This window comes from Camarhynchus parvulus, chromosome 6 (genome assembly GCF_901933205.1).
Source record: "Camarhynchus parvulus chromosome 6, STF_HiC, whole genome shotgun sequence".
Lineage (NCBI taxonomy): Eukaryota > Metazoa > Chordata > Aves > Passeriformes > Thraupidae > Camarhynchus > Camarhynchus parvulus.
This window is the reverse complement of record NC_044576.1, coordinates 20601617-20743394: the sequence shown is the minus strand read 5'-3', so window position 1 is coordinate 20743394 and position 141778 is coordinate 20601617. Positions and strand designations below refer to the sequence as shown.

General features: G+C 38.7%; 4 protein-coding genes across 7 annotated transcripts; 3 read left to right on the top strand and 1 right to left on the bottom strand.

The window, feature by feature from the left end:
• The first annotated feature begins 21814 nt into the window (after window positions 1-21814).
• Window positions 21815-78830, top strand: KNDC1 (kinase non-catalytic C-lobe domain containing 1). Of its 4 annotated transcripts, XM_030951170.1 has the most exons (31): window positions 21815-22047; window positions 26560-26758; window positions 30002-30060; window positions 44458-44604; window positions 46145-46262; window positions 46615-47636; window positions 49274-49300; window positions 54973-55087; window positions 58159-58230; window positions 58333-58394; window positions 60542-60700; window positions 61030-61107; window positions 61730-61820; window positions 61992-62154; window positions 62251-63095; window positions 63203-63347; window positions 64853-64944; window positions 66437-66834; window positions 68683-68776; window positions 68888-68985; window positions 69259-69470; window positions 70767-70880; window positions 71284-71431; window positions 71683-71862; window positions 72918-73133; window positions 73446-73528; window positions 74762-74912; window positions 75315-75437; window positions 75540-75599; window positions 76219-76376; window positions 76640-78830. In XM_030951170.1, the coding sequence occupies exons 1-31, from the start codon at window positions 21946-21948 to the stop codon at window positions 76869-76871; spliced, it is 5763 nt and encodes a 1920-aa protein (XP_030807030.1). In that variant the 5' UTR covers window positions 21815-21945; the 3' UTR covers window positions 76872-78830. The 4 variants fall into 4 exon arrangements, with proteins under 4 accessions (XP_030807030.1, XP_030807031.1, XP_030807032.1 ...); XM_030951171.1 differs by lacking the exon at window positions 49274-49300; XM_030951172.1 differs by lacking the exon at window positions 75540-75599.
• A 10748-nt stretch (window positions 78831-89578) lies between these two features.
• LOC115905199 (homeobox protein HMX1-like) lies at window positions 89579-90803 on the top strand. The gene is made up of 2 exons (XM_030951321.1): window positions 89579-90142; window positions 90260-90803. Exons 1-2 carry the CDS (start codon window positions 89579-89581, stop codon window positions 90569-90571), a joined length of 876 nt encoding a protein of 291 aa, XP_030807181.1. The 3' UTR covers window positions 90572-90803.
• An 8310-nt stretch (window positions 90804-99113) lies between these two features.
• Window positions 99114-100629, top strand: LOC115905196 (homeobox protein vent1-like). Its single transcript, XM_030951318.1, has 3 exons — window positions 99114-99360; window positions 99540-99778; window positions 100270-100629. Exons 1-3 carry the CDS (start codon window positions 99114-99116, stop codon window positions 100627-100629), a joined length of 846 nt encoding a protein of 281 aa, XP_030807178.1.
• Window positions 100630-103088: 2459 nt separating this feature from the next.
• LOC115905194 (homeobox protein vex1-like) lies at window positions 103089-104550 on the bottom strand. The gene is made up of 2 exons (XM_030951316.1): window positions 104122-104550; window positions 103089-103460 (listed from the first exon to the last, which is right to left on the bottom strand). The coding sequence occupies exons 1-2, from the start codon at window positions 104548-104550 to the stop codon at window positions 103089-103091; spliced, it is 801 nt and encodes a 266-aa protein (XP_030807176.1).
• Between the last annotated feature and the right edge of the window lie 37228 nt (window positions 104551-141778).

Below are 141778 nucleotides of genomic sequence, written 5' to 3'. Positions count from 1 at the left end.
CTGGGTTGGGGAATGGTAGAGCCTAGGGTAAGACACTGTAAGCCTTAGTAAAACAGAGTCTAAAGCCTGGAAAAGACCTCCAAGATCATCAAGCCCAGCTCTTAACCCAGCATCACCATATTACCACCAAACCATTCCTCAAGTGCACACATTTTATCAACACTTCCAGCAATGGTGATTCCACCCCTTCCCTGGGCAGCCTGCTCTAATGCCTGGCCACCCTTTCAGTGAAGAAATATTTCCCAATCTCTAATCTAAACCTCCACTGGTGCAACTGGAGGCCATTTCCTCTTCTTTTGTCACTTGTAACCTGCCAGAAAGGCCCTTACTACAACCTCCCCTTCAGGGAGCTGTAGAGAGTGATAAGATATCAAAAGCACCAGATTCTCTAATCGCACCACATTTTCACAGAATGCAATCTGGAGCTGGCACAGATTTGCACATTATGTTTGGATAATTGTAGACATTGTTTTAAAATACTCAAGAATTATTTTTATTAGCATATTTCACATAGCTATGCAATGGAAAAATATTCAGGCTTCTAGAAAGACAGTAAATTGAAAGAAACAAATAGGTATCTTCATATGCCAAACCTTCATCATCCCTATAATTAAAAATATTTCTAGTGTGTTAGGATTAAAGAAACTGAATTTACCCTTATGCAAAGGCTAGTTTAAGGTTCATGCATTATTTAAGTCATGCTTACACCCTATTTTAAGGCTTTAGGTGAGATTTAAATGACTTATCAGCTTTAAGCTGAATTTTCCCCTTAGAGAAGTAATCTATATGCAAAGGGTAAATCATAGATACATTAATTTCTTTGGTACACAGCTTCAGTAAGAAACAGGGAGGTTTATGTTTTATGACTTGAACCACCTAGAAAGCATTGAAAAAAGCCCAGTTCATCATTGAGATGCCATCTCTGCTCCTAAGGATGAAGGTAATGCTCTGTGACACTAATGTATCCTTGCACCATCTGCTTTTTCAGTCAATAACACTCAAAGCTGTTTCTTTCAGAATTCATTCATTTTAAATGTTTAAATTTTCTGTGGAAAGTATTTGGATCTTGGAGTTCTTTTATATGTGTATTCATTTATGTTGCCTTTATGTGTTTTAAAATCAAAAAGGACAAAACCATATACTAACAAGCAAGAACTTAGTTGTGCAAAGTTCTTAAAATAAGCTTTTCTGTTTTATGAGCTATCGCTGATACAGAGATACAAATCCTCTGGGAGGAATGTATATTATTCAGTATGTTTTTCTGTACATTTAAAAGATCTGAAAGGGGGAAAGAAGTGCTCAATATTTCTTTTTCAATAAATTTCAGAATGAAGTAAAAACTCAGGATGGGCTGACAAACATAATCATGAGTTTCATGATTTTTAGGTCTGGGAAGCTGATGTGTAAACTGTAACCTAGCACTGAATAGAGCTGTTCAAACACACAACTGTGGGTGTCAGCTCAAATCACATCCAAAGTCATCTGGGGAAAGAGGAGGAGCACTAAAGACTTATTCAGGGATATCTTAACTTTTCAGTCTCAAGACTTGAATGTCCTCATATCAAATTTACCTGCCAATTCTCCTTGGAGATTAAGAGAGCCACCAAGTCTCTCTGGATGTAGCAATACAACCTGTAGTACTAGAGGTAATGTTTTCTTTGTCTGCCCCTGCCTGAGGACAGGTATGGTCTTTTCTCACAAATCTGAATCTATTACTTAGCAAAGCCTTTGTCACCATCACTTTATGTTGCTGGAGGTTCCTCTGCTTGCTGATACAAGCACTGAAACCAGTTCAGCCATGGAAGGATTCAGGGGTCCTCCACAGGGAAATGTTATGCTAGCAGTCTATTAAGACCTATGTGATAAAAATCTACTGTTGTAGATGCTCCTGATATTTTGTCCAGATATTTATTAATCAAGGTAGGTGTGTATTTATTAATAAAGGTAGGTGTGCCAAAGCATCAGTGAGGCTAAGGAAATCTTCTGTGCACAAATTTTAATGTGTGACAGGGAATGCATTTGCATGGAAGAAATTGAAAGAGACACCAGAGGAGTTACTGTGTAATGTGAACAGACAGAGCAAAAGGGCTACATGACAATCCAGGGAGAGAAAGAGAACTGTCAGATAAAATATAAAGGTGGAGCAATCACAGTGCTTGGGACTGTGTTTAACTCCATCAGTGCCATGCCAGGTGAGTCTCAGGATTTATTATACAGTTTGCATTCATCTTCCTGTATGTGCCAAATTGCTACATCCTAGATAATCGTGGTTAGAGGCAGACCTCCTCTCCAGGCTTCTCTAAAATATGCAGTATAGTCATACACAAGCAAAGGATTAAAGCAGATAAAGGTCAGGAAATATTCGAGAATATGTATTTTGCCAGTTCCTTCAGAAGACAGATTAAGAATTCATGGGAAAGGAAATGTTAGACACTGCACTCCATTTCTGCACTGGTCAGTACTCACAAGCTGTATTCAAAGGTCTTGTTGAGATTCACCAATGCAAAGAGCAAGTTAATAAAAAATAGATCCTCGGTTTCTTGTTCTCATGTGTAGCTGATGTTCTGGCAGATCTTTCTCAAACTATGATGTGAACTGGCAAGTGAGCTGTCAAGAGTGAGATGAAAGAGCATGACAGAGACTCCAGAGAATGGTAACAGTATTCTAATCCCAGCCACACTTACACTGTTATTTTATTTATTATTTGTTACATACCTGGGGTATGCTTAACACATTGCAAGACTAAAGGAAAGATATTTCTCTTGTGCCTTAATGCACTTTGCAGTGAAACACACAGCTGTGTCTTTTGTAAAAGCAGAGAGGCAACCTTCCATATTTCTGAGATGCGAGCCCTTCAGAAGCAGGAATTCTAGTAATTCAAGAAATTCTACCTGCAGCCTCTGTGAGATGTACTGAATAAAATGTTTCAATTAGATTCTTTCATGCAAAACTGTGGGTTTCATCTTTTTCTTTTCCCTGGAAAAACCACTTTAGATTTTTCACACAAATGCCATTAATGAGAGATCCTTCAACATCACACTCACACCTCTAGAAATTTTTATCCCATGTCTGGCCTACAGAGATGGGATGCAATTGATGTATCAGATGTGTTTTATAACTTGTATCTCTCTGATATGTCATAACCATAATGAAACCTGTTAAATCATGATTTTCAGATCTTAGCAAGCCCTTTCTTGAAGGAAATTGGGAGTTTTATTTATTTAGTAACATTCTTACTAATTAACAAAGGTGGGCCAGATGGACCAGATTCTAAAATAAGGCCATTTTATTACTCTAATTCTGCTAATGGTACTTAGAAAAGGAACACTTCATGTCTTCAAGAAGTTGTGTGCCTTAAATGACAGCATTTTATAATCCTCTATATTATTGTCCCTCCAAAGCTGCAATTTTCCTGTGTATTTGCTAATAGACCTTTGAACTAACACAACACCAGTCCTCTGGTAAATCACACCTTTCCCAAGTGATTACCTGACTGGAATCATTCCCAAGGGCTGAAATAACCACAGGCAGGAGACACACATTCTTTGTCAATGGAAAAATCAAATTCAGACTTCAGAACTGACCTGGGGGATAACATGTGAAACATTTAAATTTCCAATAGGTGTATTTATAACTTTGTGTGAGTGTATGAATAGATAATTTCTATCTTTTTACTCCCAGCAATTGGGGTTTTATATAAATATAGATGGACAACTGCTACATGAGTAATATAAGTTGGCTGAAGTCAAGGTCAGGGGTGATAAGGGATATATACTAATGGAATAATTTTGTTCCTTTCAACCTCTTGGATATCTTTTTTCAGCTTTCAGAATATAAAAAGTCTCTTCCTTTAGCTTCTCCAGACAGACTGAGAAGATTGTCATATTTACCATGAATAGTAAAGATTTCTGCAAGACAAGCCTGGATGTTAAGGCAATGAAGAGAGTTTGCTGTCTTGCTGGCCAAAGCCGAAATGCTGCCCAGCTCAGAACTGCAAGGATTTCATAAGGTCTGTGGTCTCTTTAAAATTTATCATTGCAAAAATAGCACAAAAATATCTACTAACTCTTATTCACAAATCTGATTTGAGTTTCATAAAAGAGAATTATCTAATGGTGATGTAATTTGAGTTAAATGTATGCAACTGTACATAATTTTATCTTGGTTTATTTGCACCATTCCTTGCACCTGAATGTGTTGTGATTTTTACATAAAACAGTAGAAGTAAGCAATACCATGGTATTTCATGGCAAGTTTGGCCTAAGAACATGAGGTCTGCTTGTTTTTTTGTTTGAGCAACATCTTTCTGAACAGAAATGGGAGCAAAGATAGAGCATAAAATAATCCATGATAAAGTAGAAAAGTTCACATAACAAGACTTTAAAGAAAATTGAGGACAGAGAACCTTTGGTGCTGCCAGAAAGCATCTCAGAATTGGATAAAGAGAATACCAAATTTTGGTGTAACTTAATTACTGTCCTGTTCTAGGAAACATGACTTTTTCACTATTATTAATAAATAAATATGAGAGTACTAAGGAATAATTTGATTGATGTTTCCTAATCAAATTTATATGAAGGTTCCAAAAAATGACTGACAGGTTCGAAAGTGGATCATGAGGAATATTTGTTCAACAAATCTTAATTTCTGTTTCTCCAGAATTTTTATGCTGATTTTTTTTTAAGACAATTATAAATTCATTCCTTAGTGTCTTACTTGGAGGCAGGCAGGTCAATATTACATATTTATATTAAAGCCTCAACTGAGAATATAGTTACATTTCCCAGTCCTGTTATAACATGTTAATAGTTGGGCTCTTTCAGAGAAAACTTAATTAAATAGTTCCCTAGATGCACTAAGTTAAGCATTAAAACAACTAACGTGACATAAATCATTTAACAACCTTTATAAATGCATTTCCCCCTTACATTTCCACGTGTTTGTGTCTCACTTTTACTCAAAACCATCTGATTAAGTTCCAGGAAATTCAGAGCTCAGCCATGCACTCTGGGTTCAGAACATACAGATGGCTGAACTTAGAGATTTGATGAGGATTGAGTGGCAGTTTGCTTATTATCACAGCTGTGGTGGGCAGGTAAATGTCAGCAGGAAGAGCAGGATGGGAGTTTCAGGGTGCTTGTGCACAACAAAACTCAGGTCAAACAATACACTCACACCCCTTTATCAAACAAATTCTATTTGATCCTTTTGTTATTGTGGTGGTTGATATTGCTTCATTGTGTCATGGTAATTTGTCATCCTTGGCATGCATGGCACTCCATCCACTCTATAATGCAACCCCTCTTCTGTATTTGGGGAACAACCAGAGCTTGATGGAAGTTGGACTGTCTTACCACCTTTGGCCAGGGAGGTGATGATGTGTGAAACGGTGTCCTTTATTGCAGGAGATAATGCTCGGGCACTGGGCTGCCCTGGGAGGGAAAGAGCCTGGAGTGGGAAAGCTCATTCCCTCGAAGTGAAGGAATTAAGCTGCAGCATTTCTGCTCAGGTGAGTTGCTGATGCTATGCTCTGTTCCCCTTGGCATGCCTTTTGTAGCTGCAGTGTGCTTGGGGCTCTGAGCTTTGTGGTTTTCTGAGCCCTAACCGTAACCTGTTCTTCAATGGAAACACTACTGTGTTCAAGCCACTCCTATCACCTGAACAGTATCAGGACACTCACCCCTGACACTAAGTAGCCCACTGGGTATCTAAGGAGGCTGGTAGCCCTGATTTCCTGATGAATCACTCAAGTTAGTTTCACTGACTGCCTTATGGTTACATAACTCATGACAGCAGAGTACAGCACCCATTGCAATTAATTTAGTTGGACATTAATGAAAGCTATGTTTCAATGCTGCTTGCCATTTGCTGTAGTATGAAGAAATGTAATATATAATGTAATGATATAATTCAGCTAAAGAACTCTTCTTCTGTCCTGTAATCACTGAATCACAGAAGTGACTAGGCTGAAAATGAGCCTCAAGATCATCAAGTCCAACCAAACTTTCAGTTTCATTCCCAGATACACAGACCTCTGCAGGTGAGCAGGCACATGCACAATAAAACAAGAATTACTTTTGGAACATTAGTCAAAATGAAATGTAATATTTATCTGGCTTTTCTACTTCTCAGAGTGCTGTAGGAACTATGAGTAGACATTCTTAATCCCTTACCACATACTGGAAGAAAGAGGGATATTTTTTGGCATAAGCATAAGTTAGAAAAATGTCTCTGTCAAACTGTCTCTGGTTTGCCTACATGTGTTCTTAACCTATGTAAATCCATAGCTTTGGGAAGACAGGTTTGAGTCTGTGAAGCAAATTTAAGAAATTAATCTAGAATTGGCTTTGCTGGTTTTTTGTTTGTTTTCTTGTAGTTTGGTTTTTTTATTTAAAAAGAAAGAAAGAATGGTATTGATAGTCCACTATTAGTACAGACTTTGGCATGAAACAGCTGGCAACTGCACTGAGTTCATGCAGCTATAATATGTCAGACATTCTTGTTATACCCTTCTAGATTTTTACCAGTTATGCTGATGTTGTGTTAGAGCATTCTTCTACTCCATTGGTTTTGTGCTTTTAGAGACCTAGTAATAAAACAGATTGCCTGACAGCAGAATTTACTTTCTGGGTTTGGTTACTCGTGGTTTGCACCACTTTCCTGACAACCATAAGAACATTCTCTTTAATTGACTGTTACTCTGTCCCTTGCACAAACTATAGTGGACCTATAGCAGACTATAATGAAACTACTAATGAAATTACACTTAGAGGATGGATTTGCAGGTGGAATTCCCTAGTTTCTAATAGATAACCAAAGCATATGAGTCCATTGAGCCAAGAAATAATATTCTGGGAAGTATCTGTTATGACTATGCGATACGGTGACTCGATGATTTACTGTGGATGGAGACATCTCATGTGCCACAGCTGCTTGTAATCCCAGCCATTTCATTTAGGGACTTCCATGCTGCTCTCAAAGGATTGAGGTTTCAATCAAGAGCAGATTTCATGTCCTGTTCTTCACAGAGAAATATATACAACAAAATTGTTTGGAATGCATTCCCTCTGACACTGCACTCAAAAAGTAAACTATTATTTTGGAAAATAGCTTTTTTAGAAAAAATATATTTTGGAAAATAACATTCCTGGTCAGCTTTTCTGTACAAGCAAACCCATCTGATGAGATTGTTGCCATATAGTAACACTCTGGTTTTGATAGGAAGCAATTTGCTGATCAAGCAATGGTTTGCAAAAAAACCTTGCATATACTTTGTATGGCAGGTGATATTGAAGGGGAACCTTTATAATAGTAAATTTTTACTATTAATTGTTACATTTTCTGAGCAAAACCGAATGCAGTGGTTATAAGCTTTGATCACGATACTCTAAAGAACAAGGGAAACATACTGGTCTACACATGTATTAAGGGTTGTGTGACAATTTATTACTAGATAAATTACAGTTTTACAATGAGCAAAATATATTTTTCATAATTTGAAAGATGCTTGGAAGGTTTTAGAGGAAAATATATCACCATATTAAGTAGCAGACAAAGCAGAAGAGGAGAGCCTATCAAATGAAGCAAGACAGAACTCCATTATGTAAGATATGTATGTAAAATCTCTAGTCTGACATAGTGAAGAAAATGATTTGACTTTTCTGATTGACCTTTTTCTCACTGAAGTTGTAAAACTTTTTTAAGTATAAAAGGAAAATTCGATGAAATTTATGGAAGGCAGCCAACCTATTATTTAATATTCCACATGACTGGATAATATTATTGATGGATAATAGGCAATTTGTTGGAATATAGTAAGAAAACATACATATTTTTTCCACTTATATGTGCAATTCTCTACGTAAATTAGCTTTCTTCATTTTTATTATTTTTCCTGTAGATGGAAGAATAAATAGAAATTCAGAAAGATACCATAAGGTACAGCTCTTTTCTGTAGGACTATATTACTGTTTTCTAATTTTGTAAAACTCTTCAAAAAATATCTCAGGAAACTACTGTGAAACAAGAGGGCATACTGATGGATTCACAATAGCATCTTCAAAATAGAAAAATGATAAATAATGTTCCCAAGGCCTAACTGTGGTTTACCTTAGAGGTTTCTGAAATCAATTTTCAAATCAAGAAAAACTCATAAATCTTGTAAATTTAGTAAGAAAGAATTTATAGCATACTCCTTTAAAATGCTGTAAAGACTTTTGGACATAACAAGTCCTGAGAAAAACCTTAGTGTTTCAAATGAAGTGAAACTAGTTTCTTTGTCTGTGTTACGGGATTGCTAATTTTTGTTAAGCATTTGTTTGAGAGGTACTCTGTTGTTCTCTGCCCACTATCTCTTCTGTTATTTTTATTAAAATATAAACAAAACAAGTTACTTTAATATTACTACATAGCTCTAATTTGTCATTTCTACTCTGCGCAGAGTTCCCCTGGATCCAAGCTTACAACCTCATTTGTCTATTTGGTTTTCAAGATGTGAGAGCATTTCTAAGGCACATTTTTCCCTTATTGGCCATAGCAGATTTTGCAGCAGTTGTCTCACAAGCTTTGCTGCAGTGACACACAGCTTTAGAAGGGCACTGAGACCCTACCAACTTGCAAAGCCTGACGACTATTTTCATACTGGCTTGGTAAATGAGTCACAACCTTTGAGAATTGCCTGAGGGCACAAAGCAATCCAAGGGAAGAATCATTTAGAGAACTCATCTTTCCAGACTCCTTTTCTCTCTCCACTAGTTAACAAAGGTCTTTTTGTAATCACAGTAAAATGCTGATTTCTAAAAGTGAGGAGGGATCACTCTGTACGTGCTGTGCTCTTGCTGTACATGCTGTATAGTCTTGTTTAAGAATATACCATTGACCAGTGGCAGGGACAGAATAACTGAACTAACTGGATCTCTGATTTGAGATGGTCATCAGTTTTTATAGTTAGGCAAGAGACCTCATATTCCTCCTCAAACAGGTGAAGGTAAAATATTATTTCATTAATATGATTAATATGCATTCATTGGTTACAGGGAGGATCTGCACTTAACCAAGTTCTGAGGAGGCCTGGCAAGACCTTGTTGAGCTGTATGAACAACGACCTCCTACATCCCTAACAAATGTCTTTGGGAAAAGAGGGTAGGAGAGTAAGGGAGCCTGGAGGAGTTCAATATTACTTTTTCAAACTTTCAAGAGCAAGCTACAAGAGCACTCTCAGTTTCAGTCTTGCATCTCTTCTCTCATGGTTTGGAATCACACAAGTGTAATTTAGATTAGACTGGAAATGTGGAAACAATTTGGCTAGTGATGCATAAGGAACAGAAACCAGTTCTCCCTTTCTGATCCTCTTCTGTCAAGACAGAGAATAAAAAGCAAATCATCTCTGCTTTCCTTATTAAAATATGGTTCCTAATATTCAAAGGGAAGTAATCCATAGAATACAAAGGCACTGTTAAGACATAGGTAATTTAGAAGGTGGCAGAATGTGTCATGTAAGGCTAGTTGAAGTGCAATACAACAAGAGATTTGTTGAAAAACAAATTTTTTCAACAAAGTTTTAAAGTAGACTTTTTCAAGTGTTCTTTTCTCACACTGCCTGTTGCAACTGTGTGATACAATAACATAAAATTGCTCTCATTAATACTATGGACCTATTTTGCCTGCAGAATTAGGCTCAGCAGGATGAATCGTTATTAAATTGCAGAAAACATTAAAATAAACTCTGGGTATTGAAGTAGCTAACCTGGATAAAGTTTTAGAAGCATGATGCAATGTTGAAGACTATGCAACACTGAAAAGTAGAGCACGTAGAGTAGACATGGTAGAAGAAATTGAAGTCTGTCCTTTAGTTATGAAACAAACAAAATCCCTGGCCAGTCACTGAGACTGTCATGAAAGTGCTGTCATATCAATTAAAGCTGCTTTTCCCCTGTTTTTTTTTTCATGCTGGCTGAGGCCCAAACAAAGGACTTGTGATATCCCAGCCCAATTTCTTTTTGACTTTCTGTAACTTGCATGAAAGTAGGTGAGTGAATATCCCATTTTCATATTAGTTCACTGCAAGTCTTTAGAATTGGGAGGTCTATGTTTGCAGCATTGTCAAACTGGGCGTGCACGCTGCTGTCAGTATGTTCTTACTGTCAGTGCTGCTGGTGGACCTGGCATTCAGATCTGTTGGCCATCTGCCCTTACTCTGATGCAGTGCATGGGGGAAACAAGGTGCCTTGAGTTGTTTGTCTGAGCTCCCAACAGCAGGATTCACACACAGAATCCTTCCAGACAGCCAGGATTCACACACAGCCTGTGGCAATAGTGAGATGTTTTGTGCCATGCTGTGAGAATGCTCTGGTTGCTCTTCAGCAACCAACTGCTCACGATGCCCCAAGAGAGGGCATTGCCACGGGAGTCACAATGATGGGTTCTTAGTAGATTTGGTAAATCTCACGTGCACACAAAGAAATTATACTGATGTCATCATCTGAGTAAACAAATATGGAATTTCGCTAAACTGAGAAATAGGTTCTGTATTTTTGTTGGAATAAAGGGTGATGATCAAAGCAGAGGCATCCAAGAGGCAGATATATGTCAATGCAGAAGACTCTAATAGAAGAGAATAGCACACTGTGCTCCAGTTCATGGTAATTCTTTCTTTGTGAAAGGCAAATACTATTGTTCTCAGGGTTGGAACATATTTTCTCAAACTGAACTCTTAGGGAATTTCATTCCTTTGATGTCACTGTCCATTTTAATTCATGATTACCCAAAAAGCCATGATTAGACCCTGGGCAGAAGGAGGAACTGAAAACTGGTCAAATTAGGGAATATGTGGAGCAAGTTTGCTGAGCCTTGCTGATGTTGATGGGGAACAGCAACACTGCTGCTCTTGCAGGGCAGTGTTCCATACCTGCAGCCAGAGGGTTGGCTCCCAAGGAGCTTTGTTAGCAGGATGGCACCAAGAGCAGGTATTACAAACTCTATTACACACTCTGCCAGGATACAAATGTTGCTTTCTCAGATAATGAGAAAAAAAATGGCGAGAGGTCTTCACAGGTATTTCTTACCCACAAACTCACCTTGTCCCCTCTTTCAAACAGAGAAGCAAGGTTCATTTTTCCTTAATGTATTGTATAGTGGGGGTTGAAACCTGCAGGTAGAAGGCATAGTGCTGTTATTATTACTTGCTCTTATAAAAGACAGCACAGGGATTGCCATCAGTGAATCTGTCTCTCAGAGTTAGGTTCGGAATTTGCAGTCCTCAGCTATCTGGGTAGGTTTAATGAATAATTTCTATTATTTGGAATATACGAAGCAATAAAATGCTCCTAAGAATGATTAATAGCCAAAGTGAAGCTCAGACATTTCATCGATCTCAAAAGCCATTTATTGCAAGTATATGAAAGCAAAAGAGATTATTGCTATTATACAACAAACTATAAAATCAGAAAGGAGAAAAATGCATCTTTTTCTTCTTGCAGATGATGAAAAGGTATTCTGCACTTTTCCTCTCTACAGGATTTTCCATTGGAAACACATGTTGGAGGCATGAGTGGGATCAATAACATCACAGAGCTTTAAAGATTGATTAAATGATCAAGGATAGATACATTTGAGGATAAGCTGAAAAACTGTTCACAGAAGCAGCTGGTGCAGAGCAGAAGTGACTGGACTGGACAATGAGGGTTTCATGTGAAGATACGTTTGAATTTTTCTGCCTGGAATTCTGTGCTTGTTGCATAACCTCTCTTGATTAATTGAGCCCCTGTGCCAGGTTGTCAGCTGCAGCTGAGGTATGTCTGGCACAGCCAAGGGGAATTGGCACACCAGCCTGCTGCTAGGTTTTACCTTTTCCACCCCAAGCCTAGGACAGAATAAGCCATAGGAACACTTGATGGCTTGGATGCTCCTGTGTTGGTTCTGTACCACCTGAAGGCTCTCCTTCACACCAAATAAAACGTCCAGTCCTTTGGTTTCACACTGGTCAGAGCAGTCCCACAGCAATTCTGACTTCAACAGAACATTCCTGGAGGCCCCATCCCCTGGTCATGAGCAGACAGCCTTTTGCACAAGGTAAAAAAACTCAGCCATTCCACTGGTCATCTGCCACTCTAACCACTACTGATGTCTGGGGGACCTAGAAGACATTAGGTGCATTAGGACAGCTGGAATTTGTTATATTGAATATGTGATTCTAGTTTTGCACTTTTAAGTCCCAAATGGAAGAAATCGTAAGAGGGTATTCAGAGAGAAATCATGGTGAGAGGAGTTTTCCCTTCATTCCATGCAGTAGTGAAGAGTGAACAGAATTAGAGAAGTCTAACTAGGGAAGGTTGCATGCAGCTGAATTTTTTTGTTTTAACCATTTTCCTGGCTATGCTCCTACAAATAATAGGGGTTTATTTCAAGAAGATGAATTTAAATAATTTACCTGTCCTTGTGAGGCAGATAAAAATGGTGTATTTTCTCTTTTCTCCCTCTCAAAAGGTGTATTCATGCAGACAGCAATGCAGAGACCAAACATTTCATGAAATCAATGAAATCCTATGCAATACTGGATGGAAGCACTACCTTGTATACTTTCTGCTTCTCCCTGTGTAAGAGACTTTCTTTGTTGGATATTCTTCTAACCTAACTGCTTGCTATACACAATCTTTCCCTTTTTTCTCCTTCATATAAATCAACTATCTTTACTAAAAATGAAAATTTAATAACACGTTATAGATTCAGATGAATCAATAGCTCTAATGGTTTGGAAGAGAGTTTTGCCCAGTTGATTAATTTGGATTATCAAATTCTGGAGACATAGACTGCAGTTCATGGATTTTATGATGCCCAAGATGGCTTTGCCTTCATCCAGGAGGTAACTGACGATACCTAATTAATGATGAATGTTTCAAACAGCTACTTGCTGTAGCTACTATAGTCTTTTAGCTGAAATCAGCAATTTATCTTTCTTCCTGGCTCATTAAACTCTATTTTGAGCTCCAAGAATATACAGCTAACGATCATGTCTTTAAGAGTATTTGCAAATCAGTCACCTCTGCCCTGGAATTAGTTCTTAAAAAGTCTAAAAATCTGCAATAACTTAAAACAGAATGCATATCAATCCTTCAGGGCCTGCCTGTATAATTTGAAGGTTGGGGGGATATTTTCTCCTTTCTCCTGATAAGATCACTTGGTAAGAGGAGCTCTTCCAGTAATATCTTTTCTCCTTCTCCTAATCTGCATGCGCAATCTACAAAATTCAGTCTCAACTATGTTTTCGGGTTGTATTTATAAATTTTATGGCTAGATTCTGGGTATCAACTGTTTCTCCTCAGAGGAGCATTTGCCATTATAAAGGAGTCCCCAGAGAGACAACACATAGATATTACTAATGTATCCATCAGCAAATTATCTAGGCAGTAGTCACAAAATTGAGATTTGGTAGTAAAAGTAATTGCTGTTTTTTCACAATAGGAGCTGAGTTGAGAAGTTAGAAAAGAGTCTTAATTTAGGGTGACTAGAAATAGAAGTGTTGAGGGTTTTTTCTCAGAATGCAAAAAAGGCATTCAGCTGTGTGTGGCATGAGGGTTCAAACCCAAAGCAGGCCTGCATAAAGGACTACTTCTTCCATCTGCCAGGAGCATACCCTACTCACAGCGTTCGAAAGCTATCATAGCAGAGGTCACCCTTAGCAAATGCCCTTTTCCTCTTCAGTTGTGGCTATGCGAAAAATAAGTCTCCCTGGAACTATTTTGGAAATTAAATTTACATTTTTAATAGCATCAGTACGCCTCCTGCTGTGTTCTTCACCAAACATTTTCTGATACCCTGTATGAGATTTGCCTCAGTTTGTATGTAAAAAACCTCTGCTCTTCTGAGGTCAAGTGACTTTATTGGATGATCTGTACCTTTGAAAGTTTCTCTGACTGTCTTTGTTACCCATTGAAGGGCTCAGCAGAAAGATCACGTTCAGCATTGTGATCTGAAATTGATTGGGATCAGACTCATTCTAATCAGCTCTGGCAGAAAGTAACATAGCATAGGGCTCTCTGCCAAGAACAGTCTGATCTCAGCTCCTGAGTGCTTCACAGTGAAGTACTGCAGTCTCTGGGCTTCCATGGAGAGCAGGTTTTTTTCCTAGGGTAAGAATGGAGAACAGGGTGCTGGATTAGCAATGCTTTTCTTTTGGAGGGTCTGTAAGGAATATGGAGGACAGCACCTGTATGCTCCCAGGAGATTTGTGGTGTTCTGTCTTACACAGGTGGAATTTCTTAATGCCTTTCCAGTTCAGTGTCAGAAAGAACGAACTCCATTGACCCAAGTGTGAAACACAGTAGCTAAATCCTCACTGGAGACAAGTAGTCACAGCAAATCAAAAAGATTAAATTGTAAATATTGTCTATTACCTCTGTCCCTAGTAGAAAGTGTTATCTATATTCTAGTTTGTCTTTCTGTTTTATTGAGAAAGATTCCCAGAACAGCCATGGTCATGTCTTTGGGGAAAGGAGCAGAACACAGACACTCGTGGATTTTGTATCAGCTGTTTAGGACACCAAGGGATTGTTTTGGAGACTTTAGTTCTTCAGGATGGGCTTTTCCTGCTGGCTTATTGACTTCAAGAAGAATTTAAACAATTCAGTTTGATTCACTGACCCATAGATGGAAGACTACTTTGTCCTGTTAATGTTGTCCTTTTCCTTATGAGCAGCTGATAATGATCTCATAAATCTCTAGAGGAAATAGCCAAATGTCAAAAATAAAAACAATCTCAGGGTAAGAATGTGGCATGCACTTAGCTAATTTTTATGTTTCTATCATATGAATTTAAGTCTTAGTTAATCATTATGAGATGTTTCTCTGAAGGATGGTTGGTACTATGCTGCATCTTATTTTCCCATGTGAGATTGCCACAGGCACCATATCAGATTTTATTATGCACATTTCCTTTTAAATTTATCTTCTGTGCAACTTTTTATTGTGCTTTCAAATGAACACCTCTTTGCTAAAAGAGCAAAGGGACCAATAGGTGGTTTAAAGACAACATTGTGTTATGAAGACAATATTATAATGTTAAAACTAAAAAGTTCAGACTCAATTGCAGAATATTTTGCAATTATTGTATAAATTTGGCTTTCTAGGTTTATGGCCTAAATTTCCATTTGGTATGAGATTCCTGAGTAATGCTGGAAGTTATTTTCATGATGCCTCACTTTACCATGTAAAAAAAGCAAAGTGGACTACATTGCAATATAAGCAATTGAGATAAAGGAAGTCAAATAACACTCCAGAGTGATATCAACTGGAAGAATGTGTGTTTACACACTTGTATATTTCTGGCCTATGAAAAACCTAATAATCTAATTGAATTGATGAGATAACAACTCAGAAATTCCCAAATACCAGACTTAGCACCAGATTCACTTTGGACACATACCTCCTCTAGTCCTAATTTTCCAGTGGTGAAAAAAACAAGTGTGTTTGCATATCAGATGATTACTAGGTTATTTGCCCATTTGCATACAAATAAAAACAATTCCAGTCTTTGATCTTCCGTATCAGTGAGTTCTCTTCAAAGAAAATTATGCCATGACAGTTTTGCTTTTACTTCAATTTGGGCCAAATTATGTTCTTTACTTCTGCTGTCTATCTCTATTTCAGCTGGTAGATGAACTGCAACAGCATAGGATATTTAAAGAATGACAAAGTGGAGATGCCTTAATGCAAAGCACATTATTCTAAAGTAGCTCCTGATGGGAGCTATCCATGCCTGGAGTGCCACCTAGTAGAGCTTATGTGAAAAGAATACAGGAATTTGAGAGGCAGGCTGCTGCAGTTCATTTGAAAATGTATTAGATGGCTGAAAGATGTCCTGAGGAGGAGAAGGGTCAAGAATCCTTTTATCATCTTTGATATGAAAACAAATGAAAATACTATTCAAAGATGCAGTGAAATCAAAGTCTTTAGACAGTGGACATGTGAGAAATTATGAAGAAGAAAAGCACATGCCTAAAGAAATACATCAAGAGGAGAGATACAAGAGGAAAAGATCAGATCTCCTAAGCAGCTAAGGAAATTATGAAATCAAGTTTTATCAGTATTATAAATACAACAAAAGTGTAGTGTAGTAGAAAAGCAATCATGACTAGAATGGGGATTTAAGAAAACGCACTGTTAGGAACATATAAAAACAAAGTAGAAGGCAACAGAACAGATGTATACATAAAGTGGTGATTGGTAAATAATTAGAACTGAGACTACAAAATAAAAGACAATGTTGGGGCAAAAGGGAACGAATGTAAGTAAAGTCTGGAAATTAAAAAGTTCCTAACACGTAGGAGCAGGTGGAGTTTGATTATTTCTTTGATAAGAATGATGTGACAGGTGTCTGTAATGATGGCAGACTGTGCTTCATGACTCTGAAATTAATTCTTCTACCATTCAACCCCATGAAAAGAGTAGGCCTCTATATGAGTTTCCCCATATAGTAAGCAGTCTGTGCATTTTCTGATATTCTTCATGAATGCATGGCTAACTCACCTCTATTGCCTTTGTAAGATTCTGTACCTGGAATACAAACTAACATACCACTTCAGGCAAGCAGAGTTCTGCTCCTCTATGAGTCATAGCAGTAATGGGGCCAGTTTAAAAATTGTAGCTCCTTACCTTTGAATTCTTTCAGGCTTTTCAGTAGCAGCAACACAGTTTGCTTTTTATTGTAAGTCTTTCTCACTGCTGCCACAAAGGCAGCAGCAGTTGGCAACCGGCAGAAAGCTTGTCTCTGTCTTGAAATCCAAATAACTGCTAAAGGAAGAATGGTAGTTTCGCAGACTGTGAAAGTATTAAAACCCATGGCAATAAAGAGATCTCTGATTAACAAAATCCAAACAATTGAACAGGATACAAGTCACACAAAACCCCCAATTCTTTATAAAGCAATCCTTCAGTTCCCTCAGTTTCACCCAAACGAAATTAAAATGAGAACCTTCAGGCAAATTGCCATTAAACGAAAACTCTTAAAAGGAGAACGTACAATCTAATTATAGTGTTACAAATGTGTACCTTTCATCTACAAGGCTGGTACTCCAAATTACAATAGTCAATTATGATTATATAATCTATTAAAAAGAATAACATGAAAGACATTTCCAGTGGCTCAAAGTGGCATAACAGTAGTACCCTATACAATTTCCTTTCTCATGTAGCCTGTATTTAGACTATGTTGCAGAGAAGGGGTGCTGGCAGTCACTTCCTGAATTCTCAGGAATGCATTCTTTATGCCCAGTGCCCACTGAATTATTTTCTATGATACCCCATGAATGTAGCTACCTGGAAGTAAAAGGCATGCAGTTCATAACTGCAATATCAATAAATCACAATTAAAAGAAGTACTTCCTTTTAGTTTGCAGGTCATTCATATATTTGCAAAAAAATCCTTCCTTCCTTCCTTCCTTCCTTCCTTCCTTCCTTCCTTCCTTCCTTCCTTCCTTCCTTCCTTCCTTCCTTCCTTCCTTCCTTCCTTCCTTCCTTCCTGCCTGCCTGCCTGCCTGCCTGCCTGCCTCCCTGCCTCCCTATTTTTTAATTACATAATGACACAATTGGAAAAAATACAGTGACATTTTAAAGCATGCTGCAAGTTATGGAACAGTTTCAATTCTACAAATTAACAACTAGAGCAGGGCCTTTCAACCTGAAAAGATGAAACTAGGGGAGACAGGAAAACTTTACAGTATCATGAATGACAGTAATATGACACATAAAGAATCTATCCACTACATTTTCAAATACAAGAAATTAGGGGGCTCAAATGAAACAAGGAATTTACTATATGTGTGGGTCAGCGGAAGAATTTTGTAATAGGACATGGTAGATAGTAAACCCATTCAGACTCAAAAAGTGAATGAACAAATTCATTAAAGAAAAAATATTCAAGTGCCTCTTGAACCAGTAGACACCACCACTGCCTTAGGGACTATCTGAACTGTGATACTCTGGAGGCTCTGGGAACATTTTACATTATTACCTTGTTTCTGAACTCTTCTCTAGACATCTGCTATCAGCTGCTGTCAGAGACAGACATCAAGTCAGCTGCTTCACTGCAAATGCTGCTTGTGCGAAAACTACAAACCTCCCTAACTCAAATGCATTTCCTCTAAATTTGATACAGCTTAAGGGTGATGCCTAGAGAGGCTACCTAGAACAGCGGCTAGACAGTGTTGAATGAATAAAGTAGATATTTATTAAAAAGGCCTTCAAAGGATACACCTTGGGCAGTACAAGAGCTCAGCTATGGCTCTACCCAAGATTGACCTAAGATGGACCTAAGATGGGAGACCAGTCACAAGTTTTCTTACTTTCATAAGCTTTGGTCCATTTACATATTGGGGTTAATCGTCCAATTACAGCTCCAGGTTATGAAGCCCCATCCTCCCAGATTGCTCTCCTCAATTTGCTGTTATTTACACTTTTTGGGCCTGAAGCTGCAACGGTGTCCTTGGTTCTCTGGCTGGAAAAGGATAGCTTTGTCTAACTAAACTGTGAAGGGAACTTTAACAGAGTTATATACTGTAGCAGAATATATACAGAATCTGGAAAATATGAAAGCTAAAACTTAAGGCATCAATGGGAGCATGCTAAAACTGGGAGGGCTAAAATCAGGTGTATTTGTCCCATTCCCTCTGCATTGTCTGTGATCACACAGTCTAAACCACAAAGCTCCATGTGATTTAATGACTTTTTGGTCAAAAATTTTCTCATGTATAATATCTGCGCTATATTTGGAGTTTGTCTTTGCTTAGCTTTCCATCTCTAATCTAGCATTAAGAAGTCAAAATCTCTAGTAATTTGATTCTTGGTGTAATTGTTGCTAAAGACATCTCAGTTCATATTCAAAACCTGATCACAGGTAAGTGAAACCTCTCTCTGGTACTTTCATAGTAAAGCCTGTCCCAAATACCCTTTAACAAGACAATTTTAATCACAGCATATTCATTTAATCAATGCTAAAAGTTCTTATATCTTTTCCATCTGTAGACTATTATTACTACAAAGTAATGTTTTTACTTCTGCCTTTTGAGAACTCTCACCTATGAGAACCTGATTTGTCTTCTATATATTTGTGTTTAATATGATACTCACCTGCATATTCAGTCAACCTCAGACTCAGAAATAAATTTCCAGAGACATACACCTATCAAAATGCTTAACAAAAAATGCCTACCAAAAAACACCTCCTAGGAACTTACACTTCCCTAAGCAATATTGTGGAAAAAAAAGAACGGAAAATATGACTGCAGACAAACTGACAGCTTCATCTACATGTGGGATTTTTTATAATGCTGAACTGTGTCATGTTGCACGTCCTCCAACAATTCCCTTGAGCCATGACTAATTGCAGAAGTTAATAAGAATGAATATTCTAGCCTGAGAATTGCCACGTGAATGTATCAAACAAGCTGCAATGTTTTTTCTGACAGCTGTCTCAGCTGTGAGGAAAGCAAAACAACACTATTATTGATGAGAGCAAAGGCTTAGCATAGCAATTTTTCTGGGAAAAATATACCAAACCACGTCAGTTCCAGGAACTGTTCTGTCCTGCCCATCATGACACTTGTAATAAGTCTAAGTCCACTACAAGTTTTTGTTTACAGAATAATGTTGTGTTGGTTTCATTTTGTTTTCTATTTTGTACATACTTCATTTCATATAAACAGCTCTTCAGTAGAGCAAATAAGTTAACCAGAGCAACCACAAGATAGGTCTGAAGCATCCTGGATCACTTGGAGACAGTCAGGCACTTACTCTGACAAAATCTACCTAAGCCTAGATTCAATAAATAATTAAATAATGTAGGTCCAAATAATGCAGGGTAGGTGTGTGAACCTGAGCCTGCTAACCTCACAGGGAAATGCCCTATCACTCAATTACTAGAAAGGGAATTCCTTGGTCAACAAAAACCATTGATGCTTTCAAAAGTAGCATGTGAATTTCTGTGCAGCTTCCATAGGTTTACCTTAAGCAGTCTTTTTTCAGAAGTATTTGTGAATGCTCAAGCAGTGATTGCAATGGAGTGCCATCTAAGATATATTGATGGGTGGGTGTCAATATTAGGCCTGATTTAGGCACCAGAGAAACTTTTCCTGTTTTCTCTCTCTTTTCATTTTTTGGTTTTTTTTTTTTTTTTGAATAATGCACTTGACTCCAACCCACAAAAGTCCATTCTTGGATTCTTGGGTAGATTATGCTGCCTGAGGAAAATATTTTCCCAAAAATGCTGGTAAAATACAGTTTAGGAAACTATAATATTTTATAGCTACTGTTGCTGTCATGTTGGCCTTTTTTTTTTGGAAGTACCAGGCATTGTTTCCATGCTTCAACACTTGTTCACAAAAGCCTGACTTACCAGATTGTAAGTGTATCTATTGTTCATATCAATTCAGTTCAAAAATGTTAGTAAGAAGACGGCATATATATGAAAGGCTGCAATCTGTCTGAGTTTGATTTTTCTCAGTAGCATGCCATGACTGTGGAATGTATCCAAATAACATTCAGTTGGGAGAAATCTTACAACTACAGGATGACTTTTATGGGGCAGTTAATCAACGTACCTTTGTTTGCTTCACAGTGTTTGTTAATGTTTATTTTAATAGAGTATTAATCTTTTCCATAGAACACCACATACTGAAAAAAACCTCTTGCTTTGCTTGATTGTACTATGCACAGATTAATTAATTAACATACTTCATTTTGACAAAGAATTATACGTATAAAGGAAAACAGAATAATGAAATTGGCACCATTATTTTCCAGTAGCTCTAAAATTTAATTACAGGAGAAAAGAGTTCTCTCCATCCACCACGTTTTTACAATGAAGATAAAAGATTGTTATGCGGCTTAAAGTTATATCAGGAGACGCCTGGTCAGGGGTCACTTGTCCATTACCAAATGCCGATTCCTTTTCCCAGGCTACAGCCTGTTTACTCAAGACAACCTGAGCTTTCCAATGGGGTTTACTTGAATTAAAAATTGGCTTATGCGGGTGGCGGTTTTGAAGGAATCCTTGATTGTGAACCGTCGATTTCAAAGAGGAGTCTCAATGAAGTTCCTTAAGGCACTCTAAGCCCCGCGGATAGCAAAAATGGGCCGGGGCTAATGAACGTCAAGCTGGTGACAGCGCCTTGGTTTTGCTTGTGGTTGTTATGGCTCGAACTGCGTCAAGGGTTATGCCGTGAGCGTGCAAATGCCTGGCCACCTGCCTTAATTGTAAACACTGATTTATGCAGCAAACCCAGCGGTTCGGAGAGCCGGCGCCGATAACGCGAGCCCGACGAGGGCTCGGGCAGGCAGGGCCGGGATCACCGGTGGCGGCAGCAGCGCCCCGGCACAGCGCCGGTCCCACCGCGGGCACCAGGCACCCTCTCGCCCGACGCCAGCCCTCCCTCCCCGCCGCTTCCGTTCGCCCGCAGAGCGCAGCCGAGAGGGACCGGCCCCGGCTCCCGCGGGGCCCCGGGGCCGCAGCTCGCACTGCAGCGGGCGCGCCCCTCAGGGCGCAGGGCCACGGCACCGCCACCCCAGGGCGGCGAGCGGGGCCGGGAACCGCGGGCACCCAGCGCGGTGCGCGGCCGCCCGCCGGCGACTGCCGGGCCTGCCCGGGGCGCGGCGGGGGCGGGCGGCGCCGCAGGAGGGCGGGAGCCGCCGCAGTGAGGCCGCGCGGGCGAGGCGGCGGCGGCCGTTGCCATGGCAGCGCTGCCCCGGGCCGGGGCCTGAGCGGAGGGGCGGGGGCGCCCCGGGCCGGGCCCGGCAGGGGAGGGGAGGGGGTTAAAGCGGGCGGGCGGCGCCGCGGGGGTCGCTGCCGGGGGCAGCCCGCAGGCGGTGTGAGGATGAGCCGCGGTGGGGGCCGAGGGCCGTGCTCCGAGCGCACAGGGAGGCTGCGGAGGTGAAGCCTCTGCTCCCTCGCCGGGCGGGATGGAGGCTCTTGGCGCTGCAGAGGACGTGTTTTATGAGGAAGAGGAGGAGGAAGTGAACTGCTACGACTTTGAGCCTCTGCCGACGCTGCTGGAGGATGAGGTGAGTGAGGCAGGTGCGGGGATGGAGCCGCCGCCCTTGCTCTCACCTGTGGTGTAGCGGCCTCAGAGGCCGCCCGCGGGAGGCGGCCGGGCCGGGGGCGCACGGGCCCTCGGGAGCGGCCAGGCCGCGGCCGCAGCGCCGCTCGCTTTCCGTGTGTGCTCCTGCCCCGCGGTCCCTGCCACCAGCTGGGCTTAGCCCGTTGCCGTGCACCTTCTGCACACAACAGCAAAGTCATGGTCCTCGAGTGCGGGATGTCTCGTCACTGCTGTCGTAGCCGTGGGTTAATGCTGCAGTCGGCAAGTACGTGTCCTTGTCGCACCCGATCAAGGGATATTTACATGGCCAGAATAATTTCCCGAAGCTGCCAACCACTTCTTTTGTACAGCCATATATTGCTGCCCTGTGCTAAAAAGCCTTTGACGCTGGGAAATAAAAAACAAAAATATCAAACTGTTAAATCTGTTTCTTCAGTTGTTATGCTGAAAACCTGTAGCTAAATCAGTTCTCGTCATTGCATTTGTCTGGCTCTATTATTGGTTTTGCCCTTGCTTTTTGTTGCTCTTGCTCATCTTTATATCTTTTCACATGAAGTGTGTTTCTTATCCCCTCATGAATGTTGGGGCAAAATGTTTGGAGATACTTTCCTTTTTTTAAGTAAAGGCTTGGTGAACTGTATGTGAGCTGCCCATTCCCCGAACCAAATCTTGCGAACTTTCTAACTTGCCATGTCAAGAATCCATGGTGAATCAGGAGTTAAATGTGAGTTTGAAAATGCAGAGCCCCTTTCAGCTTTCCTGAGTCACCCATTGGTTTAGCAGTTTGGCTCTTCCACTGTCTGTAGTGCTCAGTGCTGTAGGCCCTCTCAGACTGCCCCATGCAAAATCTTGGAGGAAGGTGGTAATGGCCTTATTTTTTACACATTGGCTTAAATACTTAGAGTGTTTTCTAGGAATGGAGAAGGCTTAGGGTCAGCTCTTCTGTACAAGAAAGAACAGGGCCCATTTTTCATACCAATGTATACTTTGAATTTGGGTTCCCATGAGTCCCATCTATTTAGTTATTACAGAAGCATAAAGAGTTTCAGTATTTTTCTTGGGAGAATAAGCATGACCTTTCACCTGGTGATTAGATAAGTTAATAAAAAAGAGCTGCTTTTGAAGAGTACTCAGAGAGCTTACTAAGGCAACCCAGTGTTTTTCTTCAGATGTGATAAATGTAATTGATGGCATTTGCCACATTTTCTGTGATTCTGGAATAGAATGTTTTGAAGTTTGTGTGAATTATTGTGGCAAAAAGGTGTCAGAAGGCTATGAGTGCTGTTGTACTGAAGTCTGAGCTGCTTAGTCATTTAGTGGAGTCTGCTCTTCTCGTCATTGTACCAAGCATAAAGAATGATGTTGGTGTCTGATGCAGGTGGTTTTTTGCCAATATGTGAAGCAGGAATCTGCCTGAGCTGAAGAGTAGAAAATGCTAAGGATGAGGGTGTGTTTCCATTTCCTCTCTTTACTAGAACTTTATTCATTTCATACTCCTTAATATTTGATTTCAAAATTTTTAAGAAATGGTCTGTGGCCAATTAATTTTTTTATTCCTGCTCTCTCTTAATTATCTCTGCTTAATTATATGCTATTGAACAGTTTTGTACTTACTGAAGAAAATCTGAGGGAAAGCTGAAAACTAAAGTGAGCAGTTAAGCGTGGTTGTGTGACAGGTTTACTTTTTGTAGTTCTTAGTGTTAAAATCAGACACTTTCATGTTAAAACCAGACCCAAGAGTCTTTTGCTGAAAGAGACAAAAAAGAGGCATCAGCATCTCTGATATTTACCACATTTGAATGAAGCAGCTTCTAGTGGTCCAAAGTACTGAAGCAGTTGCTCACCAGAAGTTTCAGCGTGCCAGAACCTCCGGTGTTAGAGTGTTGAAAGGATGGTTTTTCCACAGTGGTACTTCTTGGGCTCTGCTGCTTTGGAGATACAAGCAAGTCAAATGCAAGTCTCACAGTGTTTTCAATGCTTTGTTCTCTACGAAGGCCTTGCTCAGCTGCAACAGCAGCTTTAATAACTAAGGTCAAGGAAGAGTGATCATTTGGGAAATTTGTGGTTTCTCTGAAGTAAGTAATTTGTTGTCCTGGAGCACTGGAAATAGAAAGGCCTGCAATATGGTGGTGGTGGTATTTTGCTTTATCTTTTTTTAATGTTAGTTCTATCTTCACCTAGCCATCCACTGCTGATGGAAGCCATGGAACATTCATAGGACTTTTTTTTCCTTTTTCCTTTTTTCCCCCTTTTTCTGTATGACATAACTTTCTCATCCCTGGGAAGGAAGATAAACTAAGCTTATCTGACATTTTAGCGCTACCTGTTGTTTACTTCCCAAATAACCACAAGACAAAGATGTTTTGTAGGTGGAGTTCAGCCTCAAAGCTTAACTTAAAAGTTCTCTCAAGTCCTTGTTGTGACTGGAATGTGGTGCTGGGGCTGTCTTAAGATTGCAGGCTTAATTTTTTTCATGTATGCTCTAAATGGAGCCTCTTATGTCCATATGCACAGATCAAACTTAGTTTTGCACCCTTGATTAGTGAATCATTCTTTTATTTCTCTGTTGTGGCAAATGCCATCGTGTCGCCTAGATGGAGGATTCTAGGAGAATTAAAAATAATTGCTCATTCATTGTTTTGATCATAGAGTTTCTATTTTTTTAGCTCTTTTTGCTGGCCATAGAATAAGAAGTGGATCTCCTCTTTCCAAGCCTATCCTTATCCCGCCGCTCAGTTTGGTCAGTTTCAAAGCCTAATGTTTGTAGGAGAGTTTCTTGCTATGTGTTTTTGTTTGCAGATAGGGGAACCTCTCTGCTGCTCTTCATGCTTGGAGCAGCTTCCCTATGGAAATTTGCAAAGCCTCCTTATCCACCCTCACACTCTGATGGCAGCATTACACAATTGTACTGAGCTTAGCACAGAGAAAATAAGATTTTGTGCTGAGATCTTTTGCTGCTCATTATTATTAGGACTGAATTTGATGAGACCAGGATCCATGATTAGTGCTAGAAGGCACTGTAATAATGCTGCCATTAGTAAATCAATCCACATCTAGGCCATGTCTATGAAAAATAAGACCATTGAGAAGTTAAGATTGCCAAATAGCAGTGAGTGTGCTTTATTTCTTACCTCATATTTATTTATTAAGCATTATACTTTAGACTAAAAAGCACAGTACACTTGTGGACTGAGGTTTGTTTCTTATTTGAAGGATATTATGAAAGCAATGCTTAATTCTCTGAAAGACATGTTAATAAACTGTTAACCCCTTCTGTATGTGTTAATCCAAATATCATTGATGTTCTCCAGTGCTGGAGTAGGTAAAGAAATTTATAACTGTTCTCCAAGGGATTAAAAGTTTAAACCACAGCAGTTTTCTGAGCTGTAAGATCGTTCACATCCTTTTTTGCTGATTATGACATAATTTATTTTTTCTCTCTGCTAAGCAATGTGTATCTGCATCTTCCATTCAGGATATATTTAATATCACTGTGTAATTAATAGTAGTTATAGCTCTGATACAAAGTAACTTCTGTAGATTACCTTCCATTTTTGTTATCTTACTTTTCCTTATAGATGGAGTTGATGTTTTGTTTGTTTGAGTTTTTTTTCTCCGCATTCCTTTAAGTTCGTGAAGACTTTTGTAGCTATGGGTAATGTATTGGGTTTGTTTTCCAAAAATATCCATAGAGAGGCTGGTTGCTTTGAGCCACACAATGTTTCTGAACATCTTGACCAGGAAAACCACATTAGAAACACATTTGTTTGGGAATGGACTCATAGCCTTACTGTGATAATAGGATCAATACAAGTTGACTACAGTTTAGGACAGCAACTTAGAAACTTAAGCCCATGAGCTGTTTTGATCACTAAAAGCTTTGGATGTAATGGGAAGGCCTAGGACAACCAAAGTGTTTGGTTTTAAGTCCAAGTATAAAAACACTTCTCCTATGGCATATTTGGCTTTTCAAAGTTTATTAAATGGTCTACACTACTAAACTTCACAACAGCATCATTTTTAAGACAGGCTAATCTAAAAGGTACTTTTTCCCAGATCACAAATGGTAAGGAGAAGTGCTGTGAAGAGAATTTTTAGGTAGTTTATATAAAGACACCTGGGAAAGCTTGAAAGGCATGGATGAAACAAAATGTTTTCATTTAGTCTCTCTGCTTTTACCTCCAAGTGGTCTGTTGCCTTTGATGCAGTGTTTATGTAACTTACATATCTCCCATCGCATTTTTTTTATGTTGGCATACTGTGATATCTTTGTTCAGGTTAACTGTGCTTCTTAAAACATCTCTGTGTTAAGAGCAAAGTCATGCACTTGGTGTTTTTTGGGGTGTTAATCAGTGTCCTAGAAAGTCTGAGAACTTGCTGGAAACATTACTTGTAGCCAATTGTGTCAAATATAATCTATGATACAGAAAGTAGTGTCATGAAATCCAGGGTAATTTATTAATTCATATCTTGGCAGGAGAATGTGTCCCTTGCTGATATTTTGTCACTGCGGGATAGCTGTCTTACTGAGCAAGATATTTGGGCAATTTGCCTGGAGTGTTGCCATTCTTTGAAGAGCATTGCCCATTCTGCAATCTTCCAGACACTCTGCATCACTCCTGACACTTTGGCTTTTAACACCAATGGCAATGTATGCTTCATGGAACAGCTCAGTGGTGAGTATTTATGTTTCCAGGCTGTTTGTTTTAGAACTGTGGAAACTCATGGTGAGAAACTGCAGTAAAATATTACATTCTATTTTTAAGACTTACAATTAAAATAAAGATAAAATAAAACTTATTTGGGAAGGGGTGTGTATATTTTCATGTGAAACTACGTGTTCAGTTTTGTACTTGATGAATTTGCTTAGAAAATTCCTCTTGGTTATTTTAAAACTTATCCAGGTGATAAGTCTTCTTTATTTCCATTTTAAACACACAGATTGTGTACCTGTGTGTGCAAGTCTCTACCTTTGTAAAGCATGTCCTTCACCTCTTACAGATCTTCTGATTTCATGGAGATGTTCTGTTTCTAGAGAAGTCTGATAGTGTATCTTGGTGATTGTGGCCATAAAAATGGAGCAATTCTATTGCATATTTACAATTAAAAAGGAAAGTTCTCTCGAATAAAGGCCTTGGGTTTTTTTAAGCTCTCTCTTGAATAAAAAATTATTACTTTTTAAGTAATGATTTTCAGACTTGCCAGGTATTGGGACTGATTGAGAAATGAATTTTAATATGTTAAAAACCAGTATATAGTAGCATAGAAGATGTTCAGGTATCATAGCAGATGAACAGGGAGATGCTTGACTTTAAAAAACTTCTTGTTTCAACGTAGACAAAAAAGCATGTTATGGTTGCTGTTCCTTTCTCATGTTATGCATCTCAAGATGATAGGTCTCCAGTCTCTTAATGATTGTACAGAAGAGTCAAGAAAACCAAACAGCTCTTACTCTATGGTACTTTTAAAATTATGTTGGCTTATAACTAGGAGAACCATTCTAGTCCAGATACACACCTATCAAGTTTTTGTTATGATTTCTTTAGCCTAATTTATTTTTTAATCTCTCAGGATAAGTGTTTATGCTTTCACGTAAAATCTAGATCACAGTATTTGAAAAAATACTAAAATAAAAATGAGATAAGGTAACATTGCAACAAATGAAGATTTTTTTGCCTCTTTAGAGTTAAAGATAGTCTTTCATATAAATGGAGCATCATGAAATATCATTTATAAAGATGAAAATGTACCTTCATAATTGTTGTGATATTTTTTAAATTAAATTCTTTAAATAGACATGAGACAACTTTTAGTTCCATATTAATCAGGTAATGTGGAATCATTTTCCTTTATTTTAAAGAGCTTGTCATACCTTGAAATTAAAAAAGAAAAAGAAGCTGGCTTTGTATAAGCCAAGGGTGTATGAAAGACTTGTTGAAGAGAATGCCCCTCAACTAAGATCTTTGCTTGTAGCTGAGGAAGAGAAAAATCAATTTCTTCTTAAATGTCCTAGTCTAATTGAATATCTGGCAAACAATTGGTCCAGGAATGCTGTATTCATGTACGTAAAATGTGGGATAACAAATTCCTGTGCAAAGCAAATGTACAAAGATTTAGTTCCCTGAAGTCATGTTAGTCTCTAAGGAAACGACTTTTCATTAGTTCTCTTTAAAGAAAGGTATGTTTTCCATAGGAATGCAAAAAAAGTGACACCTATAGTGACATCTATTTCTCTCATGCTTCACTGTATCTTTGGCTCTGTCTCTCAGATTCTGTTACTGCTTGGTTAAAAGATAGTTTGTTGGAGGCACTTGAGGTTGTCCTTTTTGCTTCCCTGCAGTTGTTGCCTATGGATTTATTCTTCCAGAAGAAAATTATAACCTCTGGATTTGCTTTCCAGTGAGAGAAAATGAACAGCCTGTCATCTGCTTCTTGCAAGTTCTGTGGTGCTAAAGTGACAACCGTTCAATAGGATATTCTGCCGAGGGCTCTGATACCTTCTTGTCTCTTCAGATCACACACATTCCTATTGTAAATATTATATTAAATGAATACAGTGAGCTGTACCAGTGATAAGTTAAATACTTGTACAGCCTTTAAAATGTTATATGGAAAGAAAGGGAAAAGGTAGTGGGGAGATAAAAAGGGGAAGTTGTTGAGGTGTGGGAAGTAGTCCGCAGGTGGGGGAGAGGGGAGAACAAAACATCTCTCCGTTAGTTCCCCTCCCCTTCAGCATCCTCTGCCCACCTCCAAATTCAGGAAAAAACGTGATGGTGGGTAAGAAATGCAAAATTGGTTGCATAGCCCTCTTTTTCAGTAGAAAAATACATTTGGGCATGTCCTAAAGAGCTGTAAATCAGTTAGTGTTTCTAGTCATCCATGCCACCTAACTACAATGTATGAATATGTTTTAAAAGTCCTCTCTAGTAGTCTCTGCTATATAACTGGGTTTAATAAAAACTTTGCATTTCACTTCTAAAGTACAGGCACAAAAGCTAAAGTTATGATGATTTAGAATTAGAGTTATGATGATTATGCTGTGCCTCTGAACATACTGTTTTTTTCTTCTTGTTGAGAAAGGAAAAATGCTTTTTGCATGTCAATCATCCTGACTTCCCAGAAGGATAGATTAGGTGAGTTGGATATGTATGTAGAGAGCAGGCTTTTTAGTTGTGCTCCTGTTGAATTCCTTGATGTTCTTTACTGGGTTCATGTGTCGTAAGTGCAGTGCGATACTGTGTCCCAGCTTGGATACAGAAACAGCATCAGACTCTCATAAGATGTTCTTTTCTTTTTTCCACCTCCTCACTCAGAATTGGCTGCTGCAGTAGCTCGGTTCTCTGCTCAGCAGCACATGCATGGGATATTTACTTCCACTACTCTTTTATCATAAGTAAAACAAACTAAGCAGAAAGGTCAGAGTTCTAAGCTGGCCTGTAGATGAAGAAGCAATTAGCTGTTCAGGCTGGCTTTGCTGCTTGAACTCTTATCACTCAGGTCTGTAATGGAAAATAGTGAGTAGAAGTGTCCAGTTAATCAAATCAAACCTCTAAGCCACAGCTGAGCCACTCCAACTTAGATGATAACTGGGTCCAAACATAAATGCCTGAAGGTAAGAAGTGGTTAGACATGTTGAATGTATTTCTTTGTGGATATTTAATCTGTTTTGTTTCTTAGTAGGGAAGTTATGATGCCTTCTTGGAGAAAGCTTGAAAACAGCACTTTATTTTACTTCCAGCACTATAAACATGGATAACAAGTTCTTTGTACAGTGGACTGGAGTGAACCAAAATACTGGTGTACAAAGTTTCTTTTGTATCAGATAGGAGTGTGTCATTAATTTGTATCATCAAGTTGGTTTGTGGTTTTTGTAAACAAGACTAATTTCTAACCTGGCATGTTTCCTTTTGTTTTCAAAGATGATCCAGAAGGTGCCTTTGTTCCACCAGAATTTGATATCACCGGTAACACTTTTGAGGCAAGTTCATAAATTTATCCGTAAAACAGAGGGGGAGGTTAATAGTTTTAGTACCTCTGGCACTACCAAATGCTCAGCATTCTCAGTATATAATTTTAGAACTTCTAAAGATTGTGAGTAGTAAATGGCGCTATTTAGATATGTTTTGTGAAAATAAAAAATAAACTTAAAATGCCATATTAATTTTTGGCATAAACATTTGTTCACTAACTGTTAAAATGTGAGAATCTATTTTGGCTGAATAATGTGTTACGCTAAACCACAGCTGGCCTATATTATGTTCACTGGTACCCTTCACTGGTTACATTGGCTTGTTTGGGGACTAGCCATGAACTTTTATGACTAAATATAAAATTTTTTTGCTATCCTCTTCAATAAAATAATTCAGGGAAGGGTAATCAGCAATTTTATCTTTGATTTAATGAAGAAACAGATTACTGTCTGTTGCTTTGCAATGCACAAATGCTCTACGTTGTTAAATTAAATTAGATTTAAATTGTTTATACTAATTCATTAGCCTCCCAAGTCAACCATCTCATTGCCTGCTAAAGGAGCACTTGCTTGCTTAATATTCTTTTTCTTAATACACTACTTTTTATGGCATGTATTCTTAGATAATTCAAATGCTTTAACTAGCAACACATTTAATTCAAGGTATAGTTAAAAAATCTGGTTCTTTATATTTTGAAACAAATATCTGTTGCTTTTCAGAGTCATAGCCTTCATAGTCATGTTTATAGTTCTCTGTTTCTTGTTGGGGGGAGGTGGGAAGGAGGAGGAGGAGAAGTGAACCTTGGAAGTGTGAAGTACCACATGTTAAACGAGAATGATAAGGCAAGAAGGGTGGTAGAATAGAATCTGAAATAGTGCAGTCTTTGAAGGTTAAAGAGGCAAAAATTCAGAAATTCAGTTGTTGCTATGCTTTATTAATGTATGTACATATGCCAGCAGAGTTCTGGTGATTTTGTGCTCACTCTCCTCCTCATACCCATGATGGTTTTTGGGAAGTCTTTCTTTGAGGACAAGGATTGTTAAGAGGTGGCCTGCATTACCTGCGAACTTGGTGACTGTAGAAGCCTTTATATTTAGATGTGGTTGTGGAAAATGAGACCCAAAGGTGTCTCATTTTTGTTTCTTGTTTTTGTTGTGCTTCTGAAGCTGTACTAAGGATTTTACATAAATATATTCTTCATCCCTTAACAAGCTTCCAAGACTTGACACAGAAATGCTTACAAGGTTTGCGGAATTATTTGCTCCTTTGGCCAACTGATTTCCCCCAACCCTTTTTCTTTGCCTAGTCGTTGCTGAATTTGTCTGCATAAAGTAAATAGATACACTGAAAGAGGTTCAAAGACCAAGGAGATGGAACAAGGTGAAATAGGAATTTGGGAAGACTGTGGTAATACTAAGTGACCTGAAATTTTAGTTCCTTCTGATAGACAAAGCCATTGTATTCCTTTTGGATAAAACACATCTGTGTATAGACCTGTTGTTTAACTCTTCTCTTTCAGCATGTACAGGCCTGTTAAACCCCAGTGAATCCCAATACCAAGCACAGCACAATCAATTAAACATTCAGTGAAAGCTGTTTTGAGTCAGGAGTGGCTCTGAACATTGACTCTTTTACTCCTTTTGCAAAGGTCAGTGAAGATACATGAAGGTACACATTTGTGTGAAGAAGTTGACATGCTGTGCCTTGTCTCTTGTGGCACAGGCTGAGTGCACTGATTTCTGTAAGTTGCTGCTATCCTTTCATCTAGCAAGTTGGGAGGCCTTCCAAAGCAGGGAGAGCAGGGCTATGACAGTGTCCTGTTGCCTTGGCTGTTTTTCACTGACCACCCTAGAGCAATACACAAGGCAGAAAAGCAATGGCTTTCCCCTGTATCAAGGCAGAAATGTATTGTTTTACTCTGGAATTTGTGTGCAATTGGTCAGCCATTTATGGGATTCAGACTATTTGTGGAACTTTCAAAGCTTTACTTCTTACCATGTGTAGAGTTTGGTTGAATTTTTAAGTGCTTTAGTACCAGACCAACTTCTGCCAAGGATTCCGTGGTGATCTCTGCTTGTTTTTACTTTTGCAGATTCCAAGACCTCAAGTAGGTTAATGCTTGTGTACTTGTTTAAAGGGTTTTATAATACTGTAATCTTTCCAAGTTGGCCATTTCCTTCCTGGTGTTAATACTTCAAGTTCTTGTCTTTTCCAAAAGTATTGAAACTTTTGTCTATCCCCTTACCCCTGTTACAACCTTTTGCTATTGCAATAGCAGAATAGTAGTGCTTTGTATACATCTCCTGGCCCGTTGTGTTTTCTCAGTGTTATGAAGTCCTTTAATTACAATAAGCTGCCCTTTATACAGGGGTGTCAAGTGTCTTGTGTTAACTGCTTGCTCCTTCCTAGGTGATGACTTGACTTGGTTCTTCTTTGTTGGAGTTTTGCAGCTGCTTGGTCTGCTTTGTTTAGAACAATGGCAAGTAATGTTTGTATTGAAACTGCCTGATTTCAATATTGAGAAAGAGAAAAAAATTGGTTTTGGAACTACTACTTATGTTCAGGATGATCTTTGATAGCTGTTACTCTAGTGTCAAAGCTTGGCTGATTTAAAATAGTTATGTCAGCCAGAGGTTTTGCTTGATTTGACTGCGACCTATTTTGTGGCTTCTAAAATGGATGCACACAATGAGGTCTGTATGGCTACTGGATGACTTCTTCCCCTTAAACTCTTCTTTAAAAAAGCCTTCAATTAAAGCTACAGTTATTTCAACAAGAGATGTTTTGTTTCCTGCTTGGTGAATTACTGATCCAGACCTCTAATGGTATTGTGACTCCAGCCTAATTAGTTGCTAAACTTAGCTGGCACTCACAAGCACACAAGGGTAATAGACACAGGAAACAGATTGAAATGCATTACTGTCCTGGTGTCTGAAACAACACTATTAAAGATGTCAGTTTCTAGTTGGAATTTCAAGTAGCTAGAGATCTAAAGCTTTGTCCAAATGACAATGCACAAGACTGAAAATTAATTGATTTCATGTGGTTGGTTTTAGACTTGTGCCTTCTTTCTTGACCTGTTCTCCATTTGTTAAGTAGGAATAATAGCACCAGCTTCTGTTACTGCTGAGAGTTGGAAGGTGAAAACCAGCCCTTCAGTTTCAGGATCAGGTGTAAAATAGACTTTTTAGAGAGAAACATGGTTAAGAAGGAATTAGCTGTGAAAGGTGCTTGTGGTACTGACAGTGAAGTGCAGCTGAACTTTCCATGGTGACTTTAGTGCTGCCACAGGTCCATCCTCTGGGCTTGGAGGAAGGATTGCAGTTTCTGAGCAACTGAAGAGACCTTGAAATCACTGTGTTGCTAAGTAGTTGGAGTGGCATTGGATAGGTTAGTTCTGGGATGTTCTCCTCTTCCAGGTGTTTGCGTGGTTGCAGTACAAAGACAGGCAGCCAAGCAGGTACTGCTGGGCTCTAGGACAGCACTGAACTAAAACAGAGAATCTCCTGCTTATCTGTTCATGTTATTTTTTTTTCTCTAACTGTGCTATCTCCTTAAAGACTTCTATTACCATTGTGCTCTAGTAAATGTACTGTTAAGAACTGGTGCTGAAAGGAGAGAGAGAGAATAGGAGTTACACTTTATATGTGATCCATACTGTAACTGCCAAGAAAAGGTGAATTTCTGTACAGTACACTTAGTATCATTTGCACTTCTTTTCCTGATGCAGGCATGTGATATAACTATGCTCTGTAAGTTTTCAGATGACTGAAGCTGTCATTTGCGTACATTGATGGAAATATCTCAGTTTCTGCTTTTCCTCTAAGCTGGAAGTTGTGCCTGAATTTGCTATTGCAAGTATTGACCATGTCTTTGTTCTCACTGAATCTTGAGCTAGAAGTCCATTAGGGACATCTGGATTATAAATGCTAGTGTCTAATTTTATAATTTTCTACTCATCATACTGTAGAGAACAACAAAGAATGTGAATTTTTCTGTTCTTCAAAGACAGGAAGAGGCTGAGATGCAAAAATACTTATTTGAGGCGTCTTCTAAAATTTGCCCTGATTTTGCCTTCTAAATAGGAAGAACTTCAGCCTTATTCCTGACGAAAATGGTTCCTATTTAATTTTCTTGCCCTGAGCAGTACAGTGTTAGACTTGCGAAATTTGACCAATGGGAGGCTCAACATGAATAGTTAAATATTGTTGAGTTCATTAATAGCCTTACTTCTATCACTACAATACAAGATTGCCTCAGGTTAAAAACATTGGCTGTCTCAAACCAGTTTCAAATAGCTATTTGTCTGCATCACAAAACTGCCATTGAGTCTCACACAGAGGTTCATTGATGTGGAACACCACATTTCTAAGATATGAGCTTTCAGTGAGATGAAGGACCGATGTCCACCATGTGTGAGCTTGCATTTATAATCTTTTAATAATGTGGCTATTCAGTTTTGCTTGTTCTAGTGAACCTTTGTAATAGAAATCAGTGAATTTTCACTCTTGTCTATTTTTTTTAATCTAAGGGAGATTGGATAATACTTCTGTTAATGACTTATTTCAGTATTTGGAGGTGATAAGATGCAGTAGTTCAGAAGCGTCAGTGTGCAGCAGGATGAAAACCTTCAGAAATTAAAAGAAGTGAAAAAGTGATACAGAGTTAAGCACTATCTTGAAGAGAAGGATGGGTTAGTGAAGGGGAAGAAAGTGAAGTTCACATTGCCTCTTTTTCTCATCTAGAGCTTGTTCTTGCTTTTATCTATCAGGACAGGAGGGGGGTGTGCTGATCTCTCACCTGTGAGAGAATCACAGCTGGAAGAGGCTGAATGCTGTCGCTATCTTTGTTAGAATGTCATGACCATCAACTTGCAGTTCTCAGTGGGTTGTAGTTGATTTATAGTATATTTTTAAAAAGTCCAACTATTTCAGCAACCTTAAAAATAAACAAATGTATATGAAGTGGTAGAAATGCTGCAAATCGAAAAGATACAAAATAAAATGTTATTACATTGTTTTTGAACACTAAATTATTAAGATTCATACAGCTTATTCCTATGAAATATGACAAGGCAGTTGGAGTGATAAATGCAGTATACATACGAATATTTTGTGTACATATAAATGCATGGGTTGAAGTTTCAAATGAAACATAATGTTCTGCAGAATAGATAAAGAAAGGTTTAGGGGGTGGATGTCTGTACGTATGTGTGTATATATATATATATATATATGTCAGGTCTACTGGAGAAAACTCAGCAGACAGTTTTATGCTGCAGTATTTCTCAGTACCTGATCATCACTAACCGAGTGCTCATGTCTCAGCTGTTGGTCCTTCTCTAAATGTGAAAGCCTTCATCTTTCTCCCAAATCCAAACAGCAGACAGTATAAAGGAAGTCTTGTCTTTGTGACTTTGCTAGTCTTTTAAAGCAGTAGCTTTGAATACTGTGAGATTATCTCTATTGTTCTATTTTTCTTTTGCTCTCAATGCAGGATGAAAAAAGAAAACTTTTATATGTTCTCCTAGATGGGTTTTTGGTTTTGTGTTTATCTGACGAGGGAAGCAAGTCTTTTGAAACACCTAGTGCCTTTTTTCTTCAATTCTGTTTCCCTTAGTTTCATGTAGCCTCCCTTTGAGACTAATTCTATCTAACAGCAGCAAGGCTTGTCATCAGCAAATGGTAACTTATCTCCTCCTGTAGTCTAAACCATTCGATCTTCTGAGCGTTATTTAAAGCTGTCTTTTCCTTCAGAGACAAAAATAAATTACTTTCATTTGTTATGTCTGTCTCTACTGTGCTATAGAAGAGAAAATGGAATCTTCCTGTTCTTAGTTTTACATCACCATCCCAGTTGAGGTCCCTTTCAGGAACTTATGACTGAGCAAACACCCTTTAGATGCTTTACACAAAGTTAACAAAAGCAAGAATGAGGCCAATGGAATTTTTTTTACATCAGTAGGTTTTTTTTTTCCTTTTAATGCATAGGCTATCTTTAAGTTTATAATTTGGTTGCCTCAAAAACCTACAGCTTGTTGCTTAGTCCTGAAGTTGGGGTTGCAAAGTTGTCATATAGGTCTTGGCATTATTCAAGTTAAGATATATAATTTTTTCCCTAAGATTTCTGAAGATTATGCCCTGATGTATAAAATAATTTTTAAATTATCTTATTTAAGAATTTTTGTTTGGAAAAGATTGAGAGTGAAGAGAGAACTTTGTGTTCTCTTTTAAAACGGGTGTCTTTTTTGTTGGAATTTACTTTCTTTGTAGCCTGAAGGGTTGTGTTGGATAAATTTGTGGATAGCTTCCATCATGGGCAAAAAATTATGGCAAAGAGAAGAGGTTGTTTTCTCCTGTTACACATGCACAGTGTCATAAATCTCTGGGCTTCTTAATGCTGAAGATGCACAAGTGTTTTGGATTAGTGGTTTGTCTCCATCCTCTTCCGTGTAAACTCATTGATGCTGATACTTTCTCAGCTGTGGATGAAGTTATCTTCTTTAGTCTTCGTATCATTATCTGTCAGTTTCTGGTGCTGCCCATTCAAACTCATTTCTTTGCTGGATCCATCATCATACTGGTCTTACTTGCAGAACTTACTTTTCTCTGGTCCTTTCCACTCATTTCCATAATTTACTCCTTAGAATGGTTAACAATGCTGTTGATATGTAATCCCAAACCCTTAACAGCAATGTGGAATTATTCCTTATCATTACTTTTTATCAAAAGACTCCTCTTTCATTAATTTTATGTCTGTTTTATGTGGATATTCAGGTCACTAAAAGATCATTGCTACTGTCAATCTGGATAATTTATGCTCCCTGAAACAATGGCAATTAATTTTTATCATTTGCACAAACTGAAGATAGAGCCATTTCACCACTGTATGAGAACATCTATAAATACCACTATTTCTGAAAGGTTCAGGAAATGATTGACTTAGAAATAGATGGTAGATGCCTTCCTAATCTCCAGATAAAGTTTCAAGACTATTTCAGTTTCCCCTGTGAATCAGATGGTTGTAGAGGATTAGGTTGTTGAGATTTAGTCAACAGAGCCTTCAGGATTGTGACAAAATGGTTGTCACTCACATGTCACTGTCTTTAGTTACAGCATTTTAGGAAACCTTAGCGGAATAACTGTGAACATGCTTTTGAAGCTGAGGATAGTGTCTCTTGGGAAATGTATTTAGTGTGACTTAAGTTTTCTTAGATAACCTTGCAACAGGTTGTGAATTAATCTCTTTGTGTATGCATACTCCAGGATTCTTGAACTTTTCAGCCCTTTCACCAAGTCTAAAAACAAAACAAACAAACAAAAACAGGGAAAAAACCCCACCCAAATGAAAAAACCATTAAAACTACAAGCCAACAAACAAACAAAAATCCCCAAACAAACAAACAAAACAACAAAGAAAAAAAAGCCCCACAAAACAACCAAAAACCCCAACAAACTTCTCCTTTCTCTCAACTGTAATACTGCTTCTGTGCTCAAGTAGAGAAGGAGCAAGGTTTGTTTCTGCAGAAAACATTCCCTATGAAACAATCAAACTAAAAACATAACCAGTCTAAAATCAGCCCCCAACCCTCCCTCACCAAAATGTTTACATTCCTGTAGTATACAATGAGAGCTACCTACCTTGGTTGCTTCTGTCACCTCCAGCTGTTCTGTGAAAATTGGTGTTTGGAATGTTGTCGTAACAAGATATTATGCAGAGAGGTAAATACAGAAGTGTCTCACCAGCTTTTTACATTTTGCAGTTTATCTTATATATGATCCTGATGGGGAAAAAAATAGAAATCTCATAGGTTATTTTGTTAAGGAAGAGTTAACTGGTTATTGTACAGTAATGAATATTTTACACGTCAGAGTCTGGATGTCATTGATTCGTGTCATGGTAAAAGAACTGGGATGGTATTCTAGTGTATTGGCCCATATGAAAGTGCTGCAATTCAGTTTTTTACTTCCAAAATCTGTAATAAGTATCCCTCAATACAGAATGATGTGAATGCATTACTCAGAGTGACAGACTTTACCAGTAGGCACCGTCTCTAAGGTTTAAGAGTAGGGTTTTTTTTAATAACATACTTCAGTACCATGACTAATATTGTATTTGCTATAAAATAAAAAAAAAATCCTACACAGTTGAGAGAAGACAGAGGCAGTCTGCTCAGCATGCATATAACTGTTTCTCAGGCTTCCTTGTTTCTATGCCTACAGGGAATAAGTTGTGCTACCTTAATTAAGTGATAAATTAATTACCTACGGCAAGTAACTTAAAAGTAAGGAGGTTAATGGCTGGTAAATCATAAGGAGAGCTGTGACACTTGAAACTCCATTTCAAAGGGAGTTTTTTTAAAAAACCATTGTTCAAGAAGCTTTAAAGATAAATGTGAGTAACTTTTGCTATCTAAACCTCTGAGGTCTTCAGCAGGGTTTTCTTTTTCAGCATTTTTCCTTACCTGCCATAATTATACTTATTCAGTCATGCAGGAGAGGAGTCAATTGGTGCGCTACTCATCCGTGTTGGGGTGCCTGATCTTCGTGATTAAGGGAGCCTAAAAGTGGGATGGAAGTGTAAGAAATCTGTTCTTAATTTGTTTCTTCACATTGCAAATACTTGAGTAATTTCCTGCAAATAGATGGTTTAAATTTGCTCAAGATTCTGGGCATGTTCATCTTCATGTGACTTCCAAGAAGAAAATTAATCTTTACTGAGATAAGAGTCAATGGCTTAAGATACATCTGTCTTTAGTACAGCAGTTAAAGTAACAGCAGCTTTTTGAAACTGTATTGAGGTCCATTTGAAAAATTTGTATTTTTTTTTCTTCATTTCTGGGTATAGATTTGAATGGACAGTATTCCTTTTCAACGTGATTACTACTATAGATGCTGGCAAATTGCTCTATGGACAACAATCAACAGAGCCATATGGAAAACCAAATCTGTTGCTGTTAAAATAATGTTCGCAGGTGCACAGAGACTGTTGTAAATGTATCTTATGATTTATTTAAAAAAAAATCTTCTGTCAAAGAAGACCTGAAAAGAAACCCCTGAGGTTAGTCAAAAAGTATGAAAAAAACTTACAAAAGAATGAAAACTTGATATTTTTCAAATCTCTCAAAACACAGAAATGCTACCCAAAGTCTGCAATGTTTGCAAATGAATAAGATACAAAAGAGTTTTTCAAAGAAAGCTATAGCCAAAAAGCTATGTCATTTTTTGAACATGTTTTAATCTTGTAGGACCTTCAATAGCTTCATACATTGGAAGTCTTCTTTATGGAGAATTATCAAAAATTTGGCTCAATTAAAAGTGTCAGAATACACTAGTGACCAACCTGACAAAATTAGCAATAACATAAATTTCCAGGACCAGATGGTGAAACAGCATTCGTAAAAGAAACAGTTACTTCACATAATATTCTTTAGCTGGAGGACAATGCCCTGAGGGAGAAGCTCTGCTAGAAATCTGTGAGGTGTGCTGTGGCAGCAGCCATGGAGTGTGTGTCAGCTCTCAGAAATGAAGAAGTTGGTGGCAACAATGAGATGTACATGGGTGGATTCAAACAAAATACTGCCTTTTTATGCTGTAAAATGTGGAAATTCTTGCTGCAAAACATAGATGCAAAAAAGGTTGCATGTGGCTAACGCTTAGACAAATTAATGGAAATAAACAGTTGGCATGAACTGTTACAAACAAGAAGCCTGCAACTGTAAAACTTAGATTAGGTTAATTTCCCAAGTAGTGTTTCTCAGTTCAAACTGGATGATACAAATAGAGGTCCCCAGGAGCCAGAACGAGTAAAATGCAGGGACTAGGTAACAAAGCCTTGCTTGTGCCATGTAATATAAACTGATGACCTGATGTTTGCCTAACAACATATACAAACTTGAAAGCTTTCACTTACTTTTGCTAGGTTAGTTAAAAGACAATTTGAGAGTTAGAATACCTGCAGACTTTGGCCGTGAGAAAATCTGACCTGTAGATGCATTTTGGGCCCCATTTTTTTAGAAGTCTTTTGGGGACCAAGTTTTTTTCAGGCAAGGTTAACTGTAGTTAGAAGGGACAAACTGCACATTCCAGTATTTGTTAACCGCTTCAAGCTGGACTGTATGTTTTGTGAATAGTCTACAGTGGCTGAGCACTTCTAGCACACTCTGCAGACTAATTACCAAGGTATCCAGAGTGCCAAATGAACATAGAGCTAATTTTTAATACAACACCTTCCAGTAATTACAATTATGCAGAAAGGCATTTAGTCCATTTGTAATGAGGGAAAGTATTGAAAATAATAGACCAATTTCCCTTTAATTTTCTCACTAAGGAATATTACTGACTTTCTTTTGCATAAAAATAGTGCATTTTAGAGTGACTACATAGAAAAATGACATAGGTAAATATTAAATGTTTTCTCTCAGTAGTAATTTTCAAAGCATTGCCTTGAATTTCTTTATAAAACTTTGAGGTTTAATATCCCACTGAAGCTTTCTTTTATGGAACCCTTAAATGCCTTGAATTGTGAAAGGGTGGAAGTAGCTATATCTGTGCAATCTCAGTAAAAAAAGAGAGAAATGCGCAAAGTAAAATAAGGGTCAGTTAAGAATGTCAAAACCAATTACACAATTTCTATAACTTGTCATTTAGTCAGAAATATTTTTCAGGAAGTATTGGTTGTATTATGGCCTGTCTTTTTCAGTGCTTTGGAAGACCTACAATTCTGAACTTGGTGCAATCTCAATACAGAATATAAATGGCCATTATTCGTAATTGCTACATGCTTGTGCAGTCGCTATTCAAAAGCTCTTTTGTCAGCTTTTTCCTGTAGTGTTTGTCTGCAAATGGGAGTTTCTGGAGAAGTTCAGTTCTTTAGCTTTGTCAAGCAGTAATACAACAACGCTTCTGTCATGCTCTCTATGTAGACTTGGAGCTTTTCTTTCCTCTCCTGATGTTTTGATTGGCAGATTTTAAAACTAGAGCAGATCATTATTGTTCTCTGATTTCACTTCCTCTGGTGTTAAATGATTATAAAATGACATGCAGCAAGGCAAGTAACTTTTAAGTAGAACTTAGAGAAGCCTTTTGGAATATTTTCCAATTATGTTATAGAATTATAACATGATGGCAGAAGCTTTCCTTGCCCTTGGTAAGTGCTTCCAGTGCTTAGCCTGATCATTTAAAAAAAAATGTAGTATCTTCACCTTTTGAATTACCTTTTTGGGATTTTTTGTCTTCTTATGCCTTTGTGTCTTAGAAACCACTCTAGTACTAAAAGTTATTTTGATTTGAAGCTACTTGTATGATCGTGACCTTCAAAATTTTCTCTGGAATATGTGAGTTCCCTTGTTTCAGCATGTTGCTGAAGGAAGGACTTCTGTTACCTCAAATCATAATTACTCTCTTCAAACATTTTTTTTTTTTTGCTGTTGCCATTGGGATTGTTAAAGGGCACATTATTTTCATAATGGCCTTCCCAGTAATGCATACCATAATGGTTTACCTGCAATTCTTGTTATGTTTGCTGGCTTTGGGCTAAGAGGATATTCATTCTCTAGGACCAAATCTGGAGAGCTGGTTTCCTAATGTGACTTCCTCCCTTTCCTCCCATCCTTTCTGAAGCTGACACTGTGGTGCAGTCTTGCTGGCATGGTCTATATATTTTTGTAACAAGTGACATTTAGTCTTTAGCTTCTGAGCCTCCTTAGCAGTTTTGAAGAGATTGCTTTGGGTTTGTTTGGTTTTTCTTTTGGATCTCTCTGGGAATGCGTGCTATTTATCAGCTATTAAATTATTACCCTGTAATGAAAAATGCTCATAATTCAAACAGCTTTTCTCCTTATCTGCATTTAAAATAAGTGAGTGTGAGGGGTTTTCTTGAGGGGGAGTGTTTTGTTGGATTTTGGTTTTGTTTCTTTTTGTGGTAGTGGTTTTGTTTGGTTTTTTTTTCAGAAATTAAGGAAAAAAAGACCTCTTAATTATTTAATAAAATTCCTAACAGCCAATTCAGTCCCAGAAGAAAAGTTTTTTGCCACCCTTTCTTATTTGTTACTCTCCATAGAGCAGGCTGAGTAGTCTTTAGCTCACTTTTGAGATTGTTTTCATTGAGAGCAGTCACTTCTAGTAAGTATTAGGTATTTTATACTCAGGAATTTGCTTTATTTATTGCATATACCCATTTTGCTCTTCTCTCCCAGGAAGTGAAATTTTCTTCCCAAGCCCAGCTGTGCAGTTAAGTAGAAGCTTTTTGATGCATTAACTTGTGGAATGCCCCACCTAGTGGATGATCGTAAACGCATTTTCTCATTACTCCATTAGGACACAAGGTTACGTTGGATTACCTTAAATATTATCCATATTTACTCCAGCTCGGGAAATTGATTAAATAGCTGGGTTTTCTTTCCCCTTTTATTTGTGGGGTGATGGTGGTGGTGTCTGGGGAGCTACAAGAGGGGAAAGGTAAAAGAGGGATTTACATGAAAGAAAGTTTCAAGTTGAAAAAGGTGTCCACATTCCCTGTAAATGTTTTAACACAGAAATTAGTTACAAGCTATGGTGCTTAAAATGGCCATCTGCAAAACTAGTTTTCTTGCATGTCAGAGGAAAGGAAGTACCTTAACAGAGCAATTTTTAGTGATTTGGGAAAAAAAGGTCTTACTTCAGTCTTTTTCCATCACCTTGTTAGTGGACTATTTGCTCAAGCTTCATAGTTTTGTATCCTTTTACCAACGTGGTCTGTTTCATCTTACAAAAAACAAAACATCATTCTGCTCTGTGAAGGATGTGGTTCAGTAGGGCTGCTGCCCCTGAGGGGGTAATGGTAGTTTATGTGGCCCAGGGAGCTGGGCCGGGGGGAAAGTAACCCTTACTTTTGGAATATATGAATAGCTTTCATTCTACTAAATCAAAATAAAAATCACAACAGTTCTTGTCTTAGTTCCTCTGAGATTCTCAAAACTCTTCAGTTACCTCTTCTGCTTAATGAGGAAGTTGTATAACTGTGAAGAACTTGAGACTGGAATTACTGCATTGGAAAAAAAATATCTTTTCTGTCTAGATCAGATGGCATATAGTCTGCTTTTCTGACACTTGTCGTAATCTTGATGTGTCCCAAAAATAAATCAAAGCTTCAGAGCCAGCAACCAGCACTGGTTTATGTGTTCTTGGTTTGGGGATGGCATGGAGGGGAGAGGGGAAGAGAGGAATTGTCCAGTCTCACATACACAGCTCTTCCTGATAGGTGGTGTTACACATCCCTTCATGGAGGTGTCCTACCTCACTAAAAAGTAAATCTAAAAGCATACCTGTGGAAAAAGTACAATTCATACAATTAGAGACAAAAACACACCTTAATGATAAAGTTAGGGGTGGGTGGAGGAAGGAAATTACTTTTGACCCTCAAGTCTGTCTTCTCTCCAAGATAAGACATGGTAAAGTATGTAGCAAAGGCATTAAAACCAATTTAATGTACAAGTGCAGTCATTATTCTATTTATGTGTGTATCTGTAAACCTCAGAGGGCAGTGTTTAGTACATTTGAATTCCTGGCTATGCTGCATCACCATTGAAATGTTTATCCAAACTTGCACTTATATTTGCTTATAAATTTTATACATTTTATAAATCTGTTCTATGAACGGAATATAAAATACAGGCCATCATGGATAAAATACTATTGCTTAAGCAGATCCGAAAAAGTATTTTTAAATTTTTTTCTTTTTTGTTTTTTCCCCAAGAAGCAAGATACTTCTAAAATGAAGAGGTAACTGTATTTTGTGGGAAGTCTACTGCATTAGCACTAGATTTTAAAAAGTTGCTGGTTCACCTAGCCCTAACCCATCACGAGGATGTGGGCTTTGAGAGAAGCAGAGGTGGAAAACATGGAGTATTTTTAAAAACTTTCATAAGTGTCTTCAGTGATAAGTGATATTATACCGTATTTTCTCTGCTCCTTTATGCTTGATAGCACTCATAAATATTGCTATATAGAAAAGGGCTTTTTTCAAATATTTTGTTTTGTTTCCCTGCTAAGAGGAATGTCACTTCAGTCTCCCTTCAATCAAACTTTTTAGCATGCTTTTAACTTAAACAATACTTACACAAACACAGGTTTCTCAGTTTTATATTTAATTGTAGCCTGGTATAATACTTGTAATACTGGTTATTGATGAGGGGAAAAAAGAGTTCTAATAGGACCATACAAGATTTCCTTTTGTTTGCAGCAAGTACATCCCCCAAAGCAGGTCTGAAGCTGGTTTTGTTCATCATGTTTAAGTTAGACCACCTTTCCAGTAAACTGTTAACGTTAAATTTGAAAAGAGTGTAAGCTTGTATGATCTTGAAGCTTTTGTGGCAGGACGTAAAGAATTGTTAACATATTTAATGTCTTTTTTTAAAATTCATGCAGGCACACATCTATTCTTTGGGTGCAACCCTGAAAGCAGCAATAGAATATATTGTAGAACCTGAGACAGAATCAGAATTTGGACAAGATCTGCACACTCTACTGGAACAAATGCAAGAAGAGAATCCTGAAAATAGGCCAGATATTGAGGTAAAACAGCCCTACATAATTTTTTGTTTTAAAAAAGTTGATACTAATACTTCTGTATGTGTGCTCATTAATCTCTATTTATCTCATTAATCTCTGTAATTATCAAGATGATCTTGATAAGCAGTATGCTCAGGTTTTGCAAGAAAGCTGAGGTCTTCTCTGACTCTGCAGAAATTCATCCTTTTTCCCACTCTACTGGATATACAACCTGAAAGTAGATGTTTGACAGTGCTTGGATTTTTAAGAAGATTGCGTGAATACACTGATGCATCTAAATTTTCTCATTAACTGTTTTCTTCCCATTTACTATTTGGTTTGCAGAGAGACAGATTGTCATTAGAAATAAAAGCACGGGCATTATGCTGTGAAATTTTTGTGATAATGGGATTGCATTTAAGAAGGGGATGTAGGGACCTGCCCCAGAAAGCTTCAATTCCTTGGCATGTTCAAAGCAGTGTTATTCAAAGCATTACTACTAGCTAGTTTTTCTATAAATACATAAAGGCTCAGATAACTTTATTGGATTTTGTATTTTATTCCATTTAGCCTCTTATTTTATCTTTAGCTGTTAGAAAGAATTTGAAGCTTTATAGGATTTTTCATGCTGATGTTTTCAAAGAATTTACATTCTAAATGTTGATTACCTGATAGTTATTTGACATTAATGTGCAAAAGTTTAATGTTTTTGCAGACTATGAGAATGTAATTTTTTGGGGGGGGAGAGGGGGGAGGCAGTGGGGAGAGGAGGGTGTGGGTGTTTCATTTTCCTGAACTGATAGAGTATATTCTAATTGGTATAGTACCTATGATCAATACTTTGCAGAAAGAGAGCTGTATGAGGTCTCACCTGTGTTTATCTAGGAGCAGTTACTGAGGAAATGGTGGGATGTATTTGGAAAGGCAGCTCTCTTCTACATCCTGCCCAAAGGGGCAGGTTTTTAAATGTGTGAATATCTGTAGTTAATTATGTGTGAGACCAATGCTAATGCCATCAAATAGTGCCCAGGCTGCAGATTAGAGATATGAAGTATGGTTACTTTTTGTGATCTGATAATGATTGCTTTTTCTAACTGGGAATATTGCTTTTTAGATAATTGTATTTTGCAGTTTTTAAAAGATTCAGCATTTAATTTTAATGTAATTTCAGTAATAAAAACATTCATCATCCTGCCTGTGTTGCTGAATTCAAGCAAAGCATTGGCTGTTTAAAAAAGTAATCAGCACTCTAGCTTTTTGCATTTTCACTATGTTATTCATAAAGGATAACATTTAAGATAATTTTTATCAGTTGTTCTTGATGTTCTAACTGTAGGCTAAAATGTGAATTGTATTAAATGACTTCATAATAGCCCATGGTAAAAACAAGAAATTAATTCAACCACATAATAGAAACACGCGGTGTAAAGTATTGGAGAAGAAAGACCTCCAATGTAGCATCATATAAATTCAGATGTACTGTGGGAGTTAACATCATTCATGTTAGTTGAAATTCACAAATATATTCATTATTAAATAAGTATTTAACATTCTTTTTCTCCAGAGCATTTTGTCATTATGTGAAGAAAAAATCAAGATTGCTTCATCAAGTAATATTTGTCGAAGCTTGTCTGCTGTTGGAAGAAGAGTTCTTTCAATTGAATCATTTGGTGCTTCTCAAGGTAACAGTAAAATGTATTTAGTCTAAAACTTCAGATTGCCTGACATATCTAATGATTTTTCAAAGACTGTGTTTGACAGATCTCCTGTTAGAGGTTCCTTTCTAGATTACAACAAATCATAATTCAATATTTGTAGATTGGTGATGGGGAAACAGGGACATGCAACTCTTAATTAACATAATGTGTTTGAAGTGTCCCTTATGATTAAAAGTGATTTGTTCAGAAATTGAGAATTTGTGTAACATACTAAAGATATGTAACAGCAATGGCAGAAAAAGCAGTGTAAAGATTTACAAGGAGAGATTAGGAGGTTTAATACACGTTTAATATAAGCATCTGTTTTTGTATCTAGATGTCTGTGATAACATGTGGAAGGGAAGAATGTGTCAGAGGAGTTTGGGATCTAAATTATATTCAAATGAGAAAAACAACATAGCAGGTGATTCGTCTGCAGTGGAAGAGGTGACGACTGCCTGTCATAACAACTCTTCTGTAGTTACCATGGTGACTGGCAGAGAAAGTGGTTTAAAGGAAATGCAAATTGATCTGGATAATGAGAAAACTCAACATTCACAACTTGCAACTCAAACTGAAAAGAGCAAAGAAGAGGATAAACACACAGTGTATACTGACACTTTTGCTAGTGTTGCTTTGGATATCAAATCCTGTGTTATTGACCTGGAGAGAGATTGCCTTTTTAAGAAAGGTTCTTTGAGAAAAATGAAAACCTTTCCAAAGCTACCACTCGAACTTGCAGATACAAATAACTTTTTCACTTCTGTTACCAACAGTGGACCACTAGATAGGAAAAATCACTTTGTAACACAAGAGTCACTACCTCTAGACAATAATAATGAGGTTGCTTTTTCAAAGGGAAATCTCAATTCGTTTGCTGTTAGTAGTCCACCAGAAACGGAATCAAAGAATCACCAAGTTGATGATCATCATTTAGAAGCACCATGTGTATGCACACAAGTGTCTGGCTTGAATCTAGAAGAACATATGTCACTTATCAATGTTAAAAAGATAGGTTTTTCTTCATCTGATCACAAAGAAGACTCTTCTGGTGCTACCTCTGAAGTGCTAAAACCAGCTGATATGCTAAAAGGCCCAAATCAGTCAATTACTGGAGCAAAAATGCTAGACAACTACATGGTGTTGGAAGACTGTTCTGAAACTTTTCAAGGGTCAAATGAAAATTATGTACCACATTTTAACAAGATGGATTCGGTATTAACAACAAAACCCAGTGGGAACAGACATGGATCAAACCTAATTAGGCCACCAGAATTAAGCAACGGTGTGATGAGTGCAAACAATAATGAAGATAATCTTTGTGGAGGCAGAGGTTCAGAAATCAAAAGTAATGAGCAGGTAGTAAAAATAAAGTCTTCGTTATATAGTTGCTGTAGTCACTTATGTGGAGATGAGATGACTTAAATAGTGTGATTTCTTTCCCCCTTGTCCACTTTAGCATCCCAGAAAATGGAATTTTGCTAGTCTGCACACTTTAAGAGTTAATATTGGAAACATGGTGATCCTTCTTTCTTCTTAAATTAAAAAGTAAAGTGCTACAGTGAAATTTATGCTGTTGCAGAATCAACTTCCATTTTAATCTTTTTTTTAACAAATGGAGTCTACTCGCTCGTGTGTTAGAGCAGCATTCCTTAATAGCTGGTTGCATTTGTAAGAGAACAACCAAAGCATACATGTATTTTTAACTCTTTATGTTACTGTCAATGCATAAATTTCACTACCTTGCAGTGAGCCTCCCAGGTGCTTAAGAAAATTGCAGAATACCTGACTGTAAACCTGACCTCACTGAAATCAATGGCAATATCCCATCAGCTTCAGGAGGATAGAGTCTGCATTTTTTTTAATCTTCCATGTACATTTAAGTTTTTGGAAATTGTACATATGCTATATTCGTTCTGTGTTCTTAAATTGCTGTCTCTGTTTGTTATGTATGTTTCACTATAGAATTTAAATATGTGCACAATATGATGGGTATGTTGTCTCATGCATTAAGTCTTTATAAATAGCCAGATGACAGAGGGAGAATCTACCAGAGTTTGTTGATAGATAATTGTAATATGGTCTGTGCTCAAATTACATATCTCAGGGTGGACAAGTTTGGTCTCTGACTAGATGGTTTTCTTTTGTGCCACACTCAGAGGTGTAAACAATCCATGTGGTAGGAGAGCTGCTGGCTAAAACTGCAGGGTTGTTTATCTTTCTCCAGCTTTGTTACAGCAGGATAAAAATGAGCAGCACAAACTTCACACATTTTGTTTCCAGAAATTATTCTTAGATGAAGATATTGGGTTTTTTTCCTTGCTTGTCTACTGGCAAGTCAGCCTTGTTCTCCTTGCCTACCAGCCCATCTTCCAGCCATCCCATACACTGGCACTTAGGGTTGTATTCAGTCTCTGTCCCTCCCTCTTTTCACCTTGCCCAAACATCTCCTTTGGAGCACTAACCTAGAATTGTCAGGTGTGTAACGAGCCTTTGGTACATCATAGCTCAAAAACTAGAGCAAATTGAGGAGTCTGTCCCTTTTTCCCTTTCCTGTCTCTTCTCCTCAATAGGTGTGTTTATTAAATGCATAGTTCAGGAGGATGGTAAATGTGGATAAGTACCATAGAATGGTTTTGCCTTCTGAGGGGGTTTTTTACTGTATGCATATTGAAACCTTTATTTAGGTTTTAAACCCTGCAAGTGCGTTCTTCAGACTGAGAAATAATCCATTTATTGTACATGCATCCTTTTTTTTTCTATTTCTGCCATCACTTATGAACATAAGTTGAGTGTAGTGATAAGGGTTCTTTTTTAAGGAGGAAAAAATGTTGAAATAAGACCTATATTCTGTCCTTACCAGATTACCGGGGCAAAAGTTTAAGTCTGTATGCATGAAGGTAGTTTTAAGAAAATAATCTTCCCCAGAATTATAGTTTTCCAAAATTCTTCCATGAAATTAAAAGTTGTAACAAATCTTATTTGCTTTTTTGCAGCAGCACTTGAGACTGACACACAGAACAGTAAGCCAAAACACATTTTCATCTTATTCTGCCATTCTTCTAAAGTCTTCTTTTTTTTCAAATATTTCATCATCAGTTTAAATAAAGTGTCCTTTCAGCCTAAACAGAATTTCATTCTTGCAAACAAGTAGGCTCTTATTAACAGTGACGTTATCCTGCTCCCACTGAACTCACAGGACAATCACTGTGAATTAGAAAAGGTAACTCTTATTCCAGGTACCCTAATAAGCAGTGTTGTAATACATAGCATCTGAAATGAAAACAGCAGGGTAGTGGTTCTTTGTTATATCAGAGGTTTTTAGCTGTCTTTTCAATAGAAGAAACGCCTGATAGACTTGTGCTCTACATTCTCTTTTTTAGTAAATGATTCCAGCAAATGTTCAGGTCCTGCCGCAGAAAAATGTGCTATTTAGAAAAATCTTTTTTGGTCTTAAACAAAAAAGCAAACATAATAAAATGTTCTTTGATTATTTAACTGCTCTAGGGAGGAAAAAACCCCTTTAAGCATATTAACTCCTAGGCTTCTGAAATGGCTTCCTGAAATGCTGAATTTCTAGCCTCGTAGTCCTTTGTTTTCTGAAGGAGGGTCATTCGTAGTTAGTAGTTGTTGAACTGTGTAGCGGACTTTATTGTGAGTCTTCTTAGAGAAATGCAGTGGGTTAATGTTTTCAGCTTGTTTTTTTTTCTTTTGGAAAAGAGATTTTATTCCTCAGGCTTCCAAAATACAGCAGTTTTTGCCTCTGTGTTACCTCCTGACAACTGAAAAAAGTCACACTGTGCTATTCCTTACATGACAGAAGTACAATTGCTGTCTCTCTCTCAAGTTCCCATTAGCCAGGATTTTACCAAATACCTTTTTTTAAAGAAAGCCTGAGTCTGAGTTTGTTCACTTACTGTAAAAGCACAAGAAGTGTGAGGACCCAACTAATGTGATTTCTGCCTTGTGGTGTAAATAGAAAACACCTCAGAGGATTTGCAGTGCAGCTCTTTCCTGAGTTCTCTATTACAGATTGGCATGATTGCAGCAAGTAGAGCTTTTAGAATGGTATCTCCAGCATTCCTTTCAATATTTCATGTTGTTTAGAGAAGGTGCAATATCGGCCCCATCCGGTTGAAGATCAACCTTGTCTACTCTGGAGAACAGACAGTTTTTCTTGCCTGTCAGTATTTCTCCAGTGGACAATATTTTTCTGATACTCAAACACTGCTTCTTATTGTTGTGTGCTTTACTGCTAGTAAGCATTACTAAAAATACTTGCTTGCTTTTGTCTGGCTACTGCAATGTATCTTGTGAGGGTTTTCCTAGTAATTTTTATAGTTTTGCATGCCATAAATAAATATTTTTCACTTCAAGTTTGAGTGGGGATCTTTTATTTCTCTAACCAGTTTCATTCCAATCAGGTGTGTCTCATCTCTAATCCTTTTAAATGTTTCTCTGTGATTTAAGTGCTATGGCCTTTACTTGGGAAGGTTTAATGGAAACCTGGCAAGTGCAAGTTTGTTTTCTGTTGGTCATTCATACCCTGTCAAGCATGAGAGAAGTGAAAAGCCATGTAGCTAGAGGCTGACACTTTAACACTGGGGAAATAACATGAAGAAAAGTTGTCAGTTCCTAGAATAATACTTGCTAAGAAAAGAGTGATGAAAATCTTGCTTCGGCTATTTAAAACATGCCAGCATTATGTTCATAAAATAGATTATGTTTGCGTAGTTGGAATGCTTTAGTAAATTTGGGGGTTACAATTCTGATACCAATAATTAAGTAGAAGATCTGCTAAGTAGTCTTTGCAGCACTGCAAAAAACCTGTCGCTTTTCCAACAAGTAAGGTTTAAAATACAATCTTTGGGCATAAACCAAAATGGCGCCAGGATGTAGATATAGACAATAATGGCTCATTTGGCTTTTTTATATTTTCTGACAAAATTTCAATGCTGTGAAAACATTTTCTTACTTTAAAAAATGGGTAATATAATTTCTGTTATGAAAAGATCTGGTTTAGGAAATTTGGAAAGAGACATTAGATTATAATTTTGTTTCCTCTTTGGTGCACTGATGATAATATATTCATGAATGTTTAATAGCATTATAAAAATAATGTTAATGGTTTAAATGAAGTGGACTTATAAATGCTGAAGAGTTGTCTTGAGCTTGCTTTGCTAAAATATGTTAATAGATGAGTAACAATGCATGCTACAGATGGTTTGACTAAAAGCATTTAATCATGCATTTTCCAATACTTCAGATTTTTTTTTCTTGGTGTTTGCATGGAGATTTTATTTTTAAGTTTTAGGAAATAGTAATAACCATGAATCAGAGACTTGCATGTTAAAAACAGAAACAGCCAAACCTGACATGCCTAATCAAGGAGTTTTACACTTACATGTTTACTAAAACAAGGTTCAGGGGAGTTTGAACATACATCTGTTAAAATACCTTAGAGGTGAGGTACCAGGAGCGTTGCATTAAATACCTTTGTTTAAGGATTGAGGCTTAAATAAAAATTGCCTCATAACCATAGGTTGAGAAGTGCATTTTTTTCCCTTTGAAAACTGTTTGAACTGGACTGCATGCATTTTTCACCACAAATGCAAACGTGTGATAAAACATGTCTTGTCATGTACCTTCAGTACATGGGGTAACTTCTGCAAGGTGTTAGAAGTCCCCAGCAGGTCTGAACCCTCAGTTTTCATCTGAAGTCTTCCATGTTTCTCTTTCTGTTGGAGGAAAGTGGGAATTTGGGATAATTCTAGGACACTAGAAGAATGACCTTCTCAGGTGTTTCTTTCAGGAATAAAATTGATATGATCAAGGTGAGGAGAGACATGAATTACAGTAAGAGACAATAGCAGTGCAGGTATTTATTAGCGTGACAAAAAACCAACTAGCACACAAATACCGGCTAACAATATTATATTTGAGGTTTCTTATTTCTTTAGAATGATTGCCAGAGAAACAATGAGTATATACATTTAAATGAAGTTCACCAAACTGTAACCAAACTGCATCCTTCTTTTTCCTGACTCAGTTTGTTTTGGCTATCCCACAGATAGCAGTAATTCCCATTTATGCTAAGATTTGCTTTCCCTACATACCTTTTTCTTCCAAAATAGAGTTTTTCCAATGCCTCTTCATCCTCTGTTTTCTAATCTGTCATTGACACTTCTGTCTTATCATAAACTTTTGCTGCTGCTCTTAGGATTTATTCCTACTCTTCTGCCTCGCCTGAATTTCTTTCTGTCATTTCTTTCTTACTCTAAAGAGCTTGGATATCCCAGAGGTGATGAGAAATACTTTGCAGCTTTCTGCAGTACAACAAACTTCAGTCTCCAGTTCACTGAGAGATTCTTCTTTCCCTGGCTAGCCATTCATCACCTTCTCCTGAAGTGAAAGGTGATTTGTATATGCAGTAAAGGAAGTCCATCTTTCTTTGCTGCAGCTTTTAGAGCCTCTAAAGACCTAAACTTCAAGAGGAGGGATTCTCTTACAGAGAAACATGTGGCACAAATGTGTGCTTACTTGAAAAAAATTCCTAAATCCCAAAGCCTTCTTAATGTTTTAGTCAGTCTGAAATTTATGGTTTCTCTTCACTCATGTCAGCTGTGCAGGGTTAAATCGAAGATTTGAGTGCTCCTTTCTTTGTAAAGTGTCTGTGAGCAAAGACACTTGAGGCACATGAGAACCACAGTGCTCTGGAGGGGGAAACTGCTGCTCAGGGATAGGAATCTATCAACAGTACAAAGCTCTATCCTATATGCTTTCTAGACTAATTAATTCTTTTGACTATCTGTCCTTTTCCTTCCTGCTGTGTGATTGATGGCTTTTTATCGGACTGTTCAAGAGCTTACTTTTCTAGATACAGGAAAAGAACACATGGATGAAAGAATTTTGCACTCCAGGGTGCTGGTGATAGCAAAATTGGAGAATGAAATTGAATCTTATCACCTGGCTTCAATTCAATGTGCTGAAGTTACTAATTTTTGCAATGTGCCACAATGTAGGATAGAAGAAGAATAGCACCAAGTTCATTTTTATCTGTTGGAGGTAGGCAGACTATGAAGCATTTTCAGTAAATCAAAAGGTGTGTTTCCTGACATATTTTGTTTAAAAAAAATGTAGTTTACCTGGTTCACCTTCAAAGAATATTTAAACAATATGAGCCTAAAGTATTGTGTTCTTTGAGAAGGTCTTCTGGTTCAAATTACTAGCAAAGTTTCAGCTACAGAAATTAATGTCCTTCTTTTCTCCATAGATTATACTGAAGCTATTTCTGTTAGTTGAGCTTTATGAAATTCAATGCAGTTGTCAGCTCATTACGTATCTCATGATAAACTCCGAAGAGCATCTCAGTAAAAGGATGAAAAATTTACTTTAGTAAATGACAGTGCAGAGGCTGATTTGTCAAAGTTAATGATGTAGTGCTGTTGCATGTGGGAGAGACCCTTAGTCTATGTAGATTTTACAAATACTGATTGGGATAGAAAGTGTCTGCAAAAGCAACAAAACAGTTCAGAAGGGTTTTTGTTTGTCTCCTGTGCTTCAATTTTGTTGTTTAGGGTTTTTTTGGGTTGGTTTGGTTGATTTTTTATTTGATTGATTTTTGTTTCTTTGGGGTATTTTTTGAGGGTGAAATGGGTTTTTTTCCACAGTTAATCCTGAATTACTTCTGGTAATTCTTTTCCCTAACATGGCCTGAAATTGACTCATTCAGGACTGCGTATGTAAGAGAAAATGTGCTGTGCTCTTTTTAAAAAGAGTTCTTTGGATCTGCTCTCACTCAGAGGTTTCTGCCTACAAAGAACTTTTTAGTGTTCCTTTGGTAGATGAACGGAGATCATGAAGTGCAGCCAATGTCAAGAACCACTACTAGAGATGAGCTTTTCCATTAGCACAGTTTGATCAGGAAGGTGTGTGCCCTACTATAAATCTCCAATTCTTAGATTCGCACAAACACACACCACCCTCCAAAAAGAAAAAAAATCACAAAATGTAAAGCATGTCTCTGAAGAACAGTGAGTTTCCATGGAGCAGTATCTTTTTCACATCAAGGTATTATGCCAGATATCAAAAGCTAAATTGGTAGTCAGAAAAACAAATGCAGTTACTCCAAATTGAGCAGCCAGTGATTAAAAGCAAAACAACGTGCTGGGATTTCGAATAAACCTGTCATTAATTCTGTCAATATTGTTAACATCTTTCACAGAAGAACAAGAGATGTTGATGAAATCTTTAAGGTAAGACATGTAATGCAACTGCCAGGGTAAATCAGGTTTTGAATGTGGGACTGTTTTGTTGATGGCAATCATTTGAGTTTTTTATGTTTTTCAGTCTAGGTGTTGTCCCTGTAATTATGTAATTATGTTTCATCATAAAATATGTCTATTACACAATGGACATTCTAAGAGTCTTAGTATGGTAAGAAAGACTTTCCAGACAGCTCGCTTTTCCTGAAGGAATTAAGAAACAATTAATTCATTTATACAGTTAGCTGACTGTGCCATGCTTTTTTAATAAATAGTATTAATTCATTACTGGTAAGTGCAATAAATATATTTTCTTGTTACTTTTTAAGTTGACTTTTTTTATATTAGGATTTACTTTTCTATTGCATTAGTAAATATTTTAAATTTGTGATGATTTTTATAACTTTCTGCATCCTCACTGTTTTTTTCAGTGGATCTCTCTAAAACTCCTGTTGTCCTGGTATGGTAGGCCTCTGAAAGACTATGAACTCTGGGCATTATGTCATGAGTGTTTATGTACTCTGCAGACTTGCATAGATTATCCAGGTATAGTCTTAATTATCATGAAGTATTTTGCCTCGTTATTTATGTTCAGTGTATTAATATTTCCTTTATTCTGTTGATTGAAAGGATCTTGACTTTCATTTTGTGTGCAGATATTTCTATTTTGACTCCCTTAAATTGTGACAAAACTCAGTTTGGAGTTTTCTTCCATATATAGGTGAATGTCTCATATATAGGTTTTTGTTTTTGTTTTTTATTTTGAATCTTGGTGGCTTTTGCAGCAGAAATTATTCTTTGGCTTCAAGCAGTAAACAAATTTTAGACTTTTTGGGAATGGAGAATCTGTACTTCGACTTTTAAGAAAAACACTTGTGACTTGTATCAAGCAAGAGGAATAAGTTTTACATATATGTGTGTGTGTGTGTGTGTGTGTGTGTGTGTGTGTGTGTAGACAAAAAACTTCCTCTTTTGCCTGGATTTCTTTGTGACAAATGATTCCTGACCTATTTTCTACAGTACAGGGCTTTGTCGTAAAGTATCCAGGATCTGGATGTCATGGAGTTAGTCCTTCCACATCTCCTATGCTTCAGTTTATAGACAAATTATCAAAATGAACTTCTGAGAGAGGAAGAGGGAACTGTCCTTTGACAAAATTGGAATGCGTTGTGTGCAACTCAGAAGACCATCCTAGATTTCCATGACATTCTGAATGATGGTTTAGCTTATACTAATGATAAACCTATAGCAGTTCTGATAAACAGAACAGAGTTTTCCACCACCCTTTCTTTTCCTTAATTTAAAAAAACTTGCTCTTGAGAGTATGGGCAGGGATGAGTTTGAAGCTTTTAAGTGAATATAAACAACTGGATAGTAATGTACAGAAAACTTACTGCATCTCTTTGGATTTCAGCTTCAGTTATTTTATTTCTATGATATAAAACTGCTTAAAAGGAAATAAGCCATAAATGAAGATTCTGAACACTTTAAGAATTGTAACCCATAAAACTAAGTATTTAATATACCTTGTAACAGAAGGATTATTTCAGCCTCATAGCATGTTCCTTATGTTTCTGAACGTTTCAGATAACTGCACATAATGGCTCAGATTCTAATGTAATATGCTTGGCCAGCCTCTGTTACTGCTCTCTTAAAAATGCATGTCTTAAAAATATTAAAAGTTGTCATCTGAACCTTATGTAGCCTGTAGAAGGGAACATAATGATACAAACCACCAAATGGAAGGCACTTTACTTAAAAATTCTGTATTTGACAAATAAAGCTACCTTGAAGTTGAATATTGGTTTCAGATTTAGAATGTTTCTGCAAGAGGATTCTCTGCCTGTTCTGAGGGGAGTGGTGCATTGTGGAAAGGTTTTTAGTGGTGTTACTACTTCACTGCCCACACGCACATATAAAGTTCTCTCGATGTTCCTTTTGAATAATACTCACTAAAGGTGAAGCTGATACATATTTTGAATACATCTAGTAAAAAAACCCTTTGTCTTGACAATGGTAGTGAGACTGGTAGCTGATGAGCCATGGTTAAATATATGAAGCTGGATTATTTTTTATATATTCAGCCTTTTTCTCCAAATCCTTCCTTGATTACACTTTTTTTCATTATCCTAAGCAGGAATTACCTGGCTAAGAAAACATATCCCAAAGCTAGCCTCTTCTTCACGTATTTGTTTGTTCAACTCTGCTACAGAAATTGTTTGTAACCTCCATTGGGACTTAATTCCTCTCCTCTTATCAGAGGATGTTGCTTACATGTTGCTTGTGGGTGATTCAGGGAGCCCAGGTGAGGATTCTTACATTGTACTGAACAAGCTGAGACCTGGTTTGTGTGAGAGGGCCAGGGGCATTTACTGCTGACAAACAAAGACAAGTGAGCATGAAGCTGCCTCTGCAGAAGGAACCAGCAAAGGTTCTCATTTGGGAAAGCTTTGCTTTTCAAGACATATACTTCAGGTGCAACTTAAATATTATTGAAGGTAGTAGACAAGCCTTTATGTTAAGCATAGTGAGTAATTTAATTTTATATGTGGTTTGTACAGACAACTAAAAAAAGGAAAAAATGTTACTGCCTTTTCTCTTACTTTCTTTTTTTCCTCTTAGATCACTTCAATTATTTATTAATAAATTAGTATTTGTGTGTCTTTTAGACATCTTTAATATCTTATTTCATAATTAATACCTTTAATGTTTTAATCTCTTATTCAATTTAAGAATCTATTCTTCCAGTACTATTTTTTTAATAAGAGAATGGTGCATTTGATGGTAGTCTAGAAATAGAGGGCTACAGTTGGACTGCAAGAGAACTACTTACTGGCCAGTTGGCTTAATATATTAAAACATGTTAAATTGAAATGTCCTTTGAAGTTAGCAAACAGATAGTCACAGTTTTGCCACAAGATTTTCAACACCAAATTTATAGGACATGATCTCCTTTTCTTAATGTCAAGTTCCTGAAGACCTCAGATCATTTAAAATAGTTTTAGTAGTCCATTATTTCTTTTTTAACAATGGAAAATTTCATGGCCCTGCAAATACTGACCTATGTAACATTTATTCACTGAGAAAGTGTGATTATAACTATTTGTGAAAAACTGGACTTCATATCCTGTTGCACCCAGAGGAGTTTTGGATCTGGCCACTTGTGTGTCAGCTTTCTCCAGATGATGATCGTCTATTTTTCTGGGGTTGAAGGAGGAGAAGAGGAGACTTAAATTCTTAGATAAATTGACTATCTTTTATTGGTACCTTGTGAGAAGACTGGAGTATATCTACCTATTGTATTTATATTTTTGTTTTGTTTTGTTTCTTTCTTGACCTTCCTTTTCCATGCTGGGTATAAAGAAAATAAACTTCCGGGTTTTTTCCACTTCTTGTCCTTGTTCTGCAGAAATTGCCTTGGGTAGTTACACAGCTACTGTCTCTTTATTGGCTTGTGTCTGTTCTAGCATAAAAGTTATTTAAAGCATCATTTGTTTTAGGGTAATTTCTGACACTGTAAATTCTTTGATAAAATTATTTACTTTTATTAGTGCTAAATAGCTACAAGAACAGATACTTATTATGCCTTACCCTTTTGTTGTTTTTTTTTTCCCCAGTGGTCTTATGTTTGGACTCTGTGCTGATTGACTGCCATGGAAGGATCCTCTTTGCTGCTCCAAAAGCTGAAGGTAAAATAAGAGATTGCACGTTCAGCTTTTTTTTCTTTTCAGGGGAAGTGGAGAAGAAAGCAAACATCTTACCTTTTGTTTCTGATTTTTTTCCTCATTTAGAATCTTGTGATGTATTTTATTTAGCTCCTGAAATTGAAGAAGAGGATGTGGATACTGAGAAGGTAATGTGGTAGGTTATGTAGATTGCTTTGTACTTTATCAAAGGACAGTTTTATCCCTCTGCTAGTTGGAGAAGAAAGCTAAACTCTTCTAAGATTGTGTTAATATTTCTCCCAATGTTTTCTGTGAGGTTTTTTTTTGATATATTGATCTCTCATGAAATCAGTTGCTTCTATAATTTTTCCTTCCAGGATTCTTGGAGTAACTACCAAAAATCTGCTATTTGATGGTTTTCCATAAGACTTAATTATTTTCAGTTTTTTAGCAGTAAGACAGAATGCTAAAGTCTTTTAAGTCATTTTTTCACATTCTGAAGGTCACAGTAAGATCATTAACTTAGACTATCTGGGCAAAAGTCCAAGCATTATTCACACTTAGAAGACTAGATAAAAATATCATTATCAGTATTTTTTTACTTTGGAAACATTATGAATGATATCTTTTTCCAATATAGTTTCCTTAGAGCTTTTTCCTATCGATAAAAACCATAAGGAGCTTTTAGAACAAAGATAATAAAAATGTCAAATAGCAGGTGAATGTGTCTCCACTGCAACTACTTTTGAATTGCAAACTGTACCACAGTGATCTTAAAAGTCAGGGGAACAGAATTTACAGTACCTTTCTGTTATGTAACAAGAGATTAATTAATATGTGCCTTGTATCACATAAGTTCTTTGGAATTAGGCATAGTAATCATGAATCAGAAAATAAAAGCTCATAAAAATCTACTAAAAACATTCAATTTTCTGTAAAGCTATCTGTAACTAGAAAATATTTTTATAACTTTCCTAAATTTCTTAAACTGCTTTGATCCAATGTGCAGGTTTTTCAAAGGCTTCAGAAGCTTAAACTAAGCCTGAAATATAATACAGCAGTTTTACCAGACAGTAGAAATTAATAATCCTAAAGTCTTTGTGCCTTATTTTGTTTAGAATATCAGAAGTAATCTGTTTCCTTGTTTTGCTGCAACAATTATTCTATTATATATAGAATATATATAGGGGTTTTTGCCTTTTTCCTGATGGCTGTATAACTTTCTAGTTATAAATATTCAGTTCAATTTATGGTATGGGAATGAATCTGTGTCACAATAACAGTAAAAATTTTCCTTGAGGGTTCTGATGGCTTGGATGGCAAGTTTTTCCTAAACAAATTTAGGGTAATCTTGGAGTTCTAAACCTAAGGGGAAGAAAATTATTTTTATTTCGATTGAGCTGCTTTCTCCATTCCAAGTGTTTTTGTACCTATTAGTAGCTTTTTTTCAATGGTTCAAATGGAACTGTTCAAAAGATTATTTTGTTTGTAGTGAACTTACTTGTTATGTTTTGTTCATTGCTGTTCACTTTGCTCACAAGAGTGCCAGAAAACATTGTTTTCTACTGTGCTTATGGTTCTGTCCATTGAGTTTTTGTAATATCTTTCAGAGGCAACGTAAAGTGTGGTGCTTTAAATTTCTTAAAATTGCATTTGTAGTACATGCTAACATATGAAAACTAAGCCTTAAGTGGACTAAATCTGACTCTGAAAATTGTAATTCTTCAAACAAAACAAGAAAGCTGGTAAAGACCAAGTCCTTTTCAAGGTCCCTCATTGGAGCAACTTCGAATTGGTCTAGCTGCAGGTAGCAGAATAATTGCTAAAATAAATATGCAGTGCCTCATTCTTCTGACAGGTGTAATCTTCTCTATAAAATATGACTTGTGCTGGGTAGTGTGTAATTACTGTGTGCCACTTACTTGCTGAATTATCATGACCTTTTTTAAGTAAATTGCAGCTGGCCACATTTTATGGTAGAACTCTGAAGCGTACAGCAATCTTTTTACAGGAGAAAGGAATTCTTCAAAATGGTTCTAAAATACATTTTTCTTAGGTAAAGAATAAGACAATTAATGTCTGTTACTCCAACAGTAGAAAAATAGCTGCTGTTTTTGGCCCTGCATGCATAACAACTAGATTTTGAAGTGGGCTGGGATTTTCATCAGCATCCTCAAAAGCCAAATGTAATCTGTACTTTAAAAACTCGAGTAAGTTTTTTTCGTTTTGGCAGGAAATAGGGGGAATGTTTGGGTAATTTGCTGGAATTGTTTTTGAAGTGGAGGCTTTTTTTAGTGTGTTCAAATCTTTCTTGTCTCTTACATTATACCAATAGGTCTGCATTTATGGTGTTGCTGCAGTTCTGTGGATGGCAGCAAAATACAGTGTTCCACTGAGTCACAAAGTAGTATTGCCAAGAAAATTTAAAAAACTGCTTCTGGATATGGCAAGAAAAAACCCTGAAGAAAGACCTTCTCTAACTGCTGCAATTAAGGTTACTAGATTTAGTTGTGTCTAAAGTCTCATTTTAGTATTTTTAAAAGCAAAATAATAGCTTAATACTTGTAAAATACTGATATCTAGTTAAATCATAACCAGTCACTTTGGGTTTTGTTTTTAAAGTTACCTCCTTAGGGACACAGAGGGGCGTGTTTTTAATTTATATTGAAATTATCAAGGTACTTGGACTTGGAGAAGCTTCATAAGACTTCCTAAACTTAGATTACTTCTAATTGACTATTTATCTTGACTTTGTCCTTGTCCAAGAATACCTCACTTGATTGAAAACTTATTTACTGACTGAAAATTACAATTTTTTTTTAGACATGCAATCATTATTTACTTGAACAAGGTATAAACAGCAAAAGTATTTTGACATTATTGGGTAAACCCATCTTTAAGGTAAGAGTGCCACCTTTCTTTAATTTTGTATGTTTTTTCAATTAATTCTGTCAATGTATTCCAGTAAGATTTTGTTGTCTGCAAGTGCAAGTGTAGCTAGAGTTTGGGTTTGGTTTTGTTGGTGTGATTTTTTGGTTGTTTTGGTTTGAGGTTTTTTTTTTAATGTATTTTCAAGTAGTCTGTAAGCATTGCCTTTTCCTAGTTCTTGCTGTTGGAGTGATTACTCCGCAGATTGTGATGCTCTGACTCCACAGTCTATATGGGTGAAGAACAAGTAATCTCTCTTTTTATTTACCACCCCACAGAAGAAATTAATATATAATTGTTGGGTTCTGTTTGTGTTTCAAATGTGTTTCTATAATGCACACAAAATTCAGTCAATCTATGAAACTGAGTTTATTCAAAACTTTGAGTACCAAGTTATCAAGATTTCTAAACAGTTCTACCAGTCCTTAGACTTCTATTTGTAATTTTTTTTTAATTCCTCACCTTGGCATGACTAGGTTGTTGCAATATTCAAGGTGTATATGAGGATTGGGGTTTTTTTAAATAATGTGCTGAGCAGAATTTGAAAAAAGAAAATGCTAATAACATCAATTTGGGCTTCAATGTTTATTGTTAGGCTGTTGAGGAAGAAGTCTTGTCTCAAGATCACGTCACTTTTGAATTTAAAAATGACAAATATGAAATGGACCCTTCAGAGTCAAGTCCAGGTAAGCAGTCAGGCTCTGACATGTTTAGTCTGGTTTAATACTCTCTAGTTCAGTTCTTCATGTAAGATTTTCTCAGTCCAATATGCAATTGTTTTTCTATGTAAGTTAATTGTTACTTACTTTACATTTATATTTTACATATTGATCATCTTTCTGTGTTTTTGCTTTTAGGATTTGTGCCTTTTACCAGTGAAAGTAAACTTGTAGCAGTTAAAGGACCAGTACCATGCCAGATTTCACTAAATTGTGAGAAAGCAACATTACCTGTTGCATTCACCTCTCCTGCAACTCACTTTAAGCCTATTATTTTGCAACAAGATGCAAATATAACAAAGTTAGTATATCCTAAAGCAGAATAAGTTAAAGATTAAATGTCATTGTTAAATCTATTTGAATTTTACCTTTTAAAATTCTTTGGGGTTTTTTTCAGAGAGATTCAAACACCAGTTTCTGACCAATTCAAGAAAGAGACAATGAAAGAAAAACATACAAACAACAACAAATCAGGGCATATAGAAGACTCCAAAAGCTGTGATATTGAGGATACAGGTGTAGTTGAAACTGTTCCTGAAACACCTGAGTGTGACTTACAAGTTACAAGCCATTCATTCCAGATGTCTTCAGAAGAGCAAAACTCAGGCAATATGTTTCCTTCTACAGTTACATTACCATCACCATCTGATTCCTCACATGCTTTACAAGAGAAGAGCTTTTTATCTGAAGATCCCTTCAGCTCTTTAGCTTGTCCTACATCTCCTAATTTTCTTCACATAAATAACATCATTCTCAAACAGGACTCAGAGAAAAGAGTGCTGACATTTGTACCAGTACATTTGGCTGTATCAGAGCAAATACCAAATAAGCCTCTTCGCTCAAGAATTGCTTATGATTGCTATCACAGTTTGCCAGTGCTACTTTCAAGTACTATTGCAAGTTATAAAATGAGCATGCAAGCAGAAAATGATGCCTCCCTTTGCAATGTGCAAAGTCATGAGACTGCTAATACAGAGAACCACTTTGATAAAAGTAGCCCAGTTATTCAAACCAACTGCCAAGAAACTGAGTGTGCTACCAGTGTAGACAGTTTTTTCACTGAACAAGAAGACACACCATGTACTTCAGTGAGTAAAGACAGCTATAATTTCTTCGATGATGAAGTCCTGTCCCATCAGAACACAACAAATGACACTTTGCTACAGGAAGTGATTCATCTTATACAAGAGGAGTTTGCATTTGATGGTTACTTAGAGAATGGAGCTGAAGTTTTTTATATGGGTATGTGCATTTTCTTCTGTATGTTATTATCATTGATTTGTAAGAATATTGCTATTAATTTTTTTCTCCCTCTTTTATTTGTTTCTGTTCTTTTTATTTTAAACAAGGTAACTTCATTTTAAACTTAAAGGGAATTAAGTTTGGTATGTTCTCTGATAGAATTTGTGAGAAGTTTTGTGACCTCTACTGGGATGAAAAGTTACTGGAGAATCTCTATCAGGTTGTAAATGGAGGAAGATCTTCAGATTTATGGTAGGTGTTTTTCAACTTTGACCTTCTTACATTTGAATTTAATGCTTTTATCCCTACTTCATAGAAGCAGGAAAGAATATACGTTTTTTTCTTCAGGTATGCGTGCTTGTTTCCTGTAAACTGTTCATTTCACAGTTTGAGGGTTTTCAAAGCTTTCTCCATGGCAAATAATGCTTAATGGCTCAGTCAAAAATAGTTTCTACCACCCTTTTCTGTAACTCCATCTTAGGATAACTGAATCATGGAAACCCAATTCTGATCAATTACAACCATTGATGGAGAGCTTCATAGTCCTGTTAGAAGCAGACTGTTTAATCAGAAGTATATTGTTCTTACTGTTCAGTTTGTTTATTCTGTTTGATATTAGTTCTTTATACATCGTGTGTTCTAATCACACCCAAGAAAGAGGAAATTAATTTAGCTTTGCTAGAAATATTTTGTTTAACTGGTTTAATTTGACTCAATGTTTTATAAGTAGCCTGTTAAGTGACAAAAACCAGCTAAATTTATTTCTCATTCATCTTATTTAATTTTCAATGACATATGTATCTACCTGAAAAAGAATTTTTTAATTCTTGTTTTACTGCAGCCTCCAAATGTAGCACACTTTTGTAAAAGTGTCTTGCTGAAGACTGTTGAAAAATGTAACCAATTTATGTCACAGTTAATTTGGGGGTTTTTGGAACTATAAATTTCAAGTTTTGACAAAGAAGCTTAGTAGATACAGTTTAGAAAAACTTCAGTGTTGAAAGATGTGTAATCCTTACAGCAAATTTCAGAGATAATAGATTATGACCTCCAAATACCCAACCTTGGTATGCTGGCCTATTTCCCATTTGAATTGGGATTTTTAAGGAGATATTGAAAATTGGTTGGAAGTTAGGCCCTTAGTTCCCCAAAGTACCTGAGCTGTTGCAGCTGAATTACTGAGATGTATTAAGGGTTATCCTGTATATGAACTTTTGTTACAAAGTAGTTTTTGACAGTGAGAGATCATAATTTATTATCCAGAGAAAAATGCAGGTCTAGCTTTCACATCACATGCAAGGCCTGTCTTAAAAAATCTCTCAGACACTGCTTACTGAACATTAGTTTGACAAAGACTACAGCAGTTTTTCAGTGTTAGCTTCTTTGATTTAAGATTATGATTCTAACTAGGGATGACTTAGAGTCAGTTTTATCCAAAGGTTGAATCCTGAGTGAAAAACCCATTGCTTGCAGCCTGTAGTTATGCCTTCTGTCTGTGTGTGCTCTGATCCTTCTGTTGAAGTTTTGCCAAATGCTGTACAGGAAAATCTCTGTCTTACTGTGCTTGAATAGCCATTTGAACTTTTTTTTTCCTCATAAAATAACAACTGCAGCTGAACATGAAAACTTTAGGAATCAGATAAATTCTATGAAACTTTTTATGTGCATGATAGAGTCACTTGTAAGATCTCATTTTACTGATGTAAATATAAAAGTATAGGAAATACTAATTTTTCCTAGTTTCCTTGTATTTTCAGCATAACTGAGGCAGATGAAGCAAAATGCAACAATATATGCCAAGATGTGAAGAAATCTGAAAGCTGTTTGGCAAGCAGTGATCAGACAGAGGGTGAGAAGGGACTTCATGTTTCTAGATCTTTGTGAGTGCTGGGAACCTATCAGTGTCAGAAGCTTTGAGACACTTTGCTTTTGTCTTCAGGAAAGCACTCTGCTGTAACAGTTACAGACATTTTCACTGAATCTGAACATTATCAGTGCCTTAAGGACATAAATATCTTTTATATAAAGCTTACATATGACCCAATGTTATTTTGTGGGATGTCATTAACTTACTTTTATTTAAACAGATGTCTCTGTTGAAAACCCTAAGGATGGTAACTGCTGTGTGTGGTTTTCTTGTGTTTGAGTAGATATTCTAGTGTCTACTATATAAGTGGATTGTTTATTTATACTTCTTCGGTTTGGGTTTTACATTTCTCCTGACACACTTTGTGATTGAAAGTTTACAAAATATCTATCAGTAACTGAACTTAAACTAAGCTGGGACTGGTGAATCCTAATATTATAACAAAACTATTACCCTTTCTAGGCTTGGTGCATTGATGGACAGCTTCTATATATATATATATATATATATATATATATTAATATTTTTTTTTATATATATATATATATATATATATTTGGTTGCTGGTTTACCAGTTGAGGTTTTTTTCAAGATAGTTTATCCAAATTTCAGCATTTAAACTTGGTTACTTCTCTGTTTTGAGCAAAGTGAAAATGGGTGTACTTTACAGAAGGGCTTATACACTTGTATTTTTCATTTTTATAGCAAAACATAAATTCGTAATTTTTCATTTGGCTGCTGTTGTTCAATATTACAGTTTTGCATTTTGGCTCAGGATGATTGCAAATGTAGAGCCAGACTTTACCATGGAGTGTGTGATTTCTTTGCACCAGGAAATAAGCTTTGTTTGACTCCAAGGTGGCATATCTAAGCCCTGGAGGGTTACTCAAGTGAAAAGGGAGACTTTTGGCAGGTATAAATGCTCCTGTCATCATTGTACCAACCTTTGACTGTCACCTCAGTCCCTGAAGGCTGGTAGTAGTTGTTACAACTGAAAAAAAAGTCCCCTCATAACTCAATGGATTGAGTCCTGTAGGAGTAGAAAGTTTAACATCTATTGGCTATATCAAGTATTCTTGCCCTTTCTATATGGAATAAAAGCTTCAAGACTTACAAATGAAAAAACCTCAAAAGCTAAACATTTTACTAATGCTTAGGTCTGACATATTTAACTTCAGTTTTAAAGTTTCTCAGTGTTGTTTAAATGCTTGTTGCATATGCATGGAAAATATTTTGTGCTTTTCAGAAATTTATAGTTAAACTATTGCTTGATTGTTCTGAAATGTTTTTAACCTTTATCATTTTACAATGTGTAGTTAAAAAAAAATGTAAAGTCACAATAAGCATCTAAACCCACTGTTAGAGTGCATAGATAGTCTCGTAATAGTGTTTTGTATGTGTCATGTTTAAACTCAATAAAGCATGCATTACAGCACATGACAATTATTTATTTTCCACTACACACCTTCTTTAGGAAAAGGGGAAGCAGACTTCAATGTGAAGGCTGAGCCTGTGATAAAAACATCATTAGTTGAAATGGATTTTGATGAGTCACCTTTGGATAATATCAAAAAAGAATTGACTCTGCAGAGTACAACCCCCATAGCAAAAGAGCAACAATATTTGCAAAGCAATGGCTGTGGTCCAGGCTTTGCAGAAGAAAATACAAGTTCAGAGGAACAGGCCATGATAAAGACAGCTGGAATCACCTATCTGGCTTCTCCCAGTCTACCTGACTTTCGTGGCTGTAGTCCTGGTTGGAGCAGTGCATTTTATGGAGCTGAATGTTTTGATTCAGAAGTTCATAGTTACTTGAAAAACCTTGGAAAGCAGAAATCAAGTGAGTCACAAAATATAGATGCTAAAAAAGTGGTGAGTACATTGATTTTAAATCTTTAAGATACATCTTGCTGGTTAAAAGTGTGATAAAATGTGTGCTCTTAGAGTGAATCAAAACACAATTTCATTTTTAAATATTGACTCTTAAGCAGTTTAAAATCCTCAGGATTTGTCGTGTCTTGGTGATAAACCACAGGAGAGGTGTAGTATTCCAAAATAAAGCACGCTGACACAAATGTGCAATCACCAATCTACAACCCATTTTCTGCTCCTAAAGTTGACTGGAAAAGCACTGTCTGCCCTTTGCACCAACCCCATGGTGGTGATACTGTAGGGAAGAGCTAAGAATGACTGTGACTGGAGCACATCACAGGCATAGAGCTTTATCAAAAGTTTTTATACTCTAGACCTACCTGAATTGGAAAATGTTATGAAATAGACAGGGAATTTGCCTCTGATTTCGTTGCTACTCTTTGCATTGCTACTCTTGCAAATCCCCACATTTTTTAGGGGACAAACTACTTTGTCCACCGGATTCCAAATGGTCATTCTTTCTGATTCCCTTTCTGTTTACATAGTCTCTTAATCACCTTGGTTTTATTTTAATTAATGAAACAAAAGCAGACCTTGAAGTAAAAGCAAGCAGCTTCCAATTAGAATCTGGGTAACAGCTTTCCTGTGGTTCCCCTGTTCTCTAAGCGATGCCTCTGTAGGAGTACCTCTTGTAAAAATCCGAGGGGCTTTTATGACTCTATGCTAATGAACTGTGTTGTTAAACCTTTTGAACTTTTCTGAAAAACAGTGACAGCTTTTTCTTAAGCTCAAATTAATTTCTAGCAAGTCCATCCCATTAAAGCTAACCTATTTACCAATCTGTTGTTTGATATGTTAGCTCTGAGCTGTGTGTTTTCTGATCACTCTGCTTGTGGGAGTTGTCTGCTGCATTCCGTGAACTTACTGCATTTAAAATGCTATTTCATGTAACTGGGTCACTGGTAGTTAACTTAGGACCCAAGTGCAAAAGTCATCTCTTTTATAAAGCACAACATACATCATGTTTGTTTTTTCATAATAAATCGGAAGCTGAACCCAAAGTGGATGGCCCATTTTTACTGGCTGGTAATATAATGAAACCTTTGATATGCAAACAATTATAAATGTAAATGTTTCCTTTTAAATTTATATATTTTGAGGGTCCTGACATACTTTAATTTCTACTCATTGCTTAAGTTACATAATTCTATAGAAATTTAATTTCATTTTTTTCAATTTTGTGAAATACATAAATACAAAATATGGAAGTTGAACTTTGAAATTTGTATGTCCTTTATTTCTAGAGCAGCTCTCTTGTCTGCCTTCTGACCTGGTTGTATAATATAATGTAATTATACTTGTTTGGAAGCCATTGATTTCAGTCAGACTTTCAGTTCTTTTTGCAAATATGGGTCAGCTGTTTAAAGTGTTTCTGGGGCCTACACTAAATTCAGAACATACAAATTTTAATTCTGGATTACTTCTGATTTTAAGTTTTAAAAATACTCTTGAAAACAACCAGATAAGTGCAATTATAACTAAAAGCTTATTTATGTGAACAAATTCAGACAAACTTCCACACAGTCTGATCACACACAAACCTGCTCCAGTTCTTAACTTGTAGAACTGTGACATCACTAATGCTTTTCTGGGTACAGGTAACTCCTGCTGTATCTTGCCTGTAAACACAGATGTGAAAGGTAGTTTTTCCTTGTTAATAACATATTCTTGTCTGTTTGGATGTTCTTTTTTCTTCATACAAAATAATTCTCTTTGAAAACTTCAATTTCTTACTAGAACTGCCTTCTGCTTACAATTCTGAACAGAATCCTATTTCTTTTTAAATAGGAACTAGAACAATTACTAATGATGGAGACAAAAAATTACAGAAAGACCATAAAGTTTTACCAGAAACTATTGCAGAAACAAAGAAGAAGCAAAGGTAAGATTACAGCAACTTGCCAGTAATAAAATGGCTGCATAGTACTTTTAAGGACCTGTTCTGTAAATCTGAATCATTGATGTTCTTGTGCCATGTATTTTAAATCTAAAGGTCCTGAAACTAAATCTATGTTGCCCAAACTGAGAGGACAGCTGCAGGAGATGAAATCAAAAGTGCAGTTTCTTGAACTGGTAAAGAAGTATGTGCAGGCAAGTCAGACTTTATTTTACTTGTGCTTCATTTGTCATTTCATTACTGCATCAGTATAACTGCCTACTCAGATCACTATTTGAAATTTGAATAGTTTGTGTCAAACTGCCAAATTAAGATCCAAAAGAATTATTAAAGGTAATTGCTACTAGTATTGCTTAAAAGAAAAAAATCAATTGTATGAAATGCAATTTGTCTTTAAATTGATTGCATTTTGTGTGACTTTACCTCTCTAATTTCTTGTTTTATCATGGCCGTACTTCTTTGAGCAGATGATGTATGCAGAGCAGTGGGGTGTGGAATCCTATGTGCTGCCTACAGTCATTCACAATGGGAAAGCTGACACCATGGACATGGCACCTATGGATGAATCATCATTGCTGCTTTACTATAACACAGAGAAACACCAGTGTAACAATCAAAATGGAGTGAGAGTTCTGCAGGCCGGTACACCACTTGGTTTAATGGCTTATTTATATTCTAGGTATAATATATTTTACACATAAATTGGGAGTGGGTTGAAGCATAGTTACTAAATCAGGAAAAACTTGTTTCTGTGCTGAATCCTAGTTATTCAACATTTAATAAATTCTCCTCTCTTCTGTCAAGTTTGTGTTATTTCTGTGAACACACATTTACAGAAATGAAGATGAAAATGTCAAAAGATCAGCTGGCTTTCATTAAAAGTATTTGATAATAAATAAAAAACTAGCAATTTTAAACTTTTTAATCTTTGACTTACTTGAGGCTTGCTCTGATAGTTGCCGTGGAATCAAGACTTTAAGTTACTGTCAGCAGTACAGCAATTCTTCAAATAATCATATAATCATATAATTTGGTAATTCTTATTAATAAGGTCTGGATATGAAAATGTTTAGGTTTGGTTCTACAGATTTTGCCCCAGTAATCAGTCCTTGGCACTGATCAAAATGCAGGCTTATCTCAGGGTTTAAATGGGGACAGAGGTGTCCTTCAACTCTGGTGAGGGCAGTGTTGTTTTAAGGTACTTAAGCTATAATAGTGTGAAGGATGGAAATTGCCAGAGGTGCCATCAGACTGGTGCCACTCTAGAGGGAGCAACTTCCTCCCAGCTACTTCTCCCAGTTCATCCTGACTCCTGAGACCCAGTTACATTGAGTGCTGCTTTTCCTGGTAGTGAGTATTTTGCACAAAGTGAAGGAAATGTTTTAGAATTGGACTTTCCACATTCATCAAACACAAATTTCCATGGTCAGCTGTAAGCCAATAGGGAGAAAAGACAATTAACCTGTGTGAAGACCTTGAGAGTGTGTGTATAAAAAAATAAAATGCCCTCGTTTTTAATGTGTATAATAAGTGTATTCTGTTGTTAAAGTAACTACTCCTCTAATTAGAGGTACAGGGAATATTTTCTTGCTTAATGTATCTACTTCTTATGCTGTTATTATAATAAAAATGCTTTAAAGCAGCATCAAGTTAGATGATAGAAAAAAAATGAAAATGTAATATGTTCTTCCCTACTATTTAGATTGCACCTTGCCTTAATAATAGAAATGTCAAAGTGGTTATTCACCAGATTGAAAGTAGAGAAACTCTTTATAAAACAAATTATGCTTTCAGGGTTGGTAATCACAGTACTTGATGTGTAAAACTAATTTTTAAAAGAACCAAGGTTTTATGAAGAGCTTGAGAATTTAAAATGCCTATTCTTGATATTTTGAGGATTTTTTGCAGTTGCTGTATTTGAATGTAAGTTGAAGATGTGTTCTGGCTTGTCTGAAGTTTTTCTTGTGCTTTACAGAAATGCCTTTTTAGAAGGTTATGTACAGCAGTTTCTTTACACATTTCGTTATTTCTGCACACAAGAAGAATTTTTGCAGTTTCTTCTTGATAGAATCAGCAGCACTTTATCCAGGTACAGTAAATTCTCACAAACAACATTACCAAAGCACAATTGAGTTTCCTCCCAATAACAAATAGCTGTTCCTCAAAAGTCCTACTTAATTAAAATTAATTTTTAAGTTTGTTTTCATAAGATTCTCTTAACAAGTGAGAGCAAAATGGGAGCAAGAGCTGCATCTGATGATGTGCTTACTTCTCAGTTCTGCTTCTCACTTTTACCAGTGATCCACTAATGGTTTGTAATTACAACCTCAGTTTTGTTCCCATAGAGCCATGGATTCTAAAGACATGAAAATTAGGAATTTAAGATATTACATTAAATACCAAATAAAACTTGTGGGTTTTGTCAGTGCTTATTTTTAAATTGGAACTGGATATCAATTTTGGTGTAATAAGTTTCTTTTTCTTCTCATCAGTGCAAGCCTGGATCCTTCCACATCCCTTACCAAAATATGTAACCGCAGTTTCTACATCCTGCAGGCATGGATTGAAGACTGTTACAGTGTAGACTTTGCAACAAATACTGATCTTCTGGGTACCCTAAAAGAATTTATTTCTTCCAAGGTAATTCAGCATTTCAGTAGATCCTTTAAGAAAAAAAAAATTAAGTCAGTTATGGGGTATGTAACATAGTGATTACAAAAAGCTGCCCTAAGTACAGTTCAAGTCAATAAAAGAAAATAATGCTGTATTTGACAGCTATGATCAGTATGTCTGGTTTTGGACAGGTAAGAATCTTACAACTGTATTGCAACTTGCTTATGATTTCTGGGAAATTGAGTTCTGTGTTCTGTTAGCCTATTTTGCATTCCCAGGTTGCTTCATTAAATGGCTACGGGGAGCGCTTGTTGTCACTGCTCGAGGACGCCTCTGCCAGGAAAAGTGGCAGTGCTGATCTGTGCTCTGGTGTGGACAAATGTAAAGAGGAAAGTGAGGAAGGCAGCAAAACATTACATTCCCTATGTAAAAAGCTCTCAGAAGATGTTTCCAGAAAGGTGTGTCTTTTCTTCGGACTGCAGTGTATGGAGCACATTTCCATATATTATGTTTTGACAAAAACAGAAATGTCCAACTTGGAGTCCAGAACTACTTAGTAAGAATTATGTACCTGCATTTTAAATTTTCTTTTGAAAGTATGTAAGATTCAGACAGTTCTGTAACCATGACAATAATCTTAAGTTTTAACTCCTGACAGCTGTTTCAGTAATCACAGATCAGATAATCAAAATTTTGCGAGTAGAATTCTTCATTCTTGACGCTAGCATGTGACTCATAGTTATTAGGAAGCCATTGCCCCCTTGTCAACCATTAATGCTTTTTTATTAGGCATCTTTTCAAGACTATAAATACAAGAAAATAGCAGGAGCTATGAGATGCTCTGCTAGAACTTCAAGGCTTGTAGCAAGAACTTGTCTGAATTTTTGTCTGTATTTACTATTTTATTGTGTTCTACAGTCCCAGAAACCAGAACATACTGCAGGCTTTTCCCAAAAACAGATCTCTTTACGGAGTGACCAAAATAACATGTGGAAGTCAAATGTATCAATAATTTGCAAGCTGAATTAAACATCAGCCTCATTATAAAGGTGCACAAATCCATGGGTATACTGGGAATTCAGCCAAGAAAGGGCAAACAGAGTAGAGGAACATGGACTTTTTTTACTGTCACTGCACAATAATGATAATGGACAATGGAAGAAGGGAAAAGAATGAAAAAACAAGTGTTTCTTGGAAAGGGGTGTTTGATTCTAAGCAAAAAGAAAAATATTTTATGGCAGCAAGCTTCAATACACAGAGGTTTGTTTTAAATACTGATTGTTGATTGAGATCTGGCAGCCTCCTGCTTAGACTCATTCATTGTGCATATTATATCAGCTTAAAATAGCAGTGTTGAGTAAACTGATTTATTCTGGGATAACCTTGAAGGTTAGCTGAAGAGTTTGGCATGCACAAAGGTGTTTCTCTTAACACTTTCTTGGAAGTTACATCGAGGGGAGATTTAGTGTTTGTTGTAGAGAAGTTGTAACCTTACATTTATTTTTCCCTACAGAACTTCTACTGGAAGCTATCCAAAGGTATGGGACCAATTGCCCAGTATCAGAGAGAGCAACTGCACACAGCTTCAGCAGTTTTGCCAAAGCCCTGCTGCAGCAGTTTCACAGAAGAATCCTCAGTCTCCTTAGCCAGAGCGGATGAAGTGGGACCAGTTCTCTTGATTGAGTGCAGTGCCCAGCAGCTTTGTTGGCAGCTGACGCTACTGCAACAGGTACAAAGGTCTACGCTTATTTGGAAGTACAAATAATATCTATCTTCATACTCTTTCTCTTCTTTCTTTATTATTTCCCAACATTGTTTCAAGCTTATTTCATACTATTTTATAAGACTTTGAATTAAAACTTTTCTCTTAAATCTCTACAGTGAAATTTAGAATATCTAATGCTATTCTTAGGCTCTGATCCCTCTCATAATTCATAGAGGGGGGGGGTGGGCGGAGAACCATACTCTGTCATTTTTATCCCTGAGCATTTTAAAAGAACTGTTAGAACTAACAGCAGATATATCTTGGTTTTTTTTTTAGGAAGTATTTAATAAATGTCATCCAGTACACTTCCTAAATTCCAGAGCACTTGGTGTTAAAGACAAATGTGCTGCTGTGCCAAAGTAAGTTGCTTGTTTTGCCTGCCCTTTGATTCTATTGATGCACAATAACTTAGAGTGTTACACTTTTAATACAGCCAGAAACAGAGAAACAATTAAAATACTTAATATTTTTTTACAGACTAGGTAGCCTGTTTATATGGGTTATTTAACTGTAGGAGATTTCATATGTGGATACAGGTATGTACCTATGCACATGCATGTATGTGGAAGGCCACATTTGCCAGGTGATTTCTTTGAAATCTGAAGTGAGTTGAGGCTAAAAGTTCTTATTGCTAAGAATTTGCCTTGGGGGTTGCTTGAAAGTTTCATTTTGTAGATCTGTGGTCATGCATGTGTCTATGTATATAAAATCTCAAAGACATTTACAGTCTTACAGAATAGCTGAGGTTGGAAGGGACCTCTCAAGATATGTAATCCAACCACCCTGCTGAGAGCAAGGTCAGCTGGACCAGGTTGCCCAGGTTGTGCAGTTGGGTTTTCAAGGTGTATGGAGACTCCACAGCTTCTCTGTACTCATCTCCCTTCTGTATGTTAGGGAGATGAATTATTGGTATTCAGAGATACACGGGAATTGTCCTATAGTTACTGGAGTGATTACCAACCTACTTAAATTATTTGCTCATCAGTAATTAATGTTTCAATCCAACCACATAGACCTAATTATTTTTATGATGGTCTGCTTCTTACATACTCAGTGGATTCAGTTAGCTTCTAATTAGTAGTTGTTAATTGCACTACTTATGGTAGATTTTTGCTTCTAAGGATAGGGAATGAACATCTAAAGCAACTCAGGTTGTTCAATGGCCAAGATTAGATCAGCTGGTTTATACAGATTTTGGGGTTCAATCATGGAAAACAACATGAGTGGTGCCACTTGATATCAGGCTGAATTTCTTATGTGGCTGTGGTTCTTGAGTTTGGGTTTCTGGCTGTTATTTTGTGTTAAATTGGCTGGGGTTTTATTATGCACTAATGAGTGGTGAAAGTGTTTTTATGTACAGAAATGTATGCTGTATATGCTTTTTTTTTATCAGATATACTTACCTTGTAATTATAAGGAAGAAAAAGTAACATGGCTCACTACATACGTCATGAAGTATAAAATCAAGATGCCAAGCAATGCAAAATTATTTTAAATGGTTAGAAGTTGACATCTTCACAATCAAGGTTTTCTTTAAAAATCCAATATCAGCCAGAATTATTTTTGCCTCTTTTTTTCTGTATTTTCCATAGGGCAGTTTCTGCTGAGACAGTTTCCCTTAAAGTCTGTAATCTCTTTCTGTCGAAGTGCATACAAGACCAGTACCTTCTGCAGTTACTGAAAAATGCAGACAGTATCAGCACCTGGGTTGCTGCTGAAATTGTAACATGTCACACAACTAAGGTTTGTCATTGTTTATTGTACTATTAACTACAAAACAGTTACGTATTTGTCATTATCTATAACTTGTTATGTAACAAACCTGCAAGAAGTAGTCTGAAATACACCTGTGAGTGGGCAGTTAACAATTTGGTTTGTTGTCACAAGGAGGGTCTTGGATGGTTTTTAGTACCAGGTGTCAAAATGTAACAGAATGTAGGAAATGGATTGTCTGAAGGGAGTACAGGTCAAACTTTCTTCAAGGACATCTTGAAGGGATAAACTGTGTGAAGGGAAATGTTACTACAGTCTGCAATTTTCATAACAAATTGAAAAGGAAATACCTCTTCTTCCTTCTCATTTAATTTTATTATGTAGATTTGCTGTGTGTATGTGTATATTATATATATCTTAATTTTTTTCCAGCGGCAGGTGAGCTTGTTATCAAAATTTCTTCTTATAGCAAAATGCTGCTATGAACAAAGAAATTTTGCTACTGCAATGCAAATCCTAGCAGGCTTGGAAAATCTTATTGTACGACAATTGCCAGTAAGTTTGGGACTCTGTTCTCTGACCATTTTGCATAATATAATCTTGTTCCAATAGAGACACTAATGTGGAAAAAATACATATATTCTGTTTTATTGTAAGGCCTGGAAAATTCTACCTGCAAAAGTAGCTGAGATAATGGAGGAGCTTAAGGCTGTAGAGGTATAGTACAAAGTTCTTAATGTAAAATTTTATCTTTGGGGTTGGAGAAGGTGCAAGATCTGCTTAAATGAGTGTCTCTGTAGGGTGAAAACCATGATTATTACTTTTAATTGTGAGTTTAATTTGATTGAAGACCTTTTACTCCTAATCCAAGAGTTTACATAAATTTTAATCTCTGTATTTCTTTAACCTTTGTCCTGTGTGACAAATCAAAATTTCAAAAGCAAGCTAAAACAGTAGATATGATACACTGCATTAGAAGATTTCTGCAGAAGCTTTGCAGCTGTAATATGTTTTGAAAAATCTTAAGTGCCTATTTTATTATAGGCATTCTTTTATTGCTCTGTACAATTTTGAAACATAGTGATGTTTTAAAATGCAGTTTTGCCTGTGATTTAGAACAATGGAAATTATGTATGAAATATCTTTTGATTAAAGTTACTTTATTTGTGTACTTTAAAAAGTTTGCCACCAGATGAATTCATAGTGTTGTCTTCAACTTCAGTGCCAGAAGTTAATATTCATGACAAATAAATAGATAGTGTTAAGTACATGGAGAACTTGTAAAACCTTCCCCAAGACTTAATGTGAGATTAATCTGTGTGCATTTTTTAACTAGGTGTTTTTAAAAAGTGACAGCTTATGTCTGATGGAAGGAGACAGGTTCAAAACTCTTCCAACAATTCCATCAGCTCATGTTTTGGCTATGCATGTCCAGCAACTTGAAACTGGAGGATTCACAATGACAAATGGAGCTCACAAGTGGACTAAACTTAGGTAATTATTTTAATTATGTGCATGTGTATATATCAACTATGTTTTTTATTATTGTCTAATGAGATAATGACAGCTAATGCAGCATTTCACAATTAACAGTTCAAATAGTTTCATTTCTTTAGACATGTAACTAGAGGTATGTATATAATAGAATAAAGTGCTGGATGCCTTTGAATTTCCTTTAAGGTTTGTTTTTTGGTTTATGCTTTTGTTTTTATCATCAGCAAGACAAACTAATCTTTTTTACCATATTCTCTTACAAGAAATATTGCAAAAGTTGTGAGCCAAGTTCATGCCTTTCAAGAGAATCCTTATACATACGCGCCAGATTTCAAGCTGCAGTCTTACCTCAGACAAAGAATAACTCGTTTTAAAGATGCAGACATTTCTGCCTTGGCAGCTGACAACTGTGCCAATTTCCATCAGATACCAGCAGAAAAACATTCTCGAAAAATTCAGGACACCCTGCGCAGGATGAAAGCAACATTTCAGTAATTATTTGTGTTTCACCTGTTCTATTCTGGGTCTAGACTGTAAAACTGGATTAAGTTGACTTCATCTACTGGACCTACTTCCAAGAAAATACTTAAGTGAAGCGACATAAGATACTTTCTCAAGTTGAAATTATTATATTTCATAGCATGGAATTATAAAATGCTGACTAATGAAGTTTGAATCACTGGAAACTGAGTGGCAGATCAAAAGAATAAAAAGAGAGATAAAATTGAAGAGAGTATAGATGAAAAGGCTTATTAATTTTGTTTCTCTTCTTTAGCATAAATAATTAATTAGCCTGAAAACCAATATCTAAAAAATACTTTGGAAAAGAGTTAAAATTCCAGCTTCTGTTGCCAAGTTGACCTAGGAGAGTTCAAAAACATAGTTCATTAAATGTTGAATCTATTTTTATATAAACACAGTACACTTATATCCTGTCACATTGTGCATATAATTCAGAAACACAGATCCTCTGCTATTCATTAGCTGTTGGTGTGTCTTGCTTTTATGTTGTGTGTTATGAAAACTGTAACTGACATAAATCATTGGGTGTCTATTTCTCCTACCAAGGAAGGAGAGGAATGCTACTGTTCAACTTTTTTTTGTTTAGTTTGATTTTAAAGTCATCAGACTAACCTGTTTCCAAATGAAAATAAGATCTGAATGTAAGTATTACCAATTTGTTGCTCTGCTTCTGCACTCCTGGCATTGTGAAGACAGTAAATATGAAATTGCTCTTTTCATCTGTATTTGGCACGAGTCACTTTGCCAATTTATGTCTGTCTGCACATGAGTATGGCTTTTGCTCCTGAGGTTATTTTTGTAGATCACAGTACTCCAGCAGCATCCAATAGAAGATAACCATGTGAAATTTGGATCTGCAACTTGTAAAACTGTGGCGCTAACCTATTCATAGAGCATATACTTACAAGACCTTCTAAATGGCCATGAAATGTGTTGGTTGCTATTGCTAGAAAATTTGTTGAGCTACCCAGGTTTATGCAGGGCCAGAATGTTAAGGCTAAAAATTAGTTTAAAATACAAGTATTTCTACCAGAGGGAGAAATGGTAGTGTTGAATGAGAAGTAGGGAAGGGTAAGAAACACTTAAGCACTGTTCTGAAACTGATTTGCTTAGAACTGTGTTAAAAAAATTAAAGAAAATTTTTTGAGAGAAGTGAAGGGCAGATGTGAAGGAAGTATCTCATCGAGTGTTAGTGATGGAGAAGGATAATGATGTAAGGAATGGGAGAATGTAACATGTCTGGTGCTTTGCAGTTGTGCTGTTGTGTTTGACAGAAATGCATGTGCACATGCTAAACTGTAGCTTTCTCAATGTATAAGAGGAAGGCTTCTCCTTTTCTTTGTCAGTAACAGCAATATTACATCTCAAACCTCTCTCATCTTCCTCAGTAAAAATACGGTGTGTCCATACTTTCCTTTAAATACTCAGTTACTTTTTCTTATTAATACAATACTACTAACTTTGGGCTCTTATTGGTTTAAACACTGAAGAACTCAATCCTCAACAGGGTTTTCTTGCTTTTGTCCTACTTTTAATATGATTTATTTTATTTGCCATATGTAGGTTTAACATGTCATTAATTATGGTATTCTGACTTACCCTTAGGGAAGTAAATCATGTTGCTATTTCTCTAAAGATTGTCAAATGTGAAAACATTTAGTATTTACCTCCTACCTTTATGATTTAAGAATGTTAATAATAGCGTTATCTTCAGACATACGTTTCACATATTTTATCTGTATGCATTTATTTTAAATAATTGGTTTTGTTAGTAGTTATTTGGGGTTTTGTCAATTAAAAATTACCATTCACTTAAACCCACACCTTGCCTTTGAACGACAGTAAAATTTTAAGTAGCATAAGTTTTACTAATGTAAAATACTCCACAAGACTTGCTAATCACATGATCTTAATAAATTCATTTTATACAGTTACCAGTCAGACTTTTGAAATTGCTTTTGTGAATTTTCTTATCATTTATATTTTGCACTCATGAGAATTAGTTCATGTATTTCTTAGCTCTGTGTTACTACATCTAGAAAATATTGTTTATTCTATGACAATAACTGGTGCTATACAAGTTTTTAAAAAACAGCTCATGTCTTCTGTAAGTACTTCAGTGTATCAAACTTTATATTGGTATTAATGCATAGTATTGAGTTATGGTACTACTTTGAGGTGTTTCCATCAATCAGGCATTTCAAATTTTGTGTTTAGGTACCACCCCACAACAACAACAGCAGCAACAAATATTAATAGCTAATGAAAAAATATCACATTTTGAATTCCTACTTAAAAATTCCTGCAGCAAGCAAGTTTGAAGAAACTTTTAATGTGGCTGGTTTTAATCCATCAATGAATGACAACAACTCTGCAAATAGATGCTCATTTGCTGTCATATGTGATAAAATTCATAAACAGTACCGGTAGTCAATTATTCACCTAAGTAGCAAAATTACAGGATAATCAGCTGTACAGTCATAGACTAGGATTATTGGGTTTTCTGGGGAAAAGGGAAGAAGTTTGGGTTTTCTGGGGAAGAAGTTGTCTTCAAGATATCTCCTAGTTCTCATTTTCTTGAGGCAAGGAAGTGAAAGGGCAAAGGACTTGAAAATACAAGGTGGAAAAGAGCAGATGATTCCTGAGATGAGAGTACAGATGTACAGATCCACATCTGCTCATCCACAGACATGAGCAGAGTAACTTTCTCCATGAAGGTAAACTGCAGATCAAAGGTTGGATAATTCTGTTAAAGACCATTGTTGGGAATAAAAAATCCCCCCAAATTAGTTCATTTAAATAAAAAATAATGGACTGAAACCTAGAGAAAGATGTGAAGAGCACACTAGAGTGCCAAACAATTGTGTTTTGATGTTAATCAACTAAGCTGATGAAATACTGAATATCCTAGGCTGCATCTGAAAAGTGTGAGGATGTCTTCTTTGGAAATGTCACCTATGGTCTCTCATTTATTGTTTCTCCAGACCAGGGGATGTGTTGAAGTACACTGTGCTCACATCCCTACCCACACCACCTTCTTATCCCTCTGATGACAGCCTGGATATCAGCTGCTCTGAGCCCAGCATGAGCACACTTCAGATATAGCTTTGTGTATAAAAGCTAGTGCTGGAACCATAGGGAATAATCTTACTGTTTAAGATTTTAGAGTGTTTAATAGATAAACTGTTGAAAATCTGCATGTGGAAAACAATCAAGATGAAAATAACCATGGAACAACTGAGTTCATGATTCAAAGGACACAAAGAGATGAAAGAAGCAGAATAATAACACTAGACTTCAAAAAAGCAAACTTCAACAAATTCAAGGAATTGAATTGAGATCCTGGGGAAGGAGTTAAAGCACAAAGAAAAGTTCAAGAGAGCTGAGAGTTTCTAAGAGTTTCTAAGCGTTTCTAAGGCTGTATTTAAGTGTAATAACAGTCTATCCACATGCAAAGGAAAGAAAACTCAGAGAGCACTGTGGCTGCATTAGGGGCTCATCAATGACATGAAAAAAAAATCAAAAAAGAATACTGGGGGAAAAAGTAGAAACAAGACAGCTACATTATCAAGAACAAATATAAAAGAACAGCACAGCAGGTTAGGAACAAAACTGGACAGACAAAACATTTTTATCAGCAAGTGAAAAGCAAAACAGTAAAAATGGATTTTTAAATATCTTTCTATTATACAATAAGAGCTCTCTGCTTGCCAGAAGAGGTATCAGATGGTACAAAAGCCTGGAGTGCTTGTTGTTCTACTGCCCCCGCTCTAAACAATGCCTGTCATAATCAAAGTTAATCAGGAATGCAGGTCAGAGGCTATCAATCTAATTAGATGTATCATTACATTGACTTCTGATTAAAGCTGTTCTATAATAATAAGAAGGAAAATTGAAATTATCTTGGAATTACAGTATTTTTGATTGAGGAAGAACAAGTGAGTTCGCAGAGAACCAGAAAATAATACCACTTTTTAAAAATGGGCAAGACCACAGGAATGAGTGGAAAGGCAAGGTAAAGAGAATGACAGAGAATCAGCCAGAAAGACTTTGGCACTAGAAGAGTTACTGAAAAAGCTGTCTGAAAATCTGCAAGCATAGAGACTAATTGAAAAGGCTGACATGCTTTTGTCCATGAAGTAACTTTTAAATGACTTAATGGTCAAGGTAACTGTCCCAAGAGATTAAAAACAGCATGCTGTACATTGAAGTCAATAAATGCTTTGACAATATCTCCTCCTGTCCTGATTATGTATTTGGTTGCTCAGATTCAGATGATGGGCCTCTAAGGTGAATACACAAATGGTTAATACATCCTTTCAAAGGGTAATTAACATGCTTGTTGAATTGTGAAAGTGAATTGAGTGGGTTAGGACTATGCAGATGTTATGAGTGGAAAGCAGGTGCAGATCCCTCGGGGACAAGACACAAAATAAGTGAGAGCTTTGGCTCTGTCAAAAGTGTAGCATTCCCACAGTGGGAATCCTGGAGCAGCGATCAAAAGAGGACCCAAGGCACTGGAGCCCTGCTCAGAGTGAAGCTCCAGGGAAAGTGCTGTGGAGGTGAGTAAAGAAATCTGTGCTAATTAACATTTCATACATATGCAATGTCCTGTTTTGCTCATTAGCTGCCCCATGTAGTGCAGGTGCTGCTGTTTGAATTCCAAGATCTGCAGCTGGCCTTCACCCTGGCTCCCCTGCAGATGGGGGGAAGTAAATTATTCTGCCTTACAGTAATGAGGTAAAACATGTTTGGTGCACAACACACCCAGGTGGTGAGAAGGGAACTGTCACAGTCACAGTAACAAGAGAAAACCTGCTTGGGACTCTGCATACTCTGATCAGAGAGGCAAACAGGATTACTATAGTGCAGTCTTCTCCCAGCCTACACTGTATGGAAGTCTTCTCCCATTCCTCACTGTAGAAATGTCTGTGAGTTTTACTGCTGAAATATAAGGTGGGATGGGAAAGAACACTTATATAACATACAAGCTTAGAACTCACAAGAGCTCGCAACTGTTATCATGTGATAACCATTTAAATTTCAGCTTCAAGTCTTATGGTTTTGAAGGATAAATATTAAATGAAAAATAACTACAAAGCTTCAGTAAAAATCTCTGGAGACCATAACAGATCACAAGCTGAATATGAATCCATATGTACAGTTTGTAAAAAGAAAATAAGAAGGTGGGGGGAGAAGACCTGAGATGTACTACATGAGAGCTGCACTTGACAGAAGGTAATTATTTTGCTCTGTTTGGCCGTAGAGAAGCATCAGCAGGAATACTTTACCATTTGGGCACTGCAGCTAGAATACATACAGCCAAAATGAGAGAGAGTAGAGGACCACAATAAGTATATATTTAGAAACATAGACTGAGAAAGACTGAAAGAATTGGACTTACATAGACAAGATTGGATTGAGTGGACCTATGAATGTGAAATGTTGCTGTAAAAAATTTTAGTAGCTGCAGGGGTTTTTGAGGTGGGTTTTTTTGTGTGTTCTGTGAAGCTTAAACACTTGGTTTTGAAACACGGCTGATTTTGTTTCAGTTTTTACATTGGAAAGCTTCCTGTGAAGCACTGGAAGAGGTTACCCATCTGTAACACACCTCTGAGATCTGCTTTCCTGTGAATTTTTAAGAACAAGTGAGATAAAACGCTAAGTGCCCACGCCTGCTTATTCCTGTGAAGGAAGGGACTCAGTAGGGATCTTCAGTAAAGTAAATTGGGCACTAATTCGAATACTTACCTGCAATCAGGGAATTATATTATTTTGATTATTAATTTAATTGTGTTCCAGTCAGTTCAATTTTTAGGGTTTTATTTGCATTCTTCCACTGATACATACCCAAAGTAGGTGATGCTGTAGGATGAGTTGCTAGAACTGATGTCAGAGATGTTATTAGAGGGATGCTGAATTTCCTTTCTATACTTATGCTAATGCAGTGGAAAAGTGACTTGATGCTAAAAGCAGCAGCAGGGGCAGTAGAGGCCGAGCCTTCCATGCACTATCTGTGTGCTGGGTGAGTCCTCTCAGCTGCCAGGACCTGAGGGACCATCCCGGGAGTGTTCCTGGGTACATGCGGCACTCAGGGACGTGCTTCAGTGGTGAACTTGGATTAAGGACTTGACTCGGTGGTCTTAGAGGTTTTCTCCAATCTGAAAGATTTTCTGATTCTATCACTGCCTCAGCTAAACTTCTAGCACTTTCCTTTCTGTAGCAGTTTTCTGCCTGTGAAGTCTCTCCATAACCAGGAGATGGCGCTCAGGGCCCTCGGCAGCGTTTTAGATGTTGCTGCTGCACTGGGAGCGAAGGGAGAATGAAAAACGATCGGCTGTTTAGATGTCTGCCTATTAGAAACATGCAAACACGAAATGGCAGGGTTTTTTTAATATTCCTTTTGTAAAATGAACATGTATTTATAGTCAGCGTTCAGCTGTTCCCTTTAATCTTTTAGAGAACATGCACACACATCGTCATAGACTTAAATGCTGTTTACCTTCTATCCACATGTAATACACTCATTTCTGTAAAACCTGGCACAAGAATTACACTGCACTGTCTTGAGGAAACGTAGACATCGAATTGCAGGTTACAGGGCAGTGTTAAGCATCTTAACCTAACTACATTCCTGTCCTCACCCACTAAGCCCAGCTTTTCCCTTATCAGTAAACCAAGGAATGTCTGTGCTCCCTGTTTGGGATAAGTGAAGGCAGATGTACAATGTCATTTATGCTCTGTTGCTGCAGTTACATATCCTGCCGAAATTCTTCTCTTCTTCAGGCAATAGTAATGTTTGCAGGATACTTGATGGAAGTGACTGGAATAAGGGAAATAGGAAGAAATGGTGTATAGTGGGGAATACAGATGAAGGGGGGAAATAACTAAAAACAAGAAATGGAGAAGAGCCTTGAAGTCAGTAAAAAAAAAAAGGTAAAGGTTATTTCCATTTAATTTGAACAGACTGATTTTGGAGCAATACAAGGACTTGATTTATTTTAGGTGTAAGTTAGGGGGGGAGGAAGAGACAGTAAAACATTCACACTGCTGAGACCAATGCATTTCAAAGCAGCATTGTATGGCACAGACCAGGATGGGCACAGAGCTGATAGATGTCCCAGGGCTGCCAGCTGTGATAGCTCATTCCCCTGCTGGCTGACTCATCATGCTCAAATGCTAACTCTGGAATCAAGGGGGAAAATTATTCATTCTTTAATAGCCGAAATTGAAAAGTTACTTTCAAGAATAATAAATGCTTTGGTCAGTATAATTTCTTTTATTTCTTTCCAAATTTCTTTAGATTTGTGGGAAGTATGAATGTAATGGACAATTTCTGATTTAATGCACTCTTTTATGTTGCTAAATGTAACTTTAGAAGTAAACATCATGAAAAAAGAAATATCTTTCAGCAAAAGCTGACAAAGAAAAAGGCCTTGATGTAAAATGTGAAGTTAGCCTCTCTGTTAGTTTTGAAAAGATTGCAAGGTGTCTAATTGTGTCTAATTGTTTTTAAAGTCTAATTTCTAGTCTAAAGAGAATTAAACCAACTACAGATTTCTGAGCAGTTTCATTTGAGCAGTGTCCTTAGAGATCTCCCTCTGGCAATATGATAGCAATGAGTGCTGAAGTAGGATTTACATTCCTGAAACTTGGATGCTTTTCCAGCTAGAATAGTTTGTCTAATAATAAATAAACAAAAGACTCTGCTTCTGTATCTTGCTTCTGTAACAAGAGCAGTACATGTTCTAAATGTGGTCCTGCTTCATACTGAATTAGACTTGTTTTTAATAAGCTTAAATTTGGGTAAGGAGATGCTAAAACAAGAGTTTTCTGTATTAATATTTGCAGCATGTCTCTGCAGAATATATGTATTTTTAAAACATTTCACTGGTTCTTTTTAGCTGCTGGTGGCAGCCTTGTGTTAAGGAGCCATGGGAGCTCTTGGCATTTTGAGTGCTGTGTTGATTTAGATAAATTCCAAACATGATGAGACATTAAATTTTCATCTGTGCATTGTCACTATGTTTATACCAGGCCCTCGTGGTATTTATGCACATATGGTCTTTAAATGCCTTGTGGAAAAGTAGCTCTTATTTTGCCAAAGACGAAAGATAATTATAATAATTGATAATTAAGCGATTGATTGGAGGCCATTTGTAATGCTTTTAAGTCCTAAATAGTGATTACTCAGAAATTGAATGTTTAGATAAGCACACCGGGGCAAGGACCATGTAAATTGCATAGCAGATGCCAGCAGCTCTCTTTGCCTGGGCAGACCTTCGTGGGAAATCTGCATGTCCACAGGTGGACACACAGCCCCTGTGTGGCATGAACAGCCTGGCTTTTACTCTTTGAGTTGCATCACCTCCTAGCTACTCCTAAGAACCACAAATTCCCCCTGCTCTAGTCTCACAGGACCCCCCCATGGGAAAGCGTCCCCTGCTGGTACAAAACGACAGTCCCTTCCTGAGCCCTTGTGTACCCACGGCAGCTCTCCCTGGTCCCGGAGGGGAACCGAGCTAGTCACACCCTCAGCTGCTCCCTTCAGTTCCTCCAAGCTCCAATAGTGAGGGGACATCTCAGCACAACCCTGCCCCCACACAGCTCCAGTAGCAAGGGGACATCTCAGCACAATCCTGCCCCCACACAGCTCCAGTAGCAAGGGGACATCTCAGCACAATCCTGCCCTCCACAGCTCCTAGCAAGGGGAATCTCAGCACAACCTGCCCCCACACAGCCGTAGCAGGGGACATCTCAGCACAATCCTGCCCCTCCAGAGCTCCAATAGCAAGGGGGTATCTCACACAATCTCCCTCCAGAGCACAATGCTTAGCACAGTCCTGCCCCCCTGCAGGGCTCTGAGCTGAGCTTTGGGCTACGAGATGTGGAGCCACAATTAATTCTCAAAGGCTGAGATGTAATCCTAAAGTATTTCTATTTATTATCTATTATCCAATATTTCTAAATATTATCAACTGTCTCGTAGGCAGCCAAGTAGGAAGTTCTGCAGAACCTCCTCAACGTGAGGCCAGTGTTGTGTGTGAAGATTTCTGCAAAGCTGAAGGGGAAGGTTCTGCCTCCCCAGAGAAGGCAGCTGTGTATTCTGCAAACATCTGCATAGAGTATTGCCATTATCTATGGTAATGGATCTCCAGACTCCTGCTAGTGGCAATCGTGTTGGTATGTCTGAGCTCTTTGTCCCTACCCCCCTGTAGCAGCAGAGTAAAAGCTGCTGTCTGTCCCTGTCCCTGCCCTACTCTGACAAATTTCATTAGCATGAGCAGGTTTGCATCCCATTGGTAATATCACTTGATTTCAAACGTGGTATTTCTGAATCACAGTTTAGCAGGAGATTTTCAAACAAGCATTTAATGAATAATAGATAGAAACAGAAAGAAGGCAGCTTAAGAATTTTAGATAAAATTAAACTAGCAGCTGTTAAATATTGTAGCAGTAATTACATTCAGAAGTCATCTGCTACCTGTCCAGGAGATTTACACATTTTATGTGTAATGTAAATGAGATTTGGTTTAATCTTGTCACACCATGATCAATTTGTGTCTCTGGGAGCTCAGCATTTGACACCATCTTTCTGCAGTGCCATTTGCTTCAATGCAATGCAATTAATAAACCAGCAGTGTATAAAGATGTCATCTGCAGCTCAGATGGTAAAAAGTCTTCAAATCAGTAAAGGCAGATGTATCAGTGGATGATAAAACTCAATATTTTCTATTTTTAGAGCTCCATCATAGGTCATGTATTCTTTTCGTCCTATATGACAGCTTGCCAAGTGTAATTTGTAGACATAAAGCTGGAAGAAGTAATGTCATAGAAATAGACTCTTCCATATTTTTAAGTATTTGTAGAGAGATATATCATATAGAAGAACATAAGTAGGATATAAGTATATTATTTATACTTATACATAATATTCTGTAAGAACTAAGACTGGAAATAATTCTGAGCACATGGGACATATTTTTCTCATTGGGATGGGATTGTGCCCCATCTGTGGTGCAGAATGCTGTTACTGTGATCAGAAATACTTAAATTGAGAAGGGAGCTTGCAGAAAAGTTACAGTTTCTTTTCCTGATGTTCATGAGAGTTAGTCCTTGAGAATGGCATTTTGCCTGGCTGCAGAGGAGGCTCGGCAGGACTCTGCAAGCAGCCAGTGGCACTGATACTCCCAGTTCTGACTGGAGAGCTTGCTGCCAGGCCACGTGTTAAATGCAGCTGAGTCAAGAGACTTGTCCTTCAGCAATTCAGGGAACAGAGCACATTCCTGCCTGTCTCCCTCCATCTCCTGCCTGCTTGGTCTGTTCTGTGAATAGGTTGCCAACAGAACTGTCTAATGCTCAGAAGTTCTGGGATTTTAAAATTTATCCTGAAGTCTGTGGTGGGGGAAGTCTTCACATTTACCTAAAGGCAAACAATAATCAGAAATATTCAAGGTGGGGTAGGGGGATTGGTGGGGGTGTGTGTTATAAAACCAGGAAATTTAAAAGCAATTTTGTAGTGTCTGGTCAAACAAACTTTCTAAACTTTCCATTGTTAATCGGAAAATGCTTGGGAATGATAAATGGATGAGGATTCAAATAATTAGATATCAAACAATTACATTTGTTTGGTGAAAAAAACCTGCAAATTATATATGTGTGTGTGTGTGTATGTGTGTGTGTGTGTGTCTGTATGTCTTTGTCTGTGTGAGTGTGCGTCCAACAGGTTCTCTCCATGCTAGAAATGTTTGTGGACGTCTTGAGGTAGATACATGGGAGGCATTAATGCTCGAATGTTTATTTGCACATTTTTACCATTTTTCCTCCAGGAAGCTTGCTTAGTGGGCTCAGGCTGCAATGTCAGTCCCTACCTACACAGACCAGAAACAAAGGGCTCCAGGAGGGCTCTGATCGTGTATGGTTGTGGTTCTAAATCAGTTATTAGTTATTACATAAAGGTGACAATTTTGTTTCTGGTTTTGTTTGGTTAGAGACAAACTCAAGAACAGTGTCATCACTGGTAGAGCAAAGTGGGACTCACACTATGCCGTGAAAATGAACAATCAATGACAGACAGTGCCTAAAAGTGGTTCACAAGTCACACTTGAATATAGTTCAATGAAACAATTTTCTGGTGAACAAAAAACTGTAGGATTTTTTGATTAATAGATAAAGCAACTGTATTTGGAGGGGACAATTGAGGTTGAAATATTTGGTTTAGGAAAAGATTGACAAAGAGGATTTTAATGAAATTTCTACTGGATTAATATGAGGAAATATATAATCTGTATAATATTAAAATTGAATACAATGGAAGATTTAGACATTAAGTAGGAGGGTTTTCAGTCTTCTAACCGCTGCCTTACCAACAGTCTGAAAAAGAGTTGGAACTGTGGTTACAGTAACTGTTATCACAGAGAAAGTGAAGGCTGAGAAATGCTGCTGGAGTGGCAGGATAGCAGGTTGGCCAAGTCACAGGGTAGAGAGACAGCAGAGCACTGGGTTTGTGTGCAGGTGGTGGGTGAGTGTAAAGCAGCAAGCAAGAACAAGGACAGATAAGTGAGATGTGCAATCATGATCTCTGGAGGCAGACTGATACCAAGCAGGGCTGTGATTGGAATTATCAATGCAGTGCAAGTCCCATTCTGTTCTTGTATAGGACAGGAAGGTGAAAAGGGGAGGGAATTCATGGCTACCCTGTGGTGGAAAACTTCCCATAAAGCACCAAGAGCCTTTTATCAATGTACTACAAAGGCTGTAGTGCAGCAGCCAAGTATTCCTGTGGCACACAAAACCCAAAGATGAACGGGAAAGTTTCTGAAAGATGCACATAAGGTAGTAAAAAGAAAAAGGTAAGATAGCAGAGAAATCTGGATGACCTGCATAGCTGGAAGAGATCTGAGAAGGAAGATATGGCATGAATTCTGTAATTTCAGAACTCTCAGCAGAATGTGAATTCTAAGGCAATAATTGTCATTTTCTGGTTCGTTAGTCCAGAAACCATACTTTTATATCAACTACCAGAAGTCTGTCGATTCATGGAATCCAATGACCTTGGCATTTACCTTTTTCTGTTTCACAACCTTCTCCTCCAACGCCTCAGCCTGTGCCTGGTGCGGCAATCCCGGAGAACCCAGTGAGGGAGTTTCTCCGCTTGCCTGGCTGAGGTTGTCTCGGGAACACAGTGCTGAGCCCGAGAGGAGCAGGCTGAAGAAGAACAGTGGGCTTGGTGTTTGAAAAGGAATGGAAGAGCAACTCCAGGGGAAGGGAGATCGGAAGTAGCAGCGTCCCTTCTCCCTGCAGCGGCCGGGGATGCTGCGCTCCCCCGGGGGTACATTCCCCAGCGCCGTTTGAGGCTGCTCAGCTCCATAAATGCCATTTGCATGGGGATAGGATGTAACAAGAGCTGTAAATCACTGACGGCGGAGTGAACTCCTCAGGGGCAGACACGGCGGAGCCGAGCCTCCGCGAGCTGGGGCAATGTGTGAACGATATCTTTTGTTGGGGGGGAGGTCTGATAGCAATTAGATGATACTTATCTGGCCCTTTGATGTGTATTTACACAAACAACGTTTTCCTCCGGGAGTTGCGCTATAAAGGAGAGGCCCGTGCTTCCTGACACCCTCCTTCCCGGCATCTCCGAAACCAGGCACGATGACTAAGGCCCCTTTCTCCGTGGAATGGTTGTCCCAGAGCAGCCAAACTCTCAAGAGTCCCACCGAGGGCTCCCCACACCGAGCATCGTCCGCGGGCCACGGGCCCGGCTCCGACTCCAGCCTCGGCCAGGGCGACCGGAGCCCGGAGCAGCCGGCGGGCCCGCGGGACGGGACCCGCGGCCGGAGCCGGGAGAGCGCAGGTACCGCGGGACAGCCGGGGCTCCCGGGCGGGGGGCGGCGGGCCTGGGACACCCCCGGGCCTTCCCGGGAAGGCACCACTGCGCGACGGGGCTGCTCGGGGGCGGAGGGGGCGGCGGTTCCCCGCGCGGTGCCCGGGCCTGGCTGACTCTTTGCTCCTCTTTGTCCCTGTGCCCAGGAGCAGGCGAGAGGCCGCCGGGAGCGGTGCCGGAAGAGGGTCCCGAGTGCGCGGGCCCCGAGGAGCCGTGCGGGCGCGGCGGGCGGCGGCTGCGCACGGCGTTCAGCGCGGAGCAGATCAGCACCCTGGAGAGCTCCTTCCAGCGGCAGCAGTACCTGGGCGCCGCCGAGCGCCGGCAGCTGGCGGGCAGGATGCGCCTCTCCGAGGTGCAGGTGAGCGGCGGCGGCGCGGGCTCGGGGAATGGCCGAGGCACGGCTCCAGATAATCAAGCCTCCGGTGGCGTTGTAACTAACCTCGTCTTTTCTCCGTCCCCTGTGCCCTTCCCTCAGATCAAGACCTGGTTTCAGAACCGCCGGATGAAGCTCAAGCGGCAGCTGCAGGAGCTGAGGACGGAGCCCTTCTGCAGCCCCGCTCTCCCTTACGGACCTCAGGGCGCCGTGCTGCCCCTGCCGCTCACATACGTGGCCCGGCCACCGCCTCTGCCCCGGCAAGGGGCCGCCTCTGAGCGCTTCCCTTTGGCGGCCCTGCCCGCACCCGCCCTGGATCTCAGCAGCGCCTGCAGAGCGCAGCCAGTCGGCTTCTGGGCAGCACCCTGCTTCGTGGGGTACCGGGACCCCAGGGCCTTCCTGCTGGGTGTCTGACCCTCTGATACCAACTAGGACTAAAAAGGATTTGCACTACTGATTGATATCTGGGCTGCCCTCGTCCATAACTGCTTGGTGGAGTTATGATGCAGCACCGATCTAAACATTTACAAAGAGATGCTGGACAATCTGAATCATGGACTTCAGGCAACTGTAAAATGTAAAATATAAACAGAGTGGGACAAACAATAATATAAATGGAATCTTTTAATAAACCTAATTTTTTCCAGCTTTCATGTGAATTCCTTTGTTAAGGATTGTAGAAGTATTCATCCTGCCCCAAAAGAAAGCTCCTCTTCACTTAAAGAAGCATAGACTCCTTCTTATCTAGATTTGTTCTGCCCCATCTGCAATTTATTCTGCCACTGAATGCAAAAAAGTGTGAATTTCCCTCTGTCTTCTAAAGCAGGTATCCTACCCTGTCATGAAACTGTGCTTTTAGCCAAATACGTGGATACACCTGTTACTTAGTACTGGGCTTGCTATAGTAGCAGAACAGATAGTTTAAATATTTTTAAAATTACTTTCTAAATAAGGCTGATATTATATCTTCACGATTTTATGGGCTGGCTCAGTAGATTAGTAAGAACTTCTTACCTAAACAGATCCTGGAAAGGATCTTGAAATTTCTTATCTACAAAAGAGTATCTGGTCATCTTACATGCAGTTATCAGGGTACAATGGTGATGATCAAAAGAATTTTAACATTCCAAAGCTGGTTTTCCATAAGTGGCAGTAAAATTCCTTACCACTGTGCTATGCACTTCTAAAATTTGGATAATGAGCTAGTAAACTGATGATCAAAATGGCCTGATTTCAGGCCAGGAAAAGGGCTCTGAGAAATGATCTTTGACTGTAAGTTGACATAAATCTTTCAAAGTCAATTGTCAACTAACATGAAAAGAGCAATAAAAATTTCCATGACTTTAGAGGTGATCTGGGGGGTTACTAGGATATTTCCGGCACACTGGTAATTTAAACTCCTGTAATGAATGGTCTGAGGGTTCTCTGTCAGCCTCCTTGAATATCTTTTGTATACAGAGGCCAATCTCCCGCTCGAGTACCCTTGCCTGGTGAAAAGCAACATTATGTGCTGCTGTGGGCCGTGGGCTTTGCAGTCACCTCTGCAAGTCTTGATTTTTTTGTAATCTATGCTGTATTTTTCTAGTCTTTTGAGATAATAGTATATGATTGCAATTGCACAATTGCACAGATTGTGTGTCTCTAATGCAAGAGTGTCAGCTAAATTAAAAAGGGCTCAGGTGCTATGAATCTTGCTGAGATCTCAGGAACATTATGCAGTTATGGATTAAGGAAGTTTGTTGACACCTAAGTAAAATTTCCATTCGATGGAGGCTTATTTCTCAAAATCAGGTATCATTAAACGGTAATATTGATTTGAAGAAATCTTTCTTGACTCTTTCAAACATCTTTAGGGAACTGGGGTGTCTCCAGAAAGAGCTGCAATCGTGAATATTTTCCTCTGCTCTAGAGCAGCCATTTTTAAAATAACAAAACAGACAAGGCCAATAAATGTACAGTTTACGGTAAAAAAAATATTAGACTCCATGTGGCTATTCTATTTTCAATGGTTGAAGGGTTAGGTGTTCCCTTTATAATCTCGTGTGGCCACAGAGGAGAGCCCCACCACTCCTCCAAATGCTCTGCTCAGCTCGTACGAAAGGAATAATGGTAATAACCCTTCCCGCTCTCAGGCCAGAGCGGCGCTATGGGAAGCTGGGGGTGAAGGGACGGAGCGCTCCCCGAGGGCACCGGGCTGCCCGCAGCGTTCCGGGAGCGCCCCACCCCGGACCAAATGGGGAGGTGAAAGGGAAGTGGCCATGGGCAGCGGCGCAGCTGGGCCCGGGGAAAGTGAGAGACAGATGGAAAGGCTCAGGTGGAGAGAGGGAGAACAAAGTGCTCCCGCCTGCGGAGGGGAGCTGCTTCCTGGGAGGGGAACTGCGGGGATGGCGTTTGTGCAGGGGAGGAGGGTGTCACCCCAATGCTAAAAAGGGAGAGGCAGGAGCACTCCCTTATCGCGTCCCATGTCCTCGGGGAGAAGTGATCTGGCGTGGCTCTGGATAAACCCTCATCCCCTGGGGCTGCCCTCCCTGCTCCCGGGCTCGTAACGCGGCCCCAGCCCGCCCTGCCCTGCCCTGCCTCCGCCGCGTCGGGCGGTGCCCGGAGCGGGGCAGCAGCTTCCCCTCCCCTCCGTGCAGAGGTTTAGGGCCAGACAGAGGCAGCCGGTGCTGCCGGGCACAGCGCGCAGCGCTGCCGTCCTTGCCGTGACTTAAGTCCGCGCTGGGACATGCGGGGCTGCGAGGCCGAGCGGCGCCAGCCCCGGGCGGTCTCAGGGAGGGAGCTCAGCGTGCCCGGGTGGGTGTGAGCGGCTCCCCGAGCTCTGGCTGGGGCTGGCGGGTTTCGTGCCAGGGCTGAGCGCTGGTTAGCGGGACTAACGGGGCAGCTCCGGGAGTACGAGCTGCAGAGCGGCTGGAGAGACAGAAGCCGATCTGTTAGAAAGGGTGCTAATGGTCACTTAACATAATGACTCCTTGGCCACAGGTATGTTCAGCAAGCGTATGAAATACCTTGCCAGTGTTTTGGCACGGCTAGTTTGCAAATACTCTTCTGTTTCCCGGTAATTGCTGAAATGAACGCGAGAGGTGATGCTCACTTGACTGAGTCGCTAATACTATCAGGTTCCTTCAAAGGTCTAAATGATCATTTCTCGCCGACCTGCAAAAATCGGCTTTTTCTAGAAGACAACTACTACGTTCCAGTTGTCTAGAAAGCTTTATGTGAAGTAATTTAATTTTTGCTAAAGCTGTCCAACTCAGGCATTAAAATGTGAATGCACGTTTTTCCTTTGATCTGAGAGGAAGAAACTCGGGTTTCATGCTTTATTCCTGCTTGTTTGAATTTCTCCTTCACTGTGTTTTAGCCCTGTCAGCAGCAAAGGGGCACTAGCGTCAGTGACACCTGCACGGTAGCGGCCCCTCGCAGGAGACGGCAGCGCTCCGGCACCGCACGGCCCCGCAGCCGAGCCCCGGGCAGCGCGGCGGGGCGCGCCCGCCTTTGTGCCTTCAATCGCCCCGCAATAACCCAGCCCCGGAACGCTCTCCGGCAGCACAAAGCGCTGTGGGCAAGTGAGCTACAAATGGGAAGGGGGGAAAAGGAAAAAAAAAAAAAAAAAAAAAGGCGAGCCGATTAGCTGGGGAGGAGTAGTTTAATGCTCGTGGGGTGAAATTGTCGGAACCCCCCGGCCTGGCGGCTCTCGAGGAAGGGGGCTGTATAATCTGGAAGCTGGGCTCCCCGGGGAGGAAAAGGGGATGGGAGGGGAAAATTGCCAGAGCGCTGACTTCAAAGGCCTTGTCCCCTGCAGTGCGTGCGCGGAGGGGGAGAAACCTGATTGAATTAACACCGCGGGGCGGGGGAGCCGCCAGCAGCCGCGCGCGGAACCGCCCGTCCCAATTTGGCTACAGCAGCCATCAGGGGACTGGGAATGGGATCGGGGTGTATCACCCCCCTGCAGCTCCTAGACATGCTGGAGCCACTCCAGGGACCTCTTTACAAACTAGGTGAAGTTATTCCGCGTTGTGTGCTAATCGAGAGAGATCTCGCACTGTTAGGCCATTACATCTAATTGCTGCCCATTATCTCTTTCTTTGATACTCAATTAGATGACAATTAACTGGATAAATCCCACCGAAGTGGAGGGGGGAAGAAAGAGGAGAGACTTGGTCTCGACATGTTCCCTGTGTAGATTTTACTACTTTTCCTTTATACTTGTGTCTTAAACTCCTAGGCTTCGACCTAGTGTTGTCCTCCAATAGTACCTAGTAAGGAGCTAATCCCAGTGTCTCTTCGGTATTCAGGTAGGCTAAGTGCTTTAATTCTTATTTCAGCTCTTAGTTATTCTGTCTGAGTAATTCTGAACTGTGGAGGTGTCACAAGTCCTCTGGCACTGTGGCGATGGTGCGCATAGAAATTCAAGTGCTAGTTGTTTCGAGCTAACTTGTAGTTAACTTATCTAGGTGCTTTGTCCGCTAGTTCTGCAAAGCACGCAGAAATATTTCCCCGATAAATCGTTTTTAATGCAAAGTGCGTGTTTGCTCCCACAGTGGCTGAATGGGGATATCTGGATTTGCAGCGTGAGGTTTGCACCCTCTTCGGGAGGGAAGAGGGTGAAGCGCTGCGGGCTGAGTCAGTAGCATTTGTCATTTATTGTGTGTTAGCCCGCATTGTTCCCGTGGGCAAAGGAGCGGCGGGGTGATGGCACTGTTAGTGTTCACGGGTACTTCAAACAGAAAAGCATCTATTCCCAAACAATCGATCTCGTTGATGCCTAATTGACTATCTAATAGCACCTATCAGGACATCAAAGGAGACGCTGAATAACCAAGTTAGCATTTCCAAAGGGGAGCAGTGGAGGGTACAAACAGCCATCAGCCGTCCCACCGGCCGGGAGCCCAGCCCGGGCCCTGCGGCTGCCTGCGGGCCTGCGATTCCTGGGGCCCCTTCTGAAGCAGAGCAAACTGTCCTGCCTTGCCTGCACTTTTAGCCGTGTTAAAACCCCGTTCCTTAAAACTAGTTTACTTGCCTCTGAAGGGATGCTACACTTCCCCAGGCTCTCTCCTCCTGCCCATTTGCACAGCTAAACAAGTTTTTCCGTGGTGTTCCAATGTTGGAGTCTTTTTGGTTTGGGTTTGTTGGGTTTTTTGCTTTCTCATAATGGAGTGGGTGGCACTGCACCCCCTAACATCTCCGCTTCTCCTGTGTTGTCAATAACATATTGGAAAATCGGTGCTTTACATAAATATAATTAGGATCTGGCTATGATGGAGCCGCTATCCCAGATCTGGTAGCCTAGTATATCAACTCTCAGTCCATGATAAATGCTATGATCGTTTGGTTTGTACATTGTTTTGGGGTTTTGGTTTGGTTTGCTTTTGGGGTTTTTTTCCCCATTGTCTATTTACAGACGTGGCTAGCAGGTAGAAAGATTGCCCATCTATGCTAGCAATAGTCCTTGAGAAGGACTATTTCTCTGTTGGCAAAATACGTCCACTTTTTCTTTATGTTTTCATGCAAAATCAATGTGATTGTCTGCTGAAGGTGGCCTTGGCACACCAACAGCATTCCTGGGCAACAAAAGTGCTTCAGCATCTGGCAAAGCATGGGTAACTAGTGCCTTGCAGCCTGAGCGATGGGCTGGACCTTCCTCAGGCAATATCTTCATGCCGTAGAGCTGCTGCAGTCCTGCCTGTTCCCATGGATTTACATGCCACGTGTGCACAAAGCCCAGATGAAATATTCCCAGGCATACTAGTGAGAGAAATCTACCATTTGTCCTTAGAAGTCTTGTCGAGCTCACATGGGAAGAGCACTCTGTCCTGACAGCCGTATCTGTAATCATCACATCCTGGCACGAATCTCTGCACTGACATTCAGGATATCATACCGAGTTACAAGAGTGCATAAGATTTCAGTACATTTCTTGAAAGAAGTGAGAGTGTTTCTTATGGTTGTAAGGCTTACATACAAAGGCTGAGGAATAAATATTTTGAATTGTGATTTGGAGAAATGCGTCCACCATGTTCTTAATATAACACATGTAAGAAAAATCTACCAATTTTTCAATATTATGCAATATCTGAACTTCTGAGCATACAGAATTCTCTAGGAAAATGCATCATTTTCCCTGAGAATTTAGACTTTTTTTTCATCATGCTCATATATAAGATCAATTGAATGCTGTAAAAACTTCACATGACAGGAAAGAATTGAATGGAAGAAAATCTGTGTCTCATACTACTGCGAGGTGGGGGAAAGATTTAACTGCAGATGCAGCACCTCTGTCCACCCAGGGTCGTTAAACTCTTCAAGTTTCTCAAGCTGCCACCTCTTTCTAATGGGAACTACAATAGCCACATAACACCTTCTACACTTTCCCCATCTGTTCCAGGGTCTTGTGGTCCACAGATGCAGCTACTTTCATCTGGAGTTGGGAGGATCCTGGTGTTTGGTTTGAATATCCCACTAAATAGGCAATTCAGATTGGCGTCTAATAAAAAGAAAATCAGTTTTCGTTGACTTTCAGCAAACTGTGTGGCAGGTCAGCTGCTTCCCTGCATTCCCAGCCCAAGGAGAGGGAGGAAATGGCAGCAGCTCTTCAGGTTAATAATAGTTGCCTTCTGTAAGACACACATAATGTATCACTGCAAATGTTGGCTCTTTGGGCACAGCCTTGTGTGGTCCTCTCGTGTCTGGTTCAATTTTGGCAGCTGGGGAGGAAATGTCTCTCCTAGAGGGCAGTCCCTGGGCGTTTCCGTGTGCTCGGGTGAGGGGCCTGCAGGGCATGGGGGACCCAAGGCTGCCTGGCTCGGCACAGATTTCTTCTGCTGGAGAAACGGTGGGGGAGGCTGCCCTGCTGGAGGCAGAGTGCATTCTGCTTGCTGGGTAGTGTGTGCTCCGTTTGGGAGCTCCTGAACCAGTGGTTTTCGTGTATTGTGTCTAAACTTATTTCTGGTGAGGTAGTCAGGCTCTGCACTCACTGCTTTACCAAGGACAACTTGCTGTGCATGAGTTTCTTGTGGCAAAACATGAGTTTTTCTGCTTGGATTTGTCCACATATGAAGTTATTCAGAAACTGCTGTTCTGAAATAAGACCAGGGATGACAGTTATGTGTTTGCTTCAGAAAAAGAGGGGCCAAACACGAGTGGAATAGTTAAGGAATAGTTATTAAATTCTGAAGTTATTAAAATTAATGTGCAGGCTCTTAGTTCATTTGGGGAACAAAACCTATCCCTGCTTGGCCGCAATGTGTCTAGGATTTAAAGGTTCGTGTTACAGTGGTTTTGGCTGGGTCAGTGGCACTCACAGGTGTGCGGTTCTGGTCCAGGGTGGGATCCAGCTGTGTTCAACTTCTTGGGCACTTGCATTGGCTTGTGCGTATCAGCCAAAATGACAGTCTTGTGCCAGCACTAAGTGAAACCCCTCTAGTGGCTGTGCCCAGCACCCCTCAAAGAGCAGGGAGATCTCTCTGTCGAGGCTGTGCCGAGGCACCAGCTGCCTTCCCCATCCCTGCCCGGAGGGGATGGTGTTGCAAGCAAAGCTTCAGGAGGCATCCAGCGCTTGGGCTCTGTGGGCTTGGTGAGGTGCTTGCATTGCTCGGGTGCCTGGGCTTTATCCCTCCCCCGGGGCCAGTGTGGGGGCGGAATAAGCCGACTTTGTGGGATCGGGAGGGGTTGATAGCCCTCTACACATTCCCGCGGCCACGGAGTTACGGGAACACCTGAGACAAATAAAATTAATAGCACGAATATGAGGGGTTTTTTTCCCAAATGATTTTCGTAATGAACTGGGGAGATGGTTTAGTTGGAGTTCGGCTGACTTCTCTTTTCCTTTCACGTTGCCCGTGTGTGGGGGAGCCTAGATTATTGCTGTGTTTTAGAAAGAAACAAACTACTTCCCTGTTAGACCCGGGTTTATGGGCTCCACTTCTTCCGGTGATGCATCCGAGCAGGAACACTGAGGATTTTGGAATCGTCATTGAAATGGAGGTCCCGTCAGTGCATTTACCCAATCAGAGAGATTGGCGCTTGATTCCATTCTCCTTTAAGCGAGGGTTAGAATGTGAGTTATTGAAGTGTCGCTACTGCCGGCGCGTCCGTGCTCGGTGTGGTATTTTTTACTGGCGTGACCAAAAACCCGGTGAAGCTGAACAAAAGAAGAACCTGGAGACGGGCTGAGCTGCCGAGATGCACCTTTCCCCCAACCAAGCGGCGCTGGGAGGTGTCTTGCTGTCCTCCCTGCATTACAAGGGCACCGTCCTTCTCGGGAAGCGGCATATAGATTGCGGTTGTATGAAGCTGATGAGGTGCGAGCTGCGCTGCTCACTCAGGGCTTTGATCACTAAACGATTGGGGCGATGGGCTGCGTTTTCTGGCTAGACAGACGGCGCCAAGTTCAAGCTGAGAGGGCCTGCGGCTCTGCTCACCCCAGCCTGGCTCTGGCCCGGGGAGTGAGGCTGAGCACCGTGGATAGGGACTTCTTGACATTGGCCCCCCATGGCTTTTCCCAGGGAGGGAAAAGGACGGCGGGACTGGCAGGCTGTACCCGAGGTTCCTTATCCCTCATCCCTGCCCCGGCCCCGTGGGTGGGGGTCTCGGGGCTGGTTTCGGGCATCTGCGCAGTGTGGGACCCCGCGACTGAAAAGGGAGCAGTAAATTCGCGCTGGCACCGGCAGCCACGGAGTCTTTGGACGCGCATCTGCGGGGCTGGGGCTGCCCGTGCCCTGCCCTCCAGGGGAGAGGGGCAGTTTTGCACTTCAAGGGGGTCTCCCCGGCCCCGCAGACACGCTGGAGCCAAGGGCTGTAGACATTTGCCAGACGTGTGAACTTTCCTCCTCGCTGGTAGCTGTTATCTCTGCCCGATTCCCACTTTGATGTGTGTTCGCACTTACAAACGACCCCTCCCGGCACAGAGAGCCCATATAAGAGCGGGCCGCGGCCGCGGGCCGCCCAGCCCTTCTCAGCCATGGATCAGGTGAATCAGGCCCAGGTCCCTTCGGCAGAGACCAAGCCCAGTGGGGTTAGGCCTCACATCTGCTGTGCACCCCCTCCCCGCGCCCCCACTTCGCTGGGCAGCCCCACGCTCCTGGTCAGGGCCAAGCCCCGCCGGAGCAGCCCTCAGCCGGGCCAGCCCGCCGACAGCGAGCCCTGCGCGGCCGAGCCGAGCCGAGACCATCCCCGGGATGTCACCGAGCCCTGCCCGTCGGACCCAGGTGCGTGAGGAGGGCGAGTGGGTGGGAGGCCGACAGAAGAGGGGAGCGGGCCGGGAACACGCCGGGATCCGGGATCCCGGCTCCCGCCGGTGCCGCGGCCTGGCAGGGCTGAGGGGCGGCGGAGGCGCTGCCCAGCCGGGCAGGGGCCTCACCGCCGCTCCTCTTCCTCCTCCCTGCAGCCCCCGATGCCGGCTGGCTCAGCGCCGACGAGTCCTCGGGCTACGAGAGCGAGAGCGCGGGCGCGGAGCGCGGCGGGGCCGCGGCGGCGGGCGGGGGCCGCGGGCGGCAGCGGCGGGCGCGCACCGCCTTCACCTCGGAGCAGGTCTGCCGCCTGGAGAAAACCTTCCAGAGACAGAAGTACCTGGGCGCCACGGAGCGGAGGAAGCTGGCGGCTGCCTTGCAGCTCTCGGAGATCCAGGTTAGTCCCGCAGGAAGCGGATCCTTCCCGGCCCCGTTTGGCAGGAGCCGCCAGGGTCGGCGGTTCCACATCTATCTTTACTGCGATGAACAGACTCTTGAGTTTAGTAGGGGCTGTGGGATCTCTCGGGGATTAACGAGTTAGCACTCCGGGAAATTTGCGGCACTTTCTATCGGGAAGCCATCAAGGTGTTTTTATTTCTTAGTGAGATAAACTGGATACACGGCAATCTGCATGTAGACCACGCAAAGCTCAAACCTGGTCTTCAAGACTTATTGTAAAATCCCTGAACGCAGCCACTCTTTCCTCTACATCCGGCAGATCCTCTGCCTTTCGCTAAGTAGAGCAAAAGCATCAGTCCCACTGTGTCAATTCCATCTGAAGCAAAATGGCAAAAGCAGCTGAGATACGGTTACTCATAGTTTGCACATTATCCTTAGGCAAAGTCCCTGATTTGTCTCCTGCATCCCCCCCTTCTTTTTGTTGCCTAGATTAAGACCTGGTTTCAGAACCGGAGGATGAAACTGAAGCGACAGATACAGGACCACCAGCACAGCCTCGTGTCCCCTGTTCCATTCCACAGCTACGCCCCGGGGACCTCCCCAGCTCTGTTTCAGGACGGTCTCCACTACCCCTTTGCTGCCCAGCACCAGAGACTCCTGCCTTTCACCCCGATGCCTGCTGTGCAGTTCAGCTTCTCCTTTCCCAGATATGACGCATCGCAAAGCACCTACCACTTAATGGCAAATGAACTGCCCTACTACCATCCACACCTGCTTCCTCATCCTTCTTTCCATCCGGTTCTTCAGAACAAAATGGACAGGCAATGCCACCCAGTATATGCATTATAGTAATCAAGAATCAAGAAGTTTTACACTGTAATGTATTTCATGTTCAGAATCTCTTGCCTGATTTGAAAGAATGTCTTTATTAAGTTAAATATGAACATTAATAATTTTATATTTGATAGTTAATATTAAAATATTAATTAATGTGGTTAAAATGTTATGTAGATAAGTTTTCATTGTTCCCCCCAGTTTTTTCATAAATGTGTGTTTGTATATATTAATAAAACTTGAACAGGGTTATATGTTTCAACTCTATAAAAGATTGCACTTGTGCAATGCAAACTGCAGTGTTCACTTGTCCTCCTGTGTAAAGGTAATGGATTTAATGGTTAAATACATTGTGTCTGACTTTCCTACTGTCCCACCGAGACTGTCTGTCTGTTGTTGAGTGTTTGGTGGCCTGGACAGAGGCAACTGCACCCAGTTGCCCTGCACCATGCTTTGAGCTAAGTACATCCTCCAGAGGAAGGATAAGTTGTTAGTGAGTTTCTCCTCTGGATATAAATAAAATATTACAAGTCCAGTCCCATCTTCCATGTGAAGGCAGCAGAGGTAATAATATTTATTAAGTCAGCATGTCTCTAAACAGGAATTAACAGATCAGGCCTTCATTATGGAATTCTAAACTTTAACAATTGCCAAAGCAAACGCTAGGCAAAAAAAATTTTGGGCATAATTGTGTCTGGTTCAAAGACATATCATCTGATTGGGATTGTAACCTGAAAATTTGGCCTTTGTCTCACCACTAGAAAACAATTATAATTGTGTACTTATCATTTTGCACTTTAGGCAATTTGACCTATTTCCTCTAACATAAAAGTTTCGCTTTAGTACTCCTGAAATGGGTTGGGTTTTTTTAGTTCCTCCTGGGAGTGGTGTTCACTCCTAAAAGTGCTTACTTAACACTTATTTCTTAGTCTAGATTTTAATGAAGTTTCGTTAATTCACCTGTAAGGCCTTTTAAATACATTACTTGATGGATTGTAGTCTATATTTCCACCCTCTGCCCTCTAATTCAGTGAGTCATCATGAGTTTCGATGTAATAGCCTAGGGACTTCTCACCTGTGGAAAAAATACTTGGAAGGGGTAAAGGGAATTTTCTGTCAAGTGTGTTCAAAGTGACCTAGAAATGCACAGGTCGTCCCTTCAGCTGCCTGGCTGTGTCACGGATCGGTGCTGCCCTGGTGGGGCACAGAGGAGAGGTGTGGTGGGGGAAATTCCTTCGAGTGCCTCCCAGCTTCCCCTCCTCTCTTTTGGCTACCAAACGCGATGGAGGGAGGTGCTGGGGGGAGGGTACACGGACATGGAGGGTGGAGGGAGAAGAACAGAAAGGGAATGCATGGCACAAAGCTGTGGCAGGCCCCTTTTTTCTGCCTTGTGAGCGGAGGGAGGGAGGGTTTGGGTTTCTTTCTTGGTGGTGGTGGGTTTTTTTTTAATTTTGTTTTGTGTTAATTTTTTCTCTCTTTACAGCTGCAGAGTAGTCTAACCATCACCTGGCAAGCAAGTTAGATTGGTCTGGATTGGGGAAGGAGATGTAGTCACACCTACTGCAGCTGCTTCATGCTGATGCAAGGTCTCTGGTTTCCCATTTTCTAAAGGCTTGGCTTTGTCACTTTCCATAAAATTTGCTCTATGACTTTTAGGAACATCCCTAATTGTTCCTAAGATCAAGCCTTAACTTATTCTGCAGTTTAAAAATTAGGGAGGCTATCAAGTTACAGCAGCAACTTTTGGAAGTGAAAAGTGAAATAATTTCTTTTTGAGTGTCCCAAGAGACCTGAATTGGTGAACAATTCGTTTTCATAATCAGGTTTAAATTGCAAGTATGCTTGACATTTGTATCAACGTGCATGCTTGCCTGTTAATTCCTTAGCTTTATCTCTCTTTTAATGCATAAATGCAACATGTCCATCAAAAAACAGGTGAGACCACTTGAAGAATGGTCCAGAATATACACATAAAAGAGAATACTGGGCAACTTGTTCGGTTTTGTTCATAGCGTTTTTACCTTTGGTAACATTTTAATTTAAATGCACTTGGCTGTAGCTCACAAATGTTTCCTTAAAAACCCCCACTCGGGTAGAATGGACAAAGTTTTTAACACCATTGCCTACTATATGACATAGTTACTACATAAATTTCAGCATATACAGTACTCCACTTTTTTAGTGGATATCCCCACATAGGTTATTTTCTGAAAACTTTTAGATAGGAAAATTTATATAGAAATGTCTATACAGCATGGTGACAACTGTAGAAATAAGATTTCATGTCCTCCACTTCCACTCTCAGTATAACTTCTCTAATATGAGTAAATTATTTTCTCCTCTAATTGAACTTTTTTATGTAAAGAAAATAATCCAAAGAATCTTTAGGTTTTTTAATATAACAAAATAAGTTAAATAGTTACTTTTAGAGATATTTGGCACTTTTTTGACGTTACTTATAAACGTTTACATTTTTAACAGGAAGGAAGATCTGGTTGAAACATCAGTCTTTTATGTTCAGTGGTTAGAGTCACTGCTGGAAACACAGAAGAGTAACAAGATAATCCTGGCCCGGGAGGCAGTAGTAAACCTGGACTTGGCAAAACTGGCTGAAGAGACTGCGCTGGAACAGAAGGTAACAACAAGGCAGGGTTTGGCACAGCTGGGTGAAGGGAAGCAGCAGAGGTAGCAGGGACATTGGCATCCACCCCATGAGGACAGCTGGATGTAGCCACGTCTGGGTAACAATGACAAGGCAAAAACAAGCCCGAGAAAAGAGCTTCAATCCTGGCATCTTGAGTCTGGCGTTTGAACTTCATACGACGATTCTGAAACCAGGTTTTTATCTGAGGATAGAAGAAAAATAGTCAAGAATCAAACCCCTTATCCCTTTTCCATATAGTCCCTTTTCCATGTAGCAATATGGAAAGACAGACTTATTGTTAAAGTAACAGAATCCATTAACAGTAAAGTTGTAGGGCTAATAACGTTGGCCTATATGTAATGCAGAGTAATTGTCTTGGCCTGATGAAGAATTGAACCGTGAACACTCCATGGTGCGTGGCAAGCCAATACCCAGATATGGACCAGGGCTGTAACACAAGACTTGTGCAGTGGGGATAAAAGGGCTGGGTAGGGGTGGTTCTGTTCAAAAATCCTGCAATACCCCTGTCAAGTAGATACATAACCATAACAAAGAATTAGCCTGAAAACTGGAGTTCTGGAGATCACAAAATGCTTTGACCCCCAGTCAGGTTTCAGCTTCAGAACTTGCATTCACCATTTTCCATTTGCCCCTTGTCCCTGGAGCGCTCGGAGCTGAGCCGGGCGAGGCTCTCAGTTTGCTCAAGCTCCGTTTGCGGCCAGCGGGGCGAGGCCGACGGGCGGCCCGGGCCGCCGCGCCTGCAGGAGCTGTCACTGTCACCGCCGCGTCCCCCCGTGACCGTGAGGTGCCTCCCGCCCCCGGGGCCCGTGTCCCGCTCGGGCCGAGGGCGAGGCGGCGCTCACCTGGCTCTGGGAGAGGTTCAGCGCGGCGGCCAAGCGCCGCTTCTCGCCGGCGCCGATGTAGCGCTGCTCGCGGAAGCTGCGCTCCAGCTCCCGCAGCTGCGCCGCCGAGAACTTGGTGCGGGGCCGCCCGGGCGCGGCTCCCGCCGGCCCCGCTCCGTGCCCGGGGCGCTCCGCGGCCTCCCGCTCCCGGGGCGACTCTGCGGGGACAGATGGGGGTATCAGAATGGGGGACCCTTCGGGGCACCCTTCCCTCGGCGGGCCCCGGGCCCCGCGGGCGGTGACACGGTGGCGGCCGCGCCCCGCCCGCGGTGACCGAAAGCGCCGCGCCGGGGGACCCGGAGGGCACGGCCGGGACTCACCGGGCAGCTCCCGGGCTCCGCCGCGGCTGCTCTGGGCCAGCCACTCCACCGAGAAGGGCCCCTTGTCCATGTCCCCAGCCCTGCCGGCCCTCGCTGGAGCCGCCCCGGACGCCGGGGCAAACATTTAAAGCGCCGTCCCCAGCGTGGTTTGAAAAGGCCCAAAGCATCAAATGAGGCCAGGGACAAAGGACCTCATTGAGAGGCGCTTTAATCTCCCCTTTCAGGTGATTGTTACATCCGCCTAATCTCCGAGCGCAGTAGTTTGCAGAACTCAAGGCTGCCTGACCTGGCGCCAAGTTCAGCGCGGAGTCGTCTCACCACGTAGGTGCTGGGAATTGCATCACGGCCTGGGCTTCTTCACGCTGCCCGAGCTGCCCGCGGCCCCGTGATTTCCAGTCTCTATCTTCTGCTATGAAGGACGAGGATTCAGAAGGGACAGATAACAAAGAAGGACAGGGAGAAGCCTCCATTATGAATCTTATACCCAAATTTTGCCACCCTCTTGCTTGTTTGATGCAACACTTGAAAGAATCCCCTTGCATATCATCAGCCAAGGAAGTAGGGACGTGAGGTAGGAACAAGTAAGTAGTCCTCGTCAGATAGAAATCTTGAAGAAATCTAGAAGAAACACTGATACAGTATCTTATCAATATGCCTGTGAGCAACTTAGTGCTCTATACTAAGTCTGTGTGGGTAGAAATTGTTGGAGTGTGGAGTTACTTGGAAAGTGCAGGGTTAACTATTTTTGGTGCTGTCCATGAGGCAGAGTGCTGCAGTCAAGACTCTCATCTTCCTCTGAAGTCTGAGACTTGTTGACTTCAGTTTATGTAGAATCAGAGATTTTAAGAAGTCTTCAGGGAGAGAATGGTGGAAACTAGAGGACAGATATTTGCATAGGAACTTGTTAAGTCATTTCCAGAAAACAGTGGGAAGTTTTGAATAATTTGAGTTCATGCTTATGAGTTTATTTAAGAATAAGACTAAACAATGAGCAGTTATATATCAGGACATTGGACAGGACAGGAAATATTGAGAAAATTACTACTTCACTTGAATTTATCAGTTCATGTCTTAAAACGCCATCTCCTTTCCCTGCATCCCAAGAAAGAAATGTGTGCATTTCAAAGTAAACAGTTCTGATGTTCTTATGAAGTAGATCAAAGAAGAAGAGTGTAAACTCTGTTCAGAGGCAGTCTGTTCAAGGATGATTCAGATAAGGGTGAGAAAAGAACCACTTTTACGGTCTGAAGTGGGCCTGGGATGGCACAGTCCTTATCCTCAGCAAACACGGGCTAACACATTTACAGGTTGTTTCAGTAAACAGTCACCGCTGCTTGAGTTTATACAGTCAGAGATAATGAAGCAGCTTCCACGCGGAGCTGAACACGTTTGAGACAACGTGCTAATTCTTAAGCTTCAAAGAAATTCATGTCACCTTTTACGAAGGGTGATGCGTTTATAGTGAGATGGCATAAGTAAGGTAATGCTAGATTCGCAGCTCTCTCTTCTTAGGTTTTCTATATTTCTCAGGCAAGATTATTATTTCCTCCCATAAAACGCAATGTAATTTTGTAACTGTGCTGAAGCATGACACACGTAAGAAATTTTTACACTCTGATTTTGAATATTCTTCATATATACATTTATCTGCTTTTATAAAGTCTTTTACTCTCCTTGTAATAAAAAGAAAAAAAAACCACCATCTCTTGAATGTCTACCTGAGCAGTCTTGTTTGGTTTTGTTGTTTTTGGGGTTTTTTTGGGGTTTTGTTTTTGTTTTTTGTTTTTTTAATGAGCATGACACTTTCAGTGGGTGACTACATATGCTTCCAGGTAAAGCAACGGCTTGGCTGACTTGACACTTATGTTTTAAAGAAAAGCTCTTCTGACTAAGCTAATAGAGACGGTGGTTGCGTTGTCTTCATGTGCTTCTGATTCTGCCCACAGTAATTTGCTGCTCTTAAAAGCAATTAAGATGGAAGCTGAAAATTACAGCTTTTCGTTTTAGTAAAAACCAGTCCAAACCCACCAGCACCACCGCCCCACCCTCCTCTTAGTTTCCATAAAGTTATAGTAAAAAAATCACTGGGAAATGATTCAGTGTTCAGGACGATTTGTTTGAAAAGGACCATTCCCAATAATGGACCATTATTTTTTAATTAGCCTGTTTCCTAGTCCTATAACCCTGCAAATTAATCCTGGAGAAAGTAAAGTTTGGTCTGGAAAAATGAGTAAGTACTAGACAATCTCTGAAATGAATCATTGTAATTTTAGTGTTACAGGTAACAACATCTAACCAGAAGGATTAGCGAGATACGGTTCCTTTGTTATATTAATGTTTCTAGTTGCTGGTTATTATTGTGCTTATTTTAATAGATGAACAAATGTCTTGAAACAGTAAAGACATCTTTTTGCCACTATGATGGCAGTTTTTAAATTTGTATTTTAGTGTTAATTAAACCTGTCGATTTGTGGGTATTTTGGTTTTTTATCCTGCAATCAGTGATCATGTTATTATCTGACTATATTGTAATAATCGATTGCACAATTTCAGGAGAAAAGCCCTAATTTGAAAAGATGCAGGAAGCGAATACAATATTTTATTTACCTCTAAGGAGAGCAGTCTTTCAGACTATGGTTTAGATTGTGAGGCTTCCTTTCTACTTGTTTCATGAAGAAAACCATGTACAGACATACAATGAAAGTGACTCTGGTGGCTGTTAAAACACTGTCTCTTTTATTGTAAACAGAAGTAGATGATATAATGACTAAACTGTCCTGTGCTGGCATGTGACTGCACTAAAGAAAATATATAGTGTTCTATTATGTTAGAAAATCAATAAGCATTTTATTTTGTTTTTAATGGGTTTTGATCTTGTCAGTGTGATTATTTTCCCCTGTAAGATCTTTCTATTATGCTTCCTTTGGTTGATATTTAAAATTTAGAGATTTGGGGTGTTGTGGTGTGTGATTGATTGATTTTGGGGAGGCAGTATCCTAATTAACAACAAATTTTATTTTGCCAACTCTCATTTGAGAGTTGAGTTAGAGTGCAGTGTTAGAGCTAAACAGGAAGCTCAACAAAACTAGAAGTATTTGTGGCTGTGAAGGTGATAAACACCAGCAAAAATATGCTTGAAATACATTATTTTAAAGTATGCTACTGTTCGTGCCGCGGAGTGTTATTGTGATGATTTACATAAGATACAGATCATGGCTGGAGGCAAAGCTCCCGTTAAAAGGACTTTGATGGAGTGATTGGATGCCATAAGCGCCCATCACCTGAGAGCAATTACAAGTCAAAAGGTAATTGTCGTGTGTTTCTGGTTAGCAATTAACATTCGTCAGAACCTGTGATGAAACATTTATCCCATTTTTCCATTGATTATCAGCACTTTTTATGAACGCGTGGGCTACGAAATCCATGATGACTCAAACTTCGAATATAAATGGTAAGCTGTAAGTAAGTGTAGTGGGGGTGCCACTGATCCACAATTTACTGCTGCTATTTAATGACAGTTTTTCTTGACAGACCCCTCCTTGAGAACATCTGGTGACACCTACAGCTGTGCTTTCTGTTGTCTATTTAAGCGTCTGTTTGAAATAACTTTATTATATGTCTCATAGTTGTTAATGTTTTAATCATTGCATCAATTGTCAAGATAATTTCCTGCAAAGCAACAATTGATCTTCTGGTGTTGGTTTGAGCATAGAGAATATTACTGCATAGATGTAGTAGGATTTGTCAGTATGCTAGCAATGAAAAACTCTGGAAACAGGTTACTCAGTTATTTCAATAAATATTAAGGACATTCATCAGATACAAACGTTACAAACTACATTAATTTCTATCTTAAACAATGCACATGCCTATCTAAATGAAACACGTTGAGTAGAACTGCCAACTCTGCTGTTGGGAGGAATTGATTCACTCCTTCCTGCTTCTGGCTGGCTGGTCATGCTTTTCCCCATGTGCTCTGAGTTTAGGTGGCCCTCTGATCTATCAGGGAGTCCATTGGGGTTTCTAAGCCAGCAGGAAACAGGGGGGAAAGAAAAAAAAAGACAAGATATGGCTTTTTTTAACAGTTTGGAGATACACCCACTTACTGGAAAGTTGGATGAGCTCTTAACTTGCACAGAGCAATGCCTGAAGCAGAAGGGGGAAGAATCAGGATGATTCACTCAGTAGTGAGTAGATTTGTTGCTTTATATAAGTAAATGCATGTGTCTCTACAGTCAATGGGTCAGTATAATTCCTCACTTTCCCCAGATGGACAGACTAAGGTAGAACAAGGTCAGAACTGGATTGATGTGCAGATGGAGATGTAACTCACTAGTAAATAAATACTGATTTTTCAACACAAATTCTACTTTCAGGGCTTTCTTTTTGCCGCCTTTTCTAGCAGTTTGCCCTCTGCCCCAGCGCGGCTCCAGCCGGGTGTCGCTCCGCGGCCGCCCCGCTGCCGCTGCCGGGCTCGGTCCCCGCTCGGGCAGCGCCGCCCGCCGGGGAGAGCCGCGGGTCCCCGCGCCGGGAAGCGCTTTGCTTCCTGGAATTAGCCATAGGTAACGGACATTATCTTCTCCCCTCGCTCCCTTTAATGCAAAACAATGCCTATTTTTTAGAATTAACATTCAAATACTGTTTCATCTTAATTTAACCCCTTCGACATATTATACAGCATGGAAAAAAAAAGGCAGGGAGATTTTGTTAAAAACCTTGACCCATCTAATAGAAAATCTGCCTCTGTTTGCTGTGTCACTAGGCTTTCTTCACTGTAAACTTTTTTCTTTTTTTTCTTGCTTCACTTGATCTCCAGCTTCTCTTACCTATAGCTGTGAGGCTTTGGTCCTGCAGAGTGAAGAAGGAGTATGGGGGAAAAAAGTAATAGTTTACTTGACTGAAAATTCAGTCCACATTGTAAGGCATGTTTTATGAACTAGATTTAAGTTTGAATAATGCCAGTACGTTTTTACTTTTAAGCCCGTGGTAGTTTGCATAATAGTTACAAAGATTACTTTTTAAAATTAATAAATAAATCCACAGCGTGGATGCATATCAAAGCTGACTATCAATAATGGTAAAAGCTACATTTTACTGACAGGAATAAGCATTGTAATCCCAAGTTCTGAAGAGGGTTCTACTATTAAAATGAATGGCTTGCAGAAAGCTCATAAAAAAACCCTGAAGGCCCCAAACTCTTCAATCCTAGCAATAGATCTTGTATTCCAATACACCCCATAAACATCCAGTCCTCCCGTTCCTCCATCTGTGCCTCTGCAGTCCCTGTGCGCCCGGGCTGGCCGCTCCGCGCCCGGCCGGTGTCAGCAGGGGGAGCGCTGGGGGAAAGGATCGGGGCGATGCTTTCGGAACCTCGGCGCGTCCTCTCGGGGGCTGGGTGAAATCTGTCTGTCTGTCCAAGTATTGAGAGATGGAAGAATTAGAGCTCATTCATGAAACTGATGTAGCATTCATTTGCTAGAGCAAGGAACCCCTGGGCTGGTCCCAAATTGAGGTACTTGAAGTCAGATATTGAGTCAGGCGCTTTACGTTTTCCTTTCTCTCTCTATGCTCACATGCATGGTGTGTAAATTACCATTAAATTGCAGTTCTTTAGTGAAAAAGCCCTTGCAGTTAGCAAGGACTAATATACAATGTTGTTTTGGTGGATTTTTTCCCTGTTCACTGGTTCTGGTTTGGTTTTTGTTTAACCCCAAAGCCAAGAATTTTTATTTTTCCTCTTTCTGTCTTTGGTAAGAATTAATTGAGGCTCAGAAAATTAGCCAAGGTAATCAGGAGGAGGAGAAAGGTATGACAGACTGCTCCTTTTCAGCATCAGTGAGCTGTTTAATCTGCTCAGTTTTTAATATAGAACTGCATCTCTCTTGTTCACATGGAGTAATGAAGCTGACCTATTGGCATCTAAAAAAATTTTCACGTGTATGCTGGAATAGTATTTGAAGATTTATTTTCAGTTTTAGTAACCAATGAATGTAAGTGTTCATAGTATAGTATGTTGCTTCTATTTGCATTGGTTTTGTAGCAAAACCCCTCTGTTTAGATGTACAGACCATGATTGCTTATTGCTTTTCCACTGTCACTTCTGGCAGTGCTGACAGGAGGTGTTTAGAGATGAATTTACAAGTGTCTGTGAGTCTTTGAAATAGGCAGATGAAGATTTTTCTCTAGGACGAATTTCTCATGAGTATTTTGTGTTAGGCAAACTGGGTGCAGGGGAAGGGTAAATTTTTTTTTCTCACACTGCAGTTCCAAAGAGTTCCTAACTGTCCTGCCAGCAGAAGCAACTTCTGCTTCTCTTACTTCTTTTGTTATACTGATGCATCTGTGCCTGTTTGTGCAGGTACAAAAGGAATTAGATCGGGGTTGGTTCTCTGATCTAATTTAAAGACCAGATACAGTGAAGCAAAAGTAGGAATAGGGAGTCATGGGAACTGCAGGATGAGTCATGCATGCACAATGTTTCCAAATATGAGGGCATGATTTCCAAAAAAAGACATCTTGTGTTCAATTTTTCCTGTTTCCCAGCAGTTACATGAGCAGCGACAAACAGAATGAGCAGCAGGAGTATATTTGTGCAAAGGAAGTTCGTTAAAGCTTTCACTGCCTGTTTAACTCAGAGTACAAACCGTGATGCATTTGCTGAACAGTGCAACCCTTAATACTGATTTCCTTTGTATTTTAATGTTTTTTGCATTTTTCCAGCCCTTCATTTTACACCACTGAATATTTACTATTCAATAATGCGACACATACCTCATTACATTGTTTTCATCCCATTGCTTTGTAGGTTCATCTTATCCTGATGTTTTCAGGAGGTGAAAAAGATATTTATAGCTAAAATTCTGTCTTTCTATTTAAACACTACAGGATGGGATCATCCTGTCCTTACATCCTAGGTTTATTGTTCCCACTTAAATATAAGTTCCCACATAATTATTTTTTATGATGATTAGAGTGTATCTTGCACTATGCCAAAGAAAAAAGGGGGAAGCTCTCTCCACCCACATTTTAACCATGTCTTTTACTCTCCTTTCAGCCTTGTTCAGGAAGGTGTTAAAGCATAGGATTGTGGTTTGTGTTTGAAAGATTAAGCACAAGCTGGATAGAGGTAAAAAACCCTGTAAATTATCAGTGCTTCACTGTCTCCTCGCTATCCCACCTCTCCTCCAGATTTGGTAGGTCAGGTCCCAATACCTGTTCAGAGTTTTATCATTTATATGTCCTGTTGGTTCAGCACTTTATGGACAATTGCAGATGTTTGGAGTTTAAGAACCATTAGAGGCTATGTTATGGCCTGCCAAATTTTCACTTCAGGCACGGAAGGTGGAATCAGTAACCAGTGGTGTTAGGAAGGAGACCTAGATTTGCTCTCCTTAAATGATTTTAAAAGCATTATGAAAATTCCAAAAAGTCCAATAACCCCAAATAATACAAAACCCCAAAATCATATGAAAGAGGTGTTTGTTTATCAGTTCATGTTGTTCACTTCAATCTTGCTACTTGCTCCACTGCTACTGTGATTGTTATGGTTGATATTTGGCTTGCTGTTGTTATAGGTTTCACTCCTAATTCAAACACTTTATTTCCTGTTTTTGGTAATGGCTGAGATGACATTATTATTCCTATTAGCTTTGAATTTAAGCTCTGCATTCTGTGCCATGAGAAAAAGAAGAATCAGTTGCAGTCCTGTTACATAGGAATCTCGGATTTGTTATAGGCTAAGTTTTAAAAGAAATGTATTAAAGGAAAAATATACACTTTTCTGGTGCAATTGCTTTTAAAATTTTATATTAATGTGACATATCTGTGAAATATGAGAAACTAAGTTATATAGGGGGGTTGTCTCTTGTTTAGTTATACTTTTGTTTGTTTTGTATGTCTTTATCCACTGCTTGTGCAGCAATTCTGGCAGTTCCTTTTGACTTTAATGACTATTAATAGGTTTTTTGGGTTTTTTTATATTCAAAAAAACCCTTACAAGCTCTCTTTAGCACAAGCTTTGATATGAAACTGGTGAATAAAATGTGGTTGTCGATGTAAGTTTTATAATTGCTTTTGAATTTAATAAAACAGTGATATGTAAATAGAATAGTCCTTTGACACTATTATATTAGATGAAAAGTAGCTTCTAAAACATTCATTTAATATTGAATAGTGTAGCATAACAATGACCACTGGGTAAAATGACTTGTAATGTAATGTTTTTAGCTCTTTCTGAGCTCACAGCTTTATAACACTTGTTAGAAACTGTGATGCAGCATAACACAAACTTTTGATCTGTGACTGAACCATTAGATCTTTATTTGACATGCATTATGTACAGTTATATTGTTTCATAACAGCAGAATTTTCCCCCCAGATTTGATGTGACACATTGCTATTTAGAGTAAATGAAAGTAATTTGACAGAAACATTAAAATTTTGTTTTTCTACCAAATGAAATGAGCAAAGAGAGCTTCCACTTCCACCTCCAGGACACCTGTGGGTAAAAGAAAGAAAAAAAATTATTATGTTTTTAATCTGATTCACTATAAACTGAGTTTTACAAGAGAAGACTTCACAATTCCGCACATGCATGCATCATGTAAAGGGTACTTAGGATCTTAAAGGATAAAATCCTAAGAATAATTGATATATTACAGACAATGCACTTATGCAGCATTTGCACGATTGGGCTTTACACCTGTGAGTCAGCATTACCTGGATTCAGTGACAGTGATCCTGGCACCTGTAAGACAGGGACAAACAGTGGCATTTTTGGCAGTTTGTGTGACTGCATTTTCATTATTTTCAATTGGACTTATGGCAATAAGGACTATAGGGGTAACTCCTTAGCAATGCATGTGCTTTACATTAGACCAAGTGACATATTAAATAATGTAGTTGGAGAAATGCTTAAAATATTACTCTTGTAATAAATCAGGTTTTAAGAGGAAACCAAGATTTAGACATTAGATCAGAGTATATAATGGCAGTATCTTTTTACACACATTTTGAGGATAAATTGGGAGTTTCATAAATTTACCTTACATTTCTTGGCCCACCTGTTTTCTCTAAACTTTTCTGTCACTGCCTTCGCGATGCTGCCTGAGACGAGGGGTGAAGTACCTCATTGCCCCATTTTCCCATGCCCTATACCTCTTTAGAAGCAATTCTCAAAGAAGTATATGCATAGGAAAAAGGAACAACGAGCCAGATCATGGTCCACTCCGTTTGCGGCAAGAGTAAACCTGGAATATAAAAGTATATGTTAGGGAGAATAAAAATCGTTTCTATTCTTTACACAGTACCATTTCTTTTGAACTACAAGGCTGTTAAGAAGTACTGCAGACTAAAAGAGAGGTTGAAATATGAGATAACCAGCATTAATGCATAAGATTCAACAGTATTTAGTATGTTAAAAATTCATCAGTGCATATTTCTGAAATACGTACAAGAAAGTGCACAGTTCTCAGAAATAATGAAGTGTAGCTCTGCAGACTTGACCTGAAAATTAATTACAAGTTAGTAACAATATCCCCTTTTCAGCATATTGCACAAAATTTGATGCTTTTATATTTAAGACCTGAGAAAATACTCATTTGAATTACTGAACAAATGCAGGAAAGAAAGAAAAGTCTATAAATTACAAAATATGGTAAGATCAGCCCTACAAGCAGCAATGAGACTTACCTGGTTCGCTGTCTGGTGCCTGAAGTGCAATGACTTGGTTTTCATGAGAATTTATGCTTTGCTCAAGACCTTGAAGAAGAATGAACTATACAGTGTTACTGTTTTCTTAAGTGATAATCGCTTTGCCCCTTGCCAAGGTATTTGCTGCACCTGCACATTGGGAACACAAAAAGTGCTGCTGAAAACATGGGAAGTGTTGCTCCTAAGCTGGGGGAGTGCAATAGACAACAGAAGTGATAGGAATAACTAAAGTGATGTCTTGAATTGTGTGCTGAGAATGAGAATTTATCGTCTGTGTTTTCTTTCACATACATCAATGGTGTTTGGAAAGTGTAAATCTGTGAGAGGACCTTTTGTTCTCAAAGCCTGTGCTGTGTTTTCAGGCTAACTCACCCCCCTTTTCCCCAGCACACTATTTTGAGAATCTCTATCAATGTCCTTCAGCTGCAAATGCAACTTTACTGGGAGATAGCAAGGTCTGTGTACAAGGCTTTCCTCTGCTTATCCAGGCACCAGCGAGGTTCCGTGCTGGATGCCAAGGCTGGGAAACATCTTTCACCATATTTACCCTATTTGCTAACAAATTCATTAACCATTTGCTTTCAAGTTGCTGTCTTTCTTTTAGGTCATTTATTACACTATAAAACTGCATTTCATCTCCTATGTAATCTAGTTTATATATTAGAAGGTACCAGCTAAAATTGTTTGAAGTGGTTCAAATTAATTCAGAGACCAGCAGTGTCACAAGAAGTCACAATACTAATTGTTACATGCGGTTGTTTATTCATAAGTTTGGACACTCCTGAAATGCACTGTGTGTTCTTTCAGTGTCAGAAAGTTTCAAAGTTTCCTCAATTCCCTAGTCTTCCTTTTCTAATCTCAGGTTCAGTTTGTTCCTTTTTGTCATAGGAAACAGTCATTGCATTCTGATTTGTATACAGTACCTTCAATATTAAAAAAATCTGGTTTTCAGTTTAGGATTAATGTTTTCCTAGCTTGATTCTTTAAGCTTTTCTTCAGGTTCTGTGCTTGTGAAACCATCCCAGATGTGATCTGAAGCAAGTACTTAGTTTTGTGATTTTCAATTCTGCTGGGCTTTCTGCCTTCAGTCAGACAGCCGCATCACCTGGAAGGAGAAAAATTGTATTGCACAAAACCAGAAAGTGTTCAGAGCTGTGAACACATTTCAGCAGCTTTTGACATAATAGCTGTTCTAGGGGAATTGTCAGTTTTGGTTTTGCTGTGTGGTGTTGTAAGGGAGAGAGAAAAGGTTGTTTGGTTTTTGTTTGTGTTCCTGGGGAGTTGAACACTAAATTTCTGGATTGGCAGCTGGAATATAGATGCTGTTTAAGCTCTGGTCCTGGGTTCTAAGTAGGCCATCTAAGTAATGCCATTAGATGGTGGGTGAGGCTCAGATTAAGGGCTCTTGCACAGAAAACCACAATGAAATCTGGTGTGGGGTCTGAGGGCTCTGATCAGGATCCTCACTAAGAGTAATAAGATGGTTCACTTGTATATGAAGGAGCAGTCTCTTGCTTTTTGTGCTTTATATTTGCTATTATTTATTTGTGGATTTGGAAAGTACCTGCTGCAGCTGATTTGTAATGTATCAATCTTTCTTTAGAAGACAGTTAAAGCTGGTTTTGACTTGGATTGCAGAATTAAACCTTTATTAAACCGTGTTATGTTCAGAAATAGAGCAGGCAACTTTGAAATTTTAGAAAAAAAATTAAAATAACACACCAGTCAATCTTTTGCCTTTGCTGTTGAATACAAAGTAGTTCCCTAATCCTTTTTAACCTCGAGGCACGTTTCCTGAAATTTACTGCATCAGGCACTCCTCTGAAAGCCACATAAAGTTGGTAGCTAGTGTAAAATAAATAGCCTGAAGCATTCAAGAATGGATGTTTCCAATATTTTATGTATTGTATGTGTAATTTGATATCATAAATATTTAACAACCACTTCCTCTAAAAAGACTCATGCAAGCTTTGTGAAACTGATTTTGAACCATGACCAGAAAGGATAAAACAAAGTTTTCTTAAAAAGAAAACCAAAACCAACAACTCAGGCCACCCCCCCAACCCTCACCATCCCAGTGCACTTGTTATTAATTTACTGATTCCTGCCCTGGTGGGGAGAGAGAGTTTGACATTTTAAAACTGATATTTAAAATCTTGTGGTCTAAGTAAAGAACAGTCTTAATTGCATGTAGCTGCCAACTTTTGAGCACTCTGTTTGAACAGCTCCTTTTTAGTGTCAAAAGCTATTTCAGACTGCTCCTCTAAAACATTTGCAACCTGTCTTTCCTGAAGGATTGTTGCTGAGCAGATGCAGCCAGATGGGAAAACTGGGCTGTAACACAGAGATGTGAGTGAAAGTTCTAGATTTATCTTCCATCAACTGCATGATTTGTAATATTTGAATTGTAGCTTTGAAAGAGAACAGGTTGGAATGCAGTTCATCTGAACTGTGTGCCAGCTATATATATTTATATATAATGCTTTGGAAGTTTGATATAATAATGTTCTGCCCAAGTTCAGTTTATTTTGTGGTTATAAAGTACGTCACTGTTTGGTGCATAAAGTCTTTGATGTTTAGCTTAAAAGTATGACCGCTGCAAATTAATTTCAGGAAAATGTAGTGAATGCATAAAACCATCAGTGAGCCATCCTTGCAAAAAATGCCCATTTGCACAAAATCCATTTATAGAACATTATATAAGCAGAAGAGAATGAGCATTCTTGTTTGCAAATGCCAAGATATGATTTTGTAACAAGATGCATTATTATATTTTCTTTATTTTTTAATTAAATTGTCTTAAAGTGAAGATGCATTAAATGTGAACAGATAGTTGAGGCATAAATTACAAAAACGATGCAGCTGTCAGGAATGGTAATGTTCAAAGCAGTTGGAAAGAAAGCTTGCATATTTTGTCTGAAAGAATGAAGCTGGAAAATATCTTAACTGCTAAAGGAACACAAGATACAGTAGTTGGCCTTCAAAAGTGTTTTTTCTGGGCTAAGTAATGTGAACACAGTTGTTTTTTGCAAACTGCAGGAAGAAGCTTATGAAAATCAACTGGAAAAAAACTTGTATTCAGAGACCTGATTCAGTGTCTGCTGAAGTCAGCAATAGATTCCCAGCAAAAACACTGGAACCTCAAAATCTTTGGGGTGTTTTTTCTCCTTTTGTTCTGAGGGATATATGAAATGCCACTATTTTAACACATCAAAGCCGAAACCCTGCTTAACTGTACAGAGGCACCAGAATTCCAACACAGCTAGTAGAATTATTTGTTTTTTTAAATGAAGATGTTTGATTGAAGGTATTTGATTGTAATATTTAAGTTCCATTTGATATATCTTAACCAACAAAAACGTGTCTTGAAACTACCCTAAAAACATTTCCCTATCCTTCAATTGCCTCTTGCTGTTCTTTTAAAGGAGGAAAAGCTCCTATTCTTTCCAATATTTGATTTGGGATCAATTTTTTTCTTCCCTGTAAGTGTGGCTTTTACACTTTTCCTTCAAAGTACTGTTTAGCTATGTACTTGTAGGGTGATCTCGTGGTAGAGCTCAAACATGCAGAGTTACACTTTTCACTGATGTGGTACCAAGTTGTCTTAAACTGCAGATCACTCTGGGCTACCAAAAATAATTGGTTTCAGTTTTGCAGACTAGGGCAGGCTAAATTTGAACCATTTCTGGTGTGCTGATGCTGTCCACCCTCTCCCTTCCAAGCAGTGTTTCTGAACTGAAATGTGATGATCCATTATGCATCTATGAAGTGATCCATCTCGGGTGTGGGATAAAGGCTGCCAGGTGCTTTTGCACAGAGGTGTCTTCCCCAGGCTACCTGTGAGGAAACAAGCTGAACAGCTGAGTAGCTGGCAATTCCCTCCTGTCCTCAGCAGGACAAACATCTCGTTTCCCAGCTCCCTGGAAAGGATTCTTGAACTTATACCAATGTTATGACTGGGGGGGATAAGCTGCCCCAAGCCTTTTGATCTCTGCCAGATGTGTAGAGTATAATGAATGCTCCACAAAATGGCTTTGCATGTCTGGCTTCTGATATCCAAGCTGTATATTCCTGTATGACCTGAGTGGATCACTCTAATTAATTCAGCAGCGTAGCATACTCTAAAATAATTTGTATTTTGAGTCCCTGCAGACAGAGTGACTTTAAGGAAAAAAAGCTGTATTTAAAGTTGAGCATTGGTAGTATTTGAACAACTGTCATCTTGTTTTTCACTAGAAAGGAGCATGTAGAGAGCAGCTTTTAAAATTTTTCTGTTTGTCAGTGCTTGCAGGTGACCTTGCTGTCTTCATTCACTGTGCTTCATTAGTATACTAATTGAAGTACTAATGCATTCAGTATAATTCTGGGAACCCAGCATGTTCAAAGATAAACCTCTTGCTCATCTTTGTGGAAATGCAGAAGAAGATGTAGATAGAAGGTAGGGTAATGAAGGTAAATCCTTAACTGAGTTCTGAAACTTTCTAAAGGTTCTGTTTCTTGACATGAGCAGAGAAAAATCTTAATAAAGCTCTGCTGCCTCTTTGCTTTTTCACTGAGTCCCAGCCACATGCCTCTGTTGCTTATTCTGTGCTGATTCTGGCTTTTGGTGTTCCTCTTTGTAAGCCAGTTCAAGTCACTAGTTAGTTTTCAGTAGGGGATTAATTTAAAAAAAGAGTGGAAATAGATTCTTCGTTTTCATAAAAGCAAGAGGGCAAGATTTGCTGGCCTGACTGCAGCACCACACCCTCAAAGTGTAAAAAGCCAGAATTGCAGGAATTTTTCTGTGCTTTGTCTTAGAATGGTGCTACTGCTGTGTGCCATTTCCACACACCAGCTTTTGTCTCTAATTTAAAATTGATAAAATTTTGTAAAAAGAATGCATTTCAGATGTGGAAAAATACTTACATGTTAATAAAATGTGAGGATTTTTTTTCACCTGTAAATACATGTATTGGCTCATAAGACTTCAAGTACTTCAAGTATTTTCCTGGCTGATTAGCAAATGGCAGTAGCACTTCTGAACAATCTGCTAGCCTCAAGTGCAAAGTACCTCCTGCATGTTCTGTAGACTGATCCCCAGCTGATGTGAATGAATAAAGATTTGTGGGCTGAAATTGTGTTGATTCATAGCAGCAGGCCTTAAATTTTTGTGCTGTTCATTGAACAGAAGTTCATATTTTAGTAGTTAGGGACTTGTTCTTTAGTTTAAATCTGAATCTATTGGTTTTGTAAACAACTAAACTGACTGTAGCCAAAAGTTTCACAGGCCCTAAAGTAAACAATTTTACATGTTTACACTAAGAATAGTCCTATTTCAGTAGAATTACTAATGTGAGCAACACAATGGAACACTTTTTGAAGGATGTGATCTGAAAAATAAAACTTTAACATTGATACAGTTTATATCTTTATTTATATCTTAATGCTTGACATTGTGATCAAGAGATTTATACTTTTCCCCCCATCTGTTATACAGCCACAGGAAGAAATGCTTTTGATCAGGTTCAAGCAAATCCTTTTCAATTTTAATTACTCTGAAATAGAAATGGAGACAATAGAGCAGCTTTCCCTATAATGTTGTCACTGAAGGTATACAACATTCTCAGCAATCTCACTAACAAGAAACAGACAATCCTTTTTCTACATCCTTTGAAGTATCAATATTACTGTTAGAAATATAACAGACAAATTCAAACAGTGGCCTTGGCAAAATATGAAGACTTCATTTAGCGTGGGTACAAGTTACTGATATCAAAGAAACTGGGAAAGAAATTAGTGAGGAGACAGAATTATCTGCTTACCCTGCCAGAGGGAGTAACAGCAAAATTAACCTTGAAAACTGTTTGGAGAGCATTCTTGTAAAAACAGTATGACACAATGTTGGATTTATGGATATGAAGAGGTCAACAGTTCTTAACTGACTGTGGGCAGTTACATTTTACTTACTGTGGTTTTGAAGTAATGTTACAGCAGACTTGCTTGTTCTAAAATTTCTGAGTACAAACACAGTTTATTCAGATTTACTGTAGTCTGATAGATTTGTTCAGCTGTTATATTGTTCACCTCTAAAAGCAAAGTTCCATTCAGGTATTTAATTTGAACATGACAAAAATACAGTATCCCAATCTTAGGCAATTCTTGCTACAGGCTCAGTTTTGGATAATCAGTGAAATAAAATAATTAAGTGGAGTATAATAAAATTCATACCTGATCCATATATTTGAAGACCCTTTTTCCTGTGTGTAGCTGAAACCTGCTGCAAATCTATCAAACACATTCTCTTTATGATGATTAGAATTTATATTTCAGGATGTGAGATTTTGTTAATACTATGTTTAAGTCATTAGGGAATACTAACTTGGACATATTTGCTGTAGACTTCTTGGTGGTTGTGACAAACAGTCTTCTAGCCCACTTTTTAAGAATGGTTTTTTTTTTTGTGTGTCTGTTCTTTCAGAAAAAGCATGCTCTAGGGCATCATTTTGGTGCAATCATTATATGTTTTCAGATCTTAGTTTAAGTGTGGTTATGCAGTAATTTCTATATGCAGTATCATGGAATAATGGTTATACTGCATCCAAAGCAGTGTGGGCAGCAGGGCCAGGGAGGGGATTCTGCTCTGCTCTGCTGAAACCTCACCTGCAGTGCTGCATCAGCTCTGGGGTCCCAGCACAGGAAGGACAGGGATCTGCTGGGTGGAGCACAGAGGAGGCCACAAAGATGATGAGAGGAACACCTCTCTGGAGCATCTCTTCTGAGAGGAAAGACTGAGAAAGTTGGAATTTTTCAGCCTGGAGAAGAGAAGGTTCTGGGGAAATCTTGCAGCCTTTCAGTACTTGAAGTGACACGTACAAGAGAGATAAGGACAAACTTCTCAGCAGGACCTGTTGTGATAGGACAAGGGGTGATGGTTTTAAACTGAAGGGGTGTAATTTTAGACCAGACCAAGAAATAAACATTTAACAATGGAGTTGTTAAAACACTGGCCCAGGTTGCTCAGGGAGGTGGCAGATGGCCCATCCCTGGTGACATTCAAAGTCAGGTAGGATGGGGCTCTGAGCAACCAGCCCTGGTTGAAGGTGGCACTGCTCATGGCAGGGGATGAGGACAAATGGCCTTTACAAGGTCCCTTCCAGCTCAAACTGCTCTGTGATTCTATGACTTAAACAGCCTTTACTAGGAAAGAATCATAATAAAGAGTGTGCAAGTAGAAAAAGAAAAAAATGAAAAATAAAGCAAAGTGAAAATGTCTGGATTTTATATTTAACCAGGGGAATATTAGATAAACTAGAAGGTACTTTATATTGTCATGAAGGGGACTGCAGATGTGAAGTTAAAGGGAAATTTTTATTAATAACTGCATGTGAGTAAATGCATTTTATAAGGATTTTAACTTTCCTGATGCTTTGAGACATATATTCTGTTTCTTTGTATCAGCATGACCCCTACAGTGGCATGAGGTTAAAAATGTACTTTATTTAGGCTTTCAAGATTTGGTCTTGGTTTGCTGAAAATTTATAGAAAATTATGTTCTAATTTAAAGATTTTCCTCACTTAATGAGAGACTAATATGACAACTTTCCCTTTTGACAAGACAGGAAGCTGGCTTTGTACGTGTGTAAATTTGATCACTTTACACAGGGCATGTGAAAGAAAGTTATGTACAAAGGACAGATGGAAATGGATGGACATCAGGAAAAGGTTGTGGCTCTCTTGAAGGAAAACATATATATTTCTAGTGGATCTAATGAGGCCAAGACTTTGTTACAGTCATTCAAACAGATTTCTTCAGCTCTGATTTTTCTATCTTTCCTGCACTGGAACCTAAGCATCTCCTGATTCTTCTGTAGCTATACACACAGACAATCTTTAATTTTGCTTTGAGTGACTCCTCTAAGTACTGCTGGGTAATGGCTCATTTGTCCCAAAAGATTCATCCAGTGCAGGATGGCACAAAGGTCCATTCTTCCATCAACAAACGAATTGTAGCAGACTTCTATACCTTTGTAGCAGAATCGTGAGCTCCTAAAACAAAGAAAACAAGAAAAGTGTTTCAGATTGTGAACAAATGTAATCCATGTCTAGCAGTATCTCTAGCTGAGATTGTGTCCAGGCAGCCTCTGTACCATCTGCAACAACTTTGTTTTGAGAGAGACTGATAAATAGCAAAAAGAAAAATATTTTCCTTTTGTGCAGTAAGCATTCACTCTTTAAAAGTGGTTTCAAATCTTAGCTCTTAATGCCAAGTTCTGAAGTACGTCAGGTGATGCAAGTGTGTCATAAACATATCAGAAAAACATTGAACATTATTTTGGCTAGTGAAAGTAAGACAGAGTAACTATTTAAAAAAATATTAAAACGGTTTCCTAAATATAGGATTTTTTCAGTCTATGCAGGGTTTAAAGGTCTTTCAGTATTTTATATCCTCCTTTAAAAAAAGTTTTTGTGTATGTTTTCACCAAATTTACTTTGAAAATGTTTTATTCACAGAAAATGACATTCATTTTTTAGTATGTATGTGTGTGTCTTAAAAAATACACTAATAGAAACAAGAATTTGAATCTTGTATATAAACCAGAACTTTGATAACTTTTTCTTTATGGTGAAAAGTTTTCTTTTTTTTTTTCAGAAAGGACTTATTACCTGGAAAGTATTTACATAAAGAATATCAAAAGCTATTTATTTTATGCTCTTTCTTCCTGGCAATTGCAAAACATGTATCAAATCAGGCTCTGAAATCAGGTGAAATCCAGGAACAAAAAAATGATCAGAATTGCTGTCCAAGAATTTCTCATTTAAATTGTACTATAAACATTTTTGTTTTCAAATCTATAGCTGGAAAATTAATCTTGCCAGAAAATTCACCTTACCAGAAAATGTAAGGAATACATTTGTATCTTCTTGTTAGAATGAATTTTCTGTGCAGATGTGAAGCCTTGAGGAAAAACCCCTTGGGATTATTCTGCTTTTTTTCCCTCTGTAAAGATGTGGCTTAACACAGCTTCCTCTCCCCTATTACAACTCCATTACAAAGTGTTCTGAAACTTACAAAGTGTGATTTTTGTTTTGAAATAAAACACTGTAAATGAGAAGGAATTCATGGAACTGGAGGCAACAAGAAGCTTTAGAAGGTTTAATAGGAGGTGACCACTTAACAGGCTCTTACATTTTACCTCGTTACCTCTGCTGTTGATCCTGCTGACTTTGTTTTACTGTAGTCTGTCTTTCAAAGATTACCTCATTTTGACTGAAATGTCAAAAGATGGGACCCTTATTCTCCTTGCTAATCCCTCGTCCCTCTCCCCCAGCATGATAAATCATCTTGCATTTCTTTTCCCACTTCTCACTGCTGGTTCTTGTTAGGCTATTCCTTAGGAATGAGATAATTCTCTGTTATCTAGTGTTTTCTCCCCAGAAAGATACTTTGTATTGCTCTGAGAGACCGAAGCCCAAACAGCTCCTCTGCAGCTGAGTTACAGAAAAACAGGAGAAGCCCTGTTTGTCTCTGGTAGCTGCAAAGCTGAAATGCAAACCATTATCAGTATTTACTTTCAAACTTTTCAGCATAAGACATGTTTTTCTCTTTTCACAGTAGATTGCTTTTCATTGAAAACATGAAAAATTCAGCTTTTTATCCTACTTCAGTATTCAGAAGTTTAAATGTCTATTTCTGACATTGTCTTATGTAATGTATTTTTCTAGAAATGAATAGAAATGAAATTATGAATTGAGAAATGATTAAGTTATTAATTCTGAATATTCATTTATTTTAACTACTGACAAGGAGGGAAAAATGGACACTTAAAGAAGGTGATAATGTATAGCTCTTTTTAAACAGTTATTTGGATAGTAACTTATTTAAATATAGATAGAATATTCTCTGAGTGCTTTGGTCTTGATTTTAGTTTGGTCCTTAACCTGGTATCCAGTGTTGAGAAGGAGAGTTTGTGTGTGGTTAATTACAAAGGTAATGATTTCATTATTCAGGTGAGTAGTCTTCTGAGATTTTGATCCAGCCAGTTCATTTTCTATTTTTTTCAGATGCAGTTTGCCAGGTGACCTTGCTCAGTGAAATAATTACTTGCTGTTTTCAGCCTTGTTTCATTTTGATGTACAGCCACCTGAATTTTAAGAGAAAACTGCCTTTATGGATGTTAGCTGAATTAGCAGCTGTCCAGAATTTCTCAATGTCTTAGTTCACCTCTCACAAAGAAATAGTAGATCAGAGGGGGAAAAAATAAAGTAAACAAGGAAAAACTCCTGCTTTTGATTTTGGTTTTAGGAATATAGGCAGAGAAGTGATCAGTATTTCAAGGTGTGTTTATAGGGGAGTGCTTCTCTTGTTGGATCTCTTATGGCCACTGCAAGAGAGGAGGAGGCTGCTCTGCTGAACATACATTAACTGTTTAATTTATTTCACTTTTGCTTTTGCTGAAAATCAGTTTTTAAAGTCTTCTTTACACCAAAATTCCTCACTTCAGTGGTTTGTGCTACCCAGCAGTGCCTGACTGTACAAAGGAAATAGTTTAGCCATCCTATTCCAGGACAGGTTTGCATTAACATTGGAGCAGGCTGCACATAGAACTTGGACAGGCTCTGTCCTTGGATGTTTTTCAATAACTAAAGGGATAAAACTCCAGGTAATTTCATCTGACCTCAAAGCTGAACTTGCTTTGGGCAGAAAGACCTGGCTACATCTGTTCCACGGGGAAGCTGATCTTTGTTGGAGTGGGCTTGATGCATTTCATAGATACAGCAGAAACATCTGGAGGAATAAAAGGGCCCATCTCGAGATTGTTCCACCACAATGATCCCAGCTGAGTTTGCCAAATCATTTTCAACTGCACAGTGAGAACTGGTAAAGGTTTGGAGGAGAGTGAGTTATGAATTGACCCAGAGATGGTCACTGCAGAGCTGAGGACATGCAGCTGATTGCTGCATGTCCTCAGCCTTGTAGCTGAACAGTGAAACTGCAGCTCTGCTGTTGCAAGCTCAAAACATTTAATCCCTTTTCCTTCTGCAATCGCTATGTAGGTATTTGCTTTAAAAAATCATATTTATAAGAACAAAAAATTTTCCATATATCTTCTGTGACTTTTTTTCAGTATATGAAGATACATAGCCAGCTGTCATAAGGCAAAATATTTATTGTGTTTAATTCATTTTTATGAGATGTTATAAAAACTGTGATTGTAGTGGGTATGTTATTGCTGAATTTTATAATTTAATACACTGTTATTTTATAATTTCTGGCCTATTGTCTTTATAGGGACATAGTTATAATAGATTTGCCTTTATTACAGCAAATAATGACTCAGTTTAATGAGATTATACTATTTTTAAACTTGACATTTAACTCAGCCTTGGTTTTTCAATTAATCACAATATGGTAATAATCTTTTCCAGCTAGGTTTCTTCAATTATCATTAGAATGAAATAGTTTTACATGCTGCTAGTGTCTACTATTGGAAAATTCAAGCTGTGAGCTTCAGATAATTTCCCAGTTGCAGAAAGGGTTAGGAGTAGGGTGGACTAATATTCTCCATTTACCTTCTAGCTGTCCTTCTACCAAATGATGGCCCAGTTCTATCTTCCAGCTGCCCTGTTCTGTTATTCTGTTCATAAATGAAGAAAGAAATGGAATGAAAAGTGGCAATACTGAGAGGAAAACAGGTTTTTCTAAGTCTGAGGGAGACTGCAATTTAGTGGCCAGCTAAACCAGAATGATTGGCTAGCCTGGCTGCTTGAAATGCCTTGATCAAACAGCTCTTCCACTTTACTAGGTCAGGTTCAGCATGGCTTGTTTAATTTTTTTATTTTTTTATTTTAATCAATCTAACCCAGTAAAGTACATCAGTGACAATGAGAAAATTAATGTTTTTTATTCATGACAGCACTCTGGTCAGACAAGCATCAGAACTGAGACACAGCAGGGTGCAACACCGTATAGGTGACACAGAGATGGAGGATTTGGAAGCACAGTTTGAAGAAAAGGCTGGACTGAGGACTGATGAAATGTCATGGCTCATCCTTGTGAGAATTGGTAAATTACTCCTTAGCTGTGTGATCCCACCTTCCCCCTCACACCAGCTCCAGCACTCGACTGGATAAATTGTTTCACGTATTTAAATCACAGACGAACTTTCTTTCTTTGTTAGGCTCGTTTTCTTCTCTTTCAACGACTTGAATTGGCTCAATTCAGGGCACGATGCGTGGGAGAGTCAGAGTGGGAATGGAGAAAGAGCAGTTTACAGTCCAGAGGAGAAGGAAGGAGGGAGATCCAGAGCAGTTTAGAGTCCAGAGGAGAAGGAAGGAGGGAGATCCCCCCATTTTGGTCATGATGAATTTGTAGATTCTATTCAAGACCTAACGTCAAACCATCCCATGCTGTTATTTTGTGCAACAGCCCAACAGTTGTTTTCACAAAAAAAAGAATTGTTGTTTCTTATCTTTATTTCATTTTGAAGTTAAATGCTGAGTGTCCATATTCCCTGGACTAGTTCTGGATAACACTGATTTAAAGGCCCTGGTCTGATCCATTTCACTGACTCTGACAAGTGACAGAATTCTCTGTATGAGCTGCTTTGCTTTCTGCTTCCTATCCCAACTTGCATTTCTGACACTGGCAGATTGCTTCTTTAAAAGATAATTTGCAGTGTGTGCTTTTCCATCACTTGAAGTCGTGTCTTGCACAAGTCACGTTGTGACTCATAAAATAGTGCAAATTAGAACTGTCAGTAGTCCATCAGTTCAGTCAATTTAACATTGGTCCATGAATGCAAGAAGTCACAAATTTTGTAAAGAATATAATCTGTGTATTTAATTAACAATGCTAAGACACCTCTGATTTCAGAAGAAGTGTTTTCTTTCCGTTTACTCAAGTGGTTAGAAACGTGTATTTCGAATATCTCACTGTAATATGGTAGAGTGTGTATTTATCAATAGGATCTAAATCTGAACAGATTCCAGGCAGAATGAAAATGCACTGTACAAAATACACTGTGTTCCATTTTCTTCTTTCCAATTTGCACAGTTAATTAGCAGAGGTGCATTTGCCTGTTTGTATTGTTACAATGAGATTTATCCAGGTATCAAAAAGCTGAAAATCTAAGAATTAAGCTTTCTGGGGTTTTGGAGATTATTTTAATTAAGTAATCTACAACTGAGGTTGCTGCTATGTGTGACAATAGGATTACCTTTGTGCTAAATTGTCAATTTTATTTTGTACAGAGAGTTAAGTCTAAAATCAGAATTAGACATAGATATTTGTTTCAATACAGAGAATTGAAAAATACAGACATTTGGTATTTGGAAATATTAAAAGACAACATTCACCAGCTCACTCTGAGAATATAGTCAAAGTGTTTTAATACAATTTTCTGCTAGAATAAAGGATTCAAGGATTACTTAATTTAAAGAATGTCAACATTCTTTAGAATATCAAAGCTAGGGAAGATACCAAGGAAAGACATCTAAATGAGTATAAAAACATTTCCTAGAGGCCTGTGGAAGTACTTGGAGAGACATCAATCTGTGAAGAAAAAGCAAATAGAGCTCACTGTGCCTAAACCCCCAGGGCTTGGTCTGTGGTCCAGACACCTCTAATGAGCTTGGGGAAAGGCTGAGCTATCCTAGGGTACAATTGTGTGGGACAACTTTTCACCTGCAGTTCAATTAACAACCAAAACCAAATTTGAGCATGATTGATGTGATAGTGCCAAGTGTCAGATTTTGTACTCTTTTAATATTTCCAAATACCAAATGTCTTCCTGCATTTTTCAATTCTCTGTGTTGAAACAAACATGTATGTTTAATTCTGATTTTAGACTTAACACCCTGAACAAAATAAAATTGACAATTTAGCACAAAGGTAATCCCATTGTCACATGTTAGTATCTTTTTGTTCTATGTGTAACTTGATTTGAGCTCAGCAGCACTATGAATTGTCTGACCACTCAAGTGAGATAATCTAACTAAAAAAATATAAAATTTAGTGCACATAGCTAGGTAGAATTTAATTAAAAAATAAAATTAAGTGCACAAATCACTAGGTAATTTGCTACTTAGGAAGTAAAACCAGATGATCATAAATCCCATCTGCCAATTTGAGCTCCAGTGAATTCTTTAGAAAGATCAACCTTGTTTTAAAGACCTCAAATCACAGACAAATAATAAGTGTTTAAAATAGGCAATTTACCTTCATGATTAAGACTGTGTGCCCTGTTTACATTTGATCTTCAGCCTCTGGTAATATCCAAAGAGTCAAGTTAGGTAGATAGGAGATTTGGGAAATGATAACTTTTCAAACAAGATGGGACACTTTCTGGTGTTTGACAAAGAGAAGAGGTTAGCTCTCTTTCTTGACCCAAACTATTTTCACACTAATTTATGTGCATATAAATAATAATGAATAATTTAATAACAAACAATGCAGTAATAAAGATCATGGCCATTTCAAGGGAAATTTGCTCAAAGAGAAGTTGAATACATTATAAACTCCCATGGTTCTGAAAAGTCCTCTTGGGCAAGTCTTCAAGTGCATTCTTATAGGGAAAACAGAAAAACATCAACCTTCAAAACTGAATATGTATAAAATTGCATGCCAGCATGGGGCATTATATAAAAAGATAAATGAAGCATAGATTTTTAGAATATACCCTGCACATTTCCAAATACTTTGGATGAAATATAATTTCTAAATGGGAAGATTTCGCTATTGTAAATTGTATCACTAGATGGCAGTAATAGCCAAGTGAAATGAAACAACAATGTAAAGAATTTCAGGGTTTTATTTTGAATTCAATCTCTTAATATCAACTCTAGATATAAGTTGGTATGGTTCTGTTTCCAAATCCAGGCCAGACATAAATTATGATAATTGGTCATATCCTGTTAACAAGGCATAAGATACTACAAAAGGCCATTTTCAATGCTTTCTAGAACTTTGGGGGTCCTAATAGAGTCTCCAAACTGTTCCATTTTGTTGGTGTTTAAAAAAACAACAACAAAAATACTCAGGACCTAATGCCCCAAGTGGCTGTTTCTGAGGTATTAACACTGAGAGCCCAAAAGGCAGGAAATGAAAAAGTGAATATAAATTGTTGTAAGCAGGAGGCAGATGGAGTTCTAGAATCTTACTGGGAGACATGCAAATCAAAACATCTAAAATTGTGTCCATTTGTAGGATTTTGAAATTATTCTGGCTGTTCTCAGGCAGCCAAGAAGACACTGAATCTAAACCAACAAGCTGATTTATAACAAATTTTTTAATTGTGTAGACTACAGGCTGGAGAATTGATAAAACGAATGCTTCATTTCTAGTCTCCTGATGAGCAGATCCTCTGTGTGCTCAGTCACACACAGCATCTCAATTTTTGTATTACAGTGATTCAACAATGACACAGCACCCTTTCCTCCCATGTTCTATGCATAATATAGAACTTGATGTTCCATATAGGGTAAGAGAGATGAAATAACATTGCTACTATGCTTTCCATAGGTACTTGAATAGCAGTGAAGATAAAGAGTTAGCTTTGGCCTCTCTTGCTTGTATCTGAATTGTGCATTCTTCCCCCAGCAGCGGTTGCAGAGGAAGCAGCCCGCCCTAGCACAGGGAGTGAGATCAGCCCTGGAATTTCAGAGCAGCTGTTCTGCTGCCTCTGGTGACTGCACCACGAGCAGAGATAAGGGAGAGCTGTGGGGGAGCCAAGCAGGACAGGGCTGAGATTCAGTCCCAAGTAAACCTGGAGTCAGCAAAAATTCTGGGCTTTCCCCTGGGTTTTCTATTAACAACATACAGAGCTGAGAAAAAATTTTTTCCTTCTCCCCCACACCCCCTTAAAAGAAGTCAGATATATATACACCAGTTAGTTCTGCAGGAAGGTGTTATGTTATGCTGATATTAAACTAAATTGTAGATTGTTTTACTGTTTCTCTCCTTTTCAATGGGAGTGGGAGGATGCAATCACTGTTTATAATTACATTCATCAGTTTAGTTGTTCTCATTCTGAGAATTTTGTAATCAAACCAGATAGGTCTTTTGTATTTAGTGTCCATATTTAAAAATCATTATGGATATTAAAGTCAAAGAACATATGCTTCCTGACATATACAAAAATCAATTTATTTGGTCCATCTGAGTAGCTGTCCTATTCAAATATTGTAATATTTATTACTCAGCAGAGAGTTTAATTAGATTTTTGCTCCAAAACATGTTTTACATTAATGTTATAGTGTGCAAAGTTTTTCTGCTTATTGTAGGATCTTTGAACATAAGGCTAATCTTTATAAAATGCTTGTGTTGTTAGATCTCTGCTTTATGTACATTCACAGGTCCAAGCTGAGCTTCTTGAGAAGAGCTGAACTCAGCCAAGGAGCTGCTCTCATAAAAGTTAACAAAACTGAGAATGCAGCACAATAAACTACTGTTGAGTGGACTTTTAAAAGCAGGAAGGCATTCTGCCAAGTCCACGTAAGGAGGATCTACACAGGTATTTCTCCTTTCCCCCTACAAAACCCAGTGTGTAATTACTAGCCCTGAATCTAGCAGCAGAAAGTAACATTCCAGTTTCAAACTGCAACTTGATTAGACTTTCACTGTTAAAATTAAAGCTGTGAGAGCCCAGGAAGATATGCCAGCTCAGCTAACTCCTGGTTTGTTTGCTTGAAATGGGGTTTTTGCTACTCCTTTTGTGATTATTATGCTGAACTTGATTAAAACAATTAAAAAATAGAACAAATTTCAGTTATGTTGAGATCCCTATAAATTAAAACAGCAAGAGATAAGTGAGAACAAAAAACAGACAAGAGAGAGAGGATCATTTGCTTTTGAGGTTTAAAATGTATAAATAAAACTTTTTTTACACAAGAAGCTGGATGTCTGAGCCCCAGAACCTGAACTGCAATTATGATTTGTTTTGACATTGCAGTTTACTTTGAGGAAAGGATAATTTTGTTCACATTTAAATATTACAAACTTCAAATAATATAAACTTGCCATGCATCTGTCACCATAGGGTCTTAAATTATTTTGCTTTTCACTATGACCTTTGTTATAAATTTTGAGAGTTTTACTTAAGGACGAATGGACTGTTTCATGTCTGCTGTAATTTGAGTTACACATTGCAGCATCTGTTGCTTTCCTGCAACAAAGATATAAAGAGTTCAGTATTTTTTATTCAATTGTTGAATTCTCCACTGGCATAGAACTCATACTGCAAAAAATAATTAGTAAGATGAACCCAGTTTGCATTGCCTCTTATGTGGAAATTATTATTCTGGATGTGTATTATTTCCAAAGAAGCTGTTGAAGAGATTATGTAATGGCATATTTTCCTGAATATTTTCGCCATCAAGTCTGCTTGAGTGGCTCAGATCTCAGAAGCAGAAGAGGTTTAGAAGATGAGTGTTCTTAGTTTGGCTGCTTTGCTGACAAAGCAAGGTAAGTTGCTCGAGGCAGAACAACGCAGTAATTAATTGCATTTGGCAGCTGATTTAGCATGGATATATCAGGATAACGTTGCATTCTTCCATGTAAGACGACTCTCCTGATGTGTAAACAACTGACATTTTGCAGGTTATTGTGCCATGAATGAGTGAAATCCTGGCAACAAAGAAATCAACACCAAAAATCTTGGAGGTTCTTTCTGTCAGGGTGTTGCCACTAGGTGTCAGTTCCATTTTGTTAGTGAGAAAGAACAAATTGATGTTGAGTGGATGCCTTTTGAACTAGAGATAGGGTCAAAGGCAGGGGAGCACAAAGGAAATTAATGCTTAGTTGTTACAGTCCTGGAAACTTCTCTGTTTCTGCATTGAAACGTCTGAGTTTGGGCACCCAAATTAGGTGCTTCATATAATAACTCCTGTTAGTTCATATAATAATTCCTGAAAATTAATTTTGCATCTGTTTAGCTTTTTTCCTGGCCTGATGAATACATACACCAGCTATTTGTTATCTATTCTGTTTCTTTCCAGAAGAAACAGAAACAGCTGCCTTCTAGACTATGTAAAATGTTCTTTCCCTTTATGGAAAGACCTTCACTTTTTTCTGAGGCTGAAATGCCTTTAAATCTATCTAGCTGAAGGTCAGCCTCTTAGCTCTGGTTCAGCATTCTTGCAGGCTCTTCCTTCCAGCTTTAAAGTTGCTGTCAAGTCCTTTACCACCCTGTTACCTTGGAATCTGCCTGCTGGGGCTGTACTGTTCTTGCAGGAAATTTGCATGACAACTCTTTTTCCCAGGGACTTCGTAATTTCTTTCAGTACTTTCAGTAAGGCCAAAAATATTGAGAAGCCTTGTGCCAATTTAGTCTTCCCAGGCGAAAGCTTCCTTACTCCCTACAAATACTGGTGACTGGCTGTTCCTGCTTCTCAAATCTCTTTTTCTGTTATCTTCATTTCTTTTTGGTGTAGCTCATTTTCCTGGCCCAGACTGCAGAAAGAAACCATAACACTCTCGATGCCAAACTTTTGCATTGTCTGTCACCTCACTAGGAAATTAGGATGAGCAGAACATAAGTCATGGGGAAATAAAGGAAACTGAAACTTTCAAGTGGGGGAAGGTATGAGTTTGGCCTGAACTGAACCTGAGCAAGGGGAAAGAAAGATATTTCCATAAGTGTTTGTTCAATTACTTATATTTCCTTTTTCTCGATTGTTGGAAAAGATGAAAATTTGACAAGAAAGTTTCACAGATATGTATGCTTGGCAGAAAGCTCTCTGAATGTAAAACCTGAGAACGGGACAGAGATGGAAGCAAGTTTTGATATAGAAGAACAAGAGATGTCTAAATTGACAATTGCTGAGCCAGTCATTACTGGACAACTAAGAAAGCAAAGGTTAAGTCGAGTTGGAAGGGGGTTTTATGACTAGAGCAAAGGATATATTGACCACAAATAAAAAAGATGTTTTTACCAAGCAGAAATAGGTCTTGGGAAAAGCAGAAAGATACCACAGGTAAACAAACAAGCTGATGAGGCAAGTAGAAAAGAGATCTAAGAATTTTCCACTGCAAGAAAACTAAAAAACAACTTTAAGCTTAAACTATGACATACTAACTCATGTGATTGGATAGTAATGACCATAATATGGTAATGACTGTAGTTATGATAGGCTGTAGGTAATATTAAATGTATTGTATATGATGCTGATTGGTTACGTATTAAGATGCTCAGCAAAGAAAAATATATAATGTATTGTAACCAGAACTAAAGTGGCTTCAGGCTTGCCTAAAAGCTGCAGCTGACTGCTGTAGGAGTGGCTCTGTCACCCAGGACCCCTGCTGTAACATCTCCTGTACAACAGACAGCATTTTGAAGAGCTGCCTGGAGTCCCACATCTCTCGTCTCAGGCTCTCACACCCAATATTTGAATCAGTCATTGTAAGTTTGTGGTAACTGGTAATAACTTAAGTTAAAATAAATTCCCTGATTGTTAAGACTGTTTTGCCTATGACTATTTAATTTCTTTAGATCTCGAGTCAAATTCCACAAGGAAATGTGGGTTCATAAATTCTGTTATACTTTGCTTTTGCTGCCTAGCTTGCCTTGGATACCCCAGCAGTACAGAGCTGGAGACAGCTGGGAGCAGCTATTCCTGGATGCTCATCTGTGAATAATTCCTGTCTGTTTCCATCCTCAGCCTAACCCAAACCTCTGTTCTCTTGCCAGGGTACAGAACTAAGAGTTTCAAATAACTTTATGTGTACTTAGTTGTACTCTAGGAGTTGTCTCAGATGACCTTCCATTCTGTAAGTGCATTATGAAATTCTAATCACCAGGCAAAGTTTTCTGCCTTGAATCCTAATTCTCCACTGCTTTGCACCTCGGCTATTAATTTGCACATATGCAGAGTGAAATCAGGTGTTAAATGAAACCAAACCAGTTTGGTAACAAATTGCATACCTTCTGAATAGTTGTAAATTATTGTGATGAAATTTAAAGGAATAGGGAGTTGAACCCTTTGTGGCAATTTAAAGTGATTTTGTCTGATTGCTTTCACATGATGTGGAAATGATGGAACTTTTTTTTCACCTGTCTTTAATAAAGCATTTATGTGTACCATCAGATGAGAGCAGCCAATAATTTAGGACCTGAAATTGTTGTCTTTCTTATGATGTTAAGAATCAACACAGTATTAGTTCTTCAAAGAAAATATTTATGTTTAAATAATGGCAGTTCAATACCAAATTTTTGTGAAAATAGCTTTTTTTTCTGAGATAATGACCATTGATTACTGAATAGTAGCAGTATTCTATGCTTTCCAAAATTAATATTGACTGTGTTCTGATGAGTAAATCGCACTAAATGCTACATTTTAAATGTACTGTTATTAATATAACTTTCAATATTGTTTTAGAAATCAACAGCTATTGAAAAAAGCATTCACAGAATCATGGAAATACTGGTTGGAAAAGATCTTTGAGGGTCAGCTAGTCCAGCCTCTGTGATACATGAAGGGGCAAGATTCAGCAGCAGAGAGTGAATCTGAGATTTACTCAGAAGTGCTCCATGTGTTATCTTTACTCCTAAGAGCTTTTTTTTTTTTTGGTTGCAGCTTACAGACACAATCACAGTCCCACCATAAATCTGTCCTCTTGACATTTCCCATTGTTCTCTCCAAGCCATGGTAAAGGAGCATGAAGAGTGTACAGTTCTGTGCTGATGTAGAAGCAGAAACTCCAGTTCTGTTTCACGTTGCTGCTGGCGCCTCTGTTTAACTCTTTCCTCACACCAACACCTGTACCCCAAAAAGCTTCCTGCAACCAGACTATTGTCAACTCAAAATAGTCAGCAATGGCTTCTTAATGCAAAAAGAGGGCAGATAGAAAGCAAGACTAGGTGCCAAAGATGCTACAAAAACATTGCTTAGGGACAAGATCTCTAAAGCCAGGCTTAGCTGGAGCTAACACTGGGTAAGGATGTAATGAGAAGCCATAACTAATTCTACTAATTCTACAGCAGTAACAAAAGGAAATTGTAGGTCTATTGATGAAAGGGTCCAGTCCTGTATTATGTTATTTCCCATTTGCCTGCAGTTGTCAAAGCAACAGCATAAGCATTCTTTAAGAACTAAGTTATTTTTATCTAATTGTTTTACAATCTGCTTTTAATTTGCAATATCATGTTCTGCCTATGACAGTAGGACCAGAAATGGATTTATAACGTTTTCCTTTTCCCTAGTCCTTTTTTGCAACTAATTATACCTCATGTTATAATAACACTCTATATCAGAGAGAAAAAAATTGTTGTCAGTTATAAATGCTGCATGTTTTCTGTTGGTTCTAGGCAATAGCTCACAAGACTTCATCTGGTTACAGCCAACTCAGTGGGACTATGTGCATTTTCATCAGGTAAGGATCTGACCCTCAAGAAAACAAAGCTACAACAAACTAACAAGTTGCTAAGTGATAATACATTAACAGATTTTTATTTTGACTTTCAGATATTTTATCCTTAAAACAATTAAATCAAAACAAAGTAGTTCTACAAAGTACTCAGCATTCAATCTGAATCTCTTATCTACTGTTATAGGTCCTTCTTCTTCCTTAAAAAGGAAGATATGCAAGCACCCTCTTTAGTACTTGGACCACTTTCTCAGTTTTTTGTCCTAAAAGAAGGTGAAGAAGCAAAGTGTTTTGGAGTTTGGAAAGAAAGCCTTTGTCTTTAGGCAAGCTGTATTATCATTCCTTTGTTCCTTTTCTCCTGTACTTGGAAATACTTGAATTTTCCAGTGATGGAAACATATTGGCAAATATGTTGAATTATTGTTAAAACAGAACTCCAGTAGATATTTTTCAAAGAGCTACAGTTTTTTATTGTTTCCATCGTTAGAGTTCAAGCCTGTGGGAAATGACTTTCAGCAGTTTTTGTGTGTACATTTGCTCTCTCTTCTTGTCTTTGTGCTTGCTCGTGCTCTCTCTCTGATACACACACTGTTAGCCTTAATTAGAGAAAAAAAGCCTGAAAGCTTTGAAAAATAAATTATGGAAACTGAAAGCTGCATCGGACAACAACAATAACAGGCTTCTTAATTGGTGATCTGGGAGCTGGAGCACCTTTCCTGTGATGGCTGAGAGAATTGGGCTGTTCACCCTGGAGCACACCAGCACCAGGTTTTGCACCCTCCACTGCCTGCAGGCAGTCTACAAGAAAGATGGAGAGGGACCTTTGACAAGGGTGTGTAGTGATAAGACAAGGGGGAGTAGCTTCAAAGAGAGTAGGTTTAGATTAGATATTAGGAAGAAGTTCTTTACTGTGAGCTTGGTGAGATGCTGTTAAAGGTTTCCCAGAGAAGCTGTGGCTGTTCCATCCTTGGGAGTGCTCAGGGCCTGACTGGATGGGCCAGACTGGTTCAGTGGAAGGGGTCCCTGCCCATGGCAGGGGGGTTGGAACCAGACAATCTTTGGGTCACTTCCAACCCAAACTGGTCTGTGATTATATCTGTTCTTTATTGGTAGATTAGATGTCATGCCTATCTTTTAGGTTTTGTGATGTGACTATTCAATGTTTATGCTATTTATCAAATGCTGTTTGGGATAATTTGTATAAAGTGCTCTAGACAAGTGCCCCATGTTCCCATTCTCTGACAGTGTTCTACAGACAATGACTGAATGATGTGGGTTGGTTAGCACTTAATTCTGTATTCTTTATTTCAGTTTGTGACTGAAATATGAGTATAGTTTCTTATCTGTGCATCATGAAAATCACAGTTCATTTCTAATTTGTCCTAAAATGGAAGGCCAAAATTATTTGGAACAAAGAAAATCAAAGATGTGATGAACAAATGTCCTTTTGGTCTTGCAGAGAGGAAACAAAATTAACTGGTAGAGCTACCATGGGTGGATATTACAAGGAAATATCACTAGAAAAAACCATCTGAACATCTAAATATGTGGCCCAATACCTGTAAGACTAAGCTGCTAGTAATAGTTTAAAGTCTTCAAATGGATAATGGCCCAAATTTAATAAATGCTTGAACTTTCAGGATGCTACTAAATGAAATATTTTAAAAATTCAAAGCTAAAGTATTAAAAATCTTAGGACCACAGGTACATTCTTGTTAAAATTCATGCATTTTGCTGTGACATTCAGTGAAAACAGAATCAAGCATTTTTGTTTCTTCTGGTTAGACTGGTTAAATTGATCCTAACAAAACAACCTTCATGCATATATTGTTCTAAAACTACTTTAAATATGAATAAATGATTAAGGAAAAAAATACACAGGTATTTAGAAGGCAAATACATTTGGAAAAGTGTCTTATACCCAGTACAACAAAATCATGGACTCAGTGCAGCAAGTTTTCTGTCTGTCACCTAAAAGAAGTTTGTTAGTTCCAGAATCTGCCATGACTAAGAGCTGTCATTCCTCATCAGGTCTATCTCTGAAACCCCAAAGCTCAGAAAAGACAAGGTGACTGTCTTGTTAGAAAAGCTCCTGGGGGCGTTTGGGTGAATATCAGACTCTGAAGGGCAGCTTAGTTCTTCTGGACAAGCGGTTTCTTTCAGGCTTGTTTTTCTAGGGGTTAGCATGGATCTCCTTACTGTGGGCTTCACAGCAGATAAAAACATCCTTCCAAGAGTCAATGAGAAATTTTAAATATAAACATGACAACATAACTTAGAGGAGCTCCTGGCAGAACGTGGCAGCTTGATGTAATTTGAGTATTTGAATGAAGATGTCAGTTGATGTGCAAGCAGAGCAGAAAGTGCTGCCAAGACAAGGTTTGGAGAAATCTCCTGTAGGTAAATTCTGCAAGACATCTTCAGAGTGGGTAATTGTCATACATGAAGGGACGAGACCCACCAGCAGAGGCTGAATCTGAGATTTACTCGGAAGTGCTCAGTGTTATCTTTACTCCTAACAGCTTCTTCTTGGTTACGGCTTACAGACACAATCACAGTCCCACCATAAATCTGTCCTCTTGACATTTTCCATTGTTCTCTCCAAGGCCATGCTAAAGGAGCATGCAGAGTGAACAGTTCTGTGCTGATGTAGAAGCAGAAACTCCAGTTCTGTCTCAGGTACAGCTGTCCTGAGACACACTGCTGCTGGTGCTCTCTGTTTTAACTCTTTCCTTACACCAACACATGTACCCCAACAGGTAATCTTTTCAAGTGCATTTAGACCTGGTGAAAAGGAAAGAAAAAAAGCAACGTGGAAGACTTTTAGCCTACAATAAATTAATATAGGACATTGGGAAAGCAAGAGAAACAATGGAGACACCTTACAAATCTGTATTATTCAAGGTAATAGTGGAGGGTTTGAGATCTGTTTTGGTTTGGTTTTTTTTGTGGTGGCTGCAGTGATTTTTTTGGTGTGTGTTTTGTTTTTACTGCCTTCTTGAGGAGACAGGGCTTATGTGGCAATGCTGTCCCTGCTTCTCTTCGTCTGGTCACTGCACCCATAAAAACGTCTGAAATTATAGATATTTTCAAGCAAATTTTGAGTATACTTCAGTTCTTATGAGATCTGTCACTCACATGCTGGAGATTTATTCAAAATAATGTCACATTGAATGAAAAGCAGGTAGAATGTACCTGTGGAATAAGGGTGAGGTTTTTGAGGTGAGTAAAGCTTTGTAGGAGAGTGAAGGAAAAAAATTCTTAGGAAGGTTCCATTACTTCTGCTGTTTATAGATCAATTTCTTTTTCTTTGAAGGCTTTCTTACATTCTGTGCAGCATCTAGGATGGGAACATACAAACCTGTAAGATCACACCCTTTATGTTTTAAAGAGATTGTCTTTTAAATACTTGGAAATATAATATTTGGATTATAATCCTTACTGCCATATTTGAAGATTGAAATTTCTTGAAATAAAACTTTGAGAAATAGAAACTGTAGTGAACCATATTATCATTAAAGTTAAAAGGTGCTTGAAATTTTAATCCATTAACTAGTTCTATATTGATTATCATATTTTTATAGCCTTGACACAAGTTCATAGAATCCACAGATGTTTGTTGTCTGAAAGGCAGAATGACAGAACAGTCTATGCAATACATGACTTTGAAAGGTCATCTGGTCCAGTCTTTTACAGGAAAGGGAGCAGAGATGAGATTATTTCCAACCTGTCCCACCACATCTAGAAAACCTCCAGTGATGGAGGCTCTCCCATGTCTTTGGTGAGGTGGGTTAGTGGCTGATTGTTCTCACTGGCTTAAAATGTGAGGTTACTTTCAATTATTAATCATGTGTTTTACATACCAAGAAGATCTTTCAAGGATTAATTTCTTCCCTCTAGTAAAAGAATTATTAGCTAAGTCCAATTATTCCAGTTATTACAAAGTTTAATAAATCTGTTAAATCCACAGAAGTCTGAATTTATGATTCCCTGAACTCAAAAGTATTATAAGAAAAGGAATTTATTCCGTGAGTTGGAAGGTTTATTATTTCTTTAGAAAGGCTTGAGGAAAGCACAGAGGATTTGAAATGAAGACATGCAAAATTTGAATTTAAAATAGAGGTAGTGTTTGATAATACAATCATGTTTACACAGGAGGAATACCTTATTAAAGAGATATCATAATAACTGTTTCCAGCAAGTGTAGAGTAATTGGCTTGAGTAGCCACTTGATGTCATCCTGGTGCAACAAAATTTGTCTAAAAACCTTTGATTCAAAGAGAATTACTGTTTTCATGAACAGTTCTCTGCTAACCTTAGCTTTTCTTTTATTAAAAATTTATTTAGTGTTATTTTTCCTGTGGTCATGCAGAATCTTTTTTAAAAGTTTTATGACAAAATGCTTAGTATATTCTTTTTTCTTTGACTTTGGATATCTGTAAATTTTTCAAGAAAATGTAAGTCATTTGTCCCTCATGTAATTAGGTTGCTATGAACAGTTAGGTTGATTTGGCCCAAACACTCTATTGATGTTATATGAAAAATATGCAGAAAATCTTTCAAGACTCTGAGTGATGGTTTTACCACCAAGATCATTCAGCTATGTTATGCCACTTCTGTCCTCTTTTTTTAAACATCAATAAACTTTACAAAGGCGGTTATATTTTTGTTCAGGAAAAGTTGTTCTTTAATGTTTTGTTCTTGGCTTCCAGCTTGATTTAAAGGAGCAAAAGGTCCCATTTGATCATTGTGCATTTTTTTGGTGAGAAGGGGAGAGGACAAAAGAGATAAACTTTAGATGACTTCATAGGATTCAGAACAAAATTTTATATGGACTTTGTCAGAATTCATTTTCTCTGACACTTTTACCAGAATAAAATGTCCCTGATCTCTCAGCATCTTTCTCCTTCCATCCAGGCAGATACCCTAGATCAGCTAATTTTTTGCTATTTTTAAGATTTCCTCTGACTCGTTCTTTCCCCTTAACTCTCTGTGATCTTTATACTTTGGCTCAGCTCTGTGCTTGCTTGGCCAGCATTTTCTATCATACAATTCACTGTATTTTCCCACACTACTCCCCCAGAGTTGTAAAACATGAGCTCTGACAGGCTGCCCCTTTGTTCTTGTGACTGTATTTTATTTACAAGAGTTTACAAGTTTGTGTTGTCGTTTGAAACTTCCACACATTCTACAGCCTATTGTGTAATCTAGAAGATTATTTACAGTCTGTAGACTGACACAAGAACAACTTGTACTTCAGGTTGGAGGAATGAACAAGTGCGTGTGCACGAGCTCGTTGGAAATCTGGGAAACCCTGTGTGAGAAACTGTTATCCACTTTCTCTACATGTTTGTGATCCCAGAGCCTGCTCTGGCAGCTGCCTCAGGAAGATAAAGCTGAGACTGAAAGCATCCAGGTAGGTGTAAAGAAGTTGATTAAGGGTACAGTAGAACTTCTATAGGAACAAAGAGTTATTGAAAAGAGCAAGGATAATTCAGTCTGAATAAGGTGAATAATAGGGATTTGATTGAAGTGAGAAGATTAGCAAGAAGTGACTACTGTCTTCCTTTTAGCTCTATCTCAATGTGTGAAGAAAGGAGATAAAGTGAAATTAAAGGCCAAAGGAATTTTTTTTTCCTAGAGTAATCATTCATTGGCACTTGCTATTTCAGGAGGTCATTGAGGCAAGTCAGGAGCTGATCATAGCAGCTTTTAAGGGTTCATTAACAGCAATTAGTAAATTTTTTTCCTTTGACTAGTTTTCAGAATGGATAAAACAGATATGGGTTTAAAAGCAAGGACCCTGAGCACAATGGTAAATTAAAAATGGGCAGTATTTGAATTAAAGAGAATACATTCTACTTGAACTTCCACAATTATTTATGGCCACAAGAATGCTTTTGGCTGCCAGAGTGAGACAATATGGTTCTTTTCACCCAAGCTTATATATAAACACTCTTCATTTGATCTTCTCATTGATAACAATGGGTAAGATCCATCTGCTTAAACTGAAACAATTCCAGTGCATATATTTGCAAATGTCAACTCATGTATATTTCAGTGAATGGCAACAGACACCCTTAGGGCATAATTTTTCTTTTGCATATACGTCTAAAATAGGTCAGATGAACTATGTTCTATAAGTGATTATTTCTTCCCCTACTGCATATTACTTCTAATTGGAAAAAAAAAATCAGGCAATACTTATATGCAGGTAGCTACAATGTAAACATGAAAATTTAAGTGG

Bases quoted from the DNA above. Each gene is read 5' to 3' on its own strand.
- KNDC1 (XM_030951170.1), top strand. From the start codon at position 21,946: ATGGAGGCTCTTGGCGCTGCAGAGGACGTGTTTTATGAGGAAGAGGAG. The intron at 22,048-26,559 runs GTGAGTGAGGCA...ATATCTTGGCAG, and splicing joins CGACGCTGCTGGAGGATGAG to GAGAATGTGTCCCTTGCTGA. The intron at 74,913-75,314 runs GTTTGTCATTGT...ATTTTTTTCCAG, and splicing joins TAACATGTCACACAACTAAG to CGGCAGGTGAGCTTGTTATC.
- LOC115905199 (XM_030951321.1), top strand. From the start codon at position 89,579: ATGGTTGTCCCAGAGCAGCCAAACTCTCAAGAGTCCCACCGAGGGCTC. The intron at 90,143-90,259 runs GTGAGCGGCGGC...CCCTTCCCTCAG, and splicing joins TGCGCCTCTCCGAGGTGCAG to ATCAAGACCTGGTTTCAGAA.
- LOC115905196 (XM_030951318.1), top strand. From the start codon at position 99,114: ATGGATCAGGTGAATCAGGCCCAGGTCCCTTCGGCAGAGACCAAGCCC. The intron at 99,361-99,539 runs GTGCGTGAGGAG...TCCTCCCTGCAG, and splicing joins GCCCTGCCCGTCGGACCCAG to CCCCCGATGCCGGCTGGCTC. The intron at 99,779-100,269 runs GTTAGTCCCGCA...TTTGTTGCCTAG, and splicing joins TGCAGCTCTCGGAGATCCAG to ATTAAGACCTGGTTTCAGAA.
- LOC115905194 (XM_030951316.1), bottom strand. From the start codon at position 104,550: ATGGACAAGGGGCCCTTCTCGGTGGAGTGGCTGGCCCAGAGCAGCCGC. The intron at 103,461-104,121 runs GTGAGCGCCGCC...TTCTATCCTCAG, and splicing joins TGAACCTCTCCCAGAGCCAG to ATAAAAACCTGGTTTCAGAA.